This window comes from Silene latifolia, chromosome 7 (assembly GCF_048544455.1).
Source record: "Silene latifolia isolate original U9 population chromosome 7, ASM4854445v1, whole genome shotgun sequence".
Lineage (NCBI taxonomy): Eukaryota > Viridiplantae > Streptophyta > Magnoliopsida > Caryophyllales > Caryophyllaceae > Silene > Silene latifolia.
In genome coordinates, this window is record NC_133532.1 from 61,128,464 (window position 1) to 61,272,642 (window position 144,179).

The window sequence follows — 144,179 nt, forward strand, 5'->3', positions numbered from 1 at the left end:
ATCACGTAAGTTACCACTTGACAATGAATACCTCTCATCCGGACTTAACTCAGGTGCCTTTCATAACATACCCTCTCATACACTCAATTATCACCACCCGACGAACGTAGTCATATCATCAGTACCCAATTACCAGCGAATACCTCATATATCCATATTTTATACTCCTTCAAAACCACACATGCCAATCAAGCCTCCACAAAAACAACCTTTTTAAAACGACTAACTTCTCTATTTACCCTCATCCTTAACCACTAGACAACATTATGACATCACCATCTCCCATGCAATTACTCTCTTACTATCACTTCTTAATATGACAATCCGCTTCCTCTCTTTGGTTATCATCCCAAATAACGAACATCCAATCCATCAACAAAATCTACCTCAACATGATTCCCAATTCTATCCTTTATTATATCGTTACTTAACTCTCCACCAATATCTCAGATCGTGCAAAAACTCTATAAGCCTCTTACTCCCTTAATACCTCGAAACTCACGGCTAACATGTCGTCTTGTTCTCCTATATAACCATTAACTCACACCCTCTAGTGAGTCTATCGTACATTTCCATAATTTCCTACCTTCATGCTCCTTAACCCCGGTCAACGTTCACTCAACTTACTTCCATCCCTCTTTCCCCCCTTTTTACTCAGTAATACCAATTAATAATTCATCTCCTTTCTCCTTCTACCTAACTCTTTAGTAGTTTGTTTATTTTCCCATAGCTCTACAACTCTAATTCCCTTAATTCATATCGATATCTTATCATTCTTCTTTATCACGGATCCCCTCTCCTCATACTACTCACTCTTACTTGTCACCCTCAAGTCCCCACAACTAACAGTTACCCTTTTATTACTTGTATCTCCCTTTCGTATCCCTAGGAAACCAACAATTCACCGCATACCTTTAATTGTCCAAAGAATTATACACTAAGATCACCTCCTGATAATCCAAACTACAAAACTCAGTCACTATCTACAAATCGACATCGCGACCTAACTCCATCTAAGTTCATTACATACCCCTCTTCTCTATCCCTCTACAACATCCTTTCATTTCATATATCCTTACGCAACACAATGCTAACCGTCTCCCTCCATAAGTCCTTACACATCCCAATATACCACAATTCGTATCCCTCATATCAATCTTTCATTCTCACGTTTCTTTAAACTTACATCACTTTTGCCCATATATATACTTACTTTTATATTACTCAACACACGACTATATCCCTCACCCTATCTCACAAAACATGCTCTTTACCGCGATTAGCTTATCATTCTTCCCTTTCCTTTTTCCACTATCTCTCACAACCACATTAACACATGTCTTCCTTATCCAACACATGTCCCTCATAAGCCGGCATTCTCTCTATCATAGCATTTGGTAACTTACGTATCAATACCGTCACATATATAAAAGAACGCTTTAAGACCCAAAACATACGTAAGCATATACCTCATGACTCGAAACAAATGTAAGAACATAGCCACCGACTCAAAACCAAGGTAAGAACATAGCTACCGACTCAAAATAGCCGCCCACAGAGGTACTCGGTCGAGTACATAACATACTAAGTCGAGTACAGGGTACTCGGTCGAGTAACTATATTACTCGGCCGAGTTTTCGACTCCAGAAGCGAACGTAATTGTCACAGAGGATTACTCGGTCGAGTATTGGGAATACTCGGCCGAGTAGCCCTTACTCGGTCGAGTATTACTTTACTCGGTCGAGTACCAACACAGTTCTCAGCATCGTCCAGTTTTCGTAAAACAGTCATATCTCACTCGTTACTTGGTCATTTCGGGCATGTGACCTATCGTTAGAATCGTAAGAAGACAAGCTATCACCACAACTTAGAATCACAGCAATATCATTTCTAGAACTCGACTTATGACAGTTTGAAGACAGCCCTTCCATAATCGGTCTTCATACATACCAAATTTTCTAAACCAAAACAATTTGAACATGCATAAGGCAACAACAACTACTCAATACTTCAAGAAACCAGTACATAATTGAACTCTTATCATACCCACATGAAAATTAAACACGACATTCATGTATATAGACGCATGACCGTAACCATATTCCACTACCAACAACCAAGCATTAACATCACCATGGTTATATGCACATGTACCACTACCATACTTCATGCTCAAGATCGTATTAAACAGGTAACATGATTACATTATTAATGCTCAAGATCTATCAGATACGAATTCACAATCCACCTCTCATATACTACCATGTTCCACCATTTCATCCAATCATTTCATCCAACCATTTCACAAAATTCAAGTTACAAGTACTACACATACATGACTCGACATACAACAGTTTCCAAGACTCCCCCATGTGACCGGTTAGAGATAGTAAGGGCCTTAGTGTGACTTCGGGACGTCTCCCAAGTCTTTGCGGTAGCTCCAAACAACTCTCTCCAGGTTCATTTTATTTAGACTCCCTAAGTTCATTGGGTTCATTAGTTTTAGGTGCCAGAATCTTCGGCTCTGATACCACTTTGTAACACCCCCTCATACCAAGGTACCTTACCAAGGACTACCCTAACATGAAAGACTGTTACCATCTCGGTTTTCCGAGGTTAGTATATCAAAGTTACCAATTCCAAACAACCTTTATTAAAGTATAAAGAGTTAGTGGTTACATGTTTCCAAAACCAAACCAAAGTTTAACTGTGAAAGGTCTAACAACTACAAAGAATGAAAGCTAAGTCTCTTGACGGCGGAAGCTAGACTCGAGTGATGACTCCCCATGACTGTCTCATAGCTAAACCTCTGCATTACCTGTCACAATCTGCTCACCATCCCCGAATGGATCCCCGCACAAACAACAACAACGGGGTCAGTATCATTCAATCAATACAAGACAAACAAACAATGCAACCGGCTGATCATCCTCCATCCTCGGTCTCCCGATCTCACACAGTAACCGACTACACACCGAAGTGTGTAGTCCTGCCAGATTACCTATCGCAACAGGTAATCCACGCCGCCAGTGGGTGACCGCAGCCCATCCCCGGCTAGTCTAGCTCATCAACGAGCGGCTAACGATCCTTGTCCCTTAATGTGCACATCCCTTTCCGTGACGGGTTCCACGGAAGGCGAACTAGGGTGTGAAGCCACTCCCGCAAGTGACTCCACCACAATCACACACACAGCATCACAGCTGTCACAACACCACAACTGTCACAACACAACCACACCAACACCATCACCACAACACCCAACCTCCGATGATCAGCGGATAACAACAATTATAAAACATATGTAATCTCAATCAATTAATAGTACTGAGTAGGAGAAACCCTACCTTTCCGCAATCCGCTTACGCTGCAATCAACCATACAAATGCATAACAAATACCACATCGTCACCTACAACAACAATCACATAATTCCAATCACTAACAGCAAAACCCCATTTCCCCCAATTCATGATTAAAGACAAACCCTAGAATTAATCATCAACAAACATAGGAATAAAGACTTACCGACGAAAGGATGAAGGATTGAATGCAAAAGCTACGATGACCACACACACAGAGGAGAGATTTGGGAGTGATTAGGATGTCGTAAGTATGATTAGGGTTGTAAAATGATGTTTAGAAACTGCTTTATCGAATAAATAATCCCTAAACACTCCCGCATCAAACCGTTGAAATATTACTCGCCAGACCGGATACTCGGTCGAGTATTCATCATACTCGGCCGAGTATTCCTCGGCCAGGAGCCAAACAGACCACACAATCTACACTACTCGGTCTAGTAGGCTCTACTCGGTCGAGTACTTAGCCTAAGAAATCCGTAGTATTACAAAAGGCATTTTTTCTCTTATATACAAAGTAGAGTATTTTGTTTCCAATACAAATTCCATGATTGAGATAAATATATGAGCTTTTGTTAATATCTTATTAAATATTTTATAGTAGTTTAAACCAACTCTTATGCAAACACCAACTCATACGTGTATTTCTCGTTGATAATTCTTTTTTATTTCAATAAGGATTGTTGACAAACATGACTGAGTTAGAAGACAACTCTTAACTGCTTGATTATTTTACTATTTTTTTCTTTGTAATTAATATAGGTAGTTCGTAAAAGTTGGACTCTCTATAAACACTCGAAAAAAGCTTCCTTTAATAATATATATATATATATATATATATATATATATATATATATATATTGCATTATACAACTGTCCCATTTATAGTATATTTAACTAAAGCTCAATCTAATATTTGTTAAACAAAACACTTTACCTCTCCAAATCTCCGTGTAACCAAATGATTATTGCCACCTCCCCCCCCCCCCCTCCTCTAAACCTCTCTTAAACGACAAAACTCCAATGTTCTCTAATGTGGAAGACTTCCATACTCGTTTAAGTCCAAACATTTCCGATTTTTCAGCTTCAATGTCTATGAACTCGTAATTTGTAATTGTTTTTCCAAAGCCATTGATTGTGAGTTAAATGTTTCAATTTCCATTGAAATTTCATGCTCCTTTTATGGTCATGTTCCATTGATATTCATGATGATGATGATGATGATACATATGGTGTTTCATCCGCCTTTGAAACTTCCTCCACTATTGGTAAAAATTGATTAAATACTTATTGATTATGATTGAAGAAAGAGAGAAATAATAGCCGATAGATTAATTTAATGAGAGAAGATAATTAATTAACTGCATAATAAAGAAAGATGGAGAGAGGGAAGAAAGATATAGAAGTCGTTAAAGAGAGAAGAAGGTTGAATTGGATTACGTAGTATTGTTTTAGGTTTTAACAAAAATAAATAAAAAAGACTAAAATAACCTTGGATGTACAATAGCATTATACATCTGGATGTATAGTCTATGAACTGATATGTTTAATCACAAATTTTTTTTAAGACTTATTTATCGGTAGACAGATCAAATAAAAGGGATAGGACAAAAGGAGAGTTCTTAGGGATTAGCAAAGCAATTTGTCATATCTAACCATATATTCCTTTTGATGAAGCAAGATATTGAAGGAGTGTCGTGGCCTAGATTAGTTCCACTTTATGCGGTTTAGTTTGCTTTTTTTTACTGCTTTTTATTTGTTTTCTGTTTTAGGTGCGTTTCGTTTCTCGTTTGGGTAATTCCCGCTTCTTGTAGCCAAAAAAATGTCTTATTTAGCCATACAGTGTGTATTTGACCTGTTTTACTCTTAATACGGATATGTCCGTCTTAAAAGAGATCACTGATGTTTAATTACATTGTCAAATTTATCTACTTTAAACTATCAAAACAATTATTTTTATATTATCCTTTCAATAAATAAAATGGATAAAATTGTCATTATTATATATTGTGAGTTGTGAGGTTAAATTTGACTAACCAAAATTAAATAAGATTCAATTTTGACCGCTCTAAACTAACTTAAGTCGATATCTCCTTTTGATATATATGGTTAGAAACTAATTAATTTAGGGCCCGTTTTGATAATTCGTACAGGGCCACGAAAATCTCCCAGACAGCTCTGAATTAGAGTAGCGAATGAACGGTTTTAATGTGGGAGTAGTGAAAATAACAATGACGACTACGGAAGTAGTAAAAATAACAGAAAATGTCGTGAAAGTAATAATATTAATATCGTGAGTAGTGAATGTGTCTCATAATTTGAAGATAAATGTTACATTTCATCATAACTGTAAAATATGTCATAGAAAAATATACTATTGATGGTGAAAGTATGACTTAGGCAAGTCGAACGTGGTTATTTCATAGAAAATAAATTTTAACGGTAAATAGAAATAGTTCGGACAGCCGGGCACCAACCAAGTACACCCACAGTTGCCAAGCCAAACAATCCACGGAGCAAATGAGATGGGACGGGACACGGGAAAAAGGAACATGCATCAGATGTAATACTTCAGACTTTATTTGTTTTATTTGTTTTTGAGCATATGTATTTTCTCTGAGCTTATTACCTCAAACTTCATTTGGTTTTGAGCATATGTGTATTTTTTCTGAGCTTATTAAAGTTTATAAGTTAGATTTTAATTTTTTTCGTTAAAACTCAAATTTAACTAAGCTTATATTTAATGTGTTTGAGTTTTATTGTAATTTTTTGAGTTTAATGTTTAAGTGAATGAACTCAGAAACTCTACAGAAAAACTCATAATTTTTAAAACAAAACTCAAAAACTTTATTATAATGCTCAGAAACTACACAAGTGGTGGTGGTAGTACATCAGATGTATAATCTACAAACTAGACGGGACACGCATGAAACAAACGTAGCCATGTACTAAGTGATGCAACCAAATCTTAATATTATCCTATGGTAGGGTTCAAACAAAGAACCAAGTCTAGAGCTGACCAAAACCTCGTGAGACGACCAATCTAACATAGTGCGAACTTACCTCGTGCTTTACCTGAACAACCACCAGGCAACAAACAGTCCGACTTGGAACAGGACTACTCCGGCCCACCGAATTCCAAATTCTGAACTGAGTGCCCTCACATGAGATCAACACCAAGAGCAACACAACCCCGAACAAGTGTGAGCAAGTCCGCTAAACGTTAGGTGCCAACAGGCAACCACCCCAAAACTAAACGCACATTCACAAGGCTAAGTAAGGGAGATTCACATGGACAAAGAGAGAGGCGAGAGTAGAGCTGGCAAGTCTGACCCGGCCCAAAACCGACCCATAACCTGACACGATTCGATTATCAGCGACCCGACCCGACCCAGACCCGGCCCAATATTGACCCGACCCAATACTGACCCGATTAAATTGATGACCCGACAATAATTAAGCTTAATTTTGATCAAAATGAAAGTGATTTTGTGTTTACATTGATATGTTTGACTTAGTAATGAAGTAATTAAACTAAATAATAAGTTAAAAACTAAATTTAATGGTACAAAATTATAGTAATGCGATTAAGTAACGAACCCCGATAATGACTAGACCCAAACCCAACCCGACCTGATACATCATTTGGCCTAAAATGACCCAACCCGATAACCCGAACCCGGCTTGACCCGAAAGGGTATCCTGACTCAATATGACCCGGCCTGACGTGACCCTACCGCAAATCCGACTCAACTAACCCAATTGCCACCTCTAGGCGAGAGGGTGGACATTCACCCCCAAAGCCCCGAGTTAATTAAGTACAAACAGAAGATATAAGCCAAATCAGTTATGGCAACGCGGATATAAGCCCAAATCAGTTATGCCAAGTTGCCTAAAAGTTAATTAATTGTTATGGCACAGCTAAAATATAAGCCAAATCAGTTAACCACCCCATGTTCCAACACTTGAGTCACTGGCTTATCAAAAACATAACCTGCCCAAGTTATAACCAAGTTCCGACACTTAAGCCCTGCCCCTGGCCTATTGAAGTAACTACCCTCACTTACCATGTATCACCAGACACCATTATAAGTTTATAACAACTTCGAAACTAAAATCAACATCACATTAAAGCTGTTAAAAGACAGGACACTGATCAATTTTGCCAATTACTCCAGTAGTCAGGTAGCAACCCAACAGTTGAACGAAATTTGGAATGCTCTAGCATCACTAACCACAGAAGTAAACAGGGTTCCACTCTTTCAGATTTCAAGAATCCAAAAGTGTATCGACATAATTTCGTTCTATTTAAGAGAAAAATAGGGCACGATCTATTCTAAACAGATATTTGTCATTAGGTACAAAAGCCAGTTCAAAAAACTCCAGACGCCGAGAGCATGGAAATCTAATCCTCATCATCAACGAACCAAGCAAAAGCTAAAGCTGATTCGAACAAAACAAAGTCTACATCATCAACAAGCAGGTCTTTGCTCTATCCCAGATACCCGCCAAAGAAATTGTATAAATGTGTCAGAATTTGGGTACTGCGTGACTCTGTCAAAGGAATACGTACAAAGAAGAAATCAACAGGAGAATGCCAAGTGAGACTTGAATAAATCCATTATAATAAGTAGAACTTTGGAATTTCAAGGACAATAGTAGCTAAATAGCCTGGGCATATTGGCTGAAAGGAGAATTAATTATTTCTATGAGATTTATACACAAATATTCAATATATTGGCTGAAAGGAGTAATAATTATCAAACAAAATAAAGTATATAAAAAAAATGTTCACTTTCAACTTCTGGGGGATATCACTGACACACACCACGCAGCTGTAGGAAAAGATGGTCTTTTATATAACTAGATCGATCAGCTTTTGGGAATGGAGGAAAGCAGCAGCAGAGTAGCCAAAGTAAATTATAGTAGAGGAAGATAAATTATACTGTACATCTTGGTATACACAGTTATACTCTCACATGAGAATTCCAAAACTATCATATGCTACGAATATCCATCAAAAATAAGTTGTATTCATCAAACAAATTGACAATAACCATCTTGACAACAAACTTGAATAATATGCTTGCGTAATAAATAGTGAAACTCATTTTGCTGAAAACGCAAACTCATCTCGATTAATATCGTACACTGGTACGGTGCAATTTAACAATCCTACAAGAACCAATAAAAGAGAACTACCGACCATTCCTACCATTGATTCAGGTATATGTAGTTTGTTCAGCACAATGAGTACACACTTCAAGCACTAACTAGCGCATAGTGAAGATACAAAAAGTGAAAGTAGTGGTCTCAACAACACAAAACCAATTCCAGGTAGAAAAACAAACTGGGAAGACTAAATCCAAACAAAATGGAGAAGACAAAGATCCAGAAAATGCCTACTTCAAAAGCATGACAAAACATTAACTATGGTACCCTAATTCTGCAACGGATCCCTTAAATACCTCCATCTAAACCCCAAAAAACCGAAATATTAAGCCACGTTAAGCAGTGTGGAACTGTGGAATATAGAATGTGGGAATTAAATTCCAAAATGAACCACCTTATATATATCTCACTTTCCCTCTTAGCATTTGCATCTGAAACCATGTGTCACAATCTTCTGAGGATCTAACCTTTTCTAATGTTCAATACTGATGAAATTCCCTCAGCGTACTTTAATCTGGTAGCTGAGCATTCTTCAGGCATAAAAAATACAGGGTATTGGTTCTATAAAAGTAAACTTGAAAATATTGTGTTCTATAAAAGAAAACTTGAAAATATTGATGGGAAAGTTTATCACCCTTGGCAGATCCCAGTACCGAGGTTCACAGTTAGTAAGGTCAAAGAACAGATTTTTGACGAGGATAACAGGTATTCTACCGGAGGCGCATAAGAGGAAAAACAGCACTTGGTTGGTTACTTTGTGATGTGCTGTTAGGAATTTTTATTGTTTTGTTCAAAATGCTGGTATTTGTAGTTTGATCTTGATCATGTCTGGTGTATGCTTTGATGGTTGATTAATATAATTTCTTACATTTCACCAAAATAATTCCCAACTTTGAACGAATGTGACACCAACACAACGATTATCCATAAATAATCGCAATTTCGCTTCATTTTCTCAAAAAAAAATCTGAAACTAACTAATACTCCCTCCGTCCATTTGTTTACCTTAGAATAAAATATCTCTCACGAAAAATATAAAAGCTAAACCAAATGATTGTGACGGAAGTAGAAGCACAATAACTTGAAACAGAACTCCCTTTCCTACTGTGAAATTTAAAATGAATTTCATAAACCGCCATCTACTTTTTCATATTAATTCCACACATCCAGCAGTAGCTTATGAAACTATGTCAGATTCAAATTACCTTTGACTTTTTTCCGCCATCCTCAAAGAGCATTAAAGCTAACCAATCGTAAACTAAAACTGGACTTTTGACACAAACCATTCCCTGTATAACTTTTATTCAATCACATTTATATGGCTTTCAAAATCAGACTTACAATTCACACACCATATAGAGAATCTCTGTGAAGCCAACTACACATTGTCACTCGTAATCTGCTGAAAAGAAATATATCAATATATATCACCCACTACCATCTCTTTCTATCTAGCTGCAGTCTGGCCGTAAACAATAGTACATCAACTCTCTAGATATCCATAATTCATATTCGTTGGGTCAAAACACCTCAAGCAGGAAACCTAGCACAGAACTAACTGACACCATGCTCCATTCTCCCTTCCTGGCTACCTTCCAATTGTCACACGGTTAAACGTTCAATGGCCCAAATAAGAAGAATCTAGGGTCTGAACAAACTTATTGTTCATGTAGTCGAAGTTAAAGGATGAACGCATGTCACTCCAAATGAGACGAAAAAGACCAAGCATTTTAAAAGCAATCAGACAAACGAAGAAGATAGATATAAAGAGAGGATAAATAAGCTCCTTTATTTCCTCCTGAATGTGGTAGTTAATTTCCAACAAATTTTTGAAAAAGAACACGCAAGTGAAAGTCGTACTCTAGGTTTGTATTTGTTTTCCTTGTGGAGTAATTAGACACGCATATAGAATATAACCCTTTCTTGTGCACTCTATACTTCTTCGATGCTTATTTGCGAGTTAACTCTTGCTTATCAAAATAAGCCTTTAAACCTAAATTAAGATAGGGGCATTTGACAAAACAAATTGAATTTTTTTTCGTTACGGAACCATTTAACAAAATAGTGTTGGTTTCAACCCAATTACACTCAATGGGTCCTTGTGGAGTAATTAGACACGCATATAGAATATAACCCTTTCTTGTGCACTCTATACTTCTTCGATGCTTATTTGCGAGTTAACTCTTGCTTATCAAAATAAGCCTTTAAACCTAAATTAAGATAGGGGCATTTGACAAAACAAATTGAATTTTTTTTCGTTACGGAACCATTTAACAAAATAGTGTTGGTTTCAACCCAATTACACTCAATGGGTCCATGTCATCGCTTTTTATTTTTTGCAGTCCAACAGCGATTTCCCATCAAACCATCAACTATATTTTCGTGTTAGCGTTATTTACGAAACCATTTACAAAAATAGTTTTGGTTTCAACCTAATTACACTCACGTAAACGTCAGCGCTTTTTATTTTTTTGCATCTTTTTGCAAAAGCTGCTGATGGGGACAGTGATTTCCCATCATATTATGGAGAAACATTGCTACCCAAAGCAAGCATCAAAGCCACTTCATGTTTTTACTAAATAGTTGTGTTGATGCAGAGTTATCCTGCTACTGCAGACTTGCAGCCATTACTGCTGTTAGTCTGGCTTTGCAGTCTTTATATCACTTTTGCATTGTTCTCAGTCATTTACCAGCGCTATAAATGATTTAAATTCTAACAGTGCTAATCATGATGTAAGGAACTACTAAGAATTCCTCGTATTTGCTTTTTATCTTGTTTTTGTTTCTTTTTTTGTTGCGAAGAGAATGGAGTAGTTCATCCTTCGCAGAAACCTAACCAACAGGTATTACCTTGTCTTCTTAATAACAAGAAAATATACACTCGAATTCAATATGTAGCTCATTACACCAAAACTTTGCAACTGCTAGTAATATCTCCGAAATTAAGCCGTGTTGTTTTATAGAATAACCAAATAAACTGATTATCAACATTATAAGTTCACAACTTTTAGTAGGTACAATGTAAGGTTTATGAAAGATTCATACAAATAAATGCCAACTCCAATTAAAGGATTCACTACTAAGAGTCTGCAAGTGATAAGACGGCCACACATCATTGTGCAACAACTTCATTTTAATCTTTCATTTTTATTTCATAAAGGCAAGAGAAAACAACTATACTTTGGTCAAACATATTGGTGAAGTGAAGGAGAAATTCAACGGGAGGGTATGACGAGAAGAGGAAATATGGGAGACTTTGTGAGATTGAAATTGTCTGAGAATGAAATGCATGAGTGACTCATTTGTCTTTGATAGCAATGGGTATTTATAGTAAACATGATTGTACAAAGCTCAAATCAATTTGGCAGCCTAATTTAGTCGTCTCAATATAGCTTACCTAGCATGAAGGCAAGTTTCTAATTGGCTAAGAAATACAACGGCCACCATTTCTCTTATTGGATGAAGGGCGAGGCAGCTACAGCACACATAATGGTCAGTTCATTGCATTATATCGTGGGATAAAGGACAGCAGCTTCGGAGCTGGCATGGGACATAATGACATATCACAGGCTTCATAATTTTTGTAAAAGCCGCTGTCGGCTTCTAAGAAGCAACAAAAATAAAAATGCTAACGTGGACAGTGTAATTAGTTTGAAACCAATACAATTTCGTTAAATAGTCTCGTAAATAACATTATGATGAAAAAAAATTCAAACAAATCAAAGTTTGGACCACGCAACACTGACCATGGAGGTTTTAATTTGTTAGGGTATACATTCTACAGGACCTCGATTACCTCGAACCATTATATTTCCTTCTATGTTTCAATTAAGCCATCAAGAAGTTAGCCATTCAAATAAAGTAAAGCTTCAATCAACCAACTACCCCAATTCTTTCGTTCTTTCTTCGAATCGCTCTATGTATAACTAACATTCAACATTACTGATATAGAGTACTACTTAAATATTCACTTCATCAATTAGAAAGAGCACAAACACTGAAACTAAAACTTGGTCAGCAAAATACTCAAAGCATCGAATCTTCAAATAAAAACACAATGCTAACAAATAGGAGATGAGAAGCAGATTAAATTGTTGGTATTCGAAAATAACAGAAAAAATCGAAGCAATTAGATAAAATTATTCAAAATCAAAACAAAAACACCATAAAAGAAATAGAACCCATACTGATTCTACTGCTGCTGGTTCTGAGGCGGGTGTTGAGCATTGGGTGGAGGCATCCCAGGTCTAGGCGGTCCATAACCCGGCATTCCACCAGGAGGAGGCGGCATTCCCTGCATTGGAGGCATTCCTGGTCTCGGTGGTCCAGGAGGAGGAGGACCACGCATCATCTGCGGAGGAGGCATTCCAGGTCTTTGCCCATACTGAGCGTACTGAGGCGGTGGCGGTCCAGGCATCGGTCCCTGTCCCGGTCTCTGCATATACTGACCAGGCGGAGGCGGGGGTGGACCCCTCATCATCTGACCAGGACCAGGAGGAGGGAACATCGGTGGACCACCAGGAGGACGAATAACCGGTGCACCCGGATAATTAACCGGAGGCCTTGAGATCTGCGGCTGCATCATACCAGGAGCAGGCCCACCCATACCCCGAACCGGTCCCGCCAAACCAGGCTGAGCATGAACCAGCGGAGCAGTCGGGATCCCCCTACCAGCAGCCCGGCCTAGACCGGGTCCACCAGCGGCGGAAGCAGACGTCGCCTTAGCACGTGACTCGTCAGGAGGAGGCGGGCCCTCGACGGTCATGGAAATTACCTCTTCACCCCTGAGAAGAAGAAGACCGAGAGTACGACGGTCAAGACGGTCCTCGGATTTAGGGGTAGTTTTGGAAGGAGGAAGTTTGCGGAATTCTTCACAGTCGCCGAGGACGAGATTCATGTGACGGTCGAAAGCGAGGAATTTACCGACGAGTTGACGACCGTCTTGGATAGTAACTCGCATACGGTAGTTTATGAACTGTAGCATCTTAGATCCCTTTGACATCGACATTGTCGAGGATCTGGTGGTGTATTGTGCGACGGCACAGATTTAGGAGAACAGCCGAACAGGTAGAGAAGTGTGAGGGAGGAGAGGAGTGTTGTTCTAGGGTTTTAGGAGGTTGATTATATGATTGGGGATTGGGGATTGGGTCATTGGGAGAGTATATATAAAATAAACCCAAAATTATAAACCGAGGATGACTCACTATATATTCTACTAACCGACTACAAAAAGCAATACCCATATTTAGGTTTATGGAATACGGTCTATTCGGTCCGTAAAATAAACGGAAAATGGGTTATTACATTTATGGAATACAGTTTATTCGGTCTATAAAAAACGGATTCAGAAAAGGAATTTAAAGAAAATTATATAGGTCATGTTTGCTATTCTGTCCAACCACTATCTTGATTGTGCGTGAGCTAAATATTTAACTTGAGTTTTGTTCAAGCCTGCATTTTATCACCTATAATACAAAGGTTTTCAGTAAGATGATAATATTGAAATAATGTGGATCAATAATCTATTGTAATTTGTAAGAATATTTATTTATGAAGTATATTGTTATTAGTGAGGCAAAACAAAGTCGACGGCATGTATTAACAAAAAATGCTAGAGATAGAAAGAGAAACACCTGAAAAGCTCTGAAAAAAATAGATCATCGTTTTCAGTAACCTAGATATGACGGCGCATAAAAGTTCTTCATCTCTTTCAACAAAAAATCATAAAAATAGTAATAAAAATCGTTTCTCTTCTCTGGATTTTTCTGTTGCAGGGAATTCGTCTTCATCGGTGGTCAAGCTTAGAACAAATCCGGTGGAAATCGAACCTTTGGACCTTGATGATCTCATCACAGATGACGAGACGGAAGAATGGATTCTTCAGCAGCGTGGAAAAGGGAAGAAATTGGCTACCATTCCCGAGGAGCCCAAGGTATCTTTCGCAATTTACGAGTCCGAGGTTAATAAGGAACTTGAATTTTGGAAGAACTCTGTTATATGCTTCATATTGGGTGCCAATCCTTCCTGGGAAGTAGTTGAGGATTTTATTCAGGGATTATGGGGTGAATATGGGATTGATCGTATTTCTTTCCTACCTTCTGGTGTTTTTCTGGTTAAGTTTAAGACTCAGAAAGCACAGGAAGCAGTTTTGAAACATGGGCATTTCCTGTTCGAGAATAAACCTGTAATATTACGTCCTTGGCATTCTCAGGACCCGCTTACAAAGACGGATGTTAAAGTTGTTCCTGTATGGGTTAAGTTGCATCTGTTACCTCTTAAGTTTTGGGGACAGTGTATTCCTAAAATTGCAGGATTGATTGGTGATTTTGTGCGGTGTGATGGACCTACCGAGGATAGGACAAGGCTAGGAATGGCCAGGGTCTTAATTGATGTTCCTTTTGACAAGCCTGCTCCCAAAGAGGTTAAATTCCTGGACGAATTAGGGAATATAGTTAAGATTCAGGTGGAGTTTGAGTGGAACCCTATCCTTTGTAAAACTTGTGGGGGAGTGGGTCATATAACCAATGCCTGTAAGAAAGTTAAAACCAAACCTCCTGTTAAGAAGAAGGTTGTTCAACAGTGGATACCTAAGCCTGCAGGTGTCAAAGATCTTGGAACTAAGGTACCAGTTGCTAGGATAGCTGTTTCTCCAAAAGCTACTCCTCTGGTTCACCCTAGTACTAGGACTATGTTTACCCCTGTGGTGCCTGTTGTTCAACAAGGTGCTCATACTGGGACAAGTCAAGTAGCTACCCCTGCTAGGGCTGTTATAAGATTGAGCAGACAAGAGTTGATTGATCAGGGTAGTACTATTTCTAAATTTGGGCAATTCACCTTCATGGAAGCCTTAAACAATGCCACACCAAAGGTGGGAATAGGGACGACTAGAGTACCCCCTGAAGGGGGGGGGCAATGATAGGCTTTTGGAATGTTAGGGGATTGAATAGTCCAGCTAAGCAAAAGTACATTAAATGGTTTCTTCATCATCATCAGGTTGGATTATTTGGTCTCCTTGAGACGAAGGTTAAGCCTTCGTCTCTAAATGGTGTTAGGGATAATATTTGTAATGGTTGGTGTGTTTCTACAAATACTCAGTACCATAAAGGTGGAAGAGTTTGGATCTTATGGAAGCCTAATCTGTTCAATGTTCAATTTATTGAGTACAATTCTCAATTTATACATACTATTGTTCAGGATCTTGCTAATGGGTCAATGTTTTACTTTACTATTGTCTATGCATTTAATGGTATTCAAGAAAGGAAGTCCTTATGGAGTAGATTAATTGCCTTCAACCTGAATATTCAGGGACCTTGGTTTATAGGGGGAGACTTTAATGTTGTCGTTAAACCTAGTGAACGTTTGGGAGGAGTTACTTCTGAGGAGGAAATGGAAGATTTTTAACATTGTCTTGAGCAGTGTAGTATGGTGGATATGCCTGCAACTGGTTCTTTTTACACCTGGAATAATAAACAAGATGCAGCTACTAGAGTGTTTAGTAGGCTTGATAGAGCCCTTGTTAATCATGATTGGACTGAGCAGAGACCTGATTATTATGCTCACTTCCATACTGAAGGGTATTTTGATCACACTCCATGCTTGATACAGAAGACTTCTGATATTGGTCTAAGGAAGGGGAGTTTTAAATATTTTAATATGTGGAGTGACTCTGATCTTTTTATCCCTTGTGTCACTCAGATTTGGGGGACTTGCATTCAGGGTACTCCCATGTTTCAGTTTGTTAAGAAGCTTAAGTTGCTAAAAAAACCTTTGAAGATGTTGAATAAGGATTTATATGCTGATATTGAGAATAATACTATGAGGGCTTGGAAGCATTTGGAGCATGTTCAGATGCAACTTAGATCTGATCCTGCCAATGTTGATCTGATTGGAATGGAAATCAATGCTTCTAAAGAGTATTTTGAGCTTCAGAAGGCCTGTGATAGTTTCCTGATGCAGAAATCCAAAGCCACCTGGATCTGTAGTGGGGATAGCAACTCAAAACTATTTCACAGTTATATGAAACAGAGGCAGGCAAAGAACAAAGTACTCAGGATTGCTGATGAGAAGGGCACTTGGCTAAATGATCCTGATAGTATTCAGGAAGCTTTTTTATCATTTTACCAAGATCTCCCGGGAAGACTACGAGTGGTGCGTCGTTAATACTCAGGTTGTTCAGAAGGGGCCCTGCTGCAGTGAGGAGCTCTATGCTGAACTAAGTACTCCTGTTACTAATGATGAAATCAGGGATGCTCTCTTCCATATTCCTGGCCATAAAGCACCAGGCCCGGATGGCTTTACTAGTGCCTTTTACAAGGATGCCTGGCAAGTGATTGGTGAGGAGGTGTGCACTGTTGTGAAGGACTTCTTTCTCAATGGTAGGCTTTTAAAACAAGTGAATCATACCTTAGTCTCACTTGTTCCCAAAGTGGACTTACCTCAAACTGTTGGACAGTTTAGACCAATCTCATGTTGCAATGTCATTTATAAAGTGATATCTAAACTCTTATGTACCAGATTGGCTAGAGTTTTGCCTCACATTATTAGCCCTACTCAAGGAGGCTTTGTTAAAGGGAGAAACATTATTGAGAACATTCTTGTTTGTCAGGATATCATTAGACTTTACAAGAGAACTGCTATTTCCCCTCGTTGCCTCATCAAAGTTGATTTGAAAAAAGCTTATGACTCAGTGAATTGGCAATTCCTCAGTCAAATGCTTGATGCTTTACTCTTTCCAGCTCACTTCAAGAAGCTTATTATGGAATGTGTGTCTAGTGCCTCTTATTCTCTTGTCCTTAATGGTAATAACTTTGGTTTTTTTCATGGAAAAAAAGGGCTTAGACAGGGAGACCCCCTCTCCCCTCTTTTGTTCACCATAGCTATGGAATACCTCACCAGGATTCTTAATTTTACAACTGAAGCTTTGCCATTCAATCATCACTCCCTCTGTAGGAAGCTTAAGTTGTCTCATCTGATGTTTGCTGACGACCTCTTATTATTCTCAAGAGGAGACTCTCCTTCTGTTATGCTCCTGTTAAGATCCTTTGCCACTTTTTCTAGAGCTTCTGGTTTGGAAATGAATAATGCAAAATCTAACATTTATTTCAATGGGGTGCATAACTCTATCAAACAGCAACTCATTGAATGTTCAGGGTGTGTTGAGGGTCAGATTCCTTTCAGATATCTTGGAGTCCCTATTGCTGCTGGTAAATTGGGGAAAAAGGAGTGTAAGATCCTTGTGGAGAAAATTGTTGACAGAATCAGAATGCTTGGTGCAAGGAAGATCTCCTATGCTGGCAGACTCATCCTTGTTAAGTCTGTGCTTACTTCTCTTTTTTCCTATTGGGCAAATATTTTTCTTATTCCTAAGGGTGTGTTGAAGCAAATTGATAATATTTGTCGTAACTAATTGTGGGATGGCACTAGCAATTATATGAGGATGCCTCTTGTTGGATGGGATCACATTTGTACCCCTAAGAGTGAAGGTGGTCTTGGCATCAGGAATAGTTATCACTGGAATGTGGCCACTATTGGGAAGTTAGTGTGGTGGATTTATAGCAAGCCGGATAGTTTATGGGTGAAATGGGTGCATCAAGTTTACATAAAAAGTTCTTTCTGGTCTGACCATATTCCTAAAAGCCATATGAGTGGCAATTGGAAAGCTATATGTAAGACCAGGGACTTGTTGCTGAATGGTTACTCACAAGGTGTATGGCTTGCTGATATGAGGGGTTATTCTGTTAAGTCTGGTTATGATTGGCTCAGACTTAAGGAAACTAAGGTGGGATGGGCTAAACTAATCTGGAATCATGTGGCTCTTCCTAAGCATTCTTTCGTGAATTGGCTGATAATGAGGAATGCTCTGAATACTAAAGAGAAGCTGCACATGCTAGGCATAATTCCTGATGATTTGTGCTGCATCTGCCAGGCTGGTTCTGAGACTGTAACGCATTTGTTTCAGCAGTGTCAATACTTCAGAGAGATCTTACTTCTAGTCTGCACTTGGCTGAAGATCACTGAACCGCAGGGGAACTGTATCATTTGGACAGGAAGAAGGAACTGGACACTAGTTCAGCGGGATGTTTGCTTATCAGTGTTCATGGCTGTTACTTATGCTATATGGTAACAACGTAATTCAACCCGTTTGGAAGGAGTGATTTTGAGACCTACTGCTTTATTCGCTCAATGTAAAAATCTGATGAAAATCAGGCTTCTTAATTACCTTAGTAGGGTCAAAGTGTCGAAGGATAGAGATTGGATTACTAGTCTTGTAAGCTAACTTATGATGTATCTTGTTTACTTGGTTTGAGCTTAATGAGAATTACTTACCTTTCACCAAAAAAAGTATATTGTTATTTTGTTTAAGAAAATTCATAGAATTAAGGAACATTTCTTTTAGAATCCAACGTCAATCATTTGAAATGAGGGTTGAATGAGCACATTATTATTTATTAACTAGTAAATATTATTTTTAAATACGATTTAACAAATATTTTAATTTTAGAATAAAAATAAAAATTATGTGATAATACTCATTTACTCCTGTTTGTGTGAAAACAAGATTAGTACATTAAGGTACCTTGGAGATCGTAACTACCCTCCTACACTTTGTGATCTACCCTTGCATGCAAGGGTTCGAGCCACGGTTGTAGATGCGTAATCTAATAAACAACGCTAAATTATTTATAATAATTTAACGCTCAACAATGAATGATATAATTCTCAAACTTAAACACGGGAATTCCCAACGATACTTATATATCAAGAAGATTCCAATAATACAACATCAACTAGAATCTTCACAAAAGTACTTGTGGATGCTAAATTACAAACTAAGGGATAGATGGTTGATTACCTCCATGATCGAATGGGCTTGTCGTGCTACTTCTACTTCTAATACTAATCTATGCTACGCATAAAAGACTAATCTAAGGATAGACTAAGTTGTAGTTGTTGTTGTTGTTGTTGTTGTTTGAGTTGTTGTTTGCTTGAATGAGATGTCTCCTTAGGCGCCATCCGACTTCTTGGAAACTGCTCTTTAGTGGGAGGCGGTTAGTAAACCGTCGAGTCCTCTTTAAGCTTCATATGGGCGTTTATCATGCCCCTTAGCCCAGTGTTCTGCCTTTTGGGCCTCTTGATCTTCTTGGACTCCGTTTCTCTTCGATATTGGATTGACTTGACTTAGGCCCAGTAACCTTATTCTTTAATTCTCAGGCCCACATACCCTTAAAATAATAAATTTAGTACCCTAACTAAATTAGGCGCCAACAACTCCTCAATAATAGCAATATCAATATTAATCCAAAAGTTGAGTCATATTTACATTTCATAACAAGTACTACTGATACCACAATCAAACATGTTATAACGCGAACAATTAACAAAGTAAGAGCTCAATATTTTAATAATGTGTATCTCATAAGGTCCATTGGCAAATATGGCAATAGACTTTTGTCAAGTGATATTAGCATTTCATAATACAGGAGACAATTATAAGCTTTGTATTCGATATTACTTCACAGTAATTTGGTATAAACTAGACCGCCTGTAGGATATAACACAGATCTTAAGGGCGTGGTGTTGGTGGTCGTAGGGATGCGTTTGTTCTAGTGTTTATATGTTAGAGGGGTTGATTCCGACAAGGGGTGGTGTGTTTCGATAATGGTGAGAGTGGCGTGGGGTTGCGGTCGCCGGCACAGGGGAGGTGCAGGGGTGAGGACGCCGGTCAGTGGCTAAAGTCGGTGCAAATTGGGTAGTTCTTGGTTGATTGTGGTGGTTAGGGGTGAGGTTATGTTGAGTTTTTTTTTTTTATTTCCTTACTCATTTCAAACCAAACATGTGGTACGATCAAAGGGAAACCTATTCCTTTTCTTTCGTTTCCCTTTCTATTCCCTTTCCTTTTTCTTTTCCCTTGTCCGAACCAAACGCCCCTATATATATCAATTACGTGTCTCACGATTTTGAGCGTACTAAAAAATGAGGACTATATATATATATATATATATATATATATATATATATATATATATATATATATATATATATATATATATATATATATATATATATATATATATATATATATATATATATATATATATATATATATATATATATATATATATATATATAGAGAGAGAGAGAGAGAGAGAGAGAGAGAGAGAGAGCCGAATCCGGTGAGGTTGCCGTTAATTATGGTGGAGGCCCTCACCAAATTCCTTCATTAATCCTTCATTATATGGACTAACTTCCTATTATTCATTGGGCTGAAAATTTAGGGGTCACTCCAAATCTTTTCATTTAGCCCAAAATACTTTCTCTCACTAAAATATTAAATCATATAATAGCCCAATATCTCTCTAAAATATAGAAACAAAATTGTTTCCTGAAAATTCTTCAACGGAAGTTCTTCAGCAAGCTCTCGTTCGTTCAACGGAAGTTCTTCAGCAAAGCTCAACAATTTGTTCATCGATTATTCGTGGATTTCATCAAAACAACATTCAACAACGTTAAATCAAGTAATTTTAGAAGAAAAATCGATTAATTTTCAGGTAATTTCATAATTTTGATCAAAATTGAGTATATTCATACAATTCTGTCAATTCACTAATAAATTGATGATATCAGGTTCGAATTTGAACAAATTGAACGATTTTGTAAATAGAACGTTCGAATTTGACCAATATTTTGAGCGATTTCCTTTTTCTCAATTGCTATGCTATGGAGATTGTTCGTGGATTTCGTACTACTTACTAAATTGTTTTTGACGATTACTAAATTGTTTTTGACGATTTTGCAGCTCTAATTGCTATGGAGATTGTAGATATCACAATGACTGATGATAATAGTGTTATTGAATCAGGTATATCGTTTTTTATGTAATTTTTGTAAAATCTCATGTTTTCTGATTCAATTTGCATTTGTCAAAATTTCTGCTCGATTATTATGGAATATATGGATCGATATTGTATCTCAGTTTTTTGCAAGGTTTAGTTTATGAATAGAGTTGAATTTGTGAATCTTAGGACCTAATTGTGTAACTGTAAGAGTTGGTTGAATTGTTACTGTAAGAGTTTATGAATTGAGTGGATTTTGTTGTTTGGTGAATCTCAGACCTTATTTTGTGAATCTCAGACCTAGTTTAGTGAATCTTAGAGTTTGTTTTGTGAAACTTGGTCATCATAAGTGGTTAGCATTACTTTTTCTACTCTTTTACTTATTTTGTGAATCTTAGACCTTATTTTGTGAATCTCAGACCTTACTCAGTGAATCTTAGCAAATGATGATAGTGTGATAATTAATTAAAACATAATATTCAGAAAACTTAAAAATCTTGTAATTTTTCATCACATAAAATTTCGCAGGTTCATGGCTTTCGAATTAACTAAACAACAACATTCAAAAATAAAATAAAATGAAAAGCTGAAAAATTAAGCAAGATATGATATTTGTTTAGTTTATCAATCACCCCTATTTGTTCGAGGTAATGCACATAGAGCAATATTGATATAGCTATAGGTGCAGCATTCATCTGCATCAGCGAGTGATCTTTCTGCGTGTTTAGATGAATATGGGACTCTTCTACATACTAGAGTGTAGTTAAAATATTTTGAATCGAGCCTTGATGCTACCCATAGAAAGGGCCCCTAAACTCGGGAATAGGTAGCCAGCCATTCAGATCTAGTACGCCCAAATTGCTCGAACTTCTCCTGCAACTTAAAAGCCTATTTGCAGCTAGTGTCATTTGTGCCAAATTGAATTAGTACTAATCCCATAAAATGACAAGTCTGCCTGCACATAACAGGCACCAAAGACTCTATCTCATAACCTTGGCTCATTAAACAATCTGCCAATTTAGAGAGGTCAGGACAAACATACTTCCCTTTTTTATCCATATAACCTGGAACATTCGCAAAACACAAGTATAGGGAAATACAAATAAATGAGACATTGTGTGCAATAGGGATTTTTGAAATGTTTTACGTAAAGATTTAAGAGAAGGTTATTGGTATATACTATTATGTTTCGTAAATTAGATATTTATAGGCCTGGTATTTGGCACAATCACAATGATGCATGTTCACATTACCCATATATTAAATTTTTTGATTAAATGCTTGATTATTCAATGTCCTTTTCTTGGGAATGGAAGTGTTATTAACAAATCAACAAAAATATCCTCATACATACAACCTGACCTTTTCTTAAAAGTGAATTCATAATCTTCACCAAAATTTTTTTAATTATTTGAACTAATAATCTGATACTTTATTTAGTGAATCTCGGACTTTATTTGGTGAATCTCAGCCTTTATTTAGTGAATCTTGGGCCTTATTTTGTGAATCTCTGTTGTTAAACGTTACTGATGCAATTTATTTATTTCTTTTTGTGTGAATCAGAGACCCTAGTTTGTGAAACTAGAAGGTTATTTTGTGAAACTTAATAACTAATATATACAACCTGGATAAGATTAAAAACTGAACTAATAATCTGAACCAAAAAGTGAACTTGTGAATCTCAGTCATTGTATTTGTGAATCCTAGAGCTCTTTTTGTGAACCCTTTAGAGGAATGACCTATTCTGCTCTCTTCCTTGCTCACGTAATATCCTCAGACTTTATTTGTGAATCACAAACCTTATTTAGTGAATTTTAAACCTTGTTTTGTGAATGTGAGATGTGATTTTGTGAACATTTTATCTTCTTAGGTATTGATTCAAATGTGAACAACAACTCACAGTGTAGTGTGACGCCTCGTGTCGGTTGTGGTGAGGTTCCTTGCTCTAATGTTGGTTCTCGTCAGGATGGTGAGGGTTCTACTGCTGTCTTAACAACCCCTACAATGCCAACTATTTCCACACCTACTACTTTGGTAACTTACAATGGATAAGTAGGATTGAAGAGAAGTTTACACCCGTGCTTGGCAAAACATTTGTGGACTTAGAGTCAGCAATGTTGTTCTATAAAATTTATGCTATTGCTTGTGGGTTTAAAGCAAGGAAGTCTTCAACTAAGAGGTTTAAAGATGGTACTATTCGAACAAAATGCATGGTTTGTCATCGTCAAGGTTTTAATAACAGGAAAAATCGTCCTCCCAAAGCTGATGCAAAAACAACAATTGTTGAAACTGGTGACAAAACAAAAGCTGGTGCAATAAGTGCAAATAGAAAAACAAAAACTGCTAAAACCAAGACGAAAAAGGGTGGAGTTGCAGTGCGGTGAAGAGAGTTCCAATAAGCAAAGTGGTACAAGAATAACTAAAATTAAAAGGTGGGGTTGTGAAGCAATGATAAATTCAATGTACCATGAAAAGATGTACAAGATTGAACAATTCCGTGAGGGTCACAATCACCCAAAGGACGCCTTAAAAAATAGGGAATTTGAGAAACTTGCTCTTAATATAAATCAACTGAACGAATATCATAAGCAATTGATTATTCAAAATTCGAGATTGAATGTCGGGGCTAGTTTAACATACAAATTATGCAAGGAACAAGCAGAGGGTTTCGAAAATGTTGGAGCTACCCTTACGCAGTTCAAGAATTTCCAAAGGGAAGTATAGTGTCTACTTAGTGGCAAGGATGGACATATGTTCATCTCTCGTTTAGAAACCCTCCGAGAAACAAAAGGGTTGGTATTTTCATATGAAATGATCTTGATGCCTTGACAAGAATTTTTTGGACAAATGCGGATTCCATCAGATGTTACGCATTGTTTGGTGATGCTATTTTATTCGATCCAACCTATGGAACGAACAAATATAACATGAAATTTGCACCTTTCACTGGCATTGACAATCACAAAAAGTCAATAACATTTGGATGCGTGCTTTTAGATCATGAAGACGATGACTCGTTTATTTGGGCATTTCAAATAGCCTCCTGAAGGCAATGGGTGGCAAAGAACCCAATTACATCATCAAAGGACTAAGATGCCTAAATAATAAATGCGCCTTCAGTGTGTTTGGAATATCTTACTTTTGTGAAACTGGTTATTTATTTGGTGAATCTTGAAGTTTATTTTGTGAATCATAGAGCGTGTTTTGTGAAAGTTAGATCTTGATTTGTAAAACACAAAGCTAATATTCTTAAACTTGGTCATAAGTTGTTAAAATCGCCTATTTTGTTATTTCTCTTATCTTGTGAATCTGAGACCTTGTTTTGTGAATCTCAGACCTTATCTTGAGAATCTCAGACCTTATCTTGAGAATCTCAGACCTTATCTTGTGAATCTCAGACCTTGTTATGTGAAACTTGGTCGTGGTTTAAAATCATCTATTTTACTCTTAGTTTTGTGAATCTCAAACCTTATCTTGTGAATATCAGACCTTGTTCAGTGAATATTTGGGCTTGTTATGTGAAACTTGGTCGTGGTTTAAAATCATCTATCAGTCTCTTAATTTTGTGAATCTCATACCTTATCTTGTGAATGTCAGACCTTGTTCAGTGAATCTTAGGGCTTGTTATGTGAAACTTGGCCGTGGTTTAAAATCATCTATTTTCCTCTTAATTTTGTGAATCTCAGACGTTATGTTGTGAATCTCAGACCTTGTTCAGTGAATCTCAGGGCTTGTTATGTGAAACTTGGTCGTGGTTTAAAATCATCTATTTTGCTCTTAATTTTGTGAATCTCAGACCTTATCTTGTGAATCTCAGACTTTGTTCAGTGAATATTTGGGCTTGTTATGTGACACACAAAGCTAATATTCTTAAACTTGGTCATAAGTTGTTGAAATTGCCTATATTGTTATTTCTCTTATCTTGTGAATCTGAGACCTTGTTTTGTGAATGTTAGAGCTTGATTTGTGACAAAAGATCTCGGACAATAGATAATGTGGATTTTGTGACTTGCAGCCGTGTTCAAAAAAGCAAGACATCGCTTTTGCATATGGCACATTATGAAGAAAGTAACAGACAAGGTTGGGAGCACAATTTGCAAAGAGACTGATTTCTTAAGTCATCTGAACAATGTTGTCTGGAGCGAGGACTTGGAGCCTGAGGAATTTGAAGAGAATTGGGCTAAAGTCATTAGCGACTTTTCGTTAGAAGAGAATAAATGGTTGACTGATAAGTTTGCGGAACGAGATCAGTGGATACCCGCTTATTTTAGGAATGTGCCGATGGGCAACATTTTAAAAACCACACAAAGATCAGAGAGTTCGAATAGCTTCTTCAAGAGATTTGAAAATAAATATGGGACTCTTGTAGAATTTTGGATGAGATTTGAGAGTGCCATGGACCAACAAAGGCACAATCTAAAGCTTCTTGAAGCACAAAGCCACAACTCAATGCCTGAAACCCTATTCGGGTCAAACTGGGAGGCCCATGCAGTGAAGGTCTATACACATGAAGTGTTTTTTGATTTCCAAGAGGAGGTTAAATTTTCGGTAAATGCGTGTAGTGTTTGTGGATACACCCCACCAGATCCAAAGAACTAACTTTGAAGTTTCAATTGTTGAGGACGCGAACAAGCGAAAGAGATATGCAGTTGAGTACAATCGGAGAACAATGGATGTCCGTTGTGCATGTAAATTGTTTGAAAGGAAAGGTATCTTATGCAACCACATCATTTGGATTTGCTCGGGAAAGTTTAAGGAAATTCCTGAGAAATACATTTTGCGTAGGTGGAGTAAGAATGCACTCAGAAACCCGGTTTATGATTTGAATGGAAATCTACTGTAAAACAATGATCTTACTGGTAATAGTAAGTTTGGAATGTCTCGGGTGTGGTCTGGGATTTACGCAACTGTTGGTATGCTCAAAAGAAAAGAAGAAGAGTCACATATGAGAGAGTTTGCCAAGCTAATAAAAGAATTCCGAGAGAAGTTGGAGCCAAACCCAAAGCCTTTGACCAAAGAACAAGAATTGGAGGCCCTTCTCAACTGCAAGGCTCCAAAAGAAATCAAGATCTTACCACCTAAAGTCTCTAGAAACAAAGGTAGTGGTAAAAGGATGGTGAGTAGCAAAAATAAGGCAATTATGAAGGCAAAAAAACCAAAAAGGTTGTGTGCTAAGTGTAAACGCATGTCACACCACGATAAAAGAAATTGTCCAAATGAGTTTGCAGAGCATCCTCCTGAGAATCAAGTATGTATAATTCTACTCTTATCTTTCCATTTTAGTGTTGCTTGAAACGCAACTACTATTGTCTACTAATTCGTTTTTTTCTAAAAAAAAGTATCTAATAAAGGTTTGATTCTTCACATAGGGAGACACATCGGAAGAAGAGGAAGAGGTTGAGAATGAAGAATGATGTAATGAGGAAGAAGAGGAAGACGATTGAAGAAGACAAGTTTTAAGCTCGTTTTATTTTTGTCAACGTTGTGAATCCTGAACCTTATTTTATGAAACTGGAACGTAGAATTGTGAAACTTGGTTCTGAATCTAGCATCAAGCGTGTTCTGTGAAACTTGGTCGTGGTTTAAAATCATCTATTTTGCTGTTAATTTTGTGAATCTCAGACCTTATCTTGTGAATCTCAGACCTTGTTCAGTGAATCTTAGGGCTTGTTCTGTGACACTTGGTCTCAGACCTTATATTGTGAATCTCAGACCTTGTTCAGTGAATCTTAGGGCTTGTTCTGTGAAACTTGGTCATGGTTTAAAATCATCTATTTTGCTGTTAATTTTGTGAATCTCAGACCTTATCTTGTGAATCTCAGACCTTTTTCAGTGAATCTTAGGGCTTGTTCTGTGACACTTGGTCTCAGACCTTATATTGTGAATCTCAGACCTTGTTCAGTGAATCTTAGGGCTTGTTCTGTGAAACTTGGTCGTGGTTTAAAATAATCTATTTTGCTCTTAATTTTGTGAATCTCAGACCTTATCTTGTGAATCTCGGACCTTTTGCTCAACTCATTGACAATGTCAATGTCAAACTTGGTCGTGGTTTAAAATCATCTACTTTACAACTATCAAAATATCTTTACAAGAGTTGATGAAGGCAACAATCTTTACAACTATCAAATATCTTTACAAGAGTTGAAATATCTTGCCTCGAACCATTTTTGCTCAACTCAATGTCAATGTCAATGTCAAATTGGCTACATAAATCACATAAGTGACCCTGAAAAATTATTACGACTTTACAACTATCAAAATATCTTTACAAGAGTTGATGAAGGCAACAATCTTTACAGGAGCCTCGACTCACTTTTGCATATTATGACTTCACGGATAATTGTCTTCTTTAGTTAAACACCTATACAACCAAAAACAAGTACAATCGACTTATTTACGAAAAAATTGCCAAAGTTATGAATAAATGAACTTCACATCATTTTTAAGACAATGAAGTGTACCTTTGTAGTATTTTTATCCCATCTAAGTAGTTCCAATATGATCGATTTTCGATATTGTGTCAAATTCTGCCAAGAGCAACATATATTAATCAAGTATATAGACAACGAACCTATCTTTATTTGGAGAATATCAAACCTTATTTTGTGATTCTCAAACCTTGTTCAGGGAATCTCAGAGCTTGTTCAGTGAATCTCAGACCTTGCTGATTTTAAACCACTTATAATGACCAAGTTTCACCAAAAAAGCTCTGAGATTCACTGAACAATGTCTGAGGTTCACAAGATAAGCCTTTATTTTCGTATACTAATGAACTTACCTCAAAATATTCACTTTTGGTCCATAAACTATCATCATCCAACGCACTCAACCACTTCAACAGAAAAACTCCACAATCATAACTAGACAAAAAAAAAATAGTAAATGGCTCAAAATAATAACTATTGATCTGTTAACAAAAGGGAAAATATACATGCTTACATACCTTGTTGTTTGTTGAGGGACTTTGAGATTGACAAATTCGTTCGTGTGCATGAACTCCAGACATTTATATGACTCTGGCAAAATAGCTGAAACATGATGTACCTGAAAAAGAAAAGGCAATAACAAGATCAAAATATATTTTGGAATATACTTTTAAAAGAAAAGGCAATAACAATATTTTGGGAAAAAAAATCATACAATCTCTTTGGCATGCTTGTTGTCAGGATCCACATTAACAGCCACGCATGAGTCAAGGATGAAATTTTTTCCATGCTTTATATCATAGACACAAGCCCACCAATGCTGCGGCTCTGTGTTACTATGGAAAGGGATAAAAACCTGAGATAGTTAATGTCCAGGATTCACAAAATAAGGTCAAGGATTCACAAAACAAGGTCAAGGATTCACAAAACAAGGTCACAAACTAAGTTCAAGGAGTTCACAAAATAAGGTCCAAGATTCACAAAACAAGGTCCAGGATTCACAAAACAAGGTCCAGGATACACGAATTATGTTCCAGGATTCACAAATAAGTTCACAAAATAATCTCCAAGATTCACAAAATAAGGTCCAGGATTCACAAAATAAGGTCAAGGATTCACAAAATAAGGTTAAAGATTCACAAAACAAGGTCAAGGATTCACAAAACAAGGTCACAAACTAAGTTCAAGGAGTTAACAAAATAAGGTCCAGGATTCACAAAACAAGGTCCAGGATTCACGAATTATGTTCCAGGATTAACAAATAAGTTCACAAAATAATCTCCAAGATTCACAAAATAAGGTCCAGGATTCACAAAATAAGGTTCAGGATTCACAAAACAAGGTCAAGGATTCACAAAACAAGGTCACAAATTAAGGTCAAGGAGTTCACAAAATAAGGTCCAGGATTCACAAAACAAGGTCCAGGATTCACGAATTATGGTCCAGGATTCACAAATAAGTTCACAAAATAAATCTCCAAAGATTCACAAAATAAGGTCCAGGATTCACAAAATAAGGTCCAAGATTCACAAAACAAGTTCCAGGATTCACGAAATAAGGTCCAGGATTCACATATAAGGTCCAGGATTCACAAATATCTGACCTTGTCGATATGGCTACCAAAGAAGTGGAGTGAATCGTCCTTTATGTGTGCACCCCAAATTTCGGGGTTGTTTTCTCGATGAAGACTCTACAAGTCACAAGAAGGCAATTTTAGAAACAAAGCAACTTAAAGAACGCAAAATACTTGAATATCAACATAGGATTGAGACTGACAAATATTGTTGTTGGCAAGTAGAGTAAATTTATTCTACTGAATGTGCACTTAATTCCAAATATATCAATGACCTACAAAATTAAATTTTTTAGGAAACATACACATCGAGTGACATGAACAAAATGAAAACATGGGGAGGAAAAGGAAAATAATACTCAGGGGTTACTTACCTCATCCATAATAAAGCCTTTCGGTCCAAGGCTACGCAAAGCTTCTCTTGTGACTTCCATCCACGGAGTGGACACCATAACGTCACTTCATTATTGATAAAATTCAATTAGTAGGTATATTTATTACAATAAAAAAAATCAAAAAATGAAAGCAAAAATATGACATTACTGTATATTTTTCTTTGATTTCTTTCGAACAAAATGCATCAATTCATTGTCAGTGTATCGAGGCCATTCTAGTGCATCATTTTGTACTATTTCTCTGGATAGGTTCTCTTGATTGCACGCCCTCAACTCCTTATTGGTAGATGGTTTATCGAGGCCGGAAACAATTGGTGTAGACGGACGATCATTGTTCCCTACCACAGGAGGAGGAGTAGAAGTTGCAGTAGTAGCTAGAACAGTAACGGTGGGCTGAGTGGGCTCACTGTTCTCAGAACATGTAATAATTTGATCGCACGCCCTCAACTCCTTACTGGCAGATGGTGTAGAAGGAGGATCACTGTTCCCTACAACAGGAGGAGGAGGAGGAGGAGCAGAAGTTGCAGGAGTAGCTAGAACAGTAACAGTGGGGTGAGTGGGCTCATTGACGGAAGGGAAATCATCACTTGTTTGCATATCTCTTTCACTTGTTCTCCTCCTATTGTACTCAAAGCACCGTTCTTGATTATGATGATCATACGCTACCACTGTGGGCTCAGAATGGTCAGGTTGTTCATCATTGACGGGAGAGGCATCATCACTGACGGGAGGGAAATCATCAGTAGCAGTATTATGAGAGGGAGATAAAAGATGATCAGGTTGTTCATCAGCTTGAATACAAGATGTTGAAGGTTCACCAAGTCGTATGATTTGGCATTCTGGTTTTGGTGGTGAACGACGTGACTGTATTGGTTGCAAAGCTTCACTCATCACGTCCAATGCCTCCAACAATTCAGCTAGATTATCCCCACTATTACCCTCCACACTCTCCTATACATTACCCTCCTCATTATTGTCTTCTTGAGATAACCTAAAACCATCTGCAATACCATCTACATCTGCAACTAGTTTAGAAATTGTTGCTGAGGAAGGTAGTTTGCTCAAAGCTTGGCTAGCAAGAGATTTGTACTCCATGAAATCTTGAGCCATGACCTTTGCGGAAACTGCAAGTTTATTAACAAACTCAGTAGTACTGCCTGAATTATTAGGTAGAAGAGGATCAACATTTGCGGAAAGAGCAAGTTTATTAATAAACTCAGTAGGAGGATCAGAAGGTTCTTCATCTTCAGAATGTTGTTGTTCACTTGTTCGCTTTGAAGACTGCCTAAACTCAATAGTAGGCAAAGGTGCGCTCGGTGGCTTTGAAGACTCCCTAAACTCAATAGTAGGCAAAAGTGCATGTGCCTTATGCTGAGTGATGACCAGTGGAGGCTCAATAGAACCCTTGCCGAAAGTGTTATTGTCCGAATTTTTGTCATTCACTTCCTGCTTAATTCTTTGGGATATAGCTTCTTTAGTCCAAGTTGAGAGCGTTGGAAACTGCCGGGTAACAAGGCGTGCTTTGTAGACACATCGGTCTAGATAAATAAAAACCAAGACCATAATAGGTCCACCAAACCAATTTTCTTTCAGCTTTTGTTTCTTCCACTCCTCCGTTTGCCAAGACTCAACTTGGTCAGCCAATTTACGTTTGATAAAATTGCACCAGTTGAATTCGGAGATCAACTCAGTGTTTACCAAACTTTTAAGAAGTCTCAAACTTGCCCTATTATATAGCTTCAATCTGCTTATCTGATGGTGGATTCTCCTTATTGTTGAGAAAGTGGTAAAGCCCAGCAGGAGACATGCGAGTCCTCAACACACGCAGTCTCTCTTTGTAAATTCTTGTCTTTTTTGTAGGTGGCTCGTAGAGTGGTTCAAAGAGCTTCAGTAGAATCAGCACTGGTTGAACAGGTCACTTCATTTTTGATGGCTTCCTATTATGCACCAAGTAAGGCAAAATAACATCAGAACTAAAATCCGAAATGTAAACATTTTAAGTAAGTTTGACAACAGAGAAGGTGATTTCATGCACTTATTAACAAGTATAACAATATTATCTTCCAGTTTCACAAAACAGGGTCTGAGATTCACACAATTAAGTCCTAGATTCACACAACTAGGTCCTAGATTCACGAAATGCAAATGAGATGTAGCTACTGAAAAACTTAACCAACAATACATTTAAAAACTGGCAATAAATAAGGATAAGATAATGAAAACAGATAAAGTGATTTCATGCACTTTTTAACAAGTATAACAATATTATCTTCCAATTTCACAAAACAGGGTCTGAGATTCACACAATTAGGTCCTAGATTCACACAACTAGATCCTAGATTCACGAAATGCAAATGTGATGTAGCTAACAAAAACTGGCAAAAACCCTAAACCCTAAACCCTCAAGAATAAAAAAACATTTAAAAACTGGCAAAGAACATGCATCCAAAGAACGATAAATTAATCACAAAACCATACGCAAAAGAATCGAAATATACTAAAAAAAACCTAAACCCTCACTAACAAAAACCCTAAACCCTCAATAACAAAAACCTGCATAATAAAAACAATAATTTGACGAATTAAAGAAGTTGATTGAAAATTATGGTGAAAAATACGAAACAAAAGGAGGATGAATCGAAATTTGAGAAAGTAGATAGAAAAATACCTAATTTGCGGATGATAGCGAAGAAAAGCTAATGGCAGACGAAAAGCTCAATGATAATGGCGGATAATGGCGAAGACGAGCAGTTAGTGAATATGGAAGTTGAAGAGAGAGCAGTTAGTGAATATGGTGAATATGGAAGTTGAAGAGAGAGCAGTTAGTGAATATGGAAGTTGAAGTGAAATTTGAAAATTGCGAAATTGTGAAATTGCGAAATTGCGAAATTGCGAAATTGAGACCACGTGGATCTTTACTTAAGAATACATGAAACTGGAGCATGAAATTGTGAAACTGGAGCATGAAATTGTGAAACTAAGTCTTGAATAGTTGATCTTCACTTAAGATGTTTGTTTCACTCAATGTTGTGAATCCTGGAACCTATCTTGTGAAACTGGAACATAAAATTATGAAACCTAGACCTGAATCCAAAGCATTAAGTATTTTTGTGATTTTGATCAAAATTTAGTCGATGTCATCGTTCCCCAATTTAGCCTGAATCCAGCATCGTTCCCCAATGAAATAAAGCCTTTAGTTGATGACATGAAACATGTAATTGTACATAATACAGAAAAATATGCGAATCAAATGAGAAAGCGGCTTGCATTAAACATCTTTGTCTCTCAATAAAAGACCGTCATACGAAGTACACCCGTCTCATCTTATGGTCAAATCCAAGTTTCACAATTTCTTGTAGCATTACATTCTCGACTACTAAATACATTCTCGACTACTCAAATACAAGACTACAGACTAATCAATTCATGGTACCATTACAAACAAACAAGGTCATATGGCCGAATTTCACCATTTTGAATACTGAGTACATCAACACAAGATAGATATAGCAAGCCTGCTGAAACAAGGGATGTCCGCCAGTGAACACATATCCATCGAAGAAAGATCATTTGCTTGCAAAAGACTGTCATGTCATCAATGAAACACTTTTACCATGAAAAACAAGTAACAATTAACAGATGTTCACCAAAGTTATGACGAAATGGACTTTGCATTAATTTTAAGTCAAGCAAGTGTACCGTTTTTGTATTTTTATCCCATTTAAGAAGTTCCAATATTATCTTCTTTCGATAGTCAGGCAATTTCTGCAAAAGAGATTTTCATACAGTATAGTATATATTTAATATGTAGCAATGGCAAGGTAGGAGGCAAAACCCGTAAATCTATACCTCAAAATATTCACTGTTGGTCCATAAACTTTGATTGTCCAACGCATTCAACCATTTCAGGACAAACACTCCACAATCAAAACTACAAATAAATAAACATTTATGAGTAAAAGAAACATCTCAAATGAACATCAACTATTCAACCATTCATTTAAGAAAATATGGGATTGGGTACATGATTTTGGTCAGAGAGGGACCATTCAAACTTGTACAATATATCTCATAATATAGCCTAAAAAACGAAGATACATGGTTACATACCATGTTTTTGTTGAGGGACTTGAAGGTTTTCAATTGGGTTCATGTACATCAACCGCAAAGGTTCAAATGGAGATGAACCACCACAAAGAACAGATGAAACTTGGTACAACTGGAACATGAAAAAGCCAATAGAACATAAAAATATGACAGGGATATATTTTTAAGAAACTAAAGATAAATACTCCAAAAATTTTTGGGAAAAAATCATACAATCTCGTGGGCTGTGTGGTTATCAGGATCCGCATGTATATCGGTGCTCGAGTCGAGGATAATTTTTTTTTTTTGCTTTAAATCGTAAACGCAAGCCCACCAATGACGACACTTATCGTTAAACATAGGGATAAAAACATGCAATAGACAAACCAATTAACAATACACATGAACGAAAATAAATAAAAAAGAACATAAATAGTAGAAGAGGGATCTTTCACCTTTTGGATATTGCTCCCATCAAATGGAATGTAATCAGGCTTCATGTATTGACCCCAAATAGTTGGGTTGCGTTCTTCATGAACGGTCTGCATGTGACAAAAGTAGGACCATTTTAATAAACCAGGGAGGAGCAACATTAAGAAAGCAAATACTTGAATATCAACATCTAAAGGATTTGAAGCTCACATATACTGTGGTTGGCAAGTAGAGGAGATCTGATCTACCGAGTGTGGACTTCACTCCAAACATATCAATCACCAACAAAATCAAATTTAACAAAACATAGGCAAAGGATTCACAATATAAGTTCCAGCATTCACAAAATAAGGTCCAGGATTCACAAAATAAGGTCAAGGATTCACAAAACAAGGTCCAGGATTCACAAAATAAGTTCACAAAATAAGCTTCAAGATTCACAAAACAAGTTCCAGAATTCACAAAATAAGTTCTAGGATTCACAAAATAAGTTCTAGGATTCACAAAAAAAGTAAAATGAAACATGAAAAGAAAAAGGAAATGAAAATGATACTTACCTGATCCATAACAAAGCCACGTGGTCCAAGGGTCTGTAAAGCCTGTCTTGTGACTTCCATCCATGGAGTGGACACCATAGCGTCACTTAAATAATGAGGAAATGCAATTAGTCAATATCTCTCGCAATATAACTTTTATATTGTAAAATCAAATCAAAATCATATAACTTTTATATTGTAAAATCAAAGCAAAATCATTACAATCACTTTTGTTTCCTTTGTAATTCTCCAATATATTCAATAAATAGATGCCATTATCTATTTCATCAGAAGGTAAGTTTGATTTTGGGATAAACACTTCAAGCGTCCACGGAATACTTGTCAGTGCTGGCACCTTTGGTTTAAGAAGTCGGATGAGCTTTTCTTTCTGTATGAACAAAAGAGAAATCAGTCTTTCTGAGCGCAGGTATAAACAAAGGAAAATCATCTACTCAGACCTTGTTCAGTGAATCTTAGGGCTTATTCTGTGAAACTTGGTCGTGGTTTAAAATCATCTATTTTGCTCTTAATTTTGTGAATCTCATACCTTATCTTGTGAATCTCAGACCCTGTTCAGTGAATCTTAGGGCTTGTTCTGTGAAACTTGGTCGTGGTTTAAAATCATCTATTTTGCTCTTAATTTTATGAATCTCAGACCTTATCTTGTGAATCTCGGACCTTGTTCAGTGAATCTTAGGGCTTGTTCTGTGAAAACATGGTCGTGGTTTAAAATCATCTACTTTGCTCTTAATTTTGTGAATGTCAGACCTTATCTTGTGAATCTCAGGCCTTGTTCAGTGAATCTTAGGGCTTGTTCTGTGAAACTTGGTCGTGGTTTAAAATCATCTATTTTGCTCATAATTTTGTGAATCTCAGACCTTATCTTATGAATCTCAGACCTTGTTCAGTGAATCTTAGGGCTTCTTTTTGTGAAACTTGGTCAACATAAGTAGTTAAAGTGATAATATTCACAAACCTTAAGTGTAGGCTTCACAAAATAAACTCATACATTCACAAAGTCATTTCCTAGTAGAATCATAATAACACACATTTTCATAAGCAAAATGGAAACAACAGACGTACCAAAGGTTGGATAAAACAAGAATAATCAACAGATCTGCCTTTCATCGGATGGATGATTTGCCCTTTGCTACTTTTAGTTCTGAGGTCGATACAAATCAAGAAAGGTGGGCAGGAGGTGGAGACTATTGGAGCGCAAACCTGAAAAAAGACAAAAAGTAAACTGAATTAAAAAGACAAAAATGCAGTGAATAAAAAAAGACAAAAATGAACTTAAGTTGAAATATAAGCAGACCAAAATCAAAGACTTACAAGTTGAACTGCAGAAATGTCAACAATGGAGAGACACTGAGAACAAAAAAATAAGATCAGTATGAGTAACGATTAGAAGTCAACATCATGTAAAATAGACTCGGAGAATTGGATAAAGTACAGGGTAATAAGACTAACACTTTCATTTCTATACGGCACAAATAAACGAGAAGGGGAAGTCCGGGATTTGAATATCTCAGTACTATTTAAGATCTCACAATACACATCTATGACATGAGATGATATCCGATCGCCTTCAGGCACACTCTTCAACTGGCTCCTAGTCAAAGTCTGACATTGACTTTGGAAAAGAATCTCCGTTTCATCATATGATTCGCCAAGTATAAAATCTAATACTTGTTTCTCAGCTTGATTCAAATCCCTAAAAACATTAAGATTTCTTTGCAAATAGGGCGATCGGAAAACTTCAGCTGGAACTACAACCCTCCTCTTACCACGACCCGGAACATCCTCTTCAATTGGTAAGGGAGATAAGGGAAATGGGATTGCAGCAGTAGTTGGGGTTTTGCAAGGAACACGGGCAATCGACTTTGCCAAATGACGTGGCGATCGATTTAATATAAAAATTATTGATCGTTTTTGTCGACGATGTTTTATCGATTGTTGAAACAAGTGGAGTATCTGGTAGGCAAATAACATCAAGAGTTGTCTTCCGTACCACAGTAGTAGGAGGAGTAGGAGGAGGAGCTGTTATCTCAATAATTGTAGGCTCAGTGACGTCCTTGTTAGGAAGAACATCATCCAGAGCAGCGTGAGAGGATGTGTTCCCTACCAAAGGAGTGGGCTCAGTGAAAGGAGGGATGACATCCACAAGGAGGGATGACACGGAAAGATGTGTGTCGGGCTCGTGCTCGAGCTCGGGTTGAGACAACAAATGGTCATCATCTGCTAGGAGCCTAAAGGATGGGTATTCTGCATTTGGTGGTGGTGAATGATGTCGCGCTATTGGTTGCAAAACTTCACCCATCGCATCCAATTCCGCCAACAAATCAGCCTCAGTCCACCCATAAAAATTATCCACATTCTCCCCAGCTTTCTCCACATTCTCCCCAGCTTTCTCCACATTTTCCCTACCTTTCTCCACATTCTCCCCACCTTTCTCCGCATTCTCATGAATATCGTCAACTACTTTCTCAACGAAATTCCCATCCACAATGTCCGACACCTTTTCCTCATTCTTCACATCGTTCACATTTTCAGCATCATCATCTTGTTGAGATAACTTAAAACCTTCTGCTATGCCGTCTACAGCTACAACTAGTTTCTTCACTGTTGTTGTTGAAGGCAGTTTGGAGGGAGCTTGACTAGCAAGTGATTTGAAGTCCGCAAAAGCTTGAGCCATTGCCTTTGCGGAAGACGCAAGTTTATGGGCAAACTCACCAGTGCCTTCATTCCCAGGTAGCGGTAATTTTTCAGCGTCAGCTTCAGATGCTTTATCTTGAATTGTTGACTTGGAAGACTGACCGATCTCAATCTTTGGAGGAGGAGGACACAACTGTGGAATATGGTGGCTGAAGACCATTGGAGGCTCAATAGAACCACTGCCAAAAGTTTTCTTGTCCGAATTTTTGTCATTCACTTCCTGCTTAACTCTCTTGGTTATAGCTTCTTTAGTCCAAGTTGAGAGCGTTGGAAACTGCCGAGTAACAAGGCGTGCTTTGAAGACAAATCGGTCAAGATAAATGAAAACTAAGACCATAATAGGTCCACCAAACCAATTTTCTTTCAGCTTTTGGGTCTTCCACTCCTCTTTTTGCCAAGACTCAACTTGGCCAGCCAATTTGCGTTTGATGAAATTGCACCAGTTGAATTTGGAGATCAACTCAGTGTTTACCAAACTTTTAAGAAGTCTCAAATTAGCCCGATTGCCTATAACACCGCCTAAAAAAGCATTGAAGATATAAATGATGAAAGTGCGTTTGAAATCATCTCCACCATCTCTTTATGTAGAGAGCTTTTCCATAATGTGTTTGACTTCAATGGATCTACCTTGGTATTGACTTCTGAACTCCTCCAAAAGAGACACATAAGAAGGGCACTTATCTCCAATTTTTGCTTCTTCCACAATGTTTGGACCCATTGGCAATCCCATGCACAGATGGATATCTTCCTCTAAAACAAGGAGTTTCCCATCACACAACAATCCTGTACAGTGGTCATAATTTGAAACTAGCCAGTACACCAAGTGACCCGGAACAGCATCTGTTTTAAGATGCAATAGAGAACCAAATCCCATTTCTTGTATAGCTTCAATCTGCTTATCTGATGGTGGATTCTCCTTATTGTTGAGAAAGTAGTAAAGCCCGAGAAGAGACATCCGAGTCCTCAACACAGATACCGTCTGTCTTTGTAAATTCTTGTCTTTTTTGTAGGTGGCTTAGAGAGTGGTTCGGTAGCTTCGTAGGTGCTTCAAAGAGAGTGGTGCAAAGTAGCTTCAAGACGTCCTCGACGTCGCTTCATCCTGGCTTGGCTTGCTTCCTACAACTCAGTTCACAAAATAAAGAAACTTGGTCAGTAAGGTTTAGATTCTCAGACCTTATTTTGTGAATCTCAGACCTTGTTCAGTGAATCAAAGAACTTATTTTGTGAAACTTGGTCATTATAAGTGGCTAAAATCATCTATTTTGCTCATACCTTTAATTGGTGAATTCACAGACCTTGTTTTGTGAATCTCAGAGCTTGTTCAGTGAATCTAAGGGCTTGTTTTGTGAAACTTGGTCATTATAACTGGTTAAAATCATCTATTTTGCTCATACCTTTATTTGGTGAATTCACAGACTTTGTTTTGTGAATCTCAGACCTTAGCTTATTCAGTGAATCTAAGTGCTTGTTTTGTGAAACTTGGTCAGCATAAGTTGTTAAAGAACATTACATTATAACAATAAGCTATGGTCAACAAGCTGTGGTCAATTAACTCAATTAACTGAATTTAAAGGTCTGAGATTCACTAAACAAGGACTAAGCTTCACAAAATAAGTTCACAAAATAAGTTCCAGGATTCACAAAATAATTTCCAGGATTCACATAATAAGTTGCAAGATTCACAAAAGAAGATCCACAATTCACAAAATAAGGTCACAAAATAAGGTCACAAAATAAGTGCACGGAAGAATATGTAAGAAAACAAATACAAAATTAAATAGAAAGTCAGAAGTAAAGAACATTGCATTATACGTAGAAAAGTGATCCATGCAAATATTTAAAACAAAAGTACAACATTACATGATAATTTATGTTATCCAAAATGTTAAACTAAGACGTACGTAATTATACAGAAGGTTGACACTACTACGAAACTATACAAAATAACAAAAGGGCAAAGTTAAAACCTTAAAGTGCAAAGCCCTAGTTACACAGATAGTACATTACAAACAAGGGACAACTCTAGGCTACATATACATCATCATCAGAGGTAAGTCAAGAAAAGATATATCTCTACGAGTGACTAGTAAGTCAGCAGCAATGCCAATAGCTATATCTCGTTCTTCACTCGGCGTAGCTTTTAAAACAAGCAATGACTCATTAACTGCACTACGTGCAGCATCATCAAGAGCATTGAGATGAGGACTCTGAGATGGAATTTTCGCTTGCTTATAATGCAGTATGAATTTGGCAATCGCATCCTCCGTCATGAAACATTTGCATGTTTGAAAGACTATACTAGGACCCCTACGAATAGTCCGAACACCATTCATATCATTTATGTCTACAGAAAGTCAATATGCCAAGGTGACCCGAGGTGCACTTTTGTGTATCAGAAATAGTTGAGCCCAATTTCGACAAACGAGCGCCATATTTGCTTTATCTTCGTTATGATTAATTTTTGAGAAGATTTTTCGCATAAGATCTTCATTATTGAAAACAGAATGACATGCTTGATAGTGACGGCCAGACACTATAACTTCCTTTAACGGCGAAAAAGAGAAATCCATAGCTGTTTGTTTTTCAGTGACATAAAGTGCGCGAATGAGTCTTGATCTTCGTCAAGAAGATTAACAACACAACCATTGCACCAAGGTGTCATACTTGTCTATGAAACAAGTGAAATACAAATATTAGTTAAACAAAACAAATGTGAAAATACAAAACACAAATTCCTAGGTAGTTGGACTAATGTCGGGAAAATAAACAAAGGTGAAGGAGATTCTCAGACCTAGGAAGCACAAATTCCTCACAAAATTAGATCTAGGAAGCACAAAAACCGGGAAAATGAAAAGGTTTAGATTCTCAGACCTTGTTTGGTGAATCTCAGACCTTGTTTAGTGAATCTCAAACCTTGTTTTGTGAAACTTGGTTAAAATCATCTGTTTTGCTCATTCCTTTATTTGGTGAATTCACAGACCCTGTTTTGTGAATCTCAGGCCTTATTCAGTGAATCTAAGAGCTTATTTTGTGAAACTTGGTCATTATAAGTGGTTAAAATCATCTATTTTGCTCTTTTCTTCTTAATTTGTTTCTCTGCTTCTTTGTAACACTCAACCAACAACAACAGAAAATAAACAGTAGCTAGTGTAATTTATGCAAACTTCTGTAATTTATACAAACCTTTGAATAATATCAGACCTTATTCAATGAGAACAACAACAGCAGAAAATACAACACGCAGAGAAACAACAACTGCAGAAAATGCAACACGCAGCCAAATTTACTGGTTTGAAGATAATATAACAATAAGCTACTGGTTTCACAAATTTACCTCCTAGATTCACAAAATAAGTTCTAGGTTTCACAAAAGCAGGTAAACGAAATATTAACAAACAGATGACAAACATTAACTCCAAGTTTGAAGATAATATAACAATAAGCTACTGGTTTCACAAATTTACCTCCTAGATTCACAAAATATGTTCTACGTTTCACAAAAGCAGGTAAACGAAATATTAACAAACAGATGACAAACATTAACTCCAAGTTTGAAGATAATATAACAATAAGCTACTGGTTTCACAAATTTACCTCCTAGATTCACAAAATAAGCTACTGGTTTCACAAGTTTGAAATAGAAAGGAACATACGAAAAAGCGGAGAAATCGACTGCAATTGATTTTATGCGTTCCTACTGTCTTCGATTATGATCACAAAGCGATCAAAACCTGCGAACATAATACAAAAATAAGAGAAAGTTTAAATCAAATTGCGAACATAATCGAGTAGAAACGAAATGTATAAAAATCAAACGAAGACGAAGGAGAATATAAAAATAAGAGAAAACTGAGTAATCGACTTCAATGGCGGAAAGAAACATACGAAGAAAAGAAGAAATCGACTTCAATGGCGGAAGACGGAGTTCAGTGAATGGCGAATGGCGAAGACAGGGTGAATGGCGAAGACGGAGTGAATGGCGAAGACGGAGTAATGGTGATAATGGCGGAATAGATGAGCGTGTAATGTGATAATGGCGGAAAAGGAAGAGAGAGAAATAAATGGTTGAGAGAGAAGTAAATGTTGAGGAAGTGAGATGAGTAAATGGTGAGTAAGTGTGTTAGTTGGGAGTATATGTGGGGACACGTGTCAACATCTGGTGCATTTGAAATAATTAGATCCAATGGTGAATAAATGGTTTAGCCGCCTCACCCTAAGGAGGGCGCCTCCTTAGGGTGAGGCGGCTGGACTCATTTTAAACCGTCAGATCTATAAATTATAGACTCACCAAATGATGCCACGTGTCCTCTTATATAAGCCCAACCACCTCAACATTTCCCCTCAATAAACTCTTCATTTACTGCGTCCTCTTTCTCTATCTTCAACTCGGCTACTGAACCAACTACGTCTTCGCCATTACCGAGCTTTTCGATCACCATTTTCATTGAGCTTTCGACCGCCATTATCAGTGAGCTTTTCTACTGCCATTATCATAAGCAAATTATGTATTTTCGATCTACTAATTTACATTTCGATTCATCTTGCTTTCATTCCGTATTTTTCACCCTAATTTTCAATCGACTTATTTAATTCGTTAAATTATTGTTGTTTTGCTGCAGGTTTTGATCGTTTTCTGAGAATAATCGAGCACAGTAGGAACGCATAAAATCAATTGAAGTCGATTTCGCCGCTTCATTGTATGTTCCTTTCCCTTTCTTTACTAGATTTTGATTTTCTTGCTTATTTAGTTACATTTTCGGTTTGAAACTTAATTAGTTTAATTACTGAGTTTTGCTCTTCTTTTACTATTTTCCTTCAGACGACTTCCATCGATTTCTACGCTTTCCTTTTCTGCTAGATTATGCTTTTAATTGAAGTTTCATTCTTATTGTTCATTGTTAGTTATGACCGATTTCATGTCACCTAGGTTTGTGACGAAACTCTCGTTACGAAATAAGGTTTGTGAGGATAGACCTCTAAGTCTGACTTCAACTGTTGCTGCTCCATACTTAATTTTAGTAGTTTCACCTCTATTTTGCGAGTTTTTGGATGTTTGAGTACCGTATTTTGTTATTAGCTTGTCCTTTTCTTGATGCGTGCTTCATTTTTCGAGGTTTGAATAAATTTCAGTAGCTACTCTGTCTTTTTAATTTTGTTGTTGCTTGGGTATTTAGTAACTACACCTCCTCTGCAGCATTGTTTCGCCTACTATTTTGCTGTCGTTGTATATACTTCGAATGTGCTTGCATTTCTCCGCCTAGCGTTTTGCTGTATTTGTATATACTTCGAATATTCTTGCTATAGTTTAGTTGTTATTTGCTTTTGACTGACTACATATTTGGTGTGGTGTGCACTTTTTGCCTTTCTCATATGTGTTTTTGTGACGAAATCAGGTAAAATTTCTTTGGTTATTATCATCCAACAAACATACTTTGTCGTTCTTTGGATGCGTATTTAATTTTTAGAGACTTAATGAGATTTGTTGCCGAACAAGACGGTCATTTGCTATTAGCTTGTGCGGTATCAATTAGTTTGTGTTCAATCGATTTGTTGTCCTCTTAGGTTAATCTACTTGATTTGTTCGTCATTTTAGAGATTAATTCCGTTATTGTAGCTTTGTTTATGATTTTTATTTACTTTATTATGTTCCTTTCCCCAAAATTTAGAAGCAACATAGACATGCATAGGTTTCATAATTATTCCACACGAATCAATATTTAACCATAGCAAAATTCCATCCTCGGAGCAAATCCTAGAGCTAAAACTTAGCCAGTAATCATATAAAACATTACAGCTATGTAGTATATAGTCTCAAGATCCAATTGCTATCCTTCGTTTGCAGGGGGTGTATCATCATTTGTTCACATCTTAGCCTTGTTTCTCTTTTGATCTGATCAGCAACGACAGTAGGCCTGAGTATACAGTCCTCAAATTTGCTTTTATTGCCTTGCATACAAACATCATACACATGCACAAGCACACTCATCACAGCTGCAATATAATTCTTCTGCAATTTTGTTTTCCTGCAGTTCAGTAACCAAGACAGGTAAACAATTCTATTCATTTTGATCCAATAATCCCTTTCTCAATTTAGTTCTGAAGCATAGAGTTGCATTCACATTGGAAAAACAGATGAGAGATTGTCTCATCTATAGTGTGGCACAAATAGAAGCTAGGATCGTCAACAATACCCAAGTTATAGAGTTTAGCTCTTGTATTCATTGCAAACTGGCATGCTAACTAGTTTATCATGCTAACCCGTTTATCATCCTGTGTTATGTCAAAAAAAACATTATTACAAGCGTTTCTTAATTCATTATATACAGCAACAATTTTATACTCCTTAGGGTACTCAATCCACAATTCCACACCCTATTTTGAAACTTTGAAATTGGTCTTTCATTATCTCTTTCACCTGACAAATTTTTTACACGAGCATTAAAAATTAAACACGTGAGCATTAGAAAACTAATCTACTGTGTTCATCATTTTTTGCCGTCCTAACTTTACCGTCCCCCTCGTTTGATCTTATGCCCCCTCGGAAAGGGTTCACCCTTTCCTTTTTAGGGTCGTCTCGGTCATTAATATGTGTCATTCTCTTTGCAGAACTTGCTACAATTTCGAAAGTCCATAATGTTTGAACTTCTTAAATGGGAGAAAAATACTATATAGGTACAATTTCTTGTCTTAAAAATGATGTGAATTCCATTTGTTTATAACTTGGGTGAATATATCGTAAATAAGTCTATATTGTAAGAATATTGGGTCCAATACTATTTATGTGGACACACTATTATACAGATTGTATTTGTTTGCTATCGTTTAAGTTTAGCCCAATATAATGATCCATCCGAATAATATAATACGGGCATATTAATCACGTCTTATAAAGTATGGACCGGATATCTTAATTGTGTAGATACCCATTAGGTTACTAATGCATGATGGGCGCATTAGATTAAGGAGACTATATATAAGTCACCTGGGTTATGGTCCCTGGTAGCACACAATAACCTAATCTCCCCGCATCCCATCAGTAGAGAGATCCCTATTGGTATGTGTGTCTACTAGAAGACCTAATCCCGAAGACCGTCCCTTCAGGCGGTTCATCCCAACCTTTCGTCATGTAATGAGGTACGCTTCCGCTCTACAGTTTACCGAGTAATTTAGTATGAAGTTTATGGCCTTTAATCGAATTAATTCTAACAAGTGGTATCAGAGCCATCTTCATATTAAATTATTTGGGATTGATATGAATTATGTAATTTGTGTTTCTCATAATTCATGCCTCAATTCTAGATATCTTTGTCTTTTATGCGATATACCATTGATTCTACCCTTGATTGCACGTGATATTAATTCGTCGTTCTTGCGGTGATTGTATAACCGAAAATCCATTATGTTGTAATGGTGTGCATCATATTTACTTGTGTGTGGGATTTGTGTGGTTTATGGGCATGTTTGTGCGATAGTGCGTATTATTTTTATTAAGTAACGCCTCGATGCATTAAATTTTGTGAGGCACCACTAATTAATTTGGTCATAGAACTCGGGCAAATATAATTGTAATAAGGCTTGATTGTGCGTTTGGTTTTTAATCAAGTATGCAACTCATGTTTTTTTTGGTCTCAAGTTTCAATTTTATGCAATTTGATTGTTTGTATAAAATTGGTTTGGAATACAGTCGGTTGGTGCCATGCACCTTTTGAAGTCATGCTTTAATATGCTGAACGATGTGTTGATGATTATGTTTTTCATCTATTTGGACACATGGTTGACATAGTAAGGGGTTTGGTTTTTCTAAAGTAACTAAGGTCTAAGGTTATGAACATGTTTCTTGTAAGATGTGATTGATTATATGTTTGGTTATTGTTTTCGGTTAGCATGAACTATATTGTTACAGCTAGAATATTATGGGATGCATGGCTGTATTGCATTGATTTAAGTCAAAGGCTAACTGTACGAAATTGAAGCATAAACATGAACTAATGCTCCCCTTTGGCAAGTATGTTGTGGGTTTTTTTTTTGGTTCTTGATGCTTATTTTGGGTATACTTGATTAGAGAAAATGCTTTATATTGTTTTGGATTCAGTATTTTGGATAGTCGATCACTACTGTGATCGACATGCATATGGATTGGCAGCATATTAAGGTTCTTAAATTCAGTTGCATGTGTTTGGTTCAAACGGTCAAACTTGAGTTAATCAGTGGCTGATTGGGCTAATAATGTTCATTTGTGTTATTTACATAATTGACTTTTGAATCATTCTGGCGATTTGTAGAGATTATGATTGTGGTTATAATCTGACAAGTGAATTTTAAGGTATGACAAGTGAAAAATGAGGATATACACTTGTATAGTTTATATTTTTTACAGACTTATACGACTAAGGAACTATTTTGATATAGTTTTGTATATTATCACTAAAGGTTACGTCACTTGTCAATTAAGAACTTGTATTTTCAGATTTAATAATTGGCCAATCGGATTTATAATAATGGGTCTAATATTTTAGGTTGTTTGATCGACACAATAAGTTGTCAAAGTAACCTCTATTGTGTAAGTTGAATGATTTAGAATATTATGACTACAACGTGTGATTGAGTTTCATGCGGATAATGGCCGGCCCAAAGGAAGGCTATTATTTGGCCGAAATTCAATCATGCTTGTGGTGGTAAGCATGTAACAATTGTAAGGTTTCCATGTGAATATTAAGTCGGCCCAAAGGAAGACTTAATGTTTGATAGGAATTTATTGTTAATACTTGATCACTACACCAAGATAACCACTTACAAGTTAATTTTATGTCCAAAGACTAAACTTAATGTTGTGCTAGGTGTCTTGTGTTGATGGGGATGCCAATATTTGAATCTGAAAATCAAGTTAAGGGAGTGTCGTTATGTTTATGACACTCATAAGGATTATGCCCATACAGTTTGTTAGGGTGAATAAATTTAAATTTTCAGTTTAGTGTGTGTAATTCATCGGAATAATGGTCGGTCCAAAGGAAGACCATTATTTGGCAGAATTATATACACATAGGGTAATAAATATGTGACGATTATTCGGATTTTCATGTGAATATTGAGTCAGCCCAAAGGAAGGCTTAGTGTTCAACGTGAGCTTATCGTCAATATTTGATTACAATTACTAAAGAGTGATGTCTTTAACTAGTTAATATTTATGTTCACTAACTAAATATTAATTTCAGAAAGACACTTTAATTATTTGAATTTATTCAAAATATAAGGATGTTGTTTTGTTCATTCGTTTGACATTTATGGTTATTATATCTCATCATTTCGATTACATTCTCAATTCGGATGAAACTATTTATTAAATGAATGGTAAGAGAATGTGAATTTTATCTCTGGTTGCTTTGATCTTACCTTGCTTTAAGAATGTATAATTCTGCTTCTCATAAGGTAAAAGATATCGTAAGGACTAAGGTATGTAACTTTGAGAAGTATTACATTCAAAATGCATGAGTTTAGTGATTATTCGAATTTAGGGAAATATCTAAGGGCATTGTTTCACTTAATTTGGTTAAGTTAATTCAGTTAATTAAGAAGCTGCAAAAGTCAAACTCAAAGAAATAACAACAAACATATGGTTAGACCTTTTTAGTCGTTAGTTTGTTAAGAGTTTGGACACATAAGGAAAATCTAGTACCAGTTTTAACGCTTGGCGTGTCGGTAAAGTTAAACTTCTCATTCGGTTTATCTAAGGTTAATTTTTATATCCAATCATGTTTGGTGGGTGAATTTGGTTTTTCCACCCACATAAGTATATTGATGCAAGTATAATTAAGATGTTACAAGCCAATTGATGATGAAAGATTCATCTATTTGTGGCATGTCATCATCCAAGTTATTTGAGACAATCAACTAATTTAATTATTATTAATGACTTATTCTTTTATTTGTATGTGGAAAATACTTTCGGTACCGCCTTTAGGTGGACAGGGTTATTTTTCGTATGGACAAATTTGGTTTCTTGTATATTGAGAAATAATTAATTTTGTGTTTTCCTAATTCAAATAATAGTGAACCTATCATTTTTAATAACTTTATATAGTTTAGATTGGAATCTCTTTTAAGTAAACATGCATTAAAGTTCAATGGATATAAAGAAAAATTAAGAAATAACAATTTCTTTTCAGTATGACACATTAAAAGAAAATTAATGTTTTGTGTCAAAATGAAATTGTTGAACCCCTTTACTTCGGATATTGAAATTTAAGGGGATAAAGATAAACTAAGGGAGATTAGATATCAGTTATTTTTCGATGTCTTATTATTAACATATACGGAAAGGTGAACCATTTTATACTTAAGTATTAATGGTTTATATTATTATGTTAGTTTGTAGACGGAATTTAGGCATGAATATCTAAATCTCATTTGTGAGAAGTTTTAAGTTCTTGACGTTTTTAGTGATGTTTGACTGAGTTATTTTACACAGTAAAGGAATAATTATGTCATCTTTGATCTAAGTGTTAATACTTTAGCAAATGACTATTAAGGATTAAAACGTCAAGGTTATTTTAAAGAATTTCTAGAAGAGTTTGACCTTGTATTTGATATTATATTACACCATATGAGGATTCTTAATATGGATGGTGTAGTATGTATACAAACAAGATCCTAAGGCCTGGTAAGGAGTGTGATTATTCATACTCTTTTCCATATTACTCTAGTTATAAGTTCTTAAGATTGCAGCTATCTCTGGATAACTTTCTAACAATATCATTGACTATTTAATCATAGTGTAAATAATGTACACATCCGGTATGTCCAACTATTCTCAATGACTATTTTGTTGGATAGTACTTAAAGTTTTAAGGGTAATAAAGTAATGATCCCACAATAAAGCTATTTAAGACGGAAATTAAGGGGTTCATTGAGAATATTGAGTTTGAGTGGGAGAAAAGGTAATTGACATTGTTTTAAGTCTCCTTATACATGATTATAAGATCAATTTGGTTAAACAAACTCAAATATCTCAATAACAAATTCACTAGAAAATCCACATAATAAGGTAAATACAACTACATTAATTACATTGTTTTCCTATATGGATAAAAATGGACAACAATGTAGTGACGGATTAACTAGTTGTAATAAGAGTTAGATAATTAATGGAATGGTAAAGATGATTTAATCTCCTTTTGCCAAACCATTGAAGGTCCTAACTCATATAGGTGGATTGACGTCGTAAAAAAAATTAAGTCATTTGGTGGATGATGATATTTGGACATTGTTCCATTACCTAAAGTTGTGAAATATATTGGTTTCAAATATTTATTTGTTATCAAGAAGGATTCAAAAGGTAATGTGACAGTATATTTCATCTAGTCAACAATGACAATAAGGAATTTTGGCATATTCCGGTTTTAGTTACATTGGATGAATGTTAAAGATATGTTTATCACTTGTGATATTGATGAAACTATTCAGTGCAGCAACTAGAACTTTGATTCAATAGAATCAAAGTAGATTTTCTGCAATAAGGGAATTCATCCAATAAAGCTCAAGTAAAGTTTTCTGTCATAAAGATTACAAAACTGCCTTGCTGTCATCTTATTTTATAATAGATGAATGTGGTAGATGATTGCAGATACTCAAGATTCAGTGGGAGCAAGTAAATATTTTTAATTAATACCCTTTCAGTAAAGAAGATAAATTAGTCTCAAATATCCTAAGGAAAATATTCAGAAAAATTCATTAATGCTTAAATTCACCTGTCTCAGGAAATATTAATGTGTTTAAGTATTATGGTACATATTTAGCTGGTATGCGTTTGGATATTGCGTACATTCTAAAGTTTGTTGGACAGATATTAAGGCAATACGGATTAGGATCTTGGATCCACTAAGGGCAGCCAAATATATTGTTGGTCATTTATATTTGGAACAAAACACTATTTATAGGAGGTCGATTCAGGTTGAGATCATTCGGTATTTCGACTCCTAGTTGGTTATGAACATTTGTCTTGAGGCTGCGAATTCGGTATGGTATTGAAAGACCACTTAAGTAATTTATGACAAATGTGCAGTCATTATAGTTTCTAATAACATTACAAGTGATGTATTGTTTAAGAAACAATTCAGAGTGAAAAATTGTCAATCATACATGTTAATACAAACTCCATTTTGCGGATCCGCTTACTAAGGAATTACCACCCACGGTCTTTCTTTAGCCAATTGCTCAAATGGGTGTTTCGGTTTTAAGGAAATCCAGTTTAAGTGGGAGTTTGTCATGTTAGACACATTAAAGTTTACGGTCATTAAGTTCTGCAGAAATAAGGTTTTCGGTTTACGGTTTCACTATGTGTTATTTTGGTTGATCTCACTAAGTTGGACCAGTTGGAAATATACATATTTTGGATCACATTTGGATGTTGTTTCCATGCTACGCACCTATATTAGATTCATGTCGTTGGTTATATTAGCATACGTGACCATTGAGGGTCCTGTTACGACAAATTGTAGCAAAGACCGCTTTGATCCTATGTTAGTATGATTGATGGACCGAATTGCATAAGACGGTTGGAATGTTGATAGCACTGTTGAGCGCGTAAGGTTATAAAATGAATACAATTTTTTAGGTGTCACACACTATCTGTATTTGACCCAAGTGGGAGATTGTAAGAATATTGGGTCCAATACTATTTATGTGGACACACTATTATACAGATTGTATTTGTTTGCTATCGTTTAAGTTTAGCCCAATATAGTGATCCATCCGAATAATATAATACGGGCATATTAATCACGTCTTATAAAGTATGGGCCGGATATCTTAATTGTGTAGATACCCATTAGGTTACTAATGCATGATGGACGCATTAGATTAAGGAGACTATATATAAGTCACCTGGGTTATGGTCCCTGGTAGCACACAATAACCTAATCTCCCCGCATCCCATCAGTAGAGAGATCCCTATTGGTATGTGTGTCTACTAGAAGACCTAATCCCAAAGACCGTCCCTTCAGGCGGTTCATCCCAACCTTTCGTCATGTAATGAGGTACGCTTCCGCTCTACAGTTTACCGAGTAATTTAGTATGAAGTTTATGGCCTTTAATCGAATTAATTCTAACATATATTGTTACTTGTTTTTGGTTGTATATGTGTTTCATTAATAAGACAATTTTCTCCGTTGGTAGGATGATGTGAAGTCGTTTTGCAAGGAAATGATCCTTCTCAAATGGATATGTGTCCAATAGCGGAAGTTCGTTGATTCAGCAGGCTAGCTATGAATATACTTTTTCTGTCAAAGATGTCATGATTTAGTGCTGACTCAATCCTCCTCTAGTGTTTCTCCTAAGCAACAAACTTGACTTTCCATGCATGTAATTTTAAATACCGGTTTATATATGAACAATATTATGGTTGGTTATCTCATCTATACTTTTCTACGGTCTCCAATTACCAGTTCATTGTTTTTAGATGGTGACAGTAATTTTTTTTTACTGTGAGGGCAGTATGGTAATTTAATTTCAAGTTCTCTTATTCATTTTATCTCGTTCAGGTAAGTGAGTGAAATATGACTTTTAAAAAAAGGACTTATGAGTGTGGTTTGCAGGTTAATTAAGACTTGTTTATGGGTGGGTGATGTTGTGGTCCTTGATTATTTCTTATATTGGAATATTTCACACATTGATTCTAAGTTTCGCAAAATCTCCTTCTAATTTCACAAATTAAGATCCATTATTCACAAAATAAGAAAAATAGGAAAATAGGTGATTTTGATCATTTTATGACCAAATTACACAATATTGCCTTCTAGTTTCACAATATAAGTTCTATAATTCACAAAACAAGGTTTAGGATACACAAAATAAGAAAAGGAACAAAATAGGTGTTTTCGACCATTTATGACAAGGTTTCACAATGAATTCTAGTTTCACAATATAAGCTTCATGATTCACAAAACAAGGAATATGATTCACAAAATAAGAAAAAGAGCAAAATAGGTGATTTCGACCATTGATGACCAAGTTTCACTATATAAGCCCTTGGATTCACAAAACAAGGAATATGATTCACAAAATAAGAAAAAGAGCAAAATAGGTGATTTCGACCATTGATGACCAAGTTTCACTATATAAACCCTTGGATTCACAAAACAAGGACTATGATTCACAAAATAAGAAAAAGAGCAAAATAGGTGATTTCGACCATTTTATGACCAAATAACACAATATTGCCTTCTAGTTTCACAATATAAGTTCTATAATTCACAAAACAAGGTCTAGGATACACAAAATAAGAAAAGAAGCAAAATAGGTGATTTCGACCATTTATGACAAGGTTTCATAATGCCTTCTAGTTTCACAATATAAGCTTCAGGATTCACAAAACAAGGAATATGATTCACAAAATAAGAAAAAGAGCAAAATAGGTGATTTCGACTATTGATGACCAAGTTTCACTATATAAGCCCTTGGATTCACAAAACAAGGCCTATGATTCACAAAATAAGAAAAAGAGCAAAATAGGTATTTTGACCATTTTATGACCAAATTTCACAATATTGCCTTCTAGTTTCATAAAACAAACTCTAGGATTCACAAAATAAGGTATAGGATTTACAAAATAAGAAAAAGAAGAAAATAGGCGATTTTGACCATTTATGACCAAGTTTCACAATATAAGGCCTAAGATTCACAAAACAGGTATAAGATTCACAAAATAAGAAAAGGAGCAAAATAGGTGATTTTGACCATTTATGACCAAGTTTCACAATATAAGGCGTAGGATGCACAAGACAAGGGTTTATGATTCACAAAATAAGAAAAAGAGCAAAATAAGTGATTTCGACCATTTTATGACAAAATTTCACAATATTAACTTCTAGTTTCACAAAACAAGCTCTAGGATTCACAAAATAAGGTATAGGATTCACAAAATAAGAAAAGGAGCAAAATAAGTGATTTTGACTATTTATGACTAAGTTTCACAATATTGCCTTCTAGTTTCACAAAACAAGCGGGTATCCACTGCTCTCTTTCGACAAACTTGCCACTCAACCAATTATTTCTTTTTATTGAGAACTCACTAATGACCTTTGCCCAAATTCTCTTCAAATTCCTTAGGCTCCATATCGTTGCTCCGAACGGCACTGTTCAGACGTAAGAATTTTGTGTCTTTGCAAATTGTGCTCCCAACCTTGTCCGTAACTTTTTTGATGCTGTGCCATATGCAAAAGCGATGTCTTGCTATATTGAACATAACCACAAGTCACAAAATCACAATATCCATTGTCAAGATCGTTTTTTTATAGCTAAATTCATAAAACAAGTCACTCGATTCACAAATAAAGTCCCTAAATTCACAAACAACTCCCTAGATATACGAATAAAGTCCCTAAATTCACAAAACAAATAGTTAGATTTTATAAAAGTGGAAGTCGATTAGGATCATTTTTTATAGCTAAATTCACAAAACAAGTCCCTATTGATTCACGAATAAAGTCCCTTGATTCACAAAACAAATAATTAGATTTACAAAAGTAGGAGTCAATTATATAAGTTGATATACAAACACACCTAGAAGTTTAGAACTGCATTTAATATTCCTGGGTCTTGGTAAGTAATTATGTAATTTAGTTCTTTGCCACCTATTTATTTCAGAAATTGCAGAACTAAACAAACATATATTCATCATATGATTAACCTTTCATCGTAAGTTCGTAACCGAGCGACTATTATAAGGTTCACAAAATCACTTTCGAGTTTCACAAAATCATTTACTAGATTTACAAGTAAACAAAAATTTATTCATCATATGATTAACTTTTCTTCGTGATGGAGCGATTATTATAAGGTTCACAAAATCATGTATAAGTTCACAAAATCATTGCCTAGATTCACAACTAAACAAACATATATGCATCATATGATTAATATTTCACCGTGATGGACTGACTATTAAAAGGTTTACAAAATAATGTCTAAGTTTCACAAAATCAGTTTCTAGATTCACAAATTAGCTAACCTATTCACAAAATCAGTAGCAGCATAACACAAAAGGCATGATTCAGCATCATCAACAAAACTCCAGTAGGCGTTATCAACATCATCACAATATGTGTTTTAAGATTCAATCAACCAACTCCTACATTCACGAATTACAAAATCGAGCCATATAATCCACAAAATCGAGCACAAATTTTCACAAATTAAAACTGAAATAGAAAATAATAATTTAAAAACAAAATACCTGTTTCAATAGCACTATTAGAGATGCAAAATCATCAAAATCAATGTATTTTTTTTTTGGTGAAATGTGAGAATATATTAAGATAAAAAAGACTAATTACAAGAGAGAGTTCATGTAACAGAAGTAACGACTATCAAGAGCCAGAGCTAACCAAAACAGATATGCACACACATTATATGCCTACTCATACTGCTAGCACACTCGTAGTATACCCCATTTTGTCAGCCATATCTTATCAGTATTTGAAACAGGCTCCTTGAGTTTCCTTCTAATTCTACTCTTGACTTCCTCAATGATATGCTCAGATACTTTCTCTAGTTTAATCAACACTTGCTTCATTCTGGCACTATTCCTTTGTGTCCAAACCTGATAATAGCATGCAGTCATCACCAGGAATTGAACTTTCTGCGTCAGGCATCCTTTGGTAGGCAGCATACCCATACTCCTGTTAGCCTGCAGTGGGAACCCACACCAGTTCTCCATCTGGTGCATTATCTGTTGACTATATCTGCAATTAAAGAACAGGTGTTCCTGTGTTTCAGAATCACTACCACAGATTAAGCAACGATCATCTGTACAGTACCCAATTTTGCATAGTTTTTCCTTCACATTCAAACCATTGTTCATGATGATCCAAGCAATAATGGTATGTTTGGGAATGTTCCATTTGTTCCAAACCAGGGGCACCCAATCTTGCTTAGGCTGTTGTATCCTAAGCCATTCATATCCACTTCTTATGGAATACCCTTTAGCATCAGCAGTCCACTGTCCATCAGAGTACCCATTTTTCATCATTTCCTTGACTTTGCATATGTTCTTCCAAGACCAAGCAACATCAGCAGGAGGGACATACTCATGCCAATCCCTTCCTTTTAAATACACTTGATTGACCCACCTAATCCAAAGCCTATCAGCCTTCCCATATATCCAGTCCACCAACTTCGCCACAGTTGCATAATTCCATACCTGTGCTTTCTTGATTCCCAGTCCTCCCTCTTCTTTAGGTAATGTAACCTTATCCCAAGCAATAAGTGGGACTCTGTGATTCTCAGCATTGCCATCCCATAGATAGTTTCTACAAATGCCTTCAATTCTCTTAATAATGCTTTTTGGCAGAAGAAAGATGCTTGCCCAATATGAATAGAGTGTATTAAGAACTGAGTTGATTAGTACTACTCTACCTGCATAGGAAAGTTTTCGTGCCCCAAGGCTCCTAATTCTGCTCACCATCTTCTCAGCTATAGTATTACATTCAGTCTTAGTCAATCTGCCTGCTTTGATAGGGACTCCAAGATATCTAAAAGGCATAGCACCCTATACAAACCCTGTAGCCTGTTGTATATCATCCTTAAGCTGTTGCCCAACTCCATTGTAATAAACCTCAGACTTAGAGCTATTCATAGACAGACCAGAAGCTCTAGAGAAGGATGAGAAAGCCCTGAGTAACAGCATTATAGAAGTAGCATTGCCCTTACAGAACATTAACAGGTCATCTGCAAACATCAGGTGATTCAGCTTGGATGCCTTACACAGAGGATGGTATTGGAAAGGCCATCTAGCCACAACATAATTAATCATTCTGGTAAGGTAATCCATGCAGATGGTAAAAATAAGAGGGGATATAGGGTCCCCTTGCCTCAACCCTCTTTTACCTTTAAAGTAACCAAAGCTACCACCATTGAGACATAGAGAGAAGGATGTGGACCTTATGCAAGTCATTACTTTATGTCAGCAGGAAACTTCAGACCCTGAAATAATTGCTCAACAAAATCCCACTTCACTGTGTCATAAGCCTTTTGGAGGTCAATTTTAAACAAACATCTTGGTGACACAGCATTCCTGTTATACATCTTGACTATGTCCTGACAAATTAGGACATTCTCAATAATAGATCTTCCCTTTATGAAGGCCCCTTGATTGTCACTGATGAGATCAGGTAAGACTTGTGCCAGTCTATTACATAGCAATTTAGATATAGCCTTGTAAATCATATTACAACATGCAATAGGTCTGAATTGTTTGACAGTGGTTGGCCTCTCACACTTTGGTATAAGAGTAATATTAGTAGCATTTATCTGGTTCAGAAGCTTACCAGTGGAGAAGAAATCTTTGATGGCATCACACACATCTTCTCCTATAACATCCCAACTGTCCTTGAAAAATGCACTTGTGTATCCATCAGGCCCTGGAGACTAATCAACTGGTGTGTCAAAGAAGATCTTTTTGATTTCAGCATTAGTTACAGGAGCATTTAACAACAGTGCATGTTCCTGAGTACAGAATTGACCCTCATTAAGTACACACTGTCTCACATTTTCAGTAGGTTTGTTGCTGCCTAGAAGAGTTTGATAATAGTCAAGAAAGGCATTTTGAATGGTCTGGCTCTCAGTACACACATTACCATGTTGATCCTCAATCTGAATGACCTTGTTCATACTAATTCTCTTTTTTATGGCCCCATGGAAGTAGGCAGTATTACTGTCACTCTCTTCTAGCCACTGGGACTTGGCTTTCTGGCTCAGAAAACTGTCTCTTGCTACACTCAACTTCTTAAGGTCATCAGCAACCTGAGATTCCTTTTGCATCAGATCAGTATTATGAATATCATTGGCTAACTGTTTCTGCAGGTCCTGGAGTCTAGTCTCAGCTATCACTGTGTTGTTGACAATATCAGGATAGCAACTCCTATTCAGTGCCTTCAAAGCAGGCTTTAAAGCTTTCAATTTCTTAATGACAGCAAACATTTTATGCCCTGGGTATTTTTTGTTCCAGTGTTCAGTGATTGTGGGTATAAAGTCATCTGCTTTGCCCCACATATATATTGAGGTACTTGAAACTAGCTCTCTTGCCACCTCCTACTTCACAGTTGCTCACAGTACAAGGACAGTGGTCAAATAAACCCTCTGGATGGAAATGTGCCATCATGTTAGGGAACTGAGTCATCCACTCCTGATTAACCATGAACCTGTTCAAACGACTAAACACTCTTGTAAGTGGTTTCTGTTTGTTAGTCCATGTATAGTAAGCCCCAGTAGCAGCAATATCAGTGACACCACAGGTAGAAATATAATCTAAAAATTCATCCATATCAGCCTGTCTGGTGTTAGCACCCAGTCTTTCATTAGGATCAATAACAGTGTTAAAATCTCCTGCCAAAGCCCAAGCCCCACTGCATTGACCTGCAATAACTCCTAGCTTCTGCCATAGATCTCTCCTTCCAATACCATCATTGTAAGCATACACCATTGTGAACCAAAACTGTTGCTGGGAGGTCCTAGCAGTTATCCTTGTATGAATAAATTGTGCATCATATTGACACACCATGACATCAAAAAGATTAGGTTTCCAGAGAATCCATACACGTCCTCCTTTATGCAGGCTACTATTAGTAGTGTCACACCAGCCATCTAACATAGTACTAGAGATATTACTCACATTTTTTGAATTTATTTTGGTCTCAACTAATCCAAACAGACCAATATCTTTATTATGAATAAACCATTTCACCGTTTTTTGTTTATTTACATTATTCAAACCACGTACATTCCAAAAACCTATGTTATTCATTAATAAGTTTGGAATGAGGAGTAACCTTTTGGCCAATGCCAACTTTTGGAATCACTTCACCTTCCACAAAGACTCAGAGGATCCAGTCTTATGGGGAGTTCTTTGGTGTGGATGTGTGACGATAAAGAATACGTGCGGAGAAGAAACAAGGGGTGCATTCAGAGATTTCACCGCTTCTGTCGAGTTGTACAAAGAGTCCGAATGACTACAGGCTTTGGCTTCCGACTTGTCATGATCGCTTAGGAATTTGCTTATTTGTTGCAGGTTTCCTGCAAGTATTCATTTCATGCCCTATCCCTTTACATTTGGTACACACTGATGGTTTCCATTCATATTCAATCCCCACATAAATCATCTTGCCAGACTCATCTAAAAATCTCACTTTAGAGGGGAATTTTTGGCCAACATGAAGCTCAATCATAACTCGTGCAAAACCCAGTCTGGTTTTGTCCATTGTAGCTTGATCCGCCTTCTGGAATTTGCCAACCAGGCCTACAATGGCAGGCAAATATTTACCCTAGAATTTGAGGGGTAAGTCATGAATCCTTATCCATGCAGGCACCTTTTTAACGTCCTCCTTCATTAACTTGGCATTCACATCCCAGGGCCTAATTATCAGGAGCTTGTTATCAAACATAAAGTGACCTGCCTGCAATATGGCCTCTCTATCCTTGCTATGCTTGAATCGTACCAGAAATATCCCATTTGGCATAAAGGATATCCTGTCTACGTTGTGCTTCTACCATATTCGATGAATAAATCCTTGCAAAACCTCCCATGGAGGATTTGCTCCTAGAACAAAGCAGTACACCGCATTGTTCCAGAATTCAATTTCTTCTTTTGTGTCTTTTGTGGTGAACTGCAAGATATTTTCATTATTCTCTTCTTCCTCAGCAACCACAACACGCTTTTTTCCTCTTTGTGTGACCCATGCATTATTTTCAATATCTATATCTGTCACATCTTCTACTATAACTTCCTCAACAGGTGGACTGTCATCAACCTCATCAAACTGCAAACCAGGAACACCATTAATTTCCTGCATAGTTTTTGTTTTTATCACATCTTTCTCTTGTGGACCCATTTTCTTACTTTTCTCCTTACTATCAGTACTTTTCCTTGTTGATTTCATCTTTTGAAGCCTACTAGAATGCTTATGCTTCGTCTTACTAGATGAATTACATGCCATTATAGAGAAATCAAGCTGAAAAATACGTGAGAAGTAGGCTGCGTAGGGTTTTTTCTTTAAGGTTCATAATCGCCTCCTCTAGGGTTTTTTTTTAATCGGTTGTAAAATCAATGTATTGAATAGTAGGAAATAACGAGGTTAAGAAAATCGCTCAATTTTGATCAAAATCGAGTTTTATATTATGAAAATTGTTCAATATTGACAAAAATCGAGCCTTATATATATATCATCAATTTATGAGTGAATTAACGGAATCATATGAATATGCTCATTTTTTGATCAAAATTATAAAATTACCTGGAAATTAATCGAAATTTTCTTTTAAAATTGCTAAAATCACGTTGTTGTATGTTGTTTTAATGAAATCTACGAACAATTTTTCTGGAAATCGTTGCTTCGATTATGCGAAAACGAGATATTTTGAGGAACTTTGTGCAAAGATGTTACTGTTGTGAGAGTCGTGTAAATCAAAGAAAAAAAGGAAAATATTTGGTTTTTTGTGTTTTTATTTTAGAGAGAGAAGGTATTTGGGCTAAATGAAAAGATTAGGAATGACCCCAAATTTTTAGCCCAATGAACAACTGAAAACCAGTCCAATGAATGAATTTGGTGAGGCTGGCCGCCTCGCCATAATTAACGGCCTCACCGGATCCAGACCGTATATATATATATATATATATATATATATATATATATATATATATATATATATATGATCATATGAGTTTGGTTTTTTTGGTGAGTTACCCCTCTTAATCTGAACCACTAATCTAATCTAAGATGGATGGCTGAGATTAAATCTTGCTTGAGTTGTAAATAATCACTTTTCTCTCCATATCCCTCATTATTAGTAAAATCACACACTCTCTCCTCTTTTTCCCCCTAAAAAGCCAGAACAAAAAAAAAAAAAGAACGGCGACATCGTTCAACTGTGTCAAATTCAATCTTCAATCAAATTTCTTCAAATTGCAGGCTACAAACTCAATCTTCATCCTCAATCTTCATGATCCTCGTTCAAATTTGTCATCAATTAAGGAGATTCGTTGTCGCTTTCGCTTCATCTTAGTATTTCTCTTCAATTTCACTATATGTAAGTACTAATTTTGTTTTCTAAATCTGATTGGTGCGTTTTTATTATCGTTCTTATCTAATATCCTTTTCATTTTTGTTGATTCGTTGTATGTCCGTCTGCACTTATGTTTTGTTGTTAAATTGCTTGTTTTCTCATTATTTTCCCAATAATATATAGGGTTTTGAGTTTAATATGAGAATTCTAAACGATCTTGTGCATTTTCATGTTGTTTGTAAGCTGTTTCATAAGTTTTTTCTTATTCAGTTGTGTTATTTTGTATCTTTGATAATTTTTAGGGTTTTTGATTTAGATGTGTTACCACCACGAACTTTTTCTGCTGGTGTTAGTTATTGTATTGCTTTAACCGAATTATTGTATTATTCAAACTCAGTTATTGTATTTGGTAGTTATTTCTTGTTTATTGTGTTCATCTCAAATAATAATTATTGTATTACTTTAACCGAGTTATTGTATTATTCTAATTCAGTTATTGTATTTTGCAGGTAACTCTTTTCTTTTTTGTAATGATTTTTTTCGGTTGATTGTGTTCAATTTTTCTTCTCCTTCATCTTCTCTATCTTCACAGTTTCTCAATTTTTTTCCGATTGAATGTTTTCAATTTCGCATTTCATCTTCTTGTTCTTTTTTTTTTTTTGAATTTATGTGTGTAATCTTCAATTTATTCAGTTATCTCCATTATGTTGTTCAATTTATTGTATTTGTGTTGTTAAATGACATTGTTTTTCGTTTTCGAATAATTTTAGGGTTTTGCAATTGTATTTTGCGTTTTTGCACCTGATTTTTGAATTGGATGTTGTTGTTTCTGGTTGTTCAATCAAACTATTATGAATGTAGATAGGTGGCAGAACAATGAGGTTGTTTAGAGTATCTTATATTAACAATGGTGCGTTTTAATGTAGTTGAGTTTTTTTGGTACATTATTATTTCTCTGAAATAACCAGTTATTGTATTGTGTTGTTTCAGTTATTTCAATGCATTAGTTGGATTATTGTATTTCATTTTGCCATTCTGACAAAATATGCTTTTATTTCTCTAAAAGATCCAATTGTTTAAAGTGTTTTTATGGTTATTTCAATACTTATGGGCCGTTATTGTATTTCAGTTGCATAGTAATTTTCAACTTACGCCCTTCTTTGTTTTTATTTCTTTCAGCGAGCTTTCACTTTTTGCTAGTTCAACCCTCATCAGCTAGACATGGTTCTCATTGGGAAGAATAGGGAAAAGACATCATCAAGACAACTTCTTGTTAATGTTTAACTTCAGGGATGAAGTATGAGACAAAGTACACAATAGTTCAATCATGGCCGATTATTGTAAAGTTCAATCACAGTTATTGTAAAGTTCAGTCACGGTTATTGTAATAATTTACGGAAATTATTATACGACGCTGATGTAATTACTCTATTTTTATGTTGTAAAAAAGTGTTGCTTATGTCAAATTCAGATTGCAATTTATCTTCTTCCGCTTTTTATCATCCAACTACTTATTCATCTTCCTCGCCTTCTTCTTCTAAAGCACGCTCAACAAATCGGGAAGGGCTATATTAACTTAGTTATTGTATTGACCAATCTCAATCATTTCATTTAAAAAAATCAATTATTCTATTGAAAATAGTCAGTTTTTCAATTAAACAATATGAAATATATAAACAAAAGATACAAAAAATTGGCTATATTTAAGTTTCAGGTCAATACAATAACATGAGTTATTCATTACAATAACTGAGTTTATACATTAGAATAACTATCAATACCAGAGAATATTATTCTCGAAACAATCAAGTTAACTATAAAATAACTACGTTTTTTATTACAATAATCGAGCTTCTACATTAAAATAACTATACATACCGAGAATATAATTCTCAAAAAAAAAAAGTAATTTTATTACACTAACGTAGTTATTCTATCATATAACATTAGTTATTATATTACACCCCTTGCCAATTATTCCATTGAGCATCAATTATCCTTTTTCAACGTCATTCCACCTGCAAGTCACCAAAAAATAATGACATCTTAACAGAATTTTTTGTAATCAACCCTCACTAAATCTCAATTATTTCATTGAAAAAAAATCAATTATTCTATTGAAAATGGTCAGTTTTTCAAAAAACATGATGAAAATATGTAAACAAAAGATAAAAAAACTGGCTATATTTGAGTTTCAGCTCAATACAATAACATGAGTTATTCATTAAAATAACTGCGTTTATATATTAGAATAACTATAAATACAAGAGAACATTTTTCTCAGCAAACAACTGAGTTAACTATAAAATAACTACGTTTATTCATTACAATAACTGAATTTCTACATTAAAATAACCATACATATCAGAGAACTTTATTCTCAGCAAACAAGTTATTTTATTACAGTAACGTAGTTATTCTATCATACAACATCAATTATTCTATTACACGACGTCAACTATTCAATTGAGCATCAATTATCCCTTTTCAACGTCATTCCACCTGCAAATTACCCAGAAATAATGAAATTTTATCATAATTTGTTCTAATTAATGACGAATAACATAACTAAAGTAATCAGCATAATGAAAAATGAGACTATTCATATGAATTACACATATTTGCACATGAATTCATCGCCGTTTTGATGAGAAAGAGATTGATCATCATAATTCATCATTCGATCATCATAATTCATCATTCTCTTGAAAATCACAGAAATCTGACTAGAATTAGTATTGAATTTCAATAGCTACGAGAAAATCACTGAAGTATTCGATTATTAGCTAAGAAATCGTAAAAAATATTCATACCTTCGTTTGATTTGATGCGTTAGGGTTTTCCGAAATTTAACTATTAATTAAAGAAAATCTGTTCGTTTCAATTGAAATACTTGAAACTGTGAATGAATTTGTTGTAATCGTATGGAATTACAAAAAAAACTGGGAAAATTTTGATGAAATTGTTGATGATCATGGAAGATTTTGATTGATTTTCCATATTTTTTGTTTGATGTGAAAACAGAGAAACGAAAGTAGGTAATTTAGAGAGAGAAGGAGTTGTTTGTTTTTGTGACGTCTGATTGTGAGGATTAGTTTTGTTAGATCAATTGTTATATATATGCGGGGGTAACTCACGAAAAGTGGCAAACTCACCGGATCCTGCCTCCCTCTCTCTCTCTCTCTCTCTCTCTCTCTCTCTCTCTCTCTCTTATATATATATATATATATATATATATATATATATATATATATATATATATATATATATATATATATAAAATTGGGTTGAAACGCTTTGGATGCGCCACGTGTCCTATACAGCCTTAATGACAAGCATTAATTACAGCTAATCATTTAATATGAGCATAATAAATGTTGTATAAATCTCAGCAAAATATTAATTATAGTTTAATAAATTTATTATAAAATTACATAAAAAATTTACGGTAATTTGATTCTAAATTTAGTAAAAAATTATTTTGATGAAAATTCTAAAATGTAAATAATTATGTTCATTGCGAAAAATGCTTTCAATTGAGTATAATTTTGATTATATTTATTGAAATATTTTGTTATTTTACATTTACGTAAAAAAATATTTTGAAAAAGTTATAAAAATTAGACCATTAAATTCGGTAAGAAAAACATATTTGCAAGAGTCATTGTATTTATTAAAAATAGAACTTAAAGAAAACTACTAAGAGATAAATTTTTATAGTGTGAGAATGAAAAAAAAATTAAAATTATATTGCGAGAAATTGAATACATGTGAGATTTTGATAGATTTAAATAGTGTGATAAGGAGTATGTATGTAAACAGTAACACATTGATCGCGAGTAAATTTAAATAACAAAACAAAAGTAATGATTATTAAATAATATAGTATTATAAACACCATAAAAAGGTAGAAAAACATTTTACATTTTTCTTTAATATATTCAATTAAATATATATGCGTCAAGTATAAAATATTGATTATGACTAACTAAATATTAATTTTAGTTAAATATTTTATATGTTATCTTTTAAATACTTTGAAGTTAAACCCAAAAAAACAAAAATTGAGAAAGTTCAACCTATTTTATTTACAGGTAATTTATTAAACATCATTGTAGAAAAATAATATAATTGATAGTTGTTTAAAAAACAAAAGGTTAAATTTCTTATAGATATGTTTGACACATAGCACTTGTAGCACACAATCAAAAGAATTGAATAAGTTGAGTTTGGACGTTATATGTTTGATACATGAATATCACACGTTATACATAAAAAAAATACTCCCTCCTATTTCCTATGATGTTCCCATTTCTTTTGGGCACAAGAATTAAGGAAACAATTAAACAATGAATAAAAGGTACAACTTGATTATAATAATGGAGAGAGAAGGTATGATTAATTAAAGTAAAGAGGTTGTAATTAGAGTAAATCCTTCCCTCCAAAAAATTAATCACGTGGGCCAGATTGTAGCAACAACAACTTCTACATTTCTCATTCATTTCCAGAATTACAAACCCAACTCCAGATTTCCAGAAATTCCAGAAATTCCAGAAATTCCAGATTTCCAGTTTCATAAACATCCATTTCCAGAATTTCCAATTTCCAAACCCAACTGGAAAATAATGTTACAAAAACTTACAATCTGAATATTACAAACCCTTACATTAACAATAAAAATCTTAAATTACAAACCCTTACATTGAAAACTAAAATCTGAATATTACAAACCCTTTCTTTGAAAAATAAAATCTGAAAATTACAAAATGTTTTAACTTCAGATTTGCATGTGGGGTCATCCTTCATTTCTTGCCTTCATTGTGAGTTGTGACATTAATCGAATCAATACATCAAGGACACACAAGTGGAGCATTATATTCAAAATTGGCACCAAATTTTCAGTTTTGCGCCATTTCTAAATTTTCAGCTCAATTAAATTTTTACGCCAACATCAACATTATGAATATGCAAACCTAGCTATATATAGAAAGGCAATCAAGTTTTCATTCATTTATAAGCAAACAAACAAAATCATCCAAAATCAATAAATACAATCATCATTTATTAGCAAAGTTCCAAATCCCATTAAATACACAAATGTATAAAACCAGAAACTTGAGTAACTTAGAGAGGCAAAAAATTGTTCAGATTCTACTTGAAAAGTGCAAGAATGGTAAACCACTAAAGGGGTCAATGATGGAGGTGGCTGAACAATTTGGTATCAACAGAAAAACAGTCACAAATTTATGGAAGAAGGCAAGGCAGCAAAGAGATTTAGGTGAAGTCATAAATGTCATAAGCAAGATAAAGGGCAAGTCAGGTAGAGCAAAGCTGGTCTTTGATGAAGAGAAGTACAACAAAATTGATTTGGGTGAAAAAACCACACAAGCAAGGGTGGCTAAAGCTATGAATTGTAGTCAATCAAAGGTGTCCAACTGGGTAACTGATAAAACAATCAGAAGTCATACCAATTCATTAAAACCAGGTTTGACAGACAAAAATCAACTTTCTAGGTTAATTTTCAGTCTTTCACAGTTGTATTATGATGAGCTATGCAAAAAATTCATGTTTAAAGATCAAAGTAACATCATACACATTGATGAAAAATGGTTTTACATAACTAAAGATGGTCAGAGGTTCTACTTATCTCAAACAGAACCAGATCCTTATAGAAGTGTTCAATCAAAAACATTCATAGGTAAAATTATGTTTATGTGTGCTGTTGGGAGACCACAATTTGATGCCAATAATAATGTTATCTTTGATGGAAAGATTGGAATATGGCCATTTGTCTACTTGGAACCAGCAAAAAGAAATTCAAAAAATAGGGTTGCAGGCACAATGGAGACCAAACCAATAGAATCAATCACTAAACACGTGGTGAAGGATATGCTACTAGGCAAGGTGCTGCCAGAACTGAAGAGGAAGTGGCCAGCAAATGCAAGTAAAACCATTTACATTCAACAAGACAATGCACGTCCCCACATCAAGAACTCTGATGCAGATTTTAGAGAAGCAGCAAGCAGTGATGGATGGAATATACAGTTAGTACAGCAGCCCCCAAATTCACCTGACATGAATGTCTTGGATTTGGGGTTCTTTAGGGCCATTCAATCACTAAAGACACTGACCAATTCTTATAAGTTAGATGAGCTTGTTGGAGCAGTAACTACTGCATTTAACAATCTAGAAGTGATAAACCTAAATTATGTGTTCATTACTTGGCAGGGTTGTATGCTAGAGGTGTTAAAACTCAGAGGACACAATAAGTACAAGATACCACATATGCATAAGACCAAGTTGGCAAAAGAAGGAAGACTACCACAGTATTTACAGGTAGATTTTACTCTGGTAAATGATTGCATTAGGTATGTTGAGAATGTTGGGGATGCAAGTCAGATTGCTGAAATTACTGAACTGATAGATTCAGTTGCAGTAGCTTCACAAGACTGAACTTTGCATCTATGCAAGCAGTATTTTGTTGTACAGTTAAGACACCAACCATCATTCAAGGTAACAACAAGCATCTAATTTTGGTTGATTGATGTACTCATTTTGTGCACAACTGAAGTTATGTAGTACATCAACCAACCAAACAACAACATTTTGAAGGAAGAAACATGTGTAAGGGAAAACAGCATTTCATGAAGGAACCATGTTCAAGATCAAGAAAACAGCAGAAAACACGCAAGATCAAAATCAGCCTGTAATTTTTTGCCTTTTAATTAGCTATATGTATGAACTTTGCATATGAAATGATGATGTTGGTGCATTTAATTTAATGTTCAACTTGGCGTTTACAAAGATTACGATTTCAAGATCAGAAAAGATCAACAACACCATATCTGAATGCATGCATAGCCTCATCATAATCTTCGAAAATGGTGGCAATATGCATGCAATCAGACATATGCCCTCAAAATTATTATCATCGGGCATCATAATTAAGAATATTAACCCCATCTAATGCATGCATTTCATCACTAGTTAAAAAAAATGACCATAAAATGAAAAAAAAAAAAAAGAATTAGGATTGAAATCAACCTCTCTAAATCTTCCAGTAGGATCTTAAAGGCTGGAAAGTATTTGGAGATTTCCAAAATAAACCACCTTTTATGTTCAGGAGTTTCTTTCCTCGCCTCAACCCTCTTTCGTCTCTCCTCAGCAGCTAATATTCTTCTATTAGCCTCACGATCAAGTTCTTCCATCCTCGCATCAAATTCTAAGAACTCAGGACAAGTTTCAGGCACATAAGTGTCATCATCCCCCAAAGAATCAGGAACAACAACTTCAGATTCAGACGGCGAATCTTTCATCATCGACTCATCATCAACCCTAGCTTCAACCTCCTCAACTTCCACATCATTACAATCAAACTCAACCTCTGGATCAACAACATTGAACATGTTAAACAAACATGGTTCATCTTCAAAAACCAGATCTGAAGATTTCAGATCTTCCTCGTAATCGTACAAAACAAAACAGGCCATGAGAGAAAGGGAGAGATGAAGATATGTGTAAGGGAGTGGTAGTGAGTATGGCTAAATCGTAAGGGTTGAATAAGTCTCAGAATTTTTAGGGTTTGATGGGGATTAATGGAATGGAAGAGATGAAGATCTGAAATGAAGAGATGAAGATCTTAGACGGCGGAAGAGAGAGAGAGGGATGAGAGATTACATTTAGGGTTTGATAGAAGATTCTGGACAAATAAAAGGGCGGGAGTGATTATAAGTAATTAGGTTTAGTTATGGGCTGGGTAGATTAGTCAGTGTAGTTTAGTATGGGGATGGGGTAATTGGGCTGTTTAAGTTTAGAAATTGTGGGCCAAGTTGATGGCATTTTTTGTAAATCAGGAAAAGTAACAAGGACAAGCTGGTAATTTCATAGCAAAAAAATTTACTAAATGGGGAAAGAGGGAACAACATTGAAATCGATTGAAAAAGGAAATGGGAACATCACAGGAAATAGGAGGGAGTATAAATTACATAAAATTATATTCACATCATTTTGAACAAATATTAACTGATTCGAGACATAATGTATCGTTAAATAATATAATATGAGAACTCAATGTTTATCGTTGCGTTATTCGAATAAATTTTATTTTAATTAATATGATATTAGATAAGTAACAAATTTATTTATAAAATGCTTATAATTAATTATCATTTATTAGTTTTAATAATTAAAATTGTATGTATTTTATTTTAAAACATTGAAGTTAAACCTACAAAAATTAAATTTGAGAAAAATTAATTCTTTTTATTTCTAAGTAAAAATATTAAAGTTCAATATGAATTATATTATTTTTCTTCAATTAAAATGATAAAAATTTAAAACAGGCCGCGCGAAGCGCGGGATACTACCTAGTTGTTGTTGTTGTTGTTGTTGTTGTTGTTGTTGTTGTTGTTGTTGTTGTTGTTGTTGTTGTTGTTGTTGTTGTTGTTGTTGTTGTTGTTGTTGTTGTTGTTGTTGTTGTTGTTGTTGTTGTTGTTGTTGTTGTTGTTGTTGTTGTTGTTGTTGTTGTTGTTGTTGTTGTTGTTGTTGTTGTTGTTGTTGTTGTTGTTGTTGTTGTTGTTGTTGTTGTTGTTGTTGTTGTTGTTGTTGTTGTTGTTGTTGTTGTTGTTGTTGTTGTTGTTGTTGTTGTTGTTGTTGTTGTTGTTGTTGTTGTTGTTGTTGTTGTTGTTGTTGTTGTTGTTATTATTATTATAATTATTGTTGTTATTTTTTTTTTGATTAGGTAAGAAAACTAGGTTGATCCTCTAGGGTAGGACCAACCTATCTCATCCTTTCGAATGAGGGAGGTAAGTTGAAGCCACCGGCTATCAAACCACCTCGAAAGAGTTGAACATGAATGTCCAATCAAGCCATGAAGTCGAAGAACCTTGTTGGCTTCACGAAAGCAATGTTTAATTATCATTTCATCGAAAAAATGAAGGTCTAATTTCACATCCTTGATAATACTAGAAATTTCCCACGGAATTTGCCAAGTACCTCGAATCGAGTTAATAACACATAAGTTATCACCCTCCACAATTAACTTTGAGATTCCTAAGTATTTAGTCATAAAATACCTTCTTTTAAAGCAATTGCTTCCGCAACAAGGATACTATTGGATCCGCACTTTTTTGCTCCCAACAAAACGACTTTACCATTGTGATCTCTTAAAGAATATCCTAAAGCAGCTTTATTACCTTCTATTCTCGATCCGTCAAAATTTAGCTTTAGGAAACCGTTTGTAGGTTTTTCCTACCAAATCTCTTCCTTACTAGAATTGTTTATAGCTGACTCTTCTACCTCGGGATTGTTGAGATCCTTAAATCTAGTCACATTCCATGTCTTAGTGCTATTATTACATAAAGTAATAAGTTTGTTGATACTTAAATTAACATTATTAAAGATAATATCATTTCTATAGAACCATGCATTCCACCAAATAAAGATAATCTTTATAAAGTCATCTTTTGAAATTAAATCCTTGAGATAATTAAGTTTCGTTAGAAAACTTTGACTTATAATAGTATCATAATTTAACAAAAACTCGTTGAAACTAATAATGTTCAGGTCTTGGATGACAGACCCAATCAAGGGACATTTGTAAAAGAAATTATCTTTGTTTTCAATAGGGTTGTTGCACAGAACACAATGAGGTGGGACATCAATATGACTCTTGAGAAGTCTACTTTTCATTGGAAGGCCGTCAACACAGGCTTTCCAAAGAAAAAAATTCAATTTAGGAGGAATATTCAATTTCCAAATCCACTGAAATTCACATTTGTCAAGAGCTTGATGGAACAAACCTTGCGCTAACCAAGTTGCTGTTTTGGTAGAGAAATTTCCATCTACGGACAACCCCCAAATTAGGGTATCTGGAATATCATTATGTGGCACTGGAATGTTAGTAATCTGATTAACAATATCGTTATTCACTAAATTGGATAATTTACAAACATCCCATTGCTTGTCCGAGGTTATGAAATCTTTAACCAAAAGATTAAGATCACGGTTACTATCATCATCAACCATACTGCTTGTAAGTGGGTGTGAAAAAACCCAATTATCAGACCAAAACTTAATGTTACTACCATTACCTACCTGCCATCTGAGTTTTTTCTAAATAGAGTCCGAAGACTCATTAGTTTACGCCATTGCCAAGAAGAGGCTGAATTAGGCTTATGATCAAATAGTGAACAATTTCTCAAGTATTTTTTAGATACCACTTTGACCCATATACTTTCCTTATCCATAAGAATTTTCCATAAAAGTTTCATTTGAAGAGTTTATTAGCTGCTTCAGAAGATTTAATTCCTAAACCACCAACCGACTTTGGTAAACAAACTTTATGCCAACCAATCAAATTAGGAGAACGCTGGGAAGGATTCTTATTCCAAAGAAAGTCTCTATTAATCTTATCTAATCTATTATGGATCGATGAAGGGAGGAGGAAGCTTTGCATCTGAAAAGTTCCCTTCGAGGAGGAAGCCTTGTCATAGGTGAAGGAGCTCAAAAACTCAAGGGTGGGGTTGTGATAACTTGTCTCCTCCAAATTGTACAAACCCTCCAATCCGAGAACTGTGAAGAAGTTTTGCACCTCCTTCTCTATCCCTAGGGCCTCTAAGGTACTTACCGACATGCACTTGGTCGGGGCCATCTTCCTAGTGGCTAGGACCTCGAACTTATCCCGGTGCTCCTCACTCCGAAAAGCTATAGACGGGTAGTCTGGGAGGATGATAGCGAGCGGTGCCTCTTGTTGAGATTGGCGAGCATTCCTTCCTCGACCGGTTCTAGCGTTCCTTGCATGCTACAAGAGAATCACACAGAAGATATGGAATGGAAAAGGTAAGAATTTGAAGCAAATGTTGGATGTGAATGAAGATTTTCTCGACTTCTCAAATTGAGGAATATCAAATGAAAGGGATCTCCAAGATAGTTTCTTTGCATTTTAACCAACTTTTCAAAAATTTCATATGTTACAAATTCTTTTCCGAAAATTAAAGGCTCTTGTGATGTAATCAAGGGTCCACTCGGTCGAGTGCTTGCTTACTCGGCCGAGTTGGTACTCGCACTCGGTCAAGTGATTCAATTGGGTTTAAATTTTCAATATAATTTTATCGACGGACTTCCTGCAAGACAATACAAGGTTCGGGAGTCCACCGTCTATTGGTGACTCGTCCCGAGTTAGTTCATACGTCATTCTACTCACTAACCATAGTGCACTATCGTAATACTAGTGGCTACTCCACTAGCATCCATTACTACTCATACATGATCAAGGACACTAATAGGCATTTAATTAACACACAATGTGATGCAAAGATTGAAACCATTACCCATTCACCAACACATGTTAACCATTTCCCAAACACACTACTCACACTAATCTAAGCATTCAACTTCCATACAAATGTGAAATTCATAGCATGCAAGAGTCTAACCACAACCATATTATTCATGCAATCACACAACATTGTCTATATCATTCACCCTTACTTGTAACCACCCACGTAGTGACCAACCGAGGTAATAGCCACTAGTTTTGATATGAGGGCGTCCACTCATCCAAAACTGATCTCCTATTGTACTTGTGTCAGGTTCATTTTATTAAACACACCTATGTTCATTTTGGTTCCTTGGTTTAGGTTCCAAAATCGAAGCTCTGATACCACTTTGTAACACCTCCTTCTTACCCGGCCAAGATAATCGGGAGATGTTACCTTCTCGGTTTCCTGAGGTAGTGAAATCGGAGTCGCAATTGAGAAACAATTAACATAAATAAGTATTTAGTGGATTACATAGACATAAGTGAAAAGACGAAACGAATAATACAACTCATGACTACTAAACTACTCTAATTAACTATGCTTGACTCGAATGTTCATCACCGCTCGTCCCATCTCTCGCATGCTACCAAAACTAACCTGTAAACAACTGCTCCTCCATATGATCGGAAATATCATATGGCCACCTCGAAAATAGGTGACAATTATACAGACACAACAAACGTCAGTTTCAGTCCTCAAACATAAGACACGACTCGATAAGTGTAGACGCGGCATAATCATGTGAATGAGACTCGACTATGCAATCATCATACCGGTACCGGGACACGCCCAGACGTACCCACAACCACCGGTGCCAGGGACACGCCCACAACACCACATCTCACAGAAAGGTACCGGGACACGCCCAGACGTACCGGGTCCGGAAGCTAACCGGATCCCCTGCCAGACGTCGTGCCTCAACCACACGAGTCCCTCCGTGACTCAAGCCATTAATGTGCACATCCCCCTTGGAGTGAGAAACTCCAAGGGGCGACCCGAGCGCAAGACGGTTTTCCAACCCGCCTTACGTCTCCTCAACAATCAAGTATCACCACTAAAGACCTCCAACACAACACAATCACAACCATACATGATAAATGGAAGAACAACATTTAATATATGACCAAATTTATGAATTTAATCCCACATACATACTAACCGACTCATGAATGCACTAGTGAGGAAATACACCCAAATATTGAAACCGAGTAGGATAACCTACCTTTTAGCATAATCCACAAGCTAATCAAAATCACCAAGTACCCATCTCATAAAACCGTCTCATCCTATATAAATCATGTAATTACTATCACAAACCACTCTATACTATAATATAACATAAAATCCCTCATTATTATTTACTAATTACTCATTTTGCATAACTAAATACTAATTAACCTCTCTTAGTAAACCCTAACTCGAATTTACTCATAAGACAAAGAGGAAAAGATGAGATTTCTACTTACAAAGGTAGATCGGGAAATAGGAGAGGTGTTCCATCATTAATCCAAGCTTGAAGGCCAAGGGAAGGGCATTGAGAGCATTTTAGAGAGAGGGGAGAGTGTTTTAGAGTAAGAAAGGAGAAGAAGAAGAATGATGGGGATAGGGTTCGGATAGAATAAAATCCCGAAATATCCTTTCCCGGGTATAGCTCAGCACCACTCGACCGAGTGGTACTCACTCGGTCGATTATGCCCTTACTCGACCGAGTGCCAACTCACTTGGTCCACCTAGAGTTCTATTCGGTCCACTAGAAGTCTACTAGGTCTAGTTTAGGTCTTACTTGGTCTCGTAGGAGGGGTCGTCCTTTACTTCCGAGTACATGTCGGTTCCCTTACGCATCCCAAGGTCTAAGTACGGGTCCCATAAAGGTCGGGTATTACAGGCCTAACAAGGACAGTCGATCGACTAAACTATCAAAAATTGATCCTCGCCAAAGCCACTTCAGTCGATCGGTTGACGACTATAGGAGGCAGTCAATCGACTTTATTGTCGCGCATGTCCTGCATCGCGCACTGAACTTCAAAAGACCGCCATTTCTTCGTTACGTGGGCAAATCGAGTGTTTTTGGTGGCGTTGGAAAGTTATCAAGATAAGATTTTACTTCGAATTTGAATCACTTGATTATCATATGTAGAACTCGAGTTATGGTTCCTCAAAGTAGGCACTAATAATGTGAAACTCTTCTTTTGCTCGATAAGCTTGCTTACTTTACTAAGGACTCCAAAAAGGATGGTTTTCAATGTCATTTCGTTCCAAGACCGAGATTGCAAGCTTTAGTGACGAGTTTTAGCTTGTATGCACATACTCGGGCCTATAACCTGCATAAAACACAACACGACCCAAAGTAGCCAAAACAAGGGAGAATAGTAGATAACGCTACTCAATAATGCATAGAAATGTGTGCAAGAAGATAGAATAAATGTATATAAAAAACACGCATCACATTCTTCAGCTTAAAACATTAATCAAGTATGAAAACTTTATTTCTTCGTCCTTGGCACCACCTTTCATGCATATTAATAAAAAATGACTCAAATCACGCCTAAACAGCGCAATACCACAATAGGTTAAATGTGAGGCATATTAGCTCTGAAAAGTGCATTAGGTGTCAAAAATTTGTCTCAAATGAGCGCACCATGCCCCAACTTCACGGTTGGGAGTAGGAGAACTAATTACCATTAGCATTTAAGTTAAATAGTCTTTATTCTTATATTTACGGCTGAAAATTAAAAGGTGGTGAAAAATACATGGCCTTTTAGAGGCGTATGACTATGAAATATGAACCATTCTCAAATTCCCACCAACCACAAACAAAGAGGATCGATATTAATTGGTGGAAGAAACAAGTGAAAATCTAAGTAGAATACAATGGCGGTATCTCCAATGGCCTAACACAACAATATAAACACAAAAAATGCGAAAATGAAAAGAAGAAACGTGAAGTATTTGTTTTAGACGAAACATAAAGTCTAGTACACGCACATCTGATTAAACTTCTAACCATAAAAGTCAATTCATAATATCCAATCCAACAAACATATACTCGTATTTCATCTTACAAATTCCGCATTATTCCTTCTTGTGCCGTAATATTCCATTTTCTTTGGGGTCTAGACATACCCAGATAACTACCCTTTTTTGCATCACTCTTACACAAGTAAGTTAAACCCATCATTTCTTTTTCTTTTTATTTTTTTGGGTTTTTAATTCAATTAGTTTTTGTCAACGGTATCCTTTGGCTTACTCTGATCTGGGTTTGGTGTAATTCTTGTTAATTTTGTGTTTTGAGAAAGAATGCATGTCTTTTTTCTTATTGTTTTTGATTGTTGATCGGTTTGTCAAATTGTCCTTTTCTAACTACATTTTACGCAATATTAGCATAAAACCGTCTTACAGAAGTCTAATTATTGATTTGTAGCTATTGTGATTGTGGGTTTATATAATTTAATGCAGGTAGTTTGTTGTTGGTTGTTGTTCTAACTAATATATGAATCAGCTTGATTGTTTGGGATTCTGTTCAATTAGAGTTGGACTTTGTAGAGATCGTCAAGGGGCGTTCCATTTTTGGAGAAATAACTGAAAACCCGAAATCATGAATGTGGTGGGTAGAGTTGGGAGTTTAATAACACAAGGTGTGTATTCAGTGGCCACCCCGTTTCATCCGTTTGGCGGGGCGGTCGATATCATTGTTGTTCAACAACAAGATGGGACCTTTAGGAGTACCCCTTGGTATGTACAATTTGGCAAATTTCAGGGTGTTTTAAAAGGCGCTGAAAAGATTGTCCGGATTAATGTAAATGGGGTTGAGGCTAACTTCCATATGTATCTTGATAATTCCGGTGAAGCTTATTTTGTAAGAGAAGCCGATTCAGGTCAAGGGGGTGAGAATGATCGGGTGTCAACGGACGAGAAAGAAGGTGCTTTTGGGCATAGTCTTAGTATAGATAATAGTCAGTGTAATATAAATAATGACAGTGTTGAAAATTGTAGGATTCAGAGCACATTGTCGGATCCTGGGGTCTTGAGAGATGAATATTCTACATTTCGGGCTGAGCAGTTAGATAGGACCGATTCTGATGTGTGTAGGTTTTATGACTTTCAAGATGATCAGTCTTTAGAAGGTGAGTTGTCACCTGAGTATGGATCGAGCCGGTTTGATAATTTGGAGACGGTGGAGACTTTTGTGGAAGCACAGGGCTCGGATTCTGAAATGGTATTGGTTAGTGTAGATGGGCATATTTTAACAGCCCCAATCTTGTCTTCTGAGCAAAATACTGAGGATTTGCAACGAGATACACCTCAATTTCATTTAGGGCCAGGTAAAGGTAATGGTTTTTGTGAAGAAGATGCTGAGTTTACCGTCACCGAGAGTGCGTGGAATTCTGAATATATTAATGATCTAGATGCCTCATCGAATAAACTTGTGTCGGTTGTTGAATCCTGTGAAGACAACAGTATTGTTGTCGAGAAGTGCAAGGTTGACGGCCATGCATATCAAATTCAAATAAGGGATACCATTGATGTGTCAAAAGCACGAGATAGTATGGGAATAAATGACACACATGCTTTAGAATCCACTGAAGGATGTGATGAGTGTGGGTTTAAATCTCTTAAAGAAGATGGAAACCATGATAGAAAAGGTGAAGAACACACCAAAGATGTACATGAAGCTTATGGAGTTGAAAATATGCATAATTCCGAACACCGGGAAAAAGAGAATGCACAAGGAGATCACGATTGTTTGGTTTCTGATGTTGATGACTTGTCTCCTGGTGCCAAAAGTGATAAGTTCCGGAGCTGTTTGGATTTGACATTATCAGGGATTGGTGAAACCTCAGAAGGTGAGGATCCTACCTTGAAGGTCAAAGAGCAATCAATATTATCTGTGGAAGAGAATTCTTTGGAGAGCATTGAATCATTAAATCATACGGAGAGAGAACATACTCCAGAATTACCTCGGTCCGATGTTGGAGTAGGTACTAATGTTGCCATCAGCATCATTCCCGAGGATAAGAATGATGATGATTCATCTCCTTCAGCTTTAGAGCAAGAGCAAGCAGAGGCGGGAGATAACACTGAAACTGAATCAAATAGAAGTGAAGGTCTCAGTCCACGAATTAGCAGCTCTACTGAGCAAGAGCAAACAAAGGGGGAAGATTTTACTCAAACTGAACAAAGTGGAAGTGAAAGTGAAGTTCTCAATCAACACATCAGGAACTCTTCTGAGCAAGAGCAGGGTAATTTGAACACATGTAAGCTAATTTGTGACATTGTATATCTTACCGCGCTTTCAAATCAGTTGTTTTCAGTACATTGCATGGCAAATGACTTCTTACTAATCATATGCTTTTGTTATGTGATTGTACTTGTTATTCTATTTGCTAGAACTCCAATCTAGTTAAAATTTTGATTTCTTTTTTTCGCTCGAATTTTCTTGGTACAGCTTCTGTCTTTTATTTTCATGTCTCACATACCTGAGAACGTATGGGTATTTTCTTTTTCATAAATGAGGCAATTCACCCGACAGTTGGGATGGTTTATAGGTATGAGATACTAGGTTAAACTTTTAACTTTTAAAGTAGAAAGTGAGTATGTTTGTTCCTACATATATAAATCCCTGTTAAGCTTCGATGTAAGTGAAGTTGCATGATGGGCAAATTCGTATTGTTGTAGCTATATATAGAAATATATATTTTTTTTCATTTTGCTGTTTATTGATAGTAGATTTACCACTCAGCCAATCTTACGCGGCCTTCTAACATTGCAGCCCTAGAGATATCTCTTTGTGGCCACCTACTTCGGCCTGGTATGGGATTGGATGCAGCTAATGAAGCTTTCAATTCTAATCGGATTTCCGAGGAAGAGTTTCGAAGCACTGCAGTATCAATAGTTAAGAATGAAAATCTTGTTATAAGATATAAAGAGAAATACTTTCTCTGGGATCATGCTGCCCACATTGTCCTAGGAATTACTGCGTTTGGCTTAGATCTATCTATCGAATCCAAAGACGCAATTCAAGTAGAACAGGAAGTGATTCCAAAACCCGAGGAAAATGACCCAGGAAGTGCCTCTGGACGCAGATGGAGGCTTTGGCCAATTCCATTCAGAAGAGTTAAGACAATTCAAAGTTCCGCTAGCAGTTCCACAGACGATGTATTTGTTGACTCTGAATCAATTTCTCAGAACCCATCTCTTCAACTAACTCCAACTTCACTTAGTGGCACACCAAGATCAACACCTAGCTCAAAGTCGCCTCTCAAGAGAATTGTCAGGACTAACATCCCCACTAACCTGCAAATAGAATCTTTGAACTTGAAAGAAGGTCAAAATGATGTGACTTTCAGTTTCAGCACCAGGGTCCTGGGATTACAGCAGGTTTTCATTATCAACTTTTTGTGTATTGCCCACCTTCATAACTGTGAGTTAGCCTCATTTAATTTGCATTTTTTTCTCTATTGTAGGTCCAGGCGCACATTTATTTGTGGAAGTGGAATGCACGAATTGTTATATCTGATGTTGATGGGACCATAACCAAGTAAGGCATACCTTAAATTGATGTTACTTATCTTGTGAAATATATTTCAGCCTTGTCAATCTTCTTCTTTCATAGTGACTGACTGTTTACTTGTGGTCTCACATAGATTTACCATGTGTAAGTAGTTGGGTTAATAGCTGTCTCTCATTGCCATTTCAGATCAGATGTTCTTGGTCAATTTATGCCTCTGGTTGGAAAGGATTGGTCACAATCTGGTGTGGCTCGCTTGTTCTCGGCCATCAAGGTACTACAATTCTTCGTACTTCAATATCTAGTGAATGTTTTGCCTGTCATTGAAGGATATATGCTACTCGTAAAAGATATTTTTTTATTTTTTATTTTTTTGTGTAACAGGAGAATGGATACCAGCTACTATTTCTTAGCGCGCGTGCTATTGTCCAGGCTTATTTGACTAAAAGCTTCTTATTCAACCTGAAACAGGTACCCCTATCGTCCTATCAATGGCTGCAATCTCTGATTTTGTTTGCCTGTGGCAAAACTTTATATATTCGTTGCTGTCCATTTATTATGTTGATTTCACATTTTTACTAAGCATGGGACCTTTGCAATCATCATCTTGGGAAACTTATGAATAGTGTTCTTGTTTATTGTATCCTTTGACGTCTGGCCCTCTTTTTGGCCTTTAGGGGTAGGGGTAAGGAGGAAAGTTGTGACATGACATACAAAGTGGCAAGTGCCTGATTTTGACAGAAATTCTGCTAGTTAAATTTTCAGCCTATTCTGTTTCTCAGCAATTGCTCCCAGAAAAGATTTATACAAGCTAATAATGACTTGATACTTTGATAGCAGCAAAGTTCTTCAACGTCACATGTGCCCCTTTTTTGTCACTGTCTGTTTGCAGTTATCAGTTTATGTGTGTCTAAGGCTAGGTAAATAAACTGTTGGATTAAAAAATATTACCTATATGTAGACCTGGCCAGGTTTTAAATATCGGCTATGTTATTCCGACTCAGGTGCCAGTGTGGAACGTGACACAGTGTCAAATTGTCGATACGGTTATTTTGTGCGGATGGTCAATTTTTTGGTCTAAAATGGTGTCGAAGTGTAATGCAGTGTCGTGTCGTGTCTTGTCGTGTTAGACATGCAACACGCAACCAAAGGGAAGTGTGGAGTAACAAAGAATAATCAAGGTTTTGAAGGTATAGCAACCACATTTTGCGGCGCCATGAGCCTCATTTAATAGCAAATCAGCCAAAGATCAGGCCGCGATGAGCCGATGACCGATTCCGAGATCACGTATTAAACCATGATTTTATACCATGATCACCTAGCAAAAACTGATTGAACCAAATGATTCGAGCCCAGACCCAAATTAGCCCCCGAATAGAACAAGCTGAGCCCAACCCCGCCTACCTCAAACGTTGCTGAACAATTACCTCATGCAGAACAACTGACCTGATCCCAAAATGACATGATTCAGATAACTTTCTACATTTTTATTGACATCCCCGAACTGACACGACTCATTGACCCCATTTATAACCAACAACAACAACAACAACATCAGAGCCTTAATCCCAAAATGATTTGGGGTCGGCTGACATGAATCATCCTTTCGAACCGTCTATGGGTGAACGCACGCCTCAAAATGCGAATAAAAAAGGGAAGATAAAAAACAAAAGGGAGAACGAAAATGTAATGGAAAGTCAAGGTGAACTTAGGGGTTTTAAAATCGAATTCCGTCTTTCTTTTATAAAAACTTAAAATTTAAATCGAGAGAAAAGGTTAAAACGATTTTTAAAAACCGAAATAGAGTTAAGGATCCGGAATGAACCAGGTAAAATCTATAAGAAAGTGGTTGTTGAAAAAGTGTGTAATAAAGGAGAGAAAAATAAATAAATTAATTTCTTTAAAAAAAAAAAAAAAAAAAAAAAAAAAAAAAATAAATAAATAAATAAAAAAAAAATAAATAAATAAATAAAAAACACTAAATCTGTCAAAAAACATCAAATACTAAAAATCCACATGTATCCTTTCCCTCCATTGTGCCCTCTCCGTCACCATACTCTCCTCAAGTCCCAAAACTCTCATATCGTGCTCTATCACTCTCAACCATGTCTGTCTCGGTCTTCCTCTGCCTCTAGGGACCTTTTTTCTGTTCTCCAAGTCTCCACCTCCTAATCCCCAGGTGGTCCATAGGTCTCCTTCTCATGGGCCAAACCACCTTAGTCGGTTTTCCATCATCTTGTCCTCTATTGGCGCCACTTTTACCTTTTCCCTAATCACCTCATTCCTTAACCGATCTTTCCTTGTATGTCCGCACATCCACCTCAACATGCGCATCTCCGCCACACTCATCTTTTGAATGTGACAATGTTTCACGCCCAACACTCGAGTCGTAAAGTAGGGCAAGCCTAATTGCCGTGCGATAAAATTTTCCCTTTAATCTTTGGGGCATATCTTTATCGCATAGAAACCCTGAAGCACTCTTCCATTTCAACCATCCCGCTTTAATTCTGTGAGCCACATCTCCGTCTAACTCCCCATCTTTTTGAATAATAGATCCTAGATATCTGAAGAAATCCGAACTCTCAACAACATTCCCATCGAAAATAATACTCCCCGCCTCTGTCGATCTCAACCCCGCCACCTTAGTGAACCGACACCTCAAATACTCGGTCTTACTCCCGCCGAGCTCGAACCCACGAGTCTCTAAAGTCTGCCTCCACAATTCCAACTTTCTCTCCACCCCTCTTTTGTCTCATCAATCAACACAATATCATCAAAGAAACATCATACACCAAGGGATGTCGTCCCGAATATCCCTTGTCAACTCATCCATAACTATAGCAAAGAGAAAAGGACTAAGTGCGGAACCTTGATGCACCCCGATGGTAATAGGAAATTCTTCCGTTCTCCCAACATTAGTGCGAACACTTGCACTAGCCCCCATATACATGTCCTTTATGAGGTCAATATATTTTCGCGACACACCCTTTCTCGCCAAAGCCCACCAAAGTACTTCTCTTGGTACCCTATCATATGCCTTTTCCAAGTCAATAAAAACCATATGCAAATCCTTCTTCTTGTCCCGATGGTATTCCATCAACTGTCTCATGATAAAAATCGCATCCATAGTCGATCTCCCGGGCATAAATCCAAATTGGTTTTCCGAGATGTCTACATATCTCCTAAGCCTTTGCTCGATTACCCGCTCCCATAACTTCATTGTATGACTCATAAGTTTAATTCCCCGATAATTTGAACACTCTTGGACATCACCTTTGTTCTTGTACAAAGGGACAAGAGTGCTTTTCCTCCAAGCCGATGGCATCTTGTTGCTCCTCCAAATCTTGTTGAAGAGCATGGTTACCCATTCAATCCCTTTCTCCCCGAAGCACCTCCGAACTTCTATGGGTATACCATCCGGTCCCTCTGCTTTCTTTGACCCCATCTTCCTTAACGCCTTTCTAACTTCACTCTTTTGTATTCTACGCACAAATTCCCGATTAACCATGCTTGGTGTTACCTCTACATCCCCAAAACCTTGTTCCCGATGTCCATTGAATAAATTATCAAAGTAAGAACTCCATCTAGCCTTTATCTCGTTATCCCGAACTTAACCTTGTCGTCCATATCTTTCACACACCTAACTCTCCCAATATCTCTCGTCTTTCGGTCTCTTATGCGAGCCAGTTTATAGATATCCTTCTCTCCTTCTCTCGTGTCCAACCCGGCATACACTTCTTGGTTAACTTTTGCCCTCGCATCCCGTACGGCCTTTTAGCGGCTCGTCTAGCCTCCTTGTACTTTTCAAAGTTCTCATCACTCATGCATTTCCCCATAACCTTATAGCATTCACGTTTAGTCTTTATCGCTTGTCTCACCACATCGTTCCACCAAGATGTGTCCTTACTGATGGTCTATTCCCTTTAGATTCCCCTAATACCTCCTCGCCAAATCCTTTACAACATGCTCCAATTTATCCCACGTTGCATCAATATCTTTCTCCTCGCAATCCGACCAAATATCGCTACTTCCAACCTTATCCAAAAACGCTTGTTGGTTTCCCCCTTGTAGCTTCCACCACTTGATCCGTGCCTCACCGGTTATCTTTCTCTTCCTCAAGTCTCTCTTACCCCGAAAATCAAGAACCACTAGTCTATGTTGTGTTGCGGCACTTTCCCCGGGTATGACCTTGCAATCGGTGTACTCTTTCCTCCACACATTCCTTACCAAAAGGAAGTCAATTTGACTAGCATTACCTCCACTTCTATAAGTCACCAAATGAGAATGTCTTTTCTCGAACCAAGTGTTCATTATACCCAAGTCATATGCCAAAGCAAAATCCAATATGTCACTTCCTGCTTCATTTCTCTCCCCGAACCCAAAACCCCCATGAATGTTCTCAAAGCCAACTCGACTAGTACCCACATGCCCATTGAGGTCACCACCAATGATCAATTTCTCTCCAATAGGGACTCGTTCTACAACCTCTTCCAAATCTTCCCAGAAGGCTCGTCGAGAAGAAGCATCCAAACCTACTTGAGGTGCGTAAGCGCTTATAACCGTCACCACCTCATCCCCGACTACAAGTTTAATACTCATAATCCTATCACTCTTTCTCGATACTTCTACCACATCATCAATGTAATCTTTATCAATGACAATACCCACTCCATTACGACTTTTGTCTTTACCCGTGTACCAAAGCTTATAACCCCAAGGCGCTATCACCCTTGCTTTATCTCCGACCCACTTTGTCTCTTGTAGACACATTATATGCACTCTCCTCCTTTTCATAACCTCCCCTACCTCAGCTAATCTCCCTGTCAAAGAGCCAACATTCCAAGTACCAAACCGTAACCTACTACCCTTCCTAAAGTCATGTCCTGATTTCTTTACCCCATTTATAACCATTGACCCAAATTGACTATTCACACTTTTAGGTTAAAATTAACCAAATCAGAACTGACTCAACTCAAACTTACCCACCTTACCTGTTCCTGTCTTAAGGACCTGTTTGACAGGTTTACTTATATGAAAAAAAATGTAAACTGAGACCTGATTTTCAAAACTTTGATTTTGTCACCTCAAATAACAAAGACTTTAACAAACGAGCCTGATTTTTTTTTTTTTTTTTTAACTTCATGATGAGACTACTTTCTTTAGGTGACCCAAATTTTTTCTCAAAACTTCCTTGACTGTGCAAATAACATCAAGTGATGTAATAATCTATATATCTGAAGATCGGATATTCGATAATGTCCAATAATTATCACTTCCTTTCAACTCTATTCACATCATTCTCCTTTGGAATATAATTGAAAGGTCAAAACAGCCGCATGCAGCAATATTTTATTATTGAGTGTCAGTGTAGTGCGGATGTCTGTAGAAAGAGGATGTACTAATTGTTTTTTTAATCACTCATTTGCTTTTCCAGCACTTTGCATTTACTGTTTGACTCTGTCAATCAGATGATTTTGGTCAATTTGCAGAGTAGGACACGACTTTCGGATGAACCTAATTGAGGGTGTGATTTAAAGGAATAGTTTTTTTTTTTCTTTTTGGTATTTGGAGAATGTGAAATGTACGGCCTCAGCCTGTTGGTGTTAAATATAATCAAATTTTGGTGTATGTATCTTCATCGTTTCTAAATCCATGCAGGATGGAAAAACACTGCCAAATGGACCTGTTGTTATTTCGCCTAATGGATTATTTCCTTCTTTATTTCGTGAAGGTACATATGTTTCCTCATATTGTCAACATAAATATTATTCTGACTCTTGAGCAACAAATGTGATACAAACGTTTGTAGTTGGTAACTGACACTAGATTATATGAATTCAATGAAATTACCATTAAGTCTCGATGTCCGATTCGTTGCAAGGGAAGTTTTTTTAACAGCTTACAAGTGTACTTTGTTTCCAAATTCCCTCAAAGTAGTTTTCAGGTTCTGAGTTAGTATAAGTGTACCTATTGCTTATGTTTAGTTTAGCACTGTACTAAAGAATAAATTTGAAAAATGTTGCAAGGTTTTGAATGCCAAATTGAGGCGTGAAGCCGTGAATGTGTTAGATTCAATCGTTTTCTTGCCTAGGCGGAGAAATCCAGGTGTTAAATAAATCAGTTTGAATCAAGTTTTGGACATATTCATCTCATAAACAAGAAAATTTGCTCTACAAAAGATTGTTCTTGTTTCTATTAGTCTGATCCCTTTTCTACTGTTAATCTGATCCTTCTTCTGGAGTTTTTTTTTTTTTTTTTTTTTTTTTCCTTTGGGAAAATGTAAGTAGTTTCATTAACAATTATATCCGACCAGGCGACCATTACAACCAAACTCTAAGGTACTTGACCTTACAGTCATTTTTCATCCCATACAAAGACACTTAAGCCACTAGTTAGCCATTACTGGTGGATTTAAATGAAATTTTCCTAATCCTCATACGCACTTCATCTCTGCATTTTCGCACCACCAAATCTGGAACAGGCACCACACACTCAACTTTACATCGATTCCTGCACAGCCATATTTGATACATAAGGCTAGCCAGACAAGCAGCAACAACCTGCTTAACCACCACAGAAGGAGACCTCATCTCCACCCACCAATAAATAACATCCTGATCAGGTAAGGTGAACCTCAGCCATTCAGACAACCTACCTTTGTATCTTGTACTGAACCGACAATGGAAATGGAAGAAGAGATGGTCAATACGTTCATCAGCATCATCACATAAAAACAACTGTTATGTTGGATTATATTCATTCTAAATAATCTATCTTGAGTCAAAAGTTTCTTGTGAGCAATCAACCAGACAATAAAAGCCTGTCTTGGGATAATCACCTTGTTGTCCATCCATGGATACCAACTGACATCATTCACTTCATCTGTTAACCAACTATAACCCATTTTTATTTTGTATTCACCATTAGTAGCCCTCCACTGCTCATCAAACATAAGATGCTTGATCTGATTCTTAACCCAACAAACTTTCTTCCATGCCCAACTTGACCCCTGACCTGGCTCATAATCCTTCCAGCAACTGTTTTTTTTTATATAAACAGCATGTACCCACCTGGTCTGCTTTCATTTCAATCCACCAGGCATATTTAGCTACAGCTGCTATATTCCACCTAAACAGATTTTTCAACCCTAATCCACCCTTCCTTTTTGGTTGACAAATCTTCTCCCAAGAGACTAAAGCTATTAGGGTTGAAAAATCTTCTCCCAAGAGACTAAAGCTGGGCTGCTTCTAGTCTCATTCTATGCCAAAGAAAATCTCTACATACAGCTGACATCTTATTCAGAACAGTTTTTGGCAGAATGAATATTCTAGCCCAGTAGTTATGCAAAGTACTAAGAACAGCCTTTATGAGTACCGGTCTCCCTGAATAAGAAAGTTTTCTGGCCCCCAAACCTCTAATTCTCACGACAACTTTCTCCACAAGACATTGGCAATCATCAACACTCAGTTTTTTTGGAGATATGTTGACCCCCAAATACTTAAAAGTGATCTTTCCTCTTTTCATACCAGATATTCTGTCCATGATCTGCATTACAGCCTCCTCCACACCATTGTTGTATATGTTCTCAAAGGCCCTTAGCAGCAAAGTAATAGAGGCTTGATCACCCCTACAGGCCTACAGAACATAACTACTAAGTCATCAGCAAAACCTAGATGGCTTAGTTTAATCCTCTGACACAGAGGATGGAACCTGAACCCGGCCATTTTCTGAACCATCTCCAGTATTCTACTGAGGTACTCGAGGCATATTGTAAACAAAAGAGGAGACAAAGGATCGCCTTGTCGTAATCCCCTCTTTCCTTTGAAGAATCCAAACACTTTCCGAGAGATGGAGTAGGAAGGGGTAGTTACACACTATGTTACTCGGACACTTCACTTAGTTGCCGTATTCCGTATCCGATACGTATTTTGTCGGATACGATACGACACTTAGATACTTCATTTTAGACCAAAATATTGAAAATTTCGCACAAAATAGACGTATCAGATACTCCGATACGTATTTTGTCGCATAAGAGTAGACGAGTCTGAGTAACATAGGTTACACATTGCATAATAAGGTCAATGATATTGGCAGGGAACTTCAGAGCATTTTTGCTTAAGCCTTTTGGAGATCAATCTTCATCATGATTCTTGGGGAACAGGCTTTCCTATTATACAGCTTAATTGGATCCTGACTCATAAGGATATTACCTACAATATCTCTTCCTTTTACAAAGGTACTTAGGGAGGAGGGGCTAATGATCTCTGGCAAAATGATACTTAGCCTGTTATAGAGCACCTTTGATAAGCATTTATACACAGTATTACAGCAGGCAATTCGCCTATACTGCATCACTGTGTCAGGAACCTCAACAGTAGGCACCAAGGTAAGGACAGTGTTATTACATTGCTTCAGAAGTTTCCTGGAGTTTATACATGATTATTCAATGAATCTGCTGTGAGTCATATTCATAATAAGTTAATCTAAATCCAGATTTTGGAAACTAGTTTATGATGGGAAAGGTGGCTTTCTCAATATATGAAGGCGGGAAAAATAATAGTATTCTACATTTGAGGATAAGAGTATAATCTTGATATATTTGGGTTACAAAGATTTTGGTTGATTCGACATAGATGTAGAAGCTGTTGTCTTTTTGCATGATATCGTCTGTGCTGATAGCTAAGGAGGTTGTTGCTATCTTTATGGAGAATGGATGGTGTGATTGACACCCTTCTTTTAGATTTTTGCTGGATTTTATGGAGTAGGGATTTTTGCAGGATAGCATGAAGGAATTTTTATAAGGAACATTTTCAGCTTAACTGGTTCTTTTGCTTGCGCTAGTTAGACTTCATGGAGAATGGATGGTGATTGAAACCCTTCTTTTGAATTTTTGCTGGATTATGATGGAGTACGAATTTTTGCAGGATAGCATGAAGGATTTTTCTGATGATTGTTTTCAGTTTAACTGGTTCTTTTGCTTGCGCTAGTTAGACTTTAATTGTGGAAACCTTTTTAACGGATTTCACAATTGATGTTGAAGTGGAATTTTCATGGTTGACATTCTCTTTTAGATGTCTAATTTGAGTAGACTAATAAGATGTAAATATATTAGTTGGGCCTCAACCATCACTTTAAGGTTTTGGTTGAGATGGTTCATCTATCGTGGTATCAGATGGTCACGGGTTTAAATCCTGGCAGTAGCTTCCAATATCTCACAAAGTGGAATTTCAGCACATGGTATGGGGGAGCCTGTGCACTAACCACTCTTCAAGCCCAATGGGCATTCAAGCGAGGGGGCGACCGTAATAGGATATAAATATATTAGTTGGGTCTCAACCATTACCTTAAGGTTTTGGTACTTTGTGAAGGATTCAAGTAATCAATTATTGGTTGTGGCAGTAGACTCTGTTTTTGTGGTGTCAGATGAGCCTGAGCTATTTTATCCTGCTTGTAAGGTCCCACACTTTTGAAAGGCCTCATTTGAAATCTTAGTACACAGGGAATCACCCGAATAGTTATTATTAGTCAGGCGTTCAGGACATGTATTTGCCTAAGCCAACTTCAGAAAAATCTTAGTAGAGGTTGAAAGTCTCTGGTAATATCCAAGCAAGTACCAGAAGTTATATTTTGCAATGGGTAAAGGGTCCTCATCTGACTTTTACGTAAATATGTTTTTTTTTAAGAGTTAAGAGCATGTACAAAAGCAAAAATGGGGTGTACATGTTTTGCTCTCCAATCACATTCTGCTAAGGGAACAATTAGCAATTTTATCTCCACAAAATAGCAAGATCTCTCCTACAAGCTCTCCATCTCATTTTTGGCCCATCTCATTATTTTACATCTGACAAAAGAAATTCATTTCATACGAAAAAATATGTTTTTAACTCGCAATCACTCTCATATGCTCTCGCCATGCTGAAAAATGGAGAACTTGCTCTCCGCAGAACAGTATTGTGTTTTTTTTTGCTCACATTTGGTTTTCAGGGCCATTTCTGGAAAATTTATAGTATATTGTCTCATTTCAGTCTTTCTATCTGGCTCATCTCTTGCAAAAAGCTGACCCATAATTATACGAGTAGAAAATTTTGATCAAAACCCGTAGTTCTTGGGTGTTCTTAGTCCTTTCCTAATCAACCAATTTCTTAATTATGCTTTTCCATTGCCTGTTGGATGCATATTGTGCTGATGGAGATTACGCTCTGCGTAACTCTTTGTAGGTTTGTTTAAGCAGATAAGCATTTCCCCGTGCTAAAATACGGGAAGTTTTCATGATTAGGAGTGATTTGAAGAATTTAAATGCTAAAGTCAACATGAGAAAATGATTTTTTTTTTTTTTTGCAATAAAAATGCAATATGCAAGTACAGTAGTGCTTGGAAGTTTTCTGAAAACCCCTGCGTCGATTTGCGTGGTTTGGAGAGAGTGCTTAAATCTGGTCCTTCTATGTCTTTTGAACTCATCAAATTGACTAATGTTGGCATCTGAAAAATGTTTAATAATATGTATTCGTCTACTATTTGACTTTCCCCTTCCGCTGTTTGCAGTAATTAGAAGAGCTCCTCATGAATTCAAGATAGCATGTTTGGAGGTAAACATTTTATCATATTTCATGTGGAATAAAAACTTGTTAGACTACTATATGAATGCTATACTAACACAGTCTGGAATAACTTGTTTCCTATATGTTTCTAATATTCAGGACATCAAGGCTCTATTTCCACCAGACTACAACCCATTTTATGCGGGATTTGGGAACAGAGACACAGATGAGCTAACATACAGAAAACTCGGGATTCCAAAGGGAAAAATATTCATCATTAACCCAAAGGTACATATAATTCCACTCTGTCTCTAGGTATTATTCCGGAATCAACTACTAGTCTTAATGGTAAAACTTCAATTAAATTACCAGGGGGAGGTCGCCATTAACCATCAAATTGATGTCAAGTCATACACTTCCTTACATACTCTGGTCAACGACATGTTCCCACCTACATCCTTGGTTGAGCAGGTAAGAAATTGTTACACACACACATATTAACTTGGATTTCCGATAGATGCATGGATGTTGGTTTTATTAATAAGTAGGCCGTGATTAACCATCAATTACGTGTGAAATGTTTGTATAGGAGGATTATAACTCGTGGAATTATTGGAAAATACCGTTGGTGGATATTGACGTGTAGCTTTGGATATCTCTTCAATGAAGTAGAAGGTGACAGTGTTGGAGATTTGATTAGTGACCTAAGTTTGAGCTAGGTCCCGGATTACTAACCCTAGATCGAATTTTGGATTGAAGGGTGATGGAAGCTATAACTGTTAACCGCAATCAAATATATGGAAGCATTGGTTTATATTTTAATTGGGGTCATTATAGTGTTACATGTCCGGAGCTGGGAGATTAATTACATTAGGGTGATTGTATTCTTTCATGTACTGAAATAATTGCAGTTTCTCAGGCAAAGCTGTAAATCTGTGCCGGACTCTCAGCTTGTCAACTGTCATTGTATTCTTCATTCTTGTATATGGACATCGCGGAAGGGCTCGGCCTTGGCCGCCCTGCCTGTTGAATTTAACATTTTTAATGTGCAATGTATAAAGACTAGCTATTCCAATATTACATTACATCCATATAACTATATAAGTTAGGAAGCACGGGCACTTCTACCATATAGCGTGTCCTACACTATGTTACATCGACACTTGCACGACACAAGGAAATACGTGCTGCATACTAAACAAACTGTGTAATTTTTTATTAGTATTTTTACAGTTTGGACATTCTTTAGATATTCGAACACACTTCAACTCAACATAATATATATACCATATGATTGAAATTAAATACTTTTCATGATAAAACAATGATTATCTTTTTGCATACATGGTATGTTTTCTATATATGCTGGAAATCGGAATATGAGTTATTAGTAGTAATCTAAGTGTTGGGTTTAATTAATCGTAGTTGCTCATTCATGTACGGGTTTTACTCAATCATGGACTTTTTTTCATTATTTTTCCATTCTATGTCCTTTGCTTAGAAACAGACAAAAAAAACTCTCTCTAATTCTCCGTCTCACAAAATTAATCAAACCCACAAAATTACTCAAATCCGTCAAATTACACAATTATAGATGCTAATTCTCGTATCAATCAAGTAATAATTCTAATTCTTGATTTTATTAATTATATCATATCAAATTAAGGAATTAATTTACACTAATTAAATTAGGGTTTGCTTAAACCGTTGTCGGCGTTGGGGTGAGGAACGGCGGCCATCGCCGACGTTGGGGAGAGCCATTCGTTAGTTTTACTCTTCTATTATATTGAAGACCAACAATGGACATAAAGAGCACAAATTTCGTTGATCATTTCTTCAGTGAATAATGTCTTGCAATTGTTTCTCTATGTTGATTCTTCATACACTACACAGGCGAAATCTTATACGGAGTAGATAATAAGGTGATGTTTTTAATTGATTAGGCAGTAATTCTTGTCATGTAATTTCACGAAGGGAAATTTTGGTTTGATGTAAAACGCTTGTTTGATTTTTTTTTTCTTTGTTGAGGAGGTCGTCAAGACCGGCCGGTGTAGCAGGGGCGGCATTGACGGTGGGGGATGGTGACTGACGGGTGGGGGTGATTGGGGTTAGAGGGAAAAAATTGAAACAAATTGAATTTGAATGAAAAAGAAAGTGAGTTCATTGAAATAAATAAGAGGGGTAAAATGGTCATTTACGTCCATGAAAAAGTAAAACTCGTCCATGAATGAGCACCACCCTAATTAATTACCGTATGCTATATAATTTAAATTTAATATAAAATTGCTTTTATAATAAACTATATATATTATTAAATTTAAAAAAATGTGTTTCGTGTCCTACATTTCATGGGATCCAGTGTCACTTGTGCATTTTGTGTTCGTGTTCAGATATCTGTTCCTGCTACCTAGTATATAACTATATAAGTATATAACCTTAAGCCTTTGCTATGAACGAATGCACGCTAATAATATAAAAATGGATAAAATAGGGAAAAAAATCTTATTGAGAAACTAATGAAATTAAAATTAAATCAATTCGGATTACAAGTCATTCATATTCTCGGATCAGGTTCGGGTCAATGTAAACTTTATTTGCACTACTCCAATGACAATGCACATATTGGACAAGTTGGTAACAACCGTAGTGTGTTTAGCCCAGAAGGAACACAACTCTGTTAAGCCCACAAACCCAACACTAGCCAAATTGGCGGGAAATACATACTCTCCCGCCAAAACTCGTTCCTCTTATTTGTTCTACATCTCTTTAATCCCCAAAAATTAGGTTTTCCTTGTTCTTCTTCTTCTTCTTCAACAACAAACAGTAAACCTTTCTCCACTGCATAAACCTTCAACCTCCGTTCAACAATGGATAACTATGGCGCATTCTTCATCGACGAAAAAGCTGTCACTCTCGAAAATGTCTTCCTTGACTTCCTCAAAAGGTATTTACCTCTCTCTCTTTCTCCTCCTTCAGTTCTTCTCATTTCGCAAACTCCGATTAATTAATTTCATTTTTCCGGTGATTAGCTTTCGATCCGACCCGAATGCAAGGGAACCGTATTACCTATCCGAGATTGACGTCATGGAGACAACTGAATCATCTACTATGTTCATTGATTTCTCACATGTCATGCAATTCAACGACGCCTTACAGCGCGCCATTTCTGATGAGTATCTAAGGTAGCTAAATTTGAATTGTTCGTTTTTCTAGGGTTTTGTTCAATTGATTCAAAATGATTATTGATTTTGTGGTTAATTTGTGGGCGGTTGATTAGGTTTGAGCCGTATTTGAGGAATGCTTGTAAGAGATTTGTGAATGAGCAGAAGCCTAAAGTTGTTGCTGATGATAATCCGAATAAGGATATTAATGTCGCTTTCTATAATATTCCTTTGGTGAAAAGGTGTCAACTTCTTAATTTATCTCCTCATTTTTTACCAGTTGCTTTTCTCTATCCGTTTTCTTTCGTTGTATTTTATGTATGCAATTGATCATTGACGGTTATCATTTCGGTATTAAGGCTCTGATGTTGTTCTGATAAATGTTTCCATGGGTATTGAAGAGAATTTTGTTTTGCCAATCGAAGTAGGTCTGAAATCGAAATTAGATAAGTCCTAAGGAGATTTTTAGTAAAGAAGTTTTCATTGGTTTAAATTGAAAAATACACGAAAGTGTGATGTCGGATCATTGTAGGTCTTGAGCTGCAATTTTTTAAAAACTGAGTTACACATTTGAGTAGAATTCTTTTGACACTTGGTGTAAAATGAACGCAGACTAAGAGAGTTAGCCACAGCAGAAATAGGCAGATTAGTGTCAGTGACGGGAGTGGTTACTCGTACCAGTGAGGTTAGACCAGAGCTACTCCAAGGTACTTTCAAGTGTTTGGATTGTGGCACCGTCATTAAGAATGTCGAACAGCAATTCAAGTATACTGAGGTTGGTTTATTGGTTGATTCAAATACCTGAGCTTTCTTCGTTATTATGGAACAATTGGAAGTGAGGTAGAAGCACTGGTTTGATGTATGTTTTATTGCAGCCAACAATATGTGTGAATGCGACCTGTGCAAACAGGACAAGGTGGGCGTTGCTTAGACAAGAAAGTAAGTTTGCAGATTGGCAAAGAGCGAGAATGCAGGAAACCTCTAAGGAGATACCAGCTGGGTCGCTGCCTAGGTCGCTGGATATCATTCTACGCCATGAGATTGTTGAAAAGGCTAGAGCTGGTGACACGTAAGTCTGATTAAGATAAATGTTTCACTTAAGTGGCTCGATGAAGATTATCTGCTTCTAACATGTATATTTGTATATTGTGTCAAATTATGATAGGGTCATATTCACCGGGACCGTGGTTGTTATCCCGGACATATTAGCATTGACATCTCCGGGTGAGAGAGCGGAATTTAGACGAGATTCTTCTCAGCGAAAGGGCGCTGCTGTTGGGAATGAAGGAGTTCGAGGTCTCAAAGCTTTGGGAGTGAGAGATCTTTCATATCGTTTAGCTTTTATTGCCAACTCAGTGCAGGTGTGTTAATTTAGTTGACCACATTTGTTCACTTAAAATGTGTTTGACTGTTGTACTTAAGTTCCTATTTTTGTGATCAGATTGTTGATGGAAGGCGAGATGTTGACATAAGGAACAGGAAAATGGATGCTGATGAGGATGAGAGCCAGCAGTTTGCGGTGTGTGTTTGTGCTTATGATTTTATTTATGCTCATTTTTCTACAGACTTGGATTTTCTTTTTGGTTACCATGTGCAATTTCTGGTTTTTAACGTATCATGTTTTAATTTGGTCCTCCCTTGGATGTCATATGTACTATACAAAAGACTTTAGTCAGTTTCACTGTCACCTGTTCTACGTGTTTGTAATTCTTGTATGTGGTTCAGATTAAAGAGAATATTAGCTTTTTTATCTGTACTAAACAAGTAATAAAGATGCGTGACTTTTAGAAATACCTTTTTTACGCGTGTTCCTCACGTTGAATTCCTAAATCCTTATGTATTAGCCTACTGACAGTATGGAGTGATTCCATTGTCCACACTGGCAGGCAGAGGAGCTCGATGAGATACAAAGAATGAGAAATACCCCTGACTTTTTCAATAAACTGGTTGATAGCATTGCCCCAACTGTGTTTGGTCACCAAGATATCAAGCGGGCAATTCTTCTTATGCTGCTAAGTGGTATTCACAAGAGCACCCAAGAAGGCATCAACTTAAGAGGAGACATTAATGTTTGCATTGTGGGAGATCCTAGCTGTGCAAAGTCCCAGTTCCTGAAGTAATTCTTTGTTTTGTTTTTCTATTACCCTTCTCTTTCTCCAACTGGTAAATTGTTCTTTTGCTTCAGAGCAAACATTCATATAAGTATATCCATCATGCAGATATACAGCAGGCCTAGTTCCTAGATCTGTCTACACCTCAGGGAAATCATCATCTGCTGCCGGTTTGACTGCAACTGTAGCTAAAGAACCCGAAACTGGAGAATTCTGTATTGAGGTAAACCTCTAATGGATTTGTCACTGTACAGTTTAAAAGTTTCTCAAGAGCTTCTAAAGAGTCTTCTCTGCTAAAATATTTTCTTCTTTTGGCTGTGTGATAACTACTATCTGCTTTTTAATTGTGATAGCTAAATACTACCTGATTTGGATTAGAAATTCAGGAAGTCATTTGAAGATTATGCGAACAATAGAAAATTCGAATATATATCTAGTGATGCACCTCTCTGGGCTTCGGAGGTTTGAAGTGTGGTGAAGTGATAAGTTGTGCTTGTGAGGGGAAGGCGATGACCTAAGGAACATTGATAAAGATCATAGAGAGTGATATGAGTCTTCTTTTTATTGATTTAATATGATGTTGGATATGGCGGAGTGGTGTGAAAGACTTCATTTGGGTTATCAACTTCAACTTTATACGTAGTGTTTTGTATTACTTCATAATTATTACGTTCTCTTTATCTTGGATCTCTTCTTTGTTAAAATTGTTTTCTCCTCGTGATTTTATTCAGACTTGTATCTCCCATTTAACACTACTACTAAGAGGATTTGATCTCATTCAGAAGGATTGTCATTTTTTAATGCCTTTTTTTTCTTCTGTTCTCACGTATTTTGTTGTTGATCAGTTGGTGGATTAGCCTATAGCATCTGTTCATGATCATGAGCTTATCCCATTTCTTATGAACAATTTCAGGCTGGAGCACTGATGCTAGCAGATAATGGCATTTGTTGTATTGATGAGTTTGATAAAATGGACGTTAAAGACCAGGTAATATATTCACAAGACCACAGAAAATGTAGTCTCTTGCTAGTTAATCATTTAAAGGGCTTGGTGAGGTAATGTGTTTGTAACAAAACTATAGGTTGCTATTCATGAAGCAATGGAACAACAAACAATAAGTATAACCAAAGCAGGAATCCAGGCTACCCTGAACGCTAGAACATCAATTTTAGCTGCTGCCAACCCAGCTGGAGGGCGCTATGACAAAACTAAGCCACTCAAGGTGTGAATTTAAAGTTCCAAATCAATCATGTAATTTGCTTTGATGATCGGATATACTACGTACTTGATGGTATTAACCAGAAAATTAAAAAGTGAATATTGTAGTATGGTTCTCATATTGTGAATTTACTCTTTTATTTTTCTTCCAACAGTACAATGTGGCTCTACCTCCAGCTATCCTTTCAAGGTTTGATCTGGTGTATGTTATGATAGATGATCCAGATGATCAAACTGATTACCACATTGCTCATCACATTGTTCGAGTACATCAAAAGCGGGAGGAAGCATTGTCACCAACCTTTACTACTGCTCAGCTAAAGCGATACATTGCATATGCAAAAACATTGAAACCAAAGGTATTTTCCTAGAAAGTGTCTCTGATTCGGTAATCCACAGAAACTTGTGAGAAGAGAGGGTCTCACATGTGAAACCAACCCAATAACCGTCTAAGTAAACACGTGGATTACTTAAAGATTTTGTTTGGTTGCACATGTGAAATTCGCTCTTACAAGATTTACTAACTGGATGTCTCTAAGATCATTTTTCATTATATTCTGAGCAGCTAAGTTCAGAAGCCAGAAAATTGTTAGTTCAGTCATATGTCACTCTTCGAAGAGGAGACGCAGCTCCAGGAAGCAGAGTTGCTTATAGAATGACAGTAAGACAGTTGGAGGCTCTCATCCGGCTGTCAGAAGCCATTGCTCGAAGTCATCTGGAAATACAGGTGGTTCTTCGCCTGGAACTTCTTATATTTGTTTATGGTGTTTTGTCCCTCTTTTTACTAAAATGTTTGAAACATTTGTTTTATAGGTGCTACCACGCCATGTCACTATTGCAGTTCGACTACTTAAAACATCAGTAATTAGGCAAGAACTGGAAATGCTGCTTCCTTGCTTCTTGTTATTCCTTATCTGATAAGTTGCAATAAGTTTTTTTTACTCAACTTATAACTTGTATACTTCTGTTTCAGTGTTGAATCCAGCGAAATTGATTTGTCAGAGTTCGAAGAAGAAATCAATGTTGCTGGTGTAAGTGCTGATGCTTCTGAGGGACCTCAGCCTGCCACAGGAACAACTGAAGATGCTTCGATTCCCACTGGTGAGACACTATTTTGCATAAAACGGACTCATTTATTGTTATATACCTCATTACATAAATTAATTAATGACTTGTATGTATACATTAGTCTCACACAATACAATCCTGCCCATAAAAGCACAATCACCTATAAGATGGTTTCATGTTAAGATAATAATTATACTGATCCATGTTATGGAATAACTGCCCTTGATTTTAGTATTTAATTGGTTTTTGGGTATTTGGGTGAGGATTTTACTTAAATGGGCTGATCTCTGATTTTATTAATTAAGTCATTTCTTAGGATACGAATTGCAATAGAAAAAAGGTTTGTTAATAAGCAACTTTGGAGATGCTATAATCAACACATCTCGATCGTTTCTGCAAGTATCTTGTAAAGATCGTTTAGTACAAAAACCCAAAACAGTAATACAAGTAAAACTGAGTACTAGCTGAAAAGGATTGATTTTCCTTTTGGTAACGGGTCAAGCATGATACTTGAGTTGATTTATAGCTTTTTATCTCGCAGGAAATGGAGGATCTAAAAGCAAGGAACAGAACTTGGTGATAACAGATGAACATTATGACAGAGTAACACATATACTTGTGATGCGACTTAGACAGCTTGTAGAATCCGCAGAGCAAGAAGGTATTTTCACTAGTTAGCTTCGTGCTTGAACTTACCATGAATTTTCACTAGTTTTCCATCAATGCCAGCTCCTCTTGTCATATCTTTTACTGTTTATGGAAACTAGTATAAATCCCGCGCGAAAGCGCGATTTTTTAAATAGAAATATTAAAGAAGGTAAAAATTATACAACTGATATTAACTAAATTTGAAATTTAATTGTAAAATTTATTATTAATAATATTTTGTATTAATCGGTGGAAAAAGGAAAGTTCAGTATAATTCAGTTGTAGATATAATATAATGAAAGCCCAATTACATATATGATATAATAAAAGCCCAATTATAGTCAAATTCATTTAGGCGGGAAAATTTGGAGACCTCTTATTCTTTTAGTATAAGGGGGATGAAGTTGATAAACCTTGTCTATGTGCTATTTAGAAATTACATATTCTGTATAAACTTCATTCATCTACAAGCCTACAAAATGAGAAAGATTTGATACATTGGAAAATCAAGTTATTTGATTTTAAGAAAATCTCCAAAACAACAAAAATATGTGATTTCATTTACAAAAAGTTCAAAATCAGAAAATACGTTCTTTATTTTTCCTATTCTCTCCCTATTACTTTGTTCCATTAAGGACAATGTAAATTTCATATTGTTAAATTTCAAGTGTTAGTTCTGAATAACTTTGGTGTTTGATATATAGGCACAGCTCTCCTCGGTACACGACAGAAAGATTTGATACAATGGTATGTTGCACAGCAAAATGAGAAAAATAGCTATACCTCAATGGAAGAAGCCCGCAATGATGTTAAAATAATCAGAGCTATTATTCAGGTATGTAACAATTATTACACCTCTAATATGTGAGATGTTAAGTACATTTTTTTTTGAGAAAGATGTGAAGTACATTTTTTTTTGAGAACGATGTTAAACAATGTACTGGATAATTGTCGTGTGCAGAAATTAGTAAAAGAAGGTCATTTGATTGTAGTGGATGATGGTAGGCAAGCGCCTGTTGAAGGCGAGAATCCTGCAGAGCAACCTTCAGTATCGAAAGATGATAGAATTTTGGCAGTTGCTCCAAATTACGTTATTGAATATTGACTAATTTGCTGGTGAGTTGGATGCGGCATTATAGTATTGTAGTTTTGGCAGGCTAGCTCCTCCTGTCATTGATTTGAGTTATTTGTGCTGTGTACGAGATTTAAGCTATTTGTTGCTTAGCTTATAGCCTTGAACCTTGTTCAGTCGTCGGAATTCATGCCAGAAATGATCAAATGAAGATTATCTGGGTGACTGTCACTGAACATATTGTACAACGTTCTAGATTATTCTTCCTTCTTGTATTAGATTGTTACGTTTAAGGTTTGTTCTGAGACTTGGAGCTGGAAGTGAAGAAATTAATGGTTAGATTAATTAGTTAGATCTCTGGTTATTGCTTTTGTCCTTTTGCTTGCCACCCGAACCTCCAAGTATATGTTGCAACATTTCTTGGTGCCCGACTGGTGACTGCCCTTTTAGAGTAAACTACATATAATAAGAACCTCACTATGTCCAAATGTAGCATTAAGGACCTGATATATAAATGTTAATCACTGAGGACTTGAGGTTATATAAAGGGTTAACTGTAGCATGTATTGATCTGAAACTGCATTTGCTTCCAAATTACACTCAGAAAATTAGCCACAAGTTAATGAGTGAGTCATTTGAAGGGTGGTTTTACAATAACACATTATAAAACCATGTATTAAAAGACCTTGATGTCCTTGTTATGGAAAAAGTAGTGGTTAATGGGGTTCTTTTAGTGGGGTTATTTGGGTAAAATATGACGTGATTTTACAACACTTGAATAAAATGGTTTTATACAAGAGTTATTGTTAACGTTTTTGACTGGCATGTATATAACTAAAATAAAATGATGACCAAAAATTTAAGTTTGAAACTTTTGTAATGTATATATTTGATTCATTTATTTTGGAATATTATAATCAGGTGCATTTTAGTTTTTTTTTTTTAATTATTTCCATTAATTCATTGTACACAATTGTTGAAAACTAACTATTCCATCTCAAGACGGTTAATCTAAGAAATTCTTTTCAACTCAAGATTACTTTTATGCAAGTGTTCTGAAACACTTGTGGCAATGAAACTAAAGAAGAATAAAGATCATTTACGTTTTTTTTTGTCATAGTTGTCTTTTGGACCGTCAATTTGATAGCTAGGCAAATATCTTGCCAAGATATGCTGGTAATAATGCTGCAGTTGTAGTTAAACAATAGAGTACTGCAATTATTCAAACTGAATCTAATTACAGGTCATTCAGAAATCAACTCTTGTTTTTAATACTTCCTCCATTCAACTCCACTCTACCTATTTCTCTTTTATACACTATTCACAATTGTATATTCAATTTCGATTTTCTCTCGATACGTAAGTGGAAATATATTCATGTGGGATCTTGTTTGATTCGTCTTTACGACTACATTAAAAATATCTAATTTTTATAATTTTTGCAAATACGTAACTAATGATATTTAGCGCGTAAAACACGCGTTGGCAAACGTGAAAAAAGAAAGTGGTAGAGTGGAGTTGAATGGAGGAAGTACAAAGGTAATGTTACATTTGATCTCATTGATTATAATATTTAGTGGCTTTGTGCCTTGCATGAACGTTGCGAAGCAAGCTAAATAGTTGAATACTCGCAAAAGCATAAAAACGTAAGCATAGAACTGTCCATCGTTGTAAAAAAGTTGCTTGAGAGTAAATAACAAGGTACTAAACAAAGCCTGTTGATAACAAGAGCAACTTCAACCACAGGCACGTGTCGGATACCCAATGTCCATTATACCAGAAAGTGATGTCTGAAGCACTGAATCATATACTATGCAAAACGCTGTTTCATTCTCACTTCAGTCGAAAATTGAAGCAAATGTGTATATTACATCTGATTGTTACATGATTTATATTTCTCCTTGATCCTTTTGTCTAAAATACTGCTCTCAATATAAATTTACAAAGCAAAAACAGCCTCGTGTACCTTTCTGAAAATTTGTCACAGGAACTACCAACACTTACAACCGATGAGTAGACTATCGCGGGCTAGGAAAATGGCTATGGCTTGCACCAGCTCGAGCCAATGCCTATCAGGTCCTGCAGTTACACACCACCAATTTTAAGTTACTTAAACATACCGGGTTTCAGTGCCAGACATTTCACTGGCAGTAGTGAAAGTACATGGCAGGTCTCTCTTGGTTCTGCAGTCGAAAGTGTGTCTCGTTTTCTTTCGCAAGTGACAAATATAAAATGATGACAAAGCAAGAAGGCATACTGTTGAATATTGTTCTCTGAGAAATAACATAATGAATGTGTGTTCTCCTTCATTGCAAACAAAATGTAGATTTAAAGTTTTTATGGTGTTAAATTTGGGCCACAATCCCATATCTTGACCGGGATATAAATGTTTTGAAGTTTATTGGCACCGCATTACCTTATAAACAACCTCAGGTGAGACTGTCACAATTGATTCCCATATCAAATATCAAACTCATATTTAATACCACTATGATATTTTGTACTGTTGATAAAATTATAGCTTCCACTAGGTTGCTAATAAACTTGTAATAGAATAAAAGGATTTATGTCTAAATAATTAGAGAATTAGACAGAAATGAAACCTGGCATGCCTTGTTCTTTGCTCTGGTTTCGGCTGTACTGGGTATGTCGTTGTTTGGCTTCATAAACTTTTTTTCCCGACGTTCACAGGAACCCCATCCATCAGAAAACCTACCACTTCTGGTAAAAACAATGTCAAATATTGGATAAATATATGCAATAATGGAGAATAGTTTTATTTTCAAAATGTCGAACTTAAGTAGCACTTACTGCATAGATGCACGGATTAAAAATTCAGCACGTTGAACATTTCGGTTGTCATCAAATTCAATTGTCTTGTCCTTGATTTCAAACGAGACATTGAAGTAAAACGCAATCTTTCTCCAACCTATAGAAGATACTCCATACATTAGTAACTTTGTGGATATACAATCGTACTTTCATCATTTGCTCTCAGGAAAAGAGAAGAGAGCTATACATAATACGAGTATCTAATTGCCAATTACCTGACTTTTTGATATAAGGATTCCCAGATATCATGGTATAGTCTGATTTCTCAAGAACCTGGGCATCAAAAAGACAGAAAGAAAAGGATAACGAGATATATATTAGCACAAAACACCATATTATTCCAACCTCTCATGTTGTGCTTATCATTAAGATTTGGCAAAAATCATAAGCGGGGAAAGAATTGATTAAAAGTGCTACACAGTCGTTTTCTAACATTTGTACTATGACTAGTTCTTGTCAAACATCTCAGTAGTAAAGGAGACTTTCTCTTGCACACATTAGATTGAAGCAGCAGCAACAACAATATCAGAGCCTTAATCCCAAAATGATTTGGGGTCGGCTGTCATGAATCATCCTTTAAAACCGTTCATGGGTGAGAACGCACACCTCAAAATGCGAAAAAAATAGAAAAGGCAAAAATGAAAAACAAAAGGGAGAGCAAAACATAATACAAAGTCAAGGTAAATTTATAGGTTTTAAAATCGAAGTCCGGATTTCTTTTATAAAAACTTAAAAATTTAAATCGAGAATAACGATTAAAACGATTTTGAAAACCGAAGTAGAATTTAAGGATCCGGAATACCTTAAAAGTAAACCAAGTAAAATATAGTAAGAAAGGGAAGTGGTAGGTAAAAAAAGGTGTAATAAAGGAGAGAAGAACAAATAATTTCTTTTAAAAATTAAATAAAAACACTAAATATGTCAAAAAAAACATCAAATACTAAAAATCCACATATATCATTTCCCTCCATTATGCCCTCTCCGTCACCATACTCTCCTCAAGCCCCGGAATGTAGAAGGATCTTAAAACAATTTGGTGTAACTAGTATAGTACTCCACTACTCCGGAGCATATAGTCAATTCCAGTCACATTGATCAACAGGAATTGAATATCACCCAAGTACATTTTTCAGGAGTGCAACTCTTCTCAGGGAGTCTTTATCATGCATGTGGCTATGTGAGCTAGGGAGCAACAGCTTCTAGCAGGCAACTGTAGGGAAGCAGGAAAATAGATCGGCAGTAAAAGAACGATATGTGGTAGTTTTAAGTGATGTTCACTATGTGTGTGTATGATTTCAAGATAGAAAACATTGAAAGCAGAATTTATAAGGTGAACCAAACAATGAAATGATACACAAGCTACTATTGAAGATGCTATGGGTGATGAGAGTGGTAACTTTATCAGAATGTTTATAGTCTAAAATTATAAGAAGTGCAAAAGATGGAGCCCTAGCGTATGAATGCCAAGAGAGTCAGGAGACCATAAAGCTCTATACTACGTTACACCGAACAACTGAAAGAGGGTAGACACTAATGCACACAGAACACTCAAGCCTAACTTTAAAAGCTCAAACATATTACAGTACAAATCACGGATCAGGGCACCTAATACTATGGACTTATACACAGTACGCAAATACGCATAAATAACTCCTAACTAATTCCCTAGAATAACGGAGTGATGAGCTGTCAAGTATCAACCTATGACACTAATCTGTCAAAGACTCAAGGCTAAAGGAACATGTTATGCAAGAATAGCTATTGTCCTATTGCATAGAGAAACTTCAGAATGTCAGTAGCAAAATGAATGTAGTGAATGTAATTAGTCAGTAGATGGAAGCTTGGGCAAATCCTTCCTCTAAGGAGAACTTTCAAGATATAATGTTTTTGTGAATTTGTTTGTATTTTCTTTTGCTTTCTTGATGTTGTAATTCAAAGAAAAGAGCTATATAACTCAGTTGCCCTGTGGCGTAATATCCGTCAACTGAGAAGGGAGTGAAAGCAACCTCCTGAGTTTCAATGGTAGAGGTATGGGGTTGTAATACAAAGAAAAGAGATACGGAGTATAACTCAATTCTTTGAAGATACTCTCGATCTATGAGTCGCACTGCTAGTCCAATGAGTAAGCCTGCTAAGGTGCTACCTCAAAAATTCTCGACCATGGCGAGGTAAAGGAGGTTTGATGCAATACCAGAAAAAACAAAAGCGAGAAGTAAACCAAACTATGAACTACGGAGTACATTAACATAAATGATGCAGGAAGAATTATGGATTAAGGATCCGCGAATCTTCACAATTAACTACTTACCATCACGAACACTTGAAAACTTGTTCAAGATACTCATGATAAAGGAACAAAATCACTTCAAATCGAAAACTAACAAATTAAAAATGCAGGTTATCTAAACCCTAACAATTAGTAATACAGAATAATTTTACAGCCGAAAATCGATAAATACGAATCATAAGATTAACAAAACTTTAATGAATCGGTAATCTACTGACCTCCATAGCAGCTTTCTGATAATCTTTAAAGAGCGAAACAGTAGGATATCGGCCAGACAAACAATGCGTAAAATTCTCCTTATTATCATCAACACGACGATCAACAATCGTAGGCGAAACATTCTCCTGAACATAAGGACTTAACTCTTTCACCTGATACACCGGATTAATCGGCCAGCGATTGACAGCTGCGGCGGAATGAGGACTAGTGTGGCTGAGCTCAGAAATGCAGGAAGACGATGACCGAAGGATTTTCGCAGGCCGGCGAAAGTCGTCGGTAATCGGAGAATTGGAGTAGTTGTTGCGGTGGTGATACTGCGGCGGCGGCGGTGGAGAGAGGAATTTTGGCGACGGAGAGAGGAATTTGGAGGTATTGGTGGTTGGAGTGAGGGGTTTACGGTAGCGAGAGATGGTAGTGGCGGGGGAAGAGTATGAGGCGGCGGTCGCGGCGGCGGCGGAGTCGATAACGGCCCAAAGTGCGTCGTCGTCGAGGTCTCTGTCGTCCGCTGGAAGTGCCGCCATTGGAGGTTGCTGTCTCTTGCTCTGCTTCGTTAGTGTGTTCGGTAAGATTGGTTTCAAATTTGAAATCGTTACTGGGCGGTATAGTGTTTGGGATTGATTGGATGCATACGGTTAGACTCCGTTAGAGGCTTGGATTAAATACACCTCTCACCTCTGATTATGCTCGGAGAAAAAAATGTTTAAGAAAGGCTTGAGCTCGAGAAAAATTCCACGGGTTTAGATCCACAATGATTCCAGGAGCCCGAGTTTAATTTTTAATATACGAGTCCATTTCAAGCTAGTTATCGCCTCAACTTGGTTACACAACTAGATAAAAGCATGACTTGCGCGGAAGGGTTAGATCTAAAAGATTTTGATGAATTCACGATCGGTTTAGTAATTGGTTTAAACTTTACTAGTTTTAAACCCGTGAAATTCACGGGCTGTTTTTATACTCTGTGGTTAGATGATTACCTTTAAGCTAATATACTCCATATATATTGTTAATAAACTTAAAATCATACGAAAGTCGATATTATATAAATGTAAAATACAACAACTTAGAGTTGGTTATTTGTAGAATTCGTATCCATATTATTTTAACTAAATGATAAGTTATGAGTTTAAGACGTGACTAAGATATAGACCTGTCGAATTTTGACCCAACCCGACCTCATCCATTTTTTCCAGGGTTAAAACCCGAAAATCTCGAGTAGTAACCCGTTTGATCTGGAACCCGAAATGACTCGTTAATTTAAGTGAAACCCGACATGAACACGTCGATCCGTTGAATCAAAGATAAATTAAAATAATTTTTATTAAAATATTAATATTTCTTATATAATATATTTGAAAAAAATATTTAAAAACTAAACATTGAATATGATTAAAATATTAATATTAAATATACTTTAGTTTTTAAAAAATATTTTTCGATCGATAAAAGGCGTTAGATACTATATGTTGACCTGCACTTTGCCCCTAATAACCCGACCCATAACCCATATTATTCGACCCGTATTTGAACCCACCGTACCCAACATGTATGATCCAACCCGTTTGAGATATATAGACAACATAAAGGATATATAACCCCACTTAAATGGTGTAAAAAATTATCAGGAAAATAATCTCAAATGAAGCCCGCCTTCTACCCTTGTATACACATTAAAAAGTCATCAAGAAATAGTAGTAGTAGTAGTAGTAGTACTAGTAGTAGTAGTAGTAGTAGTAGTAATAATAATAATAATAATAAGGGTAATTTGATAACTTATACCTTGAATAACTCACTTTTTCAAATCTTATACCTAAGATAATTTTCTTTAAAAGCTTATACCTAAAATAACATTTTCTTACAAACTTGATACCAAATCTTATAAAAATCCCTAAATTAACGATTTTGCCCTTACTAATTTGATGGTTTTTAATGGTGGTAATCATAGATATGTGTGTTAATGGGTGAGGCAAATGATGACAGTGTTTAATTAGTAAGGGTAAAATTGTCAATTCAAAGCTTTTTTTTCATATTTGGTATGAAGTTTGGAAGAAAATGTTATTTTAGGTATAAGATTTTAAAGAAAGTTATCTTAGGTATAAGATTTGAAAAAGTGAGTTATTCAAAGTATAAGTTATCAAATTACCCTAATAATAATAATAATAATAATAATAATAATAATAATAATAATAATAATAATAATAATAATAATAATAATAATAAAATGTATTCATAAATTATAGGTTAAGATAACCTCAACTATGAAACTTTCCATTTTTGTTAGTAAAAAAATGTTCAATTTTATTATTAAATTAATAAAAAATTTGTCTTTTTATTTAACGAGTTAAAAATTATAAAATAAGAGGGTCTCACACCACGAAATGGTCCACTTTTATAAAAAAAATTACTATTCATTTAATGCTAACAAATAAGTTGTCTTTCCACATTATAGAACCGTCTCACAGTATAAGACCGTCTTAACTTAATAGTTACTGATGAAGTATTTTTTTTTACCATTACTGTACTTTGTAGATTTAACATGGTTAAGAGTACGTTTGTTTTTGGGAAGAGTACCATCAATATAGGAATTTAAAATATATTCCGTAATTTCAGTTATAAATTAGTTTTAGAATCATATAATCCGTAATTTTTCTTATATAAATATATTCCGTAATTTTACTTGAAAGAATATCATATAGCTATAGACCTTTTGTAACACCCCCATACTCCAAGTGCCTTACCAGGACCACTCAGGTATGAAGACATTACCATCTCGGTTACCCGAGGCAATGATAATCAAATAACAATGAAGAAACAACGTTTATTATAAATAATTAGCGAATAGTTACAATCCTCAAAACCAAACCAAAAGTACGATACATGATCTCAAATGACTGTCTAATCAAATGTAAATAACTAATAAGCTACAAGGAAGACTCCTATCATCATGTCGTGGCATCCCAAATATCCCAAAGACTCATCTCAATACCTCGCTCAATATCTCGCTCACCATCCCCGAATGGATCACCGCAGTTTACAAAACAACACCGGTCGGTACTAATCACACAATTCAATATATACTAACAATAAGATAATCAAGACAGCTTAACTGTCACACACACGCACTCACGCCAAATCCAATCATCTCTATCACTGACTGTCCACTGGACCAGCCCTGCCAGTGGGGGACCGCAGCCGTACCCACCAAATCCCCGCTCCACATAGTGAGCGATAACCCTGTCCATTAATGTGCACATCCCTTCTGTGGCGGGTTCCACAGAAGGCGAAACTAGGGCGTGAAGCCACTCCCGCAAGTGACCCCACTCAGTCGAGGCCACGCCTCGCGAACCATCAACAACGATCACAACCACAATCACGATACAATTATTACATCAAACAACGAAATACAATACATCAACCAATATCCCATTATGGGACTAATACTGAGTAGGAAATCCTACCTGGTATGCACACAATCAGACGGTCTCTACTGCTGAGTCAAAAAGCCCTTCTATGAACCCTCCTCCTATCATACAACACATATAGGCTACCAAATCACATACTACACATAAAACCCCCAAATCTCTAAATTAGGGTTTAACCAAATCAAAGGAAAGACAATAAAAAGGGTACATGGATCTTACCCTCGACGCAAGGAACTCAACGGTATGAACAACGATAAGAACTGACCCTCCAAACTCCGGGGATTGCTAATAATGCGATTAAGAAGATGAACTTGCTTGCTTTCTCTCTTAAACAGTAATTTAGGTTTTGTAAAAGTGATTTAGAATAATGACGACAAAGCTTAAATACCCTAATCGCATAATTAACAAAACCCGAGAAAACTCCCCGTAAAACCGGCTACTCGATCGAGTACCCAAGGTACTCGATCGAGTACCCCCTTACTCGATCGAGTGCCCCAGCTACTCGATCGAGTACCCAACAGGTCAGAAACTTTTCTAAAACGCAACTTACCCTTACTCGACAGAGTAAGGCCTACTCGATAGAGTACCCCAAGACTCATAAATACGGAGTATTACACCTATAGTAAATAATTAGTTTATAATCTATTTTTTAATTGATTATCTGAACTTGAAATATTCGTGAATTTAGGGATTGATTGATAACCATAATTTAATTTTGGTAAATAATGATATGTTTTACATTCCTTCTTTAATTGATTTAAGTGTTAGGTTAAACTTTTTTTTTTTCCGTGATATGTGTAATGTTCAAATTACTCAAAATAATTACAGAATGCCATGTAATCATGACTGAAATATTAGCATGCCATGTAGCAGTAGATTTTAGAAGATTAATATATATATATATATATATATATATATATATATAATGATAATGATAATGATAATGATTGTAATATTTTATTCGTCAACATTATAGGAAAATCTTTTGAATATTTCTAATTCCCATTAAAAATGTATGATGATTGAATATGAAATAAATGTAGTAATAATATTTTTTTTCCCTTAATTACTCATACTAGTATAGGACCCGTGCGACAGCACGGCATTTTTAAGATTAGGTTTATAAAGAGGAGAATTCAATAAAATTGTTTTTGGCATAAAATATATGATTCTTTTAAGTTAATGTTATAATATAGTAGATATAATATTAGCAAGGAGGAAAAAAATAAAGTTTATTACTGTAAAAGTATAGTTGAAACTAAGTTAGTCTTGTTCAAACTATTAATAATAATACTATAATGTTAAATCATTAAGGGAACTAATTTATGAAATTAAGTTAGATGTAAATTATAATTAAAAAGACCTATTATCATTATTAAAAAAACGGTAGAAATAATATACTACGCGTTTAAAGAGACGATTTAAAAATCAAAGGGAAATCAATTTGTTTCTAACGTTAGAATTGTTAGTAATGAGATCTGCCAAATCAAAGGGAAATCCATTTGTTTTCATATAGGATTGTTAATTATCAACGTCAGAATTTTTTTGGTTATACGTTAGAATGTTAGTAATAGATCTGGCAATCAATGGAAAATCAATTTGTTTCCATATAGGATTGTTAATTAGAAAAGTCAAAGATTATTTTTAAATAGTGGGCTCAACATAGAATGTGATTGTGGTGTTTTCAATCCATAAAGCAGGCCCATTAAAGTAGGGAGCACTTGGCGGGAAAATACTAAGAGAATTTTATTCTCTTAGTAGTAGGGGAGATGCCTTTATTTCATAGCTGAGCCAGAGATTGCCACATCATTTGTGCTCATAATATAGGCTGCCATGTCAGCAATGAGTTAGAAGATTAATATATAGAATGATTAGGTTTAAAAGTGATTTTTTTTTCAAAATAGGGTTATTTAGCAAAGCAATTCTCGCTTTAGAGTCCGTTTCAAACTATTTCTCCTCAATGGGTCCAGTCATCACTTTTCTTTTTTTATTCCACATTTTAGCAAAATTGCTATATATGTAGGACAACGATTTGCCTCTTTAGACAAAATCGCCAACTGGGAAAGCGATTTTCCCTTGTCATTTGTAAATGAAAAAACCAAGACTTCCATGAACTTTTGTGATGCGTAATAGGTAGAAAATTGCTTTGTGGCTTAACGATTTGGGCCAGGTATTTTTTTTTAAAAAAAACAAAGCAATCTCTCCAAAAGAATGAAAGGAGCTTAGCATGCACAATGTAACCAAAAGAACCAGCAACTGCAAAAATAGACTGAGACTGTGGCATGTCAATTACCTTTGCCAACCCAAAATCTCCGACATGACTCATGAGATCCATAATTCTCATCCAACAATATGTGTTATTGGATTTTACATAACGATGAATTATTTGAGATTGCAATCATTATGTAAATAAGAGAGGCCTTGTGCAGCATCAAACACAATTAAAAATCTGATAGGCTATCGCACACCTATGCAAAAATAATATTTATACTCTAGACACAAATTAATGTAGTACGTAGGGGTCGAACCGCAAAGAGACGGGAGTTGTTAATTAGTTATTATGGAGTGAATTTTATCTTGGTAGATTAACGTTTGTTGATTGGTTGGTTGGATTATGGAAGAAAACAATAATGATAAAGAAATAATCTAGGGAGGTCGGGTCACACATGCAAATTATGTAAATGCTCAAATTAAACATAGGAGTTGATAAATGTTAATTGTTTAGGCTTAGAGACACCCACCTTACGACATTAGTGTCAACCATAGACCGGGTCCTAGAGAAACTCTCGTCCATGACTAGGTCGTCCTACTACACATGCTTAGTCTAATTCAATTCCGTGCCTCTCGACTTTAGAACGAATGAACAAACTTAATCAATGAATAAGGCCTTTAAACAAAGATTAAACATTAAAGTGCAAACATGTGATAGAAACAATTTAGACAAATTTATATCAACCTAATTTAACATTTTACAAATACTTTTTATGCATGGCTCCCTTCATTCCCTAGACAAAAGATACTACTCTAACATGGTGGAAATGTAAATTAAACTAATGATAAATGAAAACATGAATAAGAAATTACCTTGAAATTGGAAATGGAAATGGAAGAACAATACTTGTAATATAAATAACTTGTAAATGTAAATTGTTTTATAACTTGTAAAGTAAATAAGAAATGTAAATAACATAAAATAAATCTAAACTAAACTAAACTAAAAGCTAATCTAAACTAACCACTAAATTTAGAGAGAATTTCTATGTAAAAATGTGTAGAAAGATGGTAAAAGATGTGTGAGATTAGCACCCCTTATATAGGAAATAAGGGAGTAAACTTTTGTAGAGGAATCTCAAAATGGTATCCTAAGCACACTCTTAATTTTCCTTCAATTCTTGAGTAATTGCCAAAAGGAATCCCATGCAAATTCTTAATGTCTCTTTAATCGCATGGTTAAATGTGATATTAGCATCCAAAGCTTCACTAAGCATCCAAAGTTTCCACCTTAATTGGACTTCAAATCTTGGGCTTGACTTGCATATTTACTTTGCTTGCATTTTCATTTTGATCCAACACTTTCTTCATGCAAAATCCATGCACTTCCAACACTTAGTCCAATCTTGCTCTCATACTTAGCCTTGCTTCTAGTGTTGACACATTTTATAGTACTTTAGCTCATTTTCCTACAAAACACACTTGAACACACAATTGCACTAGAAACACAATATTAGCTTAAAAACACTTTAATAAGTGCTAAAATGATATGTAAAATCAAACTAATATAAGAGGTTAAAATGTATAAAATATGCACTTATCAAAATCTCGTTGCCCAATTAAGGTTATGGGATTGTCCATGCATGACCTCTCCAAGACTCCCCCTTTTCATAAACTCATAAACCAAGAAGTTGGAACCCTAGTGAGAATAGAAGCCCGAATGTAACTTGACGATATGTCGATATTCCTGTTAGGGATAAAAATTACATTTTATCACCTATGACGTGGCATCTTCCCATTGGCCGAGAGGAAGACAAATGAGCTGATGAGGTGGCGCTTGTTTATTGGCGGATGAAAAACAAAGAGGATTGATGAGGTGGACATGGTAGGACCATTGGATGAGAATCAAACAAACACAATTTAGGTTGGTAAAACACACGTGCAAAGGGAAGTGGGGACCTTGGACCAATTCAATAACCACTCCCTATTCTTATGGGATTGACCAAGTATTCAGGAGCAGACGCAGGAATACAGGAGCAGAGGCAGGAAAATATTGTTGACTCAATCCTAGCAAGACAACAACTATATAAAGGAAGCAAGTCACAATTAGAGAAGGATCTCATTCCATACACAATACTTCAGCACACTTTACTACTCAATATTTCGTCTACTCTTAGCAATAATTAGCTAGCAAATAAGTCTTGTATTTCTTTATTTGCATAACTCCGTCTCGATTATAGTGTAAATTGGCGGGATTTCGACTCCCCCCGCGGTTGTTCCCACATCGGGTTTTCCGCGTCACCAAAATTCCTCGTGTCAATCTTCTTATTCGTTGTTCATACGTTCGTTAAATCCGTTTTATTCACATCATCGTTGGCCGTAGATTACTCACTATCACTCACTAAAATAAATCAATAACCCGGTAAATTTTTACCAAAACAATTTGGCGCCCACCGTGGGGCATAGTGATTATTTTCTATAGCCAAATCTCACAAGACCGAACCAGCCGTCACCATGTCCGGAACCAGCCAGAATCCATCCAGAAGCCAGAGCATGTCAGCCCTTTCCTCTGGAGCAGGGCCTTCTCCTGCGTCTCCAGGATTAGTGAGCGCTCCTCCAGCATCCAGCCAGATGGTTCCCATCAGCATGTCACCCAGAACCATGCTTCTGCCTCTGCCTCTAAAACCACCGCAGGTACCCAAGGAAGCAGACGCGCCCAGCCAGTACAGATCTAGCAGGGAAAGCAGCCCCAGCAGAGGTGAAGCTGCGTCCAGAGCCCCGACCCAGGAGGGATCAGGTGCAGAAGTTCTCAGAAGCAGAGGACCCCCAGTGCTTGACCCGATGCAGGTGATGATTCAGGGGATGGATACTCTGCGTCAGGCCGTTGAGGATCTGAGGACAGATAACCAGAACCTGATTGCTCAGATCGTGACAAAGATCCAACCCAAACCAAACGGCAAGACTGAGGACCCGAACTCGACCAAAGAATGGAGGATCAAGTCGATCAATTCCGTCAGAACTAGCCACCAGACTAGACCTTGTAGGAGTAGCACCCAAAGGAACCGGGCCGAGCCGAGGATTGGGATGTTTGTCATTTGACAAACCACCCACCGCAGAGACACCGTGTAATGCATCGCTTAGCACTCCGTCAGGATCTGACTATCCACCTTTTGCAGGAACACCCATGCACCAGACATCCGAATGGCAATCTGGAGCTGTCATCAACACAGAAGTTCCATCACTCAGCCAATTCACCAGTGGAGCCTGGATCAGACGCCTGTAGCAGACACCAAGATGACAACCATGATCTATAATCAGTACAACACCAGTGACAACTCATCCAGCATCTGACCAATTTCCTAGAGGGCCCTGGTTAGGAGGTACACCTGTTGGTTCCTTCCGGCCTGTTTCTAACCCCTTGCAAGAGCAGGTAGTTCGCTGGAGTAGCAGTACCAGGAGCTGAGAGACCTGATGTACAGAATACCAGGCGTAACACGTCCATTAGAGAAAGCGGCACGCGATATCTATAAAGACTCACCTTTCGTGGACGACATAGCCCTCGTAGGCGTTCCTAAAGGATGTTTACCACCAACCATGACGCACTACGACGGAACTACAGATCCACTTGATCACGTCAACCACTACAAGCAAAAAATGATGGTGATAACCGCGACCGGGCCCTTAAAGGAAGCTTGTATGTGCAAAGGATTCAGATCGACCTTGTCTGAAGCAGCCCTGCAGTGGTTCGTCGGCCTGCCCAATAAAAGTATAGCCAACTTCGCCGACCTAGTTAATGCATTCAACCAACAGTTCGCCAGCAGCAGAAAGCCAGAGAAGCAGACCAGCGACCTCTATCGGATAGTGCATGGGTTTGAGAAATCTACCCGCGATTACTTGAACAGGTTCAACAAAGAGAAGGTATCAATCCCGAGGTGCGATATAGCGACCGCTATACAAGCCTTCCGCCGAGGACTGCACCAGAATTCAGAGCTATAAAAAGACCTGACCATGCATCCGTGCACCACCTTTAAGGAGGTACAATCAAAGGCGATTGCTGTCATGAGGCTAGAGGAAGACTCTGCACCCATAAGAGGCACTTACGATTCAGAACCAGTATCCAGAAAAGCCCTGGTAGAAAAGAGGAGCGAAAGATCAGGACCCTACAGCAGAAGCGAGAATAAGGTGTCTGGAAGCACATAAGGGAAGGATGACGCAGACCTACCCCTAGAGGAAGACTCAAAGATTCGAGTGGATAGAGGAGCACGAGAAAGCATTTAAGGAATTGAAACATTATCTTAGCACTCCGCCACTCCCGTCGAAATCAGAGCCAGGGGAGCCACTATTTCTTTATATGTCAGTCACAGAAGCAGCAAATGCAGTGCTAGTACGAGAGCAGGAGGGATCACAACATCCAGTACACTACGTCATTAAGTCTCTACTTCTTGCAGGGACCAGACCCAGGCAGAGCAGGACATTCTGAATCTGGAGGAAGACAAAGGAGAACAAGTGTGGGAGCTACATGTGGACAAGACCTCCAACGCAAGAGGAGCAGGAGTAGGATTGGTCCTCAAATCACCCAGGGAGATCTCATAGTCCAGGATATACGATGTGAATTCAAGGCCACAAACAACGAAGCAGAATATGAGGCCTTGATCCTGGGTCTGAGGCTAGCTCTAGATCTGAAAATCAGACACCTCCAGGTTTGCAGTGATTCTCAACTCATAGTTAACCATGCAAATGACTCTTATGAAGCCAAGGACTCCAGGATGATGGCATACCTAGATATAACAAAGGATTCGACCCTCAGATTTACCAAGTTCAACATCAAACAAATCCCCAGAGACCAGAACGCAGAAGTAGATGTGCTAGCCACCTTGGGGGCAACCTTCAAAGCAGGAGCCATCTCCACAATACCAATTGTCCACGTGCTGGAGCCAACGATACTAAAACCTAAGCAGGAAGAAGGAGTGTTGTGAAGCACCAGAAGTGAAGAAGATACTCCAGACTGGAGGAAACCGTACCTGGACTGGCTGCAGAATGACACCCTGCCAACAAATAAAAAGGATGAAATCCCTCGTTGGACCCTACCTCAAATGCCTGGATCGGGAAGAGTCTCAGGCTGTTTTGCATGCTCTCCACAGTGGAGAATGTGGAAACCATGCAGGGGGCAGGAGCCTGTCCAATAAAGTACTGAGGTAGAGATATTTTTAGCCCACAGTGCGCAAAGATGCTGTAGAATTTGCAAAAAGGTGCGACGTGATACGGTCGTTATGTACCAAAAATAAATACCTAACTACTACTAACAGAAGTCAGCGGTAAGTAGGGTCGATCTCCACAGGGAGGCGGTCACTATCTACTTGTCTATTCGGTCTGTCTATGTCACAAGTTGGGGGTTTTGAGTTGTTTGACTAAACTAAATAAGATAAAGCAAGAGAAATAGAAATGAGAGGAATTAACAAGTAAGGGGGAGAGGACTAGGATTTCGGGTCATCAATGAACGTCAGTCAATCGCAGTTAAGGTCACAGATCAGTCGATGTCTCGGTCTAAAGGGCAATGAATATCTCCATTCGGTCTCAATTCGCCCTAAAATGCCATTAGCTTAACTTTCGCCCTCACTAAAGTATTCTATTGTTCACTGCGGGTCTCACCCCTTCCAACCTTTCGGTCTAGGTCAAGGCTTACCAAAATTAAAAGGCTAATTGCATCGATTCAACTAGCAGGATACAATTATAGCAGCGATTAACAACATAGACTAAAACAACAACGACAACCTATAAACCTAATTAGCAATTTAACATTAGTCCATTGAATCACCTAACCCTAGCAGAGAGAATTAGCTAGACATAAATAAAGAAAGAACAAGAATAAAGGGAAGAAAAACAATAAGCATTAATTAACTTAAAGATAAAAGAGAAAGAAAGAAAGTTACAGTAGAAAAGGATCCGGAAAATAGGAGAGAAAATAGTATTCAACAGTAACCAGAGGAGAAAGTAACGTGTGATGTGTGTGGGTATTATGATCAGAGCTCCCCCTTAACCTAATTATGAAAGCTTAAATAGGAAAACAAGTCTATCCCGAAATTAAGCCCAACACGGGTTAATTAATCCCGCGTAACATCAAAACCACTCGATCGAGTAACTTTATATCACTCGATCGAGTAAAATTAAGCTCAAACCACTCGATCGAGTAGACAATATACTCGATCGAGTAAATCCTAAAATGCAACTACTCGATCGAGTAGAAAAAGGACTCGATCGAACATAATTGTACTCGATCGAGTACTTTCCAAATAAGACATTTCACCGCTTTGCGCCGAACTTCAAACGGCTGCCATTTCTTCGTTACTTGGGAAAACAGGGCGATTCCGGTGGCGTTGGAAAGCAAGAGGACAAGCTTTCATCTACAATTGGAATAACCTGAATATCAGTTGTATAACTCGAGATATGGCTCTTCAAATTAGGCACTAGCAATTTGAAGTTTTCCTTTGCTCGCCTAGCTATCTTTCTTCTTTGCGCATCTCAAGATAGCTACATTCCCGCTCCAAATTCACTCTTCCTCCAAATGCATGCTAAACGGACGGTAAAAGGCTTGATTTCACTACTTTCCGGTTCATTCCTGCAAATAAGACAAAACAAACCAAAGTAGCATATTCGGGGCATTTCGTAGCATAAAAATACGATAATAGCATAGAAATACGTGCATAAAAAGGCCAAAAAGACTATATAAAATGCACGTATCAAATCTCCCCAAACCAAACCTTTACTCGTCCTCGAGTAACTAAATGCAAACTAATGGAACGGAAAAGATAACTTAGAGCTAGCTATAACTTGTCTACTTAAACCAGTTTAATGCAAACTAAAATCAACAGTTACAGCTACAATGGTCATTACGCAAACGAATTATAAGATGTCCATAAATAAAGCTGACCTATCAACCCTGCAAGACCAACAAAATCGGACTCTCACGTGGTCACTCTTCTCTCATGAAGCAAAGGGTGAAAATATATGTAAAAGAGAGAAAGAGAAAACAGTCACTCACCTAGACTGCGACCTACATAACATGCATGCAACAAAAATGATAGACGATTCAAGTACTACACATACATTCCAACCAACAATGTCCGTCACAGCTGAGGGCTTACAAAAATATGGTAAAGTGAGGTTCAGGTGAGAAAAGGCAAAACAAATTATGGAAATGTGAAGGTAAAGCGTCAAGCTAGTTCCTAAACAAGGCCATATAAGATCGTCCGAATCTCGATCAACTGACTGTAAAATAAACACAAGTGCCCTTCTTTGGCACAAAACTCACTACCCAAAACACTATCTCCTCAAAAAGATGTAGATAAAATAGAGGAGTAAGACCGTCACAAGATAGAGATAAACACAGTCGGTCTCTTTTATTCATATAACTCAATTCAAATTTTTGTTTTCTTTCTTTTCTTCTTTCTGTTCCACGTGAACTTCAACTTTTTTCAATTTTTTTGTTTTTGTTTTTTTTGTTTTTTTTTTTCATTCACGTTTTTCTCATTTTTTTTTTCTTTTTCAATTTCTTTTTTTCTTCCTTTCTTCAATTTCCACCAACTCCAATCATATACACACGGGCCAAACGGCAGACGGAAAAATATACCACAAAAGACATGCTAAACTAGCTTGACTAGGCAGGCTCAGTTTGGGATGTAGCTTGTGGGTCAAAAAGGCAAGTTTTAGCTTAAGTGGAGCTAAATGGGTGAAAAATATAAGAAAAAGGAAATTTGCAAGCACCTCCCTGCATGTGACACCGACCACAAACCCGAATGTATGCAATTGACAAGAAATCAAATTTCATAGATGTGCAAAAGTAAACATGCTATGCAAGGAGTACTACTCTCAATTCCTATGTAAACCGGTCATGAATGTCACCAGTTATAAGGCTCTAAAACTCAGAATTTATAGAGTAGGTTGCCAATTTATCAGGTCAAGTCTAAACAGTCAGCTGAATTTTTGACATTAACTCGTAGATATGCGCAGGACTAAACTAATAACTGTCAATTAGATGCAAGGCTCAAGTAAAAATGACAAGTTATTGTGCAGTTTCATCACGAAAATCTACCGTTCCGACTCAACCTATATGCAAAAATAAACGTGATTTTTTGTTTTTGTTTTTAAGGAACAATGCATATGAAATATGAAAATTAAACGTGATAACAGGAATGCAATAAAAACAGCATGCAGACACAGATATGGATGCATAACCTCCCCAAACCAAACCGTACAATTGTTGGAGTAGTGTCCTCCACAATGAGTGCGTTTACATATTAAATCTCGTAAAAGGAATATCGGGGATTTATTTTATTTATTTGTCAGCTGGTCATCGTTAATCGGTAATGATTGGCTGACTAGAGTTTGACATTACTGTCGTGTGACGGCGGTGATCAGCTGATCCCTTTAGGTCACACCTATAGGATGACGCCCAAATAGAATAAATTAATTTTTTGTATGAGATACGAGATAATTAATTCCTTGTATTATTTGACTCTTAGTTAGTCACATAAATGTATTATTTGATGACGGGTTACGAACTCGGGACAAAGAGATTTATTATTTAATTATGAGATATTTAAATAATAAATGATTAGAATTTATTAATTAATTGTTAATTAATTAATTTTATACGATATGTGTATATGTTTTGAGGTAGAATCAATTAGCTATTAAATTTTACAAGAGGTTGTAAAATTAGCTAAATGGGTTAATATTGACACATTGTATGTTGATAAAATGGTCTTATGATTACTTAATGGTTAAGTAGTTATTGGTAGTTAATTTATATTATTTAAGTGTTAAATAATTAAATTAATATTTAATTATGTAAGATAATTAAATATAAGACTTATAAGCATTTGTGGGGCAATTGTCGAAAACCGAAATGGACCAAATACGATCAATTGTTCCGGTTTTTGAGGGCATACATGTGTCCATTTAAGTGGATTTTCCACTAAGATTTGTTCCCCATATTTTGCTATATATACCCTACTATTCACCTCATTTTGTGTAGTTGAAAAATTGAGAAAAAAAGTGGTCCATCTTTAGCTTATAAAAACCGATTGACATTTCTTGCAATGGACCAATTTTCTTTCTTATTTTTCCATCTTAAAACATCCAAAAAACACATATTTATCAAATAATAATATTATCAAAGTAATAATATTATCTATTACATCAAATATACAAAAACAAGGTTACTACTACATTTACCTAGTTAGTATTTTTAGTAGTATTTTGGGTTAATCTTGGGTGCCACCTTAGGAGATTACCAACTTTGGTAATTAAGGTGTTGGAGGATCATCCTTATTGCATTAGCACAAGAACAACATCAAGGAAGGATTCCTTGAGTTGTGCCCATTTTGCCTTATAACAATGTAAGGAATTTTTGTCTTAAGATGATTTTATACCATCTCTTTTATACATTCTTTTGCATGCATGTAGATTTAGACCACTTTAAATTAATTTGTAATTTTAATATCATAAGATGACTATTAACATGGTCTAAATAACTAACAAGTGGTATCAGAGCATTGTTAAATACATGCATGTTGTCTTAAGACGATTTTAGTAATTTATGAGATAAATTAATAAAATTGATATTATGTTACTAAAATTAGTTTTATCACATAATATAGTCTTGCATGTAAATAATCTGGTCTTAGGATGATATGAAACGAAAATTTGATTTTTGTTAAATTTTTCCACTTTTTATAACTTAAATTGGCATAAAATTGAGTAAAAATGCATTAAAATTAATTAAGAGTTAATTAAATTGGGTTGCATGTTAATTTTATGCATATTTATTTATAAATAACCACATGCATGTTCTATTTATGATATAAGTAGATACTTTAGGTTAATGTGATTAATTTAGGTAGTTTATTGATTTTTATTTGATAAAAATGGGTAAATAATGGTTATTTTTTAAATAAATATTGATTTAATTATGGGGCTCTAAATTTCTGAATCTTTAGCTCCTGGAAAATGTTCTAAAATGTATAAAATTTTATTTTAAGTCATTTCAATTTTTATGGTTTGATTTAGAATTAAATCGTAAAAATTGTCGCTTTACCGATTAAATTGTGAAATTATTTTAAATAAATTTTAAAAACAAAAATTTTCACTTGCATGGTATTTTTGGTGTAAGACCAGAATGTTCATGGCTTTAAAATTTATTTTTCCATAAATTTTTAAATTAAATGGAATTTTTGTATGATAATTGTGAATTATTATATCATTTTTGTCACAATTGTGTTTTGATTCCCATATAAATTCAAGATAATTTTTGAGAATAATTATTTTGATATTAGACCATATTAGTATGATGAGTAAGTCTTAAAATTATTTTAAGAACTGATTATGAATTTTTATTGGTAAAAATTCCGTCAAGGCAAGCTCAAATGATCGTTGTTGGTAAGTTAGACGATTTGGCATGTCATTTTCCATAATGCATTTTATTATTCATTTAGATGAATGGTTTTTAGAATTATAATTATGTAATTTTTTCCTAATATGGCCATAGGTAGAAGTTGGTATTTCCCGAAATGTAAGGGAATATCGACTTGTTTTGTAATTAATTGCGATTTCGCATCGCCTAATTTGTAATTAATTAATAGTTTTATTTTAATTTTATTACAAATTGTATAATAGGGTATTGTTATGTAATTTAATTATTAGTAATTAGATGAAGCTACTAAAGACGGAGTTTTCATGAAGACGGTGTTTTCGGAAAGGCGTTCCGAAATCCTAAAGAAGGAGGCCGATTTATGAAGACTCAAGGGACCAAGGAGTTGGTTTCCGAAGTGTAATAATTTTAGTTAATTAGAATAACTAGGTGGCCATATTAGGACTTGCTTGTTTTAATTCTTTTATGCATTCATGCCAAATCGTCACTACATGTTTTTTTTTTAATCGTCTAGCATTCACTAATTTTGTTCACTTAAAAGTGATAGACAATTAAATTGATAAGATCTCTCACATCTTCTTTAAAATTGAGATTAAGCCTTACCAAATAATAGCACCTATGAATCCCTTCTTCATTAGAGGTAGGTTCGGATCACCGAGGTACACTCTTTTTACATTGGGTAAGTAGGGTAATAAAAGTTATTACGCGTGAAAATTGGTTGGACTCAACGGGATAAATATGGGTTGAATCGGTCCACCGTGCCCATATTTATTCTGGGGCTAAAAGATAGATTTTAAGAAAATCCGTCAACCAAGAGTTCTAGTAGTAGAATCAGTCAAAATGTTGACTCACCAAATTTATATAAATATGGGTTGAATCGGTCCACCATGCCCGTGTTTATATAAAATTGGATCTTGGAATCATTTATATAATTCAGTGGGAGATCATTATATAAATGGGAACTTGTTAAATAGTTTCACAAGTTAAATATTTCTAGACGATAAATGTTAATCTTTCCTATATTTCCTTTGTAGTAATCACGATGACTTCTACTAGTGAAACTGCCACCATAACTAGAGATTCATAGCTACGTTCTTTTATGGACAAATATGTATTAAAAGCCGACGGTAGTAATTTTAAAGATTGGGAAGAACAACTTCGATTAGCTGCCGCAGGTGATGGCAAATTACGCTACCTTGTCGATCCCTCTCCCCCTTCGCCTAGTACTAGGGCCACTACCGATGTAAGGGAGGCTTTTTCAAATTATCAAAAGGAATCCGCTGCAATAAAAAATGTTTTGATTTTTTCAATGGATCCTGCTTTACAAAGGCAATGTGTCAAGTTTCGTGATGCACATGAAGTATTCTCGAGGCTTTCCACTATGTTTTCTCAAGCCCCGAGAATAATTCAAGATGACACTTTGTTCGTTTCTTTGAGGCTAACCTCAAAGATGGTCAACCTGTAAGTTCACACGTACTTAAAATGATTGAGTACGTGGAAACTTTAGAGGGGTTGGGATGTAAGATCCCCGACGAATTAGTGGTGGACCGAGTGCTCCACTCTCTCTCGCACGTCAAGGGATTTACCCAATTTAGGGTAAATTACAATATGACAAACATGAGAAAGAGTTTACATGAGCTCCATTCTCTGCTTGTGGAAGCAGAGAAGGACATGGGATTGAGTGGGAGTACGAGGAAAGATGTGCTTGCGATTAATGTGAAGGGGAAGAAGCAGTTTAAGAGGAACGCAGGTAAGAAGCCCGTTCAGGTGGAGGGCAAAGGTAAAGCAATTGCGAATTGCTCTACCAAGCAAAAACCTATAAAGGGTAATCCTCTTAAAGATACTTGTAATTATTGTAATAACAAGGGACATTGGAGACGTAATTGTACAAAGAACCTGGATGATATAAAAGCTGGCATTGTGAAGCCGACATGTAATTTCTCAACTGAATCTTTTATGATAGACATAAATTATGCTTCAAATACAATTTGGGTATTAGATACTGGTTGTGGTTCTCACTTATGTAATCATTTGCAGGGCCTAAAAAGCATAAGAAAGCTAAACAAAGGCGATGTCGATCTCCGAATGGGAAACGGGTCTAAAGTAGCTGCCGTCTCGTAGGAACTTATGTACTTAGTTTAGCTTCGGGGTTGGAGTTACATCTTAATAATTGTTATTTTGTACCAACGCTATCTAGAAATATAATATCCGTATCTGTGTTAGACACAGAAGGGTTTTCCTTTGTAATTAAAGACAAGTGTTGTACTTTTTCCCTTAATGGGATTGTATATAGTCAAGCTATTTCAATCAATGGTATTTATATTCTAGATACTTGCAACGATGTTTATCATTTAGATAATAAAAGACTCAAAACAGGTGATCCAGATCTATCTTATTTATGGCATTGTCGATTAGGACACATCAACGAGAAGCGCATTAAAAGACTAGTGTCGACTGGTGTAATTAAACCTTTTGATTTCGAATCATTTGGTACATGCGAATCTTGTCTTCTTGGCAAGATGACTCGTTCACCTTTTCTAGGAAAAGGATCTCGAGCTAGTGAGTTATTGGGTTTAATACATACTGATGTTTGTGACCCAATGACAGTCACCGCTAGAGGTAATTATGATTATTTCATTACTTTTACCGATGACATGAGTAGATATGGGTATATCTACTTAATGAGGTATAAAAGTGAAGCTTTTGATAAGTTCAAAGAGTTTCAGAATGAAGTAGAAAACCAATTAAATAAGAAGATTAAAGCATTACGATCAGATCGTGGTGGGGAATATTTAAGCAATGACTTTAAAGATCACCTTATAAACTGTGATGTCACAGTTAACTCCTCCTGGCACACCACAATTAAATGGTGTGGCTGAAAGGAGGAATCGAACTTTATTAGATATGGTTCGATCGATGATGAGTCAAACAGAGTTACCTAAGTCATTCTGGGGTTTTGCCATTTTATCTGTTGTACAATCACTTAATAAAAGTCTCACTAAAGCAACTGACAAAACTTCATATGAGATATGGAAAGGGAAAGTCTCGAATCTGCAATACATAAAAGTATGGGGTTGTGATGCTTATGTCAAGAGCAAGTCTGACGATAAGCTTGCACCTCGTTCTGAAAAGTGTATTTTTGTAGGCTACCCTAAGGAAACTTGTGGATATTACTTCTACAATAGTAACGAGAACAAAGTGTTTGTGGCTCGTGAATCTGTCTTTCTAGAAAAAGAGTTTATTTCTAGAAGACAGAGTGGGAGAAAATTTGAACTTGATGAAGTTCAAGAGCCACAAACTGATGTGACACTGCAGGAAGACGTTCCTTCTACGTCTGAATCAGTTATTGTTCCTTCTGAACCTAGGAGGTCAGAAAGGGTTAGTCGCCAGCCTGATAGATACCTTGGTATTATCGAGGAAGATGGTGTGTGGACAGCGGGCCGCCCACGGGGGCGCTTGGTGAGAAACGAAACAAGCGTTTGCATTTTATATGGAGTCGCCACCAATTTTTATGGGAAATTGGAACCGTTCGAATACCTCGTGTCATGTCAAGACACAAAGTAGAGACATGAACACTAAGCAATCGTTACCCTTAGCATTCTATGTCTAGAATGACTCTCGTGGATGCCAATGAACACGGGTGTTCACGGAGATCTGGAGTAAGGGGTGAGGGTACGTATTAGGAAGCTCTTTTGATCGAACACCTAATCCCGCCCGCCTCGATAGCGGCCTCTACTAATGATTAGGGAAGTTATTCGTACTCGATATATCGTCGGCTATAATGCATGCAATGCAACATCCAAGTTTTAATCCTAGCATGTGAGAATTAATACTAAGTCGGTTGACACGTAATTTAGCATACAATTGGGTCGAAATAGGATTTAATGCTCATTTACATGCGAAAACATACAAGCAATACAAGAAATACAATAACTATGAATTACAATAATGAAAGTTACATTAATTACATTGGATTAGGCGATTTATGCCGAAAATACCTTTAAAACGGATAATTTGAGAAAACGAATAAAAGAATAAAAGAAAGAACTAAATAAATTAACAAACAGGAATTAGCGTGATAATACGGATAATAGTTAGATAATACGTAAACTAATTAAACTAGGTCAAGGCAGAGACGGAGTTCAGGGACAGAACTCAGCCAGGAACAGGCGCAACAGAGCTGCGTCCTTTGGAATAGGCGCAGCAGACGCTGCGTCTGTTCCTTGGCTCAGTTCTGGCTGTGAAGCCATGATTGCAAGCCGTTAATGTTAATTGATGATTTTAAGGATTGATTAAATTATTTACTCGGATGAAAGTGATTAACAGGTTATTTAACGTATGAATGGGTCATAACAGCAGCAAAACATGAATAAGACGGATGCAAACAGATTAATTACATGATGAAATAAAAGTGAAAAATATTAATGAGTCCTCTATTGAAATCAATTAACTAACATTAGATGCAACAGATTAATGACGAATATGCGATGAACACGACAAAAGACAGATTAAACTATATCAAGGATGAATTCCAGAAACCCAATATGGATAAATTGAATCTCTACAACCCGGAATTGAATTCAATGACAAAAACCCGCAAATATTGGATTACTTGGGATCTAAGTCGGATTTATGACAATTAAAACATATGAATGAATGATGATTATAATACATATGAATTATTATGACATTAGGACAAAGAATTAACAGACGAACAAGCAAAAGAAAGAATTTGAATACGAATTACAGAGGACAAACGAAGAAGAAAGGAAGCAGGAACTGCGGCAGCCTCATGAAGAGGCGCGCGAATCTGCGCTCCTTCAAGAGGCGCGATGAGTTGCTTTGCGTCCTTTCTCGACTTTATTATTCTTCGGAAATCCGTAAAACAGTTTTAACAAAGGGTTTTAGAAATCGATTTTAACGGTATTTTCGACGTAAACCTTACAATTGATGATACGAAAAGTAAAATACAATAAATAAAAGAGAGATTTACACCCTCAGACTTACATGTTGACGAAACGAGAAGAACTAAGATATCGATTAGTGAATGCTCGACGCGAATGCAAAGAGAGTGCCCTCGTAAGAGGAAGACGATTGATTAATTAAGTTGATTGAGTGTAGTTGGTCAAATTGATCGGTCATGCAACGGAGAGGCTGGTACCCGGAAAGATCCGAGCTTACGTGGTCGAAAGTTCAAGCACGTAGGCGCCAATAAGTAAGAACAAAGTCTAGAATGCAAAGGGAGAAGAGAAGGGCGGACACTCGCGTGAGAAATATGAGGAGCGAAGGCTCCTATTTATACTAATCACGTGAAGGAATTAGGGTTTCGGAGACTCTTGGGAAGTGAATCTCGGAAAGATATGAAAAAGATACGTGAAACATGCGAAAAGGGCACGGAAGAGGCGCGGCGAGCCATTGCGTCTCTTGGAAGAGGCGCAGCGCTGCTTCTTACTGTCCTTCCCGAGAGGTTTCCTCTGCTTTGAAGAAAGATTTCCGCGTTTGAGTTATGGTAGGACGGAAATAATTCGATTTCCTTAATATATTATATGAATATTACGGGATATTATTTGCCAAAAGATAAAATTTATGAAATATGGAATAGAAATATCCGGAACATTCCAGAACATTCTGACTCGGGATTTAACAGTTATCAGGAAATGGAGACGGTTTTTTGACCCGGACTCCGAATGTACTCTAATTACTGCCAAAACGACCGTATCGGCACGTAGATGAAACCGTGAGGTAGACATTTAATATTTGAGCAATCACTTGACGATAATCTTACGAACTGTCACAAATCGTTCCGCGTATCAAACATGCGGCCCAATCATCACCGGGTGGTTTGCGAGAGGTGCGAAATGAGGTATCTCTGAGCCCCCACTTTGACCGAGGCTTGGACAAGGCGAAAGTCAAAGTATAGCCATCAGTCAATTGAAGATTACAACTGACGACTATGGCGACGCAAGGCGCTCAAGGGGTCCGAGCCAAGGACCCGTCGTCGGGAACATTTTAGAGTCATCGACTATCGGGAGAGGTCGTTTAAAGTCCATTAGACTACGTAAGGAGGCTCGCCAGCCATAAGAAGAGACCATACCTGAGACTTCTTCCTCGAGATGCTTCCGGAGTTGCGTAGGAGCTAAAGTTTGAGCATGGGAGCTAAGGGTAAGACCTAAAGGGTATATAAGGATTGTGCTAGGGTATGGGGCCTTAAAGGAAAGCATTGACGGGAAGGAGGCCTAACAATAAGGTCAACTTAAGGGTAGCTAAGGTTTGGGTATATGAACTTCTGGAGAACGACACCCTGTCGAACTCCGCGGGGAAACACAAAATATAGTGAGGGCAGCAGGACGTCGGTAGAAACTGGCAGGGCATCTCGCTGCGTCGGTCTCAAGCGAACTCTGGCAAAAACTTGAGGTTGAATCTGCTTGCGTCGGTCTCAAGCGAACTCTGGCAAAAACTTGAGGTTGAATCTGCTTGCGTCGGTCTCAAGCGAACTCTTGTTGGGGAATATATTGACGATTAGGAACATCTTGATCGCCATGGAAGAAATCTTGAGTGAGCAATCTTTGCGCAAAATATCTTTGCTGCATTGGGACAAATATTTTGACGACTAGGAACATCTTGATCGTCATGGAAGAAATCTTGAGTGAGCAATACTTGCAAAATATCTTTGCTGCTACTGGGACAAATGCGGGCCGGAACGAAAGAAAATCGTGAATGGGCCAAGAGATTAAAATAGCATTGTGGAAGAGGCGCACCAAAGATGGGCCCACAAATAACGAACTTATAACGAATTTTTGAAAATCCGTATGGAGGGAACAAAAGGAAGGGGCGCAGCAAGAGCTGCGTCTCTTGGAAGAGGCGCAGCGCCTGCTGCGTCTTTTCCCCAATTTGGCTTTCCTACGTAAAAACGCGAAATCAGAGGGATTATGTTCATTTGCATTCGAAACATAAATCACTCGTTTCTCTCTCAAATCTTCACCATTTCCGCCAAGGTTTGATTCAAAAGCTTTCTTTAAACATGACTAATCGAGGTATGTGTCTTAATCTTGTATTAATCTTCTGCATTTGTTGAATTTTGAGCCGCGAACTTTAGGGTTTTCGACCCTTTTGATCGAAAATTTGGGGCTTTTCCCCCAAATGGATTTGCCTTGCCAAATTGATGTTAGAAATGGATAGTAGGTGATGTTAGGAACATAACCATGTATTTTCTTCGAATTTTCATCAAGTGTTGAGCCTTTGAGTGAAAGTTTGAGACGGTTTTACAGCTAAACCGTAAATTGCTTCGAAAATAGCCTTAGGGTTGCCCATTTGCAATGAAATTTGATATTTGGGATCCTTGAATGATGGGTAAACTTCCTACCCTCTCGGAATTTTGGTTTGTGACAACTTTTTCAGGACACTTTTCTAGGGCATAATCGTCGTTATAGCGGAATGCTGCCGAATTTTCGACTCGAACCTGGAACTAGGCTTCGAACTGGACTTGACTTGACCCAATTTATCACATGAGTGATTGGGTTGATGGGAACATGGCCAAAGATAGCAAGGAAAGAGCGATTTTAGGGCCTTGAAGGCTCGAAAACTCTTTAACAAAGGCTTGTCGTCGTGTGACGCGGCCTGAATTTGCTTTAACGTTGCAGGTGATGAGGCTTCTACTTCTGGGAGAGCTCCCATGGAGATAGACGCCGCTGCTGTTGAGGAGGCTTTAGAGCAGGCCTTCACCGCTGCGGTGATGGCTGCTGAGTTTCACGAGGAGGAGGCCGTCGAGGAGGAGGAGGTTCCGAGACGAGCCGTCGTCAGGCGAGGAGGTCGTCAGCTGAGGGGAGCTCCTGCGTGGGCTGAGACCTGGGAGAGTAGGCACCTTGTGTGGGCTGCAGAGGGTCACCTGTCCTATAGGACGGTGAAGAGCTTGGTAAATAGGAATTCACTAACTCAATACCCATCCTCTTTCATTCTTTGTCCAAATTTTCTTTCAAATTTCATTCAAAACTAAAGATAGCTTTTGTTTCAAATCATAATAGGAGGCCGGGAATATCAGGTCGTTCTCGGGTTACACGACGGCGATGGAGCACTACGAGCGGCTGTCGGCGGAGGAGAGGGCCATGATCGAGCGTGGAGCGTTCGGTCCTTTGGTTCAGGTCTGGAGGGATATCGTGAAGAGGAAGCTGTGGGCTAACCTTAGCCTGGTCCGCGCTTTCTTGGATCGATTCTGGGATACGATTTCCACGTTTCACATGCCTTTTGGTGAGGTGGGAGTCACTTTGGAGGATTATGGCATGATTTACGTCCGCAGTGTGGGGCCGAGGAGATGGTGTGGCGGAGACGCCATGAGGCGGACTCGGGCGAGGCGAGGAGGTTGATCGGTGGAATTTGTCGCCGAAGGCTGTTCTGATCTTGGGTTTGGTGCCCATTCTTACGTTCGAGACTACTTTGCGGGAAGACCTCGGCGGTGACGATTGATGGGAGGGAGACCGCTCCTCCTCCTGTCTGGTGACGAGAGGGCTCGTTCGTGGCTTTGGTGGTTCCTGTCTTCGATTTACCTCGGAGACAAGGGCGAGAGGTCGTCGACGAAGCTTCTTCCTTTTCTTTCTCGACCGAGTTCCCTAGGCGCCGGGACCGGGTCATTCTTGGTTTTCGCGGTCCTTATCCGTTTCATGAGAGCCATGGTTCGTCCGGAGTTGATGGAGAAGGGGACTTCTCCTGGTCTTTGTCGGACACAGGCTCTTTGTTGGAGGTATGAACCTTTAGACCAAAGTAAATTCCTTTCTTTATCAAATCACGAAAGATCGTCATTGATTATCCTGTTTTACAGGCGTGGGTGTACTCTTACTTCCCAAGTCTCGCGCCCAAGAGGACGGAGCCGCTGGAGAGGGCCTATCCCGTGGTGAGGGATTGGGTGATGTGCCGGACGAAGAGCAAGCGTTCTTCTCACAATGTCTACCGGCGTGACGTGAACGCCCTTCAGCTGAGCAGCGTGAGTATCCTGTTTGTATTCACTTATACTTCTTATGCTTTGCTTTTACTTGATCATAGGAATGATCGTTGTATTATCTTGTCGCAGTTGGTGCCCAGACCTTGGGTGGAGTACGCTGGAGCGCCTCCTTTTATTGCTGAGGTCCTTCGACCTAGGAGCCCGAGCCGGCTGCTGTTGAGGACGTCGATGGGTCCTGTGTGGTACTTGGGTGAGCGGTTGGCTCGTCAGTGCTCTCGGGACGCGTTGACGGTTCCCGTCGATCCTCCCAGGACGATGTTTAGGAGCCTTCGAGGCCGAGAGGAGGCGGACTTGGCTGGTGCCAGTGGCGACGACCTTCTTCTCCCTGGCGAGGACTACTCGGCGTTCCTTTACGGGAGGTTAGCGTACTGGCCGGTAGTGGTGAGCATCTTTTACTCTTTCTGATTTGATTTTGAGAATTGCGACGAAAGATCATCGATTAATGAGAGCTATCTGTCCTTGTAGGAGGTCTAGGCGGCGGGCATCGAGCCCCCAGAGTACCCCGAGACCCTCGAGTACACTGACGCGACCGGGAGGACGACGATCTCTGAGCTGCGTGACTTTGACGTAGGCGCGTGACGGATCTTGGCCTAGGCGGGCGGATCGATTCGGAGGGTGAGCCTCTAACTTGTATAACTTTCGTGTAGGAACACATTTGATTGAATCTGTTCAATTTGCTGAGAATTTCTTTTGATAATGCAGGTCGCGCCGTCCCGGTTCGTGGCACTATGGAGGGTGGCCAACCGGCTGCGAGCTACTGCCGTCGAGGCATTCGTCGGTGGTCGAGGTCGCCAGGTATGAACCTTACGCCTACTTTTCTCTTTTTGATGATTTTTATTTTGCTTGAATTGATTGACATGAGCCAATTTGTTGCTGTTTACAGGGTGACCGCGAGCTGGAGCGAGAGTTGACCCAGTCTCGGGAGGAGACCGCTCGCGTGTTGAGGGAGCTCGAGGTTCGGGATGCCGAGATCGCCGTTCTGGCGGCGAGAGTTTCAGAGTTGGAGGGCGCCCAGCAGTAGTCTTGTGTAGTTTTGTAGACTTGTACATTTGGACATCTGATTTTGAACATTTTTGGACTTTGTTTGGGGCGCAAGCCCCCAGTTTGCTTGGACTTTTGGACTTTGTTCGGGGCGCAAGCCCCCAGTTTGCTTTGTACATTTGCTCTATTTGGTGTATATACGACGGCCTGAGTGCCTTTGCTGCTGGGTTGTGTTGCTTGTATCTGCAGGTTAGTTCTTGAACAGGTTTGGTAGACAACGGTTTATACCGTCGTGCTACCGAAATTTACATAGAAATCGCACAAAACATACATTTTATATACATATGGCCTTAATTAGCGCAAAATGAGACTCAAAAGAGCACAAAAATGCAAAAAAATTGCCGGAAATGACCGGACGGTAGGGAGGGTTACCCCCTAAAAAAAGAAAAAAAGAGAAATCTATAAGTTTAGAAAATGAAATTTAAATAAAAGAAATCGATATACATGAGCTAAAATTAAAGTGAAAATTATGTTTAAAATGAAATATGCGAATGTGATATAATGGCAGAAATGTCGATGTCGCCTCGAAGTGCGTGCCCGCGAATCTAGGAAGCCTGAAACATGGTAAACTTCTCGTATTTACCAAAATAAAACCCCGCAGGAATAGGAAATCATGCGTTATAGAATTTAGGAAAGATCCAACGCGGAAATCACAGAAGTGAGACTGGGGAAGAGGCGCAGCATGAGCTGCGTCCCTTTGAAGAGGCGCAGCAGGCGCTGCGCCTGTTCCCAAGCTGGTCCGTTCTGGCGGATTTTTGGAAACAACAATTAGTATAAATAGAAGCGTCGATGGAGCTTCAATTCACACAAATCTTCCGTCTCTTCTTCGTCTATTCACATAAAACTCTCAAAATAAATCTTCAAAAAGAAAATTGTCATCATGAATACTTTGGAGATCCGCTTGAAGGAATGGACCAATGAATTTTCAAATATGGAGAAGCATGACATGGGTGCTTATAACCTTGGGTCTTTATTGAGTTTGAAACTCATTAAGGTTGTAAAACCGTTCCTGGATGCTTGCCTTGACTATTGGGACACGAATTATCATGTTTTCGCGTTCCCGGGAGGTGATATTTGCCCGTTTCCTGAAGAGATTGCTGCTATTGGTGGGTGGGACCCCGAACATTTACCTGCTATCCCTTCTACTTCACAAGGGTATAAGAGCAAATTCAGAGACTTGCTTGGACTGACTAGACTCGAGGTGGACCGTCTAGTTACCCCGAAAGGCGTGAGAATGTTGGACTTCGTAAACCGATTCATCAACAGGGCCGATCCTACTGTTTCTCATGTTGCCAGGAGGAGGGCATTTGGCTTTTGTTTGCTGCACGTGTATGTCTTCCAAGGACACGTTGATGAAGATTTGAGAGGTGATCCCCGTCTTTTGGGTCTTATTGAGCAAATGGAGCTGCGCAGAAGCCCAGCTTGCTTATGCTTAGGGGAGATTATTTTGGGTTTGGATAATAGGAAATCCAACCGCGATTTGCCGTTCTTGGGGAGTCCCGTCATTTTGCAGGTAAAAGACATCTTCTCTTTTTTTTTTTTTTTTTTTTTTTTTTTTTTTTTTTTTTTTTTTTTGATGTCTAATGCCTGCTCTTGGTAGGTTTGGCTTATGGAACGGCTCCGATTGATCGAGCCCCCAGTTCATGCACTTTCCTATCATGCTCGTTCGATTGCGATGAGGACGCGGTTGTACATGGTGGACTTTACCCGGTCTGTGACTATTGGAAGAACAAGTCAAGAATGATGATGGTCCGTTGATTAGGTGGGTTGTACCGTGGTGGCACCTCAAGTCATCCTTTGGAGTATCTTCTTTGGATCCCACTAGGTCCGTGCGCATTCCGGATTGGATTTTATGGTATGCATCTTTCCGGAAAGACGATGAGGCAAGTTGGGCTGAAGGGAGCGATCCCGAGGCTTGACACCGTCCCGCAGATCTGTGGCGCTTACTACCGAAAGCCGAAGAGAGTGGGCTATTAAATGGGCCCAAAGAAACATGTGGTTCTTGAGCTTCTCCGCCAATGCTTTGTGGGTGTCGGATTCCTATCTGAGGTGGAGAAAGGCTGCAACTCCGGAAGAGCGCGAGAGACTGAGGAAACGCGAGCCTGTTGACTACAAGGTGCGCGAGGAGAAAAGAGAAGGAGAAGCATCTGACGAGGGAGAAGAAGAAGCTGGGTTTCAGTCATTCATCCTTCAAGAAATCAAAGACTACTCTGTCGCGGAAATGGTGGTTGGCAAGAATGGCGAGTCGGGCCTCGAGAAAGACCGTTGGTGATTAGGTCTGAAGTGGTGCAAGAGCGCCCGGCTCGAGGTCGTGACAAGAAATATGACAAGAATGACAAGGGCAAGGGGAAGATGGAGGAATAGGCCGAGTCTTTATTTATTATTTGATGATTATTATTATTGTTGTTGTAATAAAAAGGAGGGGTTTTTAGAATCCTAGCCTATTCTATTTTTATTATGTAACGTACTACTATTATTTAGGAAACAAATGAAATAAAAGGTTAAATGGTTATGAAACCGTTAAAATTTTCTACTTTATTATTCTTGTCGAATTTCAAATGCAATGCAAATGTCCTTCTATTTACATTTTAGATATAATGGGTTGAATCCCGTGAAGGATTGCATACGTATTCACTTGAAAAGCGAAGTCAAACCCTTGCGCGTAGTTCGAGTAAATGTAAAAGAATAATTGTTCGAAGCAAGAGCTTGTGATGAACATAGAAAATAAGCATGAGCTTTTGCTTACTCTGGAGGTGCGAATTTAGTTTATTTGATGATATGAGGATGACAAACTTGTCAAAATGCAAGAGCACAGTGACATTTAGCTTATTTTAGCTTGGCCAGGGGCCGTTTATTTAGTGCCACAAGAGCGACACATGGGTTTACGCGAGGCGCGTTTTTGTTTCTATTCTAGGCATAGTACCGTTTCAGTTGGTCAAGGTTTGTGGGGTTTGAAAACTCATTCCCATCTAAGTCTGTAATTCTAACCGCACCCCCTGGGAGTATGGATTTGACTAGAAATGGTCCGGCCCAATTAGGTTTGAATTTTCCCCGTGGGTCAACAGGTAAAAGAGCTCTAACCGATTTGAGTACTAAGTCTCCTTCTTTGATGTTTCTTTGCCTAACTCTTTTGTTGAAAGCTCGTTTGATACGGGCTTGATATGTTTGGACATTATGTAAGGCGCGTAGCCTACGTTCATCCAGGAGGATGAGTTCTTCATATCTGTCCCTCTTCCAATCGGCCTCCGGGATTTGACTTTCTAGTAGAATGCGCAGGGATGGTATTTCTAGCTCGACTGGTTGTACGGCTTCCATGCCGTAGGTCAAATAGAAAGGAGTAGCCCCAGTGGGCGTCCTGACAGACGTACGATACCCCCATAAGGCAAAGGGTATTTTGCTTGGCCAATCTCTGTAGTTGTCGATCATTTTCTTGAGAATCGTGACAACATTCTTGTTTGCCGCCTCTACCGCGCCGTTAGTCTGTGGTCTATAGGGCGAAGAGTGGTGATGCTTAATCTTGTACTTGGCTAGCAATTGCTCGGTTTCAGCTTGAAAGTGTGACCCATTATCGCTAATTATCTCATGTGGGCAACCATATCGACAGATGATGTTGTTTTGTATGAACTTTGCCACGTTTTTGGCTGTAAGACCAGTGTAGGAAGCCGCTTCTACCCATTTGGTAAAATAGTCAATTGCCACTAGAATGAAACAGTGACCTCCCCGTTCGGCCGGGGTTATCTTCCCGATTACGTCAATTCCCCATGCAGAAAATGGCCAAGGAGATGTCATCGTGTAGAGCAACGAAGGAGGGACATGTTGTACATTCCCGAAGATTTGACAATTGTGGCAATGTCTTACGTATTTGATGCAATCGGATTCCATTGTGGTCCAATAATATCCCAAACGTGTGATTTTCTTTGCCATCATGGGCCCACTCATGTGAGGACCGCATTCTCCGTCGTGGACTTCTTCCATCACCTTTCGTGCCTGTGAATGATCAAGGCAACGCAGCACTACACCAAGAGGTGTTCTTTTGTATAATTCTCCTTGCATCAGAATGTATTGGGAAGCTAGTAGGCGTATAGCACGTTGTCCCCTCTTGTCCATATCCGGTGGATAGGTACCATTAAGCTGAAATTCAGGGATTGCTTGGAACCGGGGTTCCCTGTGTGATTTCCTCTTCATTGGTGATTTGGTGGACATAAGCGCTCGACCCGTCGTTCGATGCACAAAGGCATTTCTATCATGTGATCCGGCATATTTATCGAGAGATGCAAGTTTACAAGAGGGGCCGCAAATTGATTTTCCTCCCGAGGTAGGTGTAGGTATGTTACATGATCAAAGAATTGAGCGACTTGGTCTATCCTAGCCTGATAGGGTGCGAGGCTTTCACTTCGGATTTTCCAAGATCCTGTAACTTGGTTGATGATCAGCGATGAATCCCCATGTACCCGGAGGTTTTTAATGCCTAAGCTTATTGCCGCTTGTAGTCCAATGAGACAAGCTTCGTATTCTGCAGCATTGTTTGTCACCTCGAAGTCGAGTTTGACGGCAATCGGTGTATGCTCACCTTCAGGAGAAATGAGCAACACTCCTATTCCGAATCCTCTTAAGTTGGATGCTCCGTCAAAGTATAGGTCCCAGGAGTCTACATCTGTTTGAAGTATATCCTCGTCGGGAAATGACCAAGTATCTATGGTTTGTGCGTCGTTGATAGGATTTTCTGCGAAGAATTCGGCGACGGCGCGACCTTTTATAACTTTCAGTGGCACATATTTAAGGTCGAATTCTGAGAGCATCAGAGTCCATCTTGCCAGACGTCCGTTGAGGACGGGTTTCTCGAAGAGGTATTTGACTGGATCCATTTTGGAGTATATCTTGACGGAGTAGCTAAGCATGTAGTGACGTAGCTTCTTCGTTCCCCACACAAGAGCGAGGCATGTCTTTTCGAGTTGTGAGTATTTGCACTCATATTCCAAGAACTTCTTACTTAGATAGTAAATAACTCTTTCTTCACTTCCTACAGTTTGAGCCAGCATGGCACCCATGGCGGTTTCAGTTACTGTGAGATATAAACCAAGAGGTTGATCTTGTTGTGGCGGCATCAGCACTGGTGGTTTAGCCAATATTTCTTTGATTCGGTCAAACGCTTTTTGACAATCATCATCCCACATGGTGTGGTCTATTTTCTTGAGTTTCTTGAAGATAGGCTCGCAAATCATCGTAAGTTTCGATATGAATCGACTTATGTACTGTACTTTTCCCAGGAATCCTCTGACTTCTTTTTCTGTTTGAGGTTGTGGCATTTCGATCAGAGCTTTGATTTTTGAAGGATCTATTTCTATACCGCGTTGGCTAACGACGTATCCCAGGAGTTTCCCAGATGTTACCCCAAATGTGCATTTCTGGGGGTTGAGTCTCATGTTGTACTTTCGTAGCCTTGCGAAGAACTTGCGAAGGTTCGTAATATGTCCCTCTCTTTCCTTGGATTTGACGATCATGTCATCTACATATACCTCAACTTATTTGTGCATCATGTCGTGTAGGAGTGTAGTTGCGGTGCGTTGGTGTGTAGCTCCGGCGTTGATCAATCCGAACGACATTACCGTATAGCAATAGGTTCCCCATTGGGTGACGAATGCGGTCTTGTGCATATCTTCCATGGCCATCTTGATTTGGTTATAACCCGCATATCCATCCATGAAGGATAGTAACGCGTGGTCTGCAGTATTGTCCACCAATATGTCAATGTGAGGTAGAGGAAAGTCATCTTTCGGACTCGCTTTGTTCAAATCCCTAAAGTCAACACAAACACGGATTCTCCCATCCTTTTTGGGTACGGGTACTATGTTAGCTACCCAGTCAGAATACTCGGAAACTTTGATGAACCCGGCTTTGAATTGCTTGTCGACTTCTTCCTTAATCTTTAGAGCCCATTCTGTTCTCATTCGTCGAAGCTTCGTTTCTGTGTTTGAAACCCGGCTTAATCGGAATCCTATGTTCGGCGATATCCCTGTCGATTCCTGGCATGTCTTTGTAGGACCAAGCGAAAACGTCTTTGAATTCATTTAGGAGGTCTATGAAATCGGCCTTTCGGTAGAGCTCAAGGTAGTCCCTATCCTAAGTTCTTTGGGTTCTAGTTCGGTTCCTACGTTGATGGGTTCGGTGTCCTCTATTACTGGTCCCCCTTCCCCTTCCTGTAGTATTTCTTTGGCTATGTAGGGAGGTATTTCGATTGAGTCTGGGTCTTGGTCATCCTCAGTATCATCGTAAACAGAATTGCACTCAAGATAACGCAAAGAGTAAGCAGAACCTGATTTATTCATATTAAGATTTGAGTAAAGTTGAAACAAAGAAGCCAACTGATCCATGGTCAGTGGCGGCAAAAGGGACAGTAATTGGGGCATTTCCCGAACTACTGTGACTACTCGAGGCTAAGCTAGGAGAAACGAAGGGAGTGGGGATGACGACAGGAATAGACTTTCTAATGACTTCTCTAGACTCCGACTCTGACTCCGACTCCGACTCCGACTCGAACTCATCGTCTTCTGGTTCTCCTTTGAACATCTCTTCTTCTCCAGTGGTGAGCTTGAAGAGTCTTCCTTGGTTGTTGGTCCATTTGATAGATTTTCTCCACCCTTTCTGCTGCTTTGTGTCGGTTTCTGTGATCAACGCGGTGGGGTTGAAGCGATCGTCCTGAAGTATCATGGTAATGATCTCATCCTGCGCGGCCCTAACGAATCGATCTTCTCCAGACAATAGGCTAACAGCTTGTTCGTCTAAGCAAGGTGCTTGACGGGTTTTGACGGTAGGAACCGTTTCTGGAGGAATGAAGTAGCAATCGTGAAAGATCTCGATTCCGGCTAACTTCCTCTCAAGATAATGCCAAGGTTCGGGAAATCCGTGAAAGAGTTCTGAACTTCCTTCTTGAACAAAGTACCCATTTAAAGTGGGGAGATATGGCCTCATTTGGACTCCCACGTGCTTGCGGTTTTGGACTTGGGCGAGCATTTCGAGAACTTCTTCTTTTGTGGGTTTGTACCCCAGTCCAAGTGGTATTCTTGTTGAGTTGCCTTCCTTGTATGGTGCGAAGGTATTCTTCCGAATTGGGTTCAAAGGCATTCCAGGGAAGTATCCCTGGGATTTGAGTATGTGGTTGACCACTAAGTTGGAGTAGGGATTATAGTATAAGGGTGCCAACTCACTTTCTATAACGCTTACACTTTGGAAGCCCCCAAGTTCGTATACGGGATCCGCAAGGACTTGATTGTTTGATTGCTTCTCGATTATTGCCTTGATGGGTGACGAAGTGATCGTCACTACTTTGCCATTTAGTGGGATCTTGATCTTTTGATGAAGGGTGGATGTTACCGCTTTAGAAGCATGAATCCAAGGCCTTCCCAGAAGTATGTTGAATGAAGCTTCGATGTCCACTATTTGGAAGTTAACCTTTCGTTTGATTGGTCCCGTGGCTATGGTTAGGTTAGCGAGTCCTACCACTTTTCGTCGTGTACCATCATATGCACGCACACCTTGATTGGTAGGGGTCCAATCCGACTCTTTCATACCTAGCTTGTATGCCGTTTTGAGGGGTATGACGTTGACCGCGGAGCCATCATCTACCAAGGTCATTGGCACATTCTTCTTTAGACAAATGACAGTGATGTATAGAGCGAGGTTGTGACTAGCGCCAAAAGGTGGCAAGTCTTCGTCCGAGAAAGTAATAGGATTACTTAACTTAGGTGATTCTTGGAAGACCAAGTTGACTACATCTTCGGGAGTGGAGTTATGTGCTACATTTAGCTTGGCTAAAGCTTGCAGTAAAGCTTGGCGATGTGGGAATGAGCTTGCTACTAGTTGCCAGACTGAAAGATCAGCCTTTGTTTTCTGTAATTGCTTGAGCAAATGGTCAGTGGGGTCATCCTCGTTGTCATTTGGTGTGATGACGTTGGTTGGACCGTTTTGAATGGTGTTTTGATATGGGCGACCCGAACGAGTTAGGTGATCCACATCTTGGTCTTCACCATTTTGGACTATTTCTTTGACTAGGGAGTTTTCAATGAGATACTCGTCCTCATCATCATCGGCCCAAACCCCATTGACTGCAGCTAGTTCCCTCATTCTCATGATATCACCTTCTAGTCGTATGATTTGATCGACTAGTTTATCAACCACGGTGACTACTTCTTGCATAGTGGCATTTTGAGAGAAGATCAATGGTACACGTTCTTTAGGTATTGCGTTGGGATTGCGCGAGGTCGTTACCATGCTTTCTAGTTCCCACACTTGTCTATCTACGCTCCTTGCCCATGTGATGAAGTCGGAAATGGTAGGGGAGATAGTAGAGTAGAGCCTTTCTTTCTCAATTGCATGAATTTCATTTTCGGTGGGAGAAATGAGGTGTGAGCAATCTAAGGTAGATTCATCACTTGTAATCACTAGAACTCTAAGAGGATTCTGAGTGTTGTTGGGTTTACCTCCTGGTGGTATTGGGAGTCGACCATCTTCAATCATATCTTGAAGCACGTGTTTCAACTTGAAGCATTTTTTTGTGTCGTGCCCTTTGCCCCTATGGTATTCACAGTATGAATTTTCATCCCAAAACTTGGACTTCCTTTCGGGTTCGGGAGTAGGTCCAATGGGTTGGAGTTTACCTTGCTTCATTAACCTTTTTAGAGCGTTGGAGTAAGTATCCCCAAGGTTTGTGAATTTTCTTGGTGGAGTTGTTTTCTTAGATGGCTCGAGAAGGTTAACTTCGTCGGTCTTGCTAGTAGAGCCGTATGAACGACTTGTGGACCCTTGATATCCTCGACCTACCGTTTTGGACAGGAGTCCTTTACGGATATCATCTTCAATCCTTGTTCCTAACACGGTCAAGTCTTTGAAAGTCTTGATGTTTTGATATCTCAAATGATTGGCATAGATGGGTTTGAGATTATCCACAAACTTTTCCACGAGAGTAGCCTCATCCGGGCGTTCAACTAGTTGAGTGCTAGTCTTCCTCCACCTACTTAGGAAGTCGGTGAATCCTTCTTTGTCATTTTGGGTAAGAACCTCTAGAGTGCGCATGTTGACTTGGATCTCGGCATTATCCGCGTATTGCATAGAGAACTCGATTGCGGCGTCTTCCCAAGTAGCGACTTTCTTGTGATCTAAAGTGTAGAATCATTGCTTCGGGATGGTGTCAAGAGATGAAGGAAAGATCCTTAAGAACATCTCGGGTTTGATGCCTTTGATAGACAGGTAATCCTTGAAGGCACGGATGTGGTTCAAAGGGTTCTCATGTCCTTTGAACTTAGGGATATCCGTCATGTTAAAGTTAGTTGGCAATTTGGAATTGACGGCTTCATACTTGCGATTGTTTTCCCTATAAATGTCATCACCCTTAAGGTACATCAATTGCTCCTCTAGGTATTGGAGTCTTTTCTCAGCTGCAGTCATTCCCACGAAAGGATTCTCATCCCTAGATTCATCATCGGAATTACGTAGTACTTCACTTTCATGAGGAGGCAACCTTCCCTCAACGGAGAAGATACGGCCTTCGATAAGCTCAAGGCGGTCATATGTTTGTTCTTGGGTAATTTGCATTTGGGCTAGCGCGGCGAGGATTCGATCATTACCGTCTTGAAGGTGGTGGAGATTCGTTTCATCACTTGATCCGGGCATCTTGGAAACTGGATAAGAGATCGGCGACGAATCAAAATACGATCGACCATTCTATCACACTTGCTAAAAGAGGAAAAGTTTTGACTTGTGAAGTGGGTGTGCCACTTGTGTCGAGTGAGTTTTGAAGAAAGACAAGGTCTTTGAAAATGTGTGTCCTAGTCAACTATAGTGTAGTTGTAGGAGTGGACTCGAAGTGAGGTTTTGAAATGGGCTTGTGGCCCGAATTTTGACTCGACAAATGGACAGAGTTTTGACCGGATTTTACGCCAATTGGAAGCCCTATTTCTAAATTCTTGTTTGAAAGAGGGTTTTGATTTTTTTTTTTGAAAATTCGTCATGGTTTTGTTTAGAAATGGTGATCACATAAGGTTTACATATTTATACAAGCATTATAACGGGATGCTGAGTGCATTTAAAAGGGTTTTGGTTTAAAGGGTGAGTTGCCATACCGAACCATCAAACCCGAAGTCTGTGGAGAGGCTCGTGCCAAACAAGAGTAAGGCCGATTCCTAGTCCATTTCCTCAAGTAGTGAAGGCCCTTGATACAAACAAGAGTAAGCATCATGGTATGGATGACGTCAATCGCTATCCATCCTTAGGCCCAAATAAGAATTAGGACCGTTTAGACGGGACGATTGGTCGAATGGGTTGGGTTGGGCCTAGGAAGGCAGAATAAAACGGTCTAGGAAGACCGAGTTATGAAAACCGACAATTGTCTTGTACAAACTTATTCCCTAACCTTGTTCAAGTTTCACCCTTGGCTACACGTAAGTGTATTATCCCCAGCGGAGTCGCCAAACTGTGGACAGCGGGCCGCCCACGGGGGCACTTGGTGAGAAATGAAACAAGCGTTTGCATTTTGTATGGAGTCGCCACCAATTTTTATGGGAAATTGGAACCGTTCGAATACCTCGTGTCATGTCAAGACACAAAGTAGAGACATGAACACTAAGCAATCGTTACCCTTAGCATTCTATGTCTAGAATGACTCTCGTGGATGCCAATGAACACGGGTGTTCACGGAGATCTGGAGTAAGGGGTGAGGGTACGTATTAGGAAGCTCTTTTGATCGAACACCTAATCCCGCCCGCCTCGATAGCGGCCTCTACTAATGATTAGGGAAGTTATTCGTACTCGATATATCGTCGGCTATAATGCATGCAATGCAACATCCAAGTTTTAATCCTAGCATGTGAGAATTAATATTAAGTCGGTTGACACGTAATTTAGCATACAATTGGGTCGAAATAGGATTTAATGCTCATTTACATGCGAAAACATACAAGCAATACAAGAAATACAATAACTATGAATTACAATAATGAAAGTTACATTAATTACATTGGATTAGGCGATTTATGCCGAAAATACCTTTAAAACGGATAATTTGAGAAAACGAATAAAAGAATAAAAGAAAGAACTAAATAAATTAACAAACAGGAATTAGCGTGATAATACGGATAATAGTTAGATAATACGTAAACTAATTAAACTAGGTCAAGGCAGAGACGGAGTTCAGGGACAGAACTCAGCCAGGAACAGGCGCAGCAGAGCTGCGTCCTTTAGAATAGGCGCAGCAGACGCTGCGTCTGTTCCTTGGCTCAGTTCTGGCTGTGAAGCCATGATTGCAAGCCGTTAATGTTAATTGATGATTTTAAGGATTGATTAAATTATTTACTCGGATGAAAGTGATTAACAGGTTATTTAACGTATGAATGGGTCATAACAGCAGCAAAACATGAATAAGACGGATGCAAACGGATTAATTACATGATGAAATAAAAGTGAAAAATATTAATGAGTCCTCTATTGAAATCAATTAACTAACATTAGATGCAACAGATTAATGACGAATATGCAATGAACACGACAAAAGACAGATTAAACTATATCAAGGATGAATTCCAGAAACCCAATATGGATAAATTGAATCTCTACAACCCGGAATTGAATTCAATGACAAAAACCCGCAAATATTGGATTACTTGGGATCTAAGTCGGATTTATGACAATTAAAACATATGAATGAATGATGATTATAATACATATGAATGATTATGACATTAGGACAAAGAATTAACAGACGAACAAGCAAAAGAAAGAATTTGAATACGAATTACAGAGGACAAACGAAGAAGAAAGGAAGCAGGAACTGCGGCAGCCTCATGAAGAGGCGCAACAGGAACTGCGCTCCTTCGAAGAGGCGCAGCAGTTGCTGCGTCCTTTCTCGACGGTTATTTACTGGAAATCCGTAAAAACAGGTTTTAACAAAGGGTTTTAGAAATTGATTTTAACGGTATTTTCGACGTAAACCTTACAATTGATGATACGAAAAGTAAAATACAATAAATAAAAGAGAGATTTACACCCTCAGACTTACATGTTGACGAAACGAGAAGAACTAAGATATCGATTAGTGAATGCTCGACGCGAATGCAAAGAGAGTGCCCTCGTAAGAGGAAGACGATTGATTAATTAAGTTGATTGAGTGTAGTTGGTCAAATTGGTCGGTCATGCAACGGAGAGGCTGGTACCCGGAAAGATCCGAGCTTACGTGGTCGAAAGTTCAAGCACGTAGGCGCCAATAAGTAAGAACAAAGTCTAGAATGCAAAGGGAGAAGAGAAGGGCGGACACTCGCGTGAGAAATATGAGGAGCGAAGGCTCCTATTTATACTAATCACGTGAAGGAATTAGGGTTTCGGAGACTCTTGGGAAGTGAATCTCGGAAAGATATGAAAAAGATACGTGAAACATGCAGAAAAGGGCCTGGGAAGAGGCGCAGCAGCCACTGCGTCTCTTGGAAGAGGCGCAGGCCCTTTCTTCTCATTCCCGTGAGGTTTCCTCCGCTTGAAGAAAGATTTCCGCGTTTGAGTTATGGTAGGACGGAAATAATTCGATTTCCTTAATATCTTATATGAATATTACGGGATATTATTTGCCAAAAGATAAAATTTATGAAATATGGAATAGAAATATCCGGAACATTCCAGAACATTCTGACTCGGGATTTAACAGTTATCTGGAAATGGAGACGGTTTTTTGACCCGGACTCCGAATGTACTCTAATTACTGCCAAAACGACCGTATCGGCACATAGATGACAACCGTGAGGTAGACATTTAATATTTGAGCAATCACTTGACGATAATCTTACAAACTGTCACAAATCGTTCCGCGTATCAAACATGCGGCCCAATCATCACCGGGTGGTTTGCGAGAGGTGCAGAGATGAGGTATCTACATGGTGACTATGAGGTTTTACTTTTAGAAAGTGATGAACCTAAGACCTATAAAGCAGCTATTATGAGTTCTGACTCTAAGCTATGGCTCGAGGCCATGCAATCCGAAATGGATTCCATGTACGATAATCAGGTATGGGACCTGGTTGACTTACCTAAAGATGTTCGACCTCTTCAGTGTAAGTGGATATTCATGATTAAAATCGGCATGGATGGACATAAAGATGTCTACAAAGCTAGATTGGTTGCAAAAGGTTTCACTCAGGTTCATGGTTTACACTATGATGAAACTTTTGCACCAGTTGCTATGCTTAGATCTGTTCGGATAATAATGTTAGCGATTGCTGCATTTTATGATTATGAGATATGGCAAATGGATGTCATAACCGCTTTCCTGAACGGGTTTCTGGAAGAGGAAGTGTTCATGACACAACCTGAGGGTTTTATGGATCCTAAAAATCCTAACAAAGTATGCAAACTTAAGAGATCCATTTATGGTCTTAAGCAAGCGTCAAGGAGTTGGAATCATCGTTTTGATCATGTTATTAAACAGAATGGTTTTTCTCGAAGTGTTGAGGAACCATGTTTATACATGAAGTTTAGTGGGAGTAAAGTTGTTTTCTTACTTCTTTATGTGGATGACATATTACTCATTGGGAATGATGTTGATATGCTTGCTTCTGTTAAGAAGTGGTTGGGAAATCACTTCCAAATGAAAGATTTGGGAGAAGCTCAGCGCATCTTGGGTATCCGGATCTATAGGGATAGATCCAAAAGGATATTAGCATTGAGTCAAGAAGCCTATATCGATAAGATTCTTGACCGATTCAATATGAAAAACTCCAAGAGAGGTTTTTTACCTATGGGCGGTGGGATCACTTTGAGTAAGTCACGGTGTCCTCATCGAGCCTAAGGATATTGAACGCATGAAATCGATTCCCTATGCTTCCGCTGTTGGATCGATCATGTATGCTATGATGTGTTCTCGTCCTGATGTCTCGTATGCTTTGAGTATGACGAGTCGTTTTTAGAAAACTCCAGGTGAGAGTCACTGGATAGCCGTCAAGAATATTCTGAAGAACTTGAGAAGGACTAAAGATTCATTCTTAGTGTTTGGAGGAGAATCAATTACGTATAAGAGGTTATACGGATGCCGCTTCCAAACCGATAGGGATGATTTGAAATCCCATGTTGGTTTTGTCTTTTTGTTGAACGGAGGGGCGGTTTGCTGGAGAAGTTTCAAAGAGTCTCGTGATCGCCGATTCTACAACGTGTGAGTACATTGCGGCCTCTGAAGCTGCAAAGGAAGCTGTTTGGATTAGGCAATTTTTAGAGGGACTGAAAGTAGTTCCGACCGCCGAGGATCCTATCACTTTGTATTGTGATAACAGTGGGGCTATTTTTCAAGCAAAAGAGCCCAAGTCTAGTAACAAGTCTAGGCATGTACTTAGGAAATTTTATGTAATTAGAGATTTAATCGAAAGGAAAGAAATTACAGTTTGTAAGGTTAAGACAGCTGACAACATTGCTGATCCTTTAACCAAGCCATTGTCTCAAGCTAAACATGATAGTCATGTAGTTTCGATGGGGTTGAGACGAATGCCGAATCTTTGTAAATTATATGATATGTAATAATCAAAATATTGTATTTATTATTTCATATATGATAAGTTGCATTTATCGTTATATTCAGTTTTATGTCTGAATTTATATACTTTGTTTTCTCCAAATAGGTTGTAAAGACAATGTCGAACCCTATTAAGTGAACTGGATTAACATTGTATTTTGTCCCTAGTTACTTATTGAGGTGACGTCTCTGAGTGACTAGATTGTAAGGCAATAGATGACAGGTTCGACTGTCATATGGTCATAGTGATGACAGGTCGATTACATAGGCATATTGTGAGACAATTTGTTGGACAGTGACCGTTTATAGAGTCCTTTTGTTGCTAGGTCGTGGCGAGGACTTCTATTTATTCCTTTGAGTCAATTCTTTAGACTGGTGACTATTTGTCTGAGTTGGTACGGTTTTCCGGTGGCTTTGGTTTTTGTTCTAGGTCGCACCGTAAAAGGAGGCCAATGAGCATTTACTGGGTCATTGTGATCTGTATCGAACGAAGAAAATAGGTCAACAGGATTGTCCTTTTAAGTCATATTTTATCTCAAGACCACTCGTGGAGAGATGATTGTGAATGCGTGGCCACGCTCGGATGCGATCTATAGTAGATTATCCGGTCAGACAGTCATTCTCCTGATCGAGGAAACCACTTTATGATATGATCACGTGTAAGAACGACCTTAAAGACATCTTGAATTGAGTGGGAGATATTATTGGACAAGAGAATTGGTAACGCACACTTGTGTTAGACAAGTGGGAGATTGTTGGAGTAGTGTCCTCCACAATGAGTGCGTTTACATATTAAATCTCGTAAAATGAATATCGGGGATTTATTTTATTTATTTGTCAGCTGGTCATCGTTAATCGGTAATGATTGGCTGACTAGAGTTTGACATTACTGTCGTGTGACGGCGGTGATCAGCTGATTCCTTTAGGTCACACCTATAGGATGACGCCCAAATAGAATAAATTAATTGTTTGTATGAGATACAAGATAATTA

At 37.4% G+C, this 144,179-nt stretch overlaps 7 protein-coding genes and 1 long non-coding RNA gene across 10 annotated transcripts; 4 read left to right on the forward strand and 4 right to left on the reverse strand.

The window, feature by feature from the left end:
- Positions 1–12,568: 12,568 nt before the first annotated feature.
- On the reverse strand, positions 12,569–13,703 carry LOC141592218 (uncharacterized). Its single transcript, XM_074412822.1, has one exon. The coding sequence runs from the start codon at positions 13,536–13,538 to the stop codon at positions 12,723–12,725; it is 816 nt and encodes a 271-aa protein (XP_074268923.1). The 5' UTR covers positions 13,539–13,703; the 3' UTR covers positions 12,569–12,722.
- A 40,242-nt stretch (positions 13,704–53,945) lies between these two features.
- On the reverse strand, positions 53,946–55,061 carry LOC141590150 (uncharacterized). Its single transcript, XM_074410759.1, has one exon. The coding sequence runs from the start codon at positions 55,059–55,061 to the stop codon at positions 53,946–53,948; it is 1,116 nt and encodes a 371-aa protein (XP_074266860.1).
- Positions 55,062–56,549: 1,488 nt separating this feature from the next.
- On the reverse strand, positions 56,550–57,167 carry LOC141590151 (uncharacterized). The gene has a single exon (XM_074410760.1). It carries the CDS (start codon positions 57,165–57,167, stop codon positions 56,550–56,552), a length of 618 nt encoding a protein of 205 aa, XP_074266861.1.
- Positions 57,168–64,672: 7,505 nt separating this feature from the next.
- On the forward strand, positions 64,673–66,028 carry LOC141590152 (uncharacterized). The gene has a single exon (XM_074410761.1). It carries the CDS (start codon positions 64,673–64,675, stop codon positions 66,026–66,028), a length of 1,356 nt encoding a protein of 451 aa, XP_074266862.1.
- Positions 66,029–73,684: 7,656 nt separating this feature from the next.
- LOC141592221 (phosphatidate phosphatase PAH1) lies at positions 73,685–89,025 on the forward strand. Of its 2 annotated transcripts, none has more exons than XM_074412826.1 (11): positions 73,685–74,056; positions 74,353–76,151; positions 76,667–77,274; positions 77,361–77,434; positions 77,594–77,678; positions 77,789–77,875; positions 83,063–83,135; positions 87,950–87,993; positions 88,105–88,233; positions 88,318–88,416; positions 88,535–89,025. In XM_074412826.1, the coding sequence occupies exons 2-11, from the start codon at positions 74,492–74,494 to the stop codon at positions 88,589–88,591; spliced, it is 2,916 nt and encodes a 971-aa protein (XP_074268927.1). In that variant the 5' UTR covers positions 73,685–74,056; positions 74,353–74,491; the 3' UTR covers positions 88,592–89,025. The 2 variants fall into 2 exon arrangements, with proteins under 2 accessions (XP_074268927.1, XP_074268928.1); XM_074412827.1 differs by having other exon boundaries at positions 73,839–74,056; positions 74,396–76,151.
- On the forward strand, positions 83,706–87,726 carry LOC141592223 (uncharacterized). Its single transcript, XR_012521089.1, has 2 exons — positions 83,706–85,270; positions 85,465–87,726. It is a non-coding gene; the product is annotated as an uncharacterized LOC141592223 (long non-coding RNA).
- Positions 89,026–90,702: 1,677 nt separating the features above from the next.
- Positions 90,703–97,576, forward strand: LOC141592219 (DNA replication licensing factor MCM6). The gene is made up of 18 exons (XM_074412823.1): positions 90,703–90,889; positions 90,975–91,127; positions 91,223–91,348; positions 91,719–91,881; positions 91,982–92,175; positions 92,272–92,467; positions 92,548–92,625; positions 92,993–93,222; positions 93,326–93,440; positions 94,131–94,205; positions 94,300–94,440; positions 94,592–94,795; positions 95,002–95,163; positions 95,250–95,305; positions 95,410–95,537; positions 96,046–96,165; positions 96,857–96,987; positions 97,114–97,576. Exons 1-18 carry the CDS (start codon positions 90,813–90,815, stop codon positions 97,255–97,257), a joined length of 2,493 nt encoding a protein of 830 aa, XP_074268924.1. The 5' UTR covers positions 90,703–90,812; the 3' UTR covers positions 97,258–97,576.
- Positions 97,577–99,007: 1,431 nt separating this feature from the next.
- LOC141592220 (uncharacterized) lies at positions 99,008–103,177 on the reverse strand. 2 transcript variants are annotated; one of them, XM_074412824.1, is made up of 5 exons: positions 102,562–103,177; positions 100,272–100,329; positions 100,036–100,153; positions 99,828–99,945; positions 99,008–99,303 (listed from the first exon to the last, which is right to left on the reverse strand). In XM_074412824.1, the coding sequence occupies exons 1-5, from the start codon at positions 103,081–103,083 to the stop codon at positions 99,265–99,267; spliced, it is 855 nt and encodes a 284-aa protein (XP_074268925.1). In that variant the 5' UTR covers positions 103,084–103,177; the 3' UTR covers positions 99,008–99,264. The 2 variants fall into 2 exon arrangements, with proteins under 2 accessions (XP_074268925.1, XP_074268926.1); XM_074412825.1 differs by having other exon boundaries at positions 99,828–99,942; positions 102,562–103,174.
- Between the last annotated feature and the right edge of the window lie 41,002 nt (positions 103,178–144,179).

What these genes read in the sequence shown, in the direction of transcription:
- LOC141592218 (XM_074412822.1), bottom strand. Translation starts at nt 13,538, where the DNA reads ATGTCGATGTCAAAGGGATCTAAGATGCTACAGTTCATAAACTACCGT.
- LOC141590150 (XM_074410759.1), bottom strand. Translation starts at nt 55,061, where the DNA reads ATGCCTTTTAGATATCTTGGAGTCCCTATCAAAGCAGGCAGATTGACT.
- LOC141590151 (XM_074410760.1), bottom strand. Translation starts at nt 57,167, where the DNA reads ATGTTAGATGGCTGGTGTGACACTACTAATAGTAGCCTGCATAAAGGA.
- LOC141590152 (XM_074410761.1), top strand. Translation starts at nt 64,673, where the DNA reads ATGTATAAAACCAGAAACTTGAGTAACTTAGAGAGGCAAAAAATTGTT.
- LOC141592221 (XM_074412826.1), top strand. Translation starts at nt 74,492, where the DNA reads ATGAATGTGGTGGGTAGAGTTGGGAGTTTAATAACACAAGGTGTGTAT. An exon ending in TCCTTCTTTATTTCGTGAAG is followed by an intron (nt 83,136 to 87,949) that starts GTACATATGTTT and finishes CGCTGTTTGCAG; the next exon opens with TAATTAGAAGAGCTCCTCAT. An exon ending in TCAAGATAGCATGTTTGGAG is followed by an intron (nt 87,994 to 88,104) that starts GTAAACATTTTA and finishes TCTAATATTCAG; the next exon opens with GACATCAAGGCTCTATTTCC.
- LOC141592219 (XM_074412823.1), top strand. Translation starts at nt 90,813, where the DNA reads ATGGATAACTATGGCGCATTCTTCATCGACGAAAAAGCTGTCACTCTC. An exon ending in AAATGGACGTTAAAGACCAG is followed by an intron (nt 94,206 to 94,299) that starts GTAATATATTCA and finishes ACAAAACTATAG; the next exon opens with GTTGCTATTCATGAAGCAAT. An exon ending in TAATCAGAGCTATTATTCAG is followed by an intron (nt 96,988 to 97,113) that starts GTATGTAACAAT and finishes TGTCGTGTGCAG; the next exon opens with AAATTAGTAAAAGAAGGTCA.
- LOC141592220 (XM_074412824.1), bottom strand. Translation starts at nt 103,083, where the DNA reads ATGGCGGCACTTCCAGCGGACGACAGAGACCTCGACGACGACGCACTT. An exon ending in ATCAGAAAGCTGCTATGGAG is followed by an intron (nt 100,330 to 102,561) that starts GTCAGTAGATTA and finishes TTTGATGCCCAG; the next exon opens with GTTCTTGAGAAATCAGACTA. An exon ending in CAAAGAACAAGGCATGCCAG is followed by an intron (nt 99,304 to 99,827) that starts GTTTCATTTCTG and finishes GTGTAACTGCAG; the next exon opens with GACCTGATAGGCATTGGCTC.